At 34.8% G+C, this 121,495-nt stretch overlaps 4 protein-coding genes across 9 annotated transcripts; 2 read left to right on the top strand and 2 right to left on the bottom strand.

Moving 5' to 3' along the window:
• Positions 1-1,244: 1,244 nt before the first annotated feature.
• nln (neurolysin (metallopeptidase M3 family)) lies at positions 1,245-40,360 on the bottom strand. Of its 3 annotated transcripts, none has more exons than XM_056466978.1 (13): positions 40,306-40,360; positions 39,457-39,716; positions 36,097-36,245; positions 30,104-30,208; positions 27,997-28,099; positions 27,754-27,914; positions 23,965-24,100; positions 15,493-15,859; positions 11,912-12,113; positions 9,704-9,890; positions 7,332-7,460; positions 4,926-5,062; positions 1,245-1,509 (listed from the first exon to the last, which is right to left on the bottom strand). In XM_056466978.1, the coding sequence occupies exons 2-13, from the start codon at positions 39,686-39,688 to the stop codon at positions 1,360-1,362; spliced, it is 2,058 nt and encodes a 685-aa protein (XP_056322953.1). In that variant the 5' UTR covers positions 39,689-39,716; positions 40,306-40,360; the 3' UTR covers positions 1,245-1,359. The 3 variants fall into 3 exon arrangements, with proteins under 3 accessions (XP_056322953.1, XP_056322952.1, XP_056322951.1); XM_056466977.1 differs by having other exon boundaries at positions 40,210-40,336; XM_056466976.1 differs by lacking the exon at positions 40,306-40,360 and adding an exon at positions 39,822-39,898.
• Positions 40,361-43,082: 2,722 nt separating this feature from the next.
• sgtb (small glutamine rich tetratricopeptide repeat co-chaperone beta) lies at positions 43,083-70,840 on the top strand. 3 transcript variants are annotated; one of them, XM_056466150.1, is made up of 12 exons: positions 43,083-43,157; positions 50,294-50,409; positions 52,235-52,338; positions 52,418-52,493; positions 52,673-52,772; positions 53,063-53,167; positions 55,861-55,999; positions 56,193-56,255; positions 67,519-67,556; positions 68,192-68,275; positions 68,450-68,570; positions 69,808-70,840. In XM_056466150.1, the coding sequence occupies exons 2-11, from the start codon at positions 50,310-50,312 to the stop codon at positions 68,559-68,561; spliced, it is 921 nt and encodes a 306-aa protein (XP_056322125.1). In that variant the 5' UTR covers positions 43,083-43,157; positions 50,294-50,309; the 3' UTR covers positions 68,562-68,570; positions 69,808-70,840. The 3 variants fall into 3 exon arrangements, with proteins under 3 accessions (XP_056322125.1, XP_056322126.1, XP_056322127.1); XM_056466151.1 differs by lacking the exon at positions 56,193-56,255; XM_056466152.1 differs by lacking the exons at positions 52,235-52,338; positions 52,418-52,493.
• A 68-nt stretch (positions 70,841-70,908) lies between these two features.
• trappc13 (trafficking protein particle complex subunit 13) lies at positions 70,909-99,002 on the bottom strand. Of its 2 annotated transcripts, XM_056466147.1 has the most exons (13): positions 98,875-99,002; positions 98,173-98,241; positions 95,589-95,688; positions 93,114-93,198; positions 92,908-93,035; positions 90,701-90,773; positions 90,423-90,467; positions 90,036-90,053; positions 85,117-85,250; positions 81,499-81,700; positions 77,167-77,267; positions 76,950-77,097; positions 70,909-71,198 (listed from the first exon to the last, which is right to left on the bottom strand). In XM_056466147.1, exons 1-13 carry the CDS (start codon positions 98,954-98,956, stop codon positions 71,091-71,093), a joined length of 1,293 nt encoding a protein of 430 aa, XP_056322122.1. In that variant the 5' UTR covers positions 98,957-99,002; the 3' UTR covers positions 70,909-71,090. The 2 variants fall into 2 exon arrangements, with proteins under 2 accessions (XP_056322122.1, XP_056322124.1); XM_056466149.1 differs by lacking the exon at positions 90,036-90,053.
• Positions 99,003-99,849: 847 nt separating this feature from the next.
• Positions 99,850-117,195, top strand: pum3 (pumilio RNA-binding family member 3). The gene is made up of 18 exons (XM_056466146.1): positions 99,850-99,892; positions 100,147-100,222; positions 101,125-101,304; positions 101,401-101,539; positions 102,627-102,702; positions 102,785-102,878; positions 102,973-103,039; positions 104,285-104,459; positions 104,583-104,686; positions 107,752-107,830; positions 107,911-108,009; positions 108,098-108,151; positions 109,758-109,838; positions 109,924-110,066; positions 110,436-110,658; positions 112,586-112,673; positions 112,864-112,954; positions 116,955-117,195. Exons 2-18 carry the CDS (start codon positions 100,153-100,155, stop codon positions 117,079-117,081), a joined length of 1,890 nt encoding a protein of 629 aa, XP_056322121.1. The 5' UTR covers positions 99,850-99,892; positions 100,147-100,152; the 3' UTR covers positions 117,082-117,195.
• The last annotated feature ends 4,300 nt before the right edge of the window (positions 117,196-121,495 follow it).

Raw genomic sequence — 121,495 nt, 5'->3', positions numbered from 1 at the left:
AACCTTCAGTTCTTGAAGAGTCATAACAGCCGCATTCATGGTCCATTTATAGAGGACTTAATTAGCATAAACGCATATAGTTAAAGAGCCCCTATTATGGGTTTTTGAAAATGACCTTCCATGCAGTATGTAACACAGCTCTAAGTGAATGAAAACATCCAGTTGAGGTTTAAAACCGAAAATGCGCCATGTTTAAAACTATAGACGAACTATAGACTATATAACGAAATAGTCGACTCAGAGTCGAATAAATGAATCGAGTTGGATCTTTTGCCTGAACACGTCGACGCCTATACGGTACATCACCAAATATGTAGGTCCAGATGCGGTAAAACGTGAAAGAGGATTTCCATTCAGACACTAGCGAATCGCGGGGGATCACAGGACGAATCATGACGTGAAGATGACGATAACTGACAGATGGAATTTCGGATGTGGGGAATAAAGGGTTAAAGTTCATTGTTTCTGTCATTTTTCAGATGATTGATACAATAACCTACGCTGCAAGGTGGGATTCGTCAGCCGTTTGCTATTAAACGTAGGAGCAGCAGAGACTATTATGTATGGGACTTTGTCAGTAACTGTTACAGTTCATATGGACCAGTTTCTTCTTCCTCTGGATCATAACATGTAAGTGTAATTAAAATTGTTGCCTCATTTAACTGTGTGTTTTAAGTTGTAATTCATCCGCATGTCTTGTAATCACGTATCTATTATTGATCAGTGCTTGTACTGTATCTCTCAGGTTAAATCTTTATGGGGCTGTTCACATATTTTCCAAAACTATGTTGAAAACGCGACGTGTGCTTGTTACTTTACCATTTACTTTTACTTTTGCTTTTTACTTTTACTTTTTACTTTTACTTTGCTGGTGTTTAACTGCATTGCTTTACTGCATTTCTGCATTGGGCTCTCACATACTCTGTGATACTTTATAACCGTAGTGGGATTTTCTCTGTCTCGTGCTGAACCCAGTCGACCAATCACAACAGACTGGGTCATTGGACCAATCAGCGCAGATTAGCTTCGCACTAAGGAGGGTTTTGGGAACAAACGAATCACTAAACGAATCATATGGGGAGTCGCTGGGAAAATTAGGTAAAAATAAACGCATATTATAAGACAATGAAAGTGTTTTTGACCTTGCATACATATCAGTCTGTTGTTGGAGACCCCCAAAACCAAAATATGACCTTTTATTATGCTCTTTAAAAACTGTCACAAATAAGAAAGCTCAACCAACAAACTGTACACATTACATTTAATTTTCAGAAAGAAAACTAATGATACATGTCACTGGATCTAAGTATATTGTGTATTTTTGAGTGAAGTTTGTTTCCTGCAGTTTACAGTCCAGTGTCAGTTTTGTTCTGTAATTGTTTGTGTGAGTCCTTTACATTGAAAAAATGCATCCTGGCACGGTTCACGACCCAGGAATGTTTTCAGCATTTCCATGCCATCCACTGAACCTCCTGCTTCCAGAACCACACGTCTGTATTCCCTGCCCACCTGTGTCAAACACACACAAACACATTTATATTCCAAACAGTTTCAAAATGGCAATCCAAGAAGCTATATTCTCATCAATGTTTTATTTGTCCACCTAAAGAGACAGTACACACAATAATGAAAAGTAATTGGAAACTGGCAACCATTGACTTCCATTCATTCATTCATTCATTCATTTTCTTTTTGGCTTAGTCCCTTTATTAATCAGGGGTCGCCACAGCGGAATGAACCGCCAACTTATCCAGCACATGTTTTACGCAGCGGATGCCCTTCCAGCTGCAACCCATCACTGGGAAACATCCATACACACTCATTCACACTCATACACTATGGACAATTTAGCCAACCCAATTCACCTATACCACATGTCTTTGTCTTGGGAAACCAGATCACCCATAGGAAACCCACAAGAACACAGGGAGAACATGCAAACTCCACACAGAATGCCAACTGATCCAGCCAGGGCTCAAAACAGCAACCTTTCTTGCTGTGAGGTGATCGTGCAACCCACTGCACCACCGTGACGCCCTCCCTTGACTTCAATAGTATCCGTTTTTCCAACTGTGGATGTCAATGGTTACTGGTTTCCAGAAAAATTTATGGATGAACTCTTTAAGTTGATTTCTATGGCATTTTTTACCTTAATAAAAGCCACTTCTTTGGTTGTCAAGCTCAATAAATTTAGTAAAAATAATACCACACTACAGGCAGAGATGGGAAGTAACCAAGTACAAATACTTTGTTACTGTACTTAAGTAGATTAAGTAGTACTTAAGTAGTACTTTACTCCACAATTGATTTTTCGGCCATTTTTTTACTTCTTACATTTTTACACAAATATCTGTACTTTCTACTCCTTACATATTTAAATCAGGATTTGTTATTTTCGTTTTCATGTGTTTGGTGGTGTGATCTACATTATTTCTTATCATTGCGCAATTTGAGCGCCTTTTTGATGCTGTCAGTCTATTTTCGTCATTGCGCTGCTTTTTCAGCTATGGTTATCACGCAACTTATGTAGGCTAGTTTATGAAGATTACTATGAGAAAGGCAAGGATGACTACGCAGATGAGACAGAGGGAGATTGCAAATTTAACATGACTGATGCTGCCCTGTTTACACGGTAATAAGACACATTTTGCTTGATCAAATCGCAGGTAAACAAGAGAGACACATTACAGTTCAAAAATATGCCTACATATGCATAAGGTTAAGAGTCTTTTGTCCACTTCCGATCATACTGCACGGGGTTTTCCTGGTCTTTCAATCTAATACTGCGAAAAAAAGTGCTGTTTAGTACAGATTTGTACATTTATGCACTGAGATTTATTACCTTTATTTCAGATGAGTTAATATTTCCTATTACAGAATTTACATGTATGCTGTTTACCAGGTTTTTTTAAATGGATTTTATTACTGAGTATATGATTTTACATATAGGCATATTAATCTTCAATTTATTTTTAGCAAATGTTTTACAATAAAAGTAACTATACTGAGCAATTTATGAATACAAATAAAATGCAAAAGATCCTGAATTTATCACGTGAAAAAAGATCATGCACATGTTTTGTAAGTTGTAGTCATGCCTGTGTATGTAGCTTTTAGCATAGTATAACTGTATTAACAGAAACTGGATATTTAGCTAGTGAAACTAAAACATGTAGTAGTAATGGGTACTTTTTACCTAAGTACATTTTTGAGGTTGTACTTCTTTACTTTTACTTGAGCACAAAAGTGTAATCAGTACTTCAACTTTTACCAGAGTCTGTACATGAGTATCTGTACTTCTACTTGAGTAAAGGATTTGTGTACTTTTGCCATCTCTGACTACAGGACTATTATTATTGAATACAGTATTTGGATGTACATGGATGTGGTTCCTTTGCAATGTTGCCATTGAATAAAACAGTTGTAATGCCAATACTGTAAACAGAAGCTTGCAACTCCCACATCCAAGTTCTTCTGATTGGTCAGCTGCTTTGGAAATGACATTAAAACATTGAAATTCCTTTTACTTGACACAGCGTCTTAAAAATGTGGCCCTCATGTACAAGGTAAGACTGGGTGATATGACAAAAATCCAATATCATGACACAAATCAACTCATATCCTGATAATGATATTAGGATATTGTACCAATTCTGTAAATTCAGTCAATTAATGTTTTTTTCATATTGACGAAGCCCGTAGCCAGGGGAGGTTCGAGTGATTCGATCAGATGATCCCCACCCCCACTAAAAAAGTTTTGAATTGGTCCCTGCATGAGCTCATTTGTCCTACTTTCAGACTAATATGCCATCATAAACTGTAAAAATAACCAATAGAAGAAGGCTTAAGACAAATGGCCAGATTCTGACTGAAGAAAGTTGATTTATCAATTTTGAATACTTTTTAAGACCCCGCGGACACCCTGGTCAAATCAGTGTTTACATAGAATTTTGAAAAGCAGTGCACTGGAAAGGAAAAACATTGTTTGTCTGGATATGTGTAACTATGTATATCAGATGCTGTTGCAGAAATATAAAAACTAAGTTATGCATTTTTATTATTTCTGCAGTATTCTTCTTCTGTGAGTTAAACTGACTGATGAGAAAATCTGAATTATTAGCAAATTTAGGTGATTCTCTAGTTTTGGGTATTCGTATTTTAGATTGATTCCTCGTCTGGTAAAAAAAAAAATGAAAATATATATATTTTGAGCCCTGTTATATCATAAATGAACTCATATTTTAATACATAATGTGCCAGAAAATGAAAGTTTTGTTGAAAAATATCTTCCGTTATGTTCGTTCTTCTGTTGTAGGTTAAAGAAGATATTTTGAAGAGAGCTGAAAACCTGTAACCATTGACTTCCATAGTATTTGTTTTTCCTACATGTTTCCAATTCTCTTCAAAATATCTTCTTTTGTCTTCAATGGAATAAAAAAAATCTTGTTTCACCACTTGAGGGTGAGTAAACAGTGAGTAATATTTCATTTTGGGGTGTGCTATTTCTTTAAATACTCTGTGTACTTCCTCATTAGGCAGACTTATTCTTCAACAATACTATGACTAACTATGACACAGACTCATTTCCACAACAATAGTATGTTTAATTTTTACTAACAACTAGTTATTATAAAGTATAAATAATCATCTATTCTTGGCAGATAATCACTCCAGCTCACATGATTGACATCTGTTGATTTCAGCAGTTTCCCAAAGTGAGCAAACACATGCGTCACTGTTGACAAGTCTGCTTCAGGCAGTAAAGGGAAGTGTAGTAATGTTGGTAAATCAGGCATGTGGAAACTTAAAAACGTCTTAATGACTCAGATCTTGATGACGCTTCATATATTTTGCCATTTAAACATGCATCCGTGGTTGTTTTGTTTTATTCTCAACAAGTAAAACTAAAATAAAAAGACTCAAACCTTTGGATTCAAGATTCCTTCCTTTTTGAAGCGAGTGAAAAAGATGTCCATGGAGTAGACTTCACTCCAGAGGTAACTGTAGTATTGACCATCATAACCTCCAGCTAGATGACTGAAACTAGCAGTCATGTTTGTGCCTGCAGAGAACAGAAATATGATGCTTGAGATGCTAACACAAAAGATCTTTTACAATTTCTTTTACAATTAAATTATTATAAACACACTATAAACAAACAAGTAACATTAATTTAACATTATAACATCTTTAATTTAACTTTAAAGAAGACCTATTATGCAAAAATCACAATTTTAAGGGGTTTAAACAGTTGTGTGGCAACAGTGTGTAAATATAACCAGCCTCTAATGGTAAAATTTTGTATTATTTTATATTTTATATAATCACACAAAAAAACAGTCTGCAGAAACACTTTGACATAGCTGATCCAAATAATCCAGGTGTTCAAAAGAGTCTTTAACACCTTTATAAGTTGCAGAAGCTGTTTTTGATTAACATTTGAGCAAAACTGTGCAGAGCTACAGCCCTCCAGGACCTGAGTTTGAGACCTATGCATTAGAGGGATCTTTTCATCTTTTTTACTCTAATTTACTAATTTATTTGTAAGCGATGTAAATTTTTTTTTCAGAAGACATGCTTTAAATAATTTATTTTATTTTGACAGGATAGTGGAAAAATAAGAAAACTAAGACAGTCTGTAATTTTTATTATTCTGTATTATACACTGTGAGAAAAAAATGGTATAATGTTGTACCAAACAAGTACCCTTTTATGGAACAGAATTATACCTTAAGACAAAGAAACAAATTTGTACCACTGCAGTTACAAACCAAAATGTACCTTTGTTTTTTAAAATCTGCAGATACAATAGTTTACCTTCATCAAAGGTACAAATCTGATCCATGAAGGTACCACTACAGTGAAAGTGTCAAAAATGTTTACCAAACATTTATTAAAAATGCCTTAAATATTAAGTTAACAATACCTATAGTTTTGTTTTACCAGTTGTTTTGTATTATAGAACTTAGTAATCAATGTTTATGAGTTTCGTCAAACTTCTACTTTTAATAGATGATTCATGTTTTAATGTGGAAATTCACTTTGAATCACTTTGCCTTTCCAGTAATATTTATTTTCATAGATATTGTAATAAAGAAGTTGTCCAACACTTATGTACATTTTTTATAAGAACAATTGCGTACCTTCATTTCAGTTGTACCATAAAAGGTACAGAACAGTATCATAAGAGGTCTTTTCTGTACCATATAAGGTACAACTTTTACAAAGGTACAAAACTGTTCCTTAAGGAACATTATTTGTACCACCGTGTACCTTTTTCTGAGAGTGTATACTACTATGTATGGTCTTGTTTAAATGGCAATAAAAAAATGTTAGAATCACAAGGTTGAATCTCGGCATGATGGCTCAGTGGTTAGCACGGTCGCCTCACATGAAGAAGGTCGCTGGTTCAAGTCCCTGCTGGGCCAGTTGGCATTTCTGTGTGGAGTTTGCATGTTCTCCCCGTGTTGGCAATAGGTGAATTGGATGAACTCTATTGGCTGTAGTGTATGAGTGTGTGTGTGTGAATGCGAGTGTGTATAGGTGTTCCCCACTACTGGGTGGTGGGTGATGGGTTGCAGCTAGAAGGCCATCTGCTGCGTAAAACATATGCTGGATAAGTTAGCGGTTCATTCTGCTGTGGCGACTCGTGATAAATAAGGAACTAAGCCTAAGGAAAATAAATGAACGAAGTAGATATTTTTTGTGACCTTTTATAAGTTGAATGTCTTTGTCCTTGAGGATCACATTTTCGTTTTATGGTTGATGTAAAAATTAACACATGAAAACACAAAATATTCATAAACGTTTATCTAGACTAAAATGGATTCAGGAAGATGATTTCCTATGATTTCCCAAAAAAGCCATGCGATACAAGCAGAACAGAAAATAATTTGTCAAAGCACAGGTTTACACAGAAAAGCGTGAAAAGGTTTTATTTTCTTAAAGCTCCTAAGAATATATGACGAGTTTTTTTATACAATAATGTTTCTTCTAAAATAAGCATTTTACTCTGACTCCTGCATGTACGTTTACTAATTAGAATTTTATGGCAAATAATATGTTCGTTTCATTGCATTTCAAGGCAAATAACTGAACATAAATTCATAGGAAGCTGAAAAAAATGCTCATTTTATTAGGAAGTTTCAGACGGCAGAGCACTTAGAGGTTTTTGCATCCGAGCTCTTCATATGCAAATGTTATGATAAAGCTCTTTGCAAGTAAAATGAGTGACGATGTTCACACTAAGCTGCTATGTTAATTTTAATGTGTTAATGTGCTTATACTTGAGGTGTCATAAGCGTGTTCGTTTCTGAGACTGTGTTTATGACCTGGTGTGGCAGGGATTCCCAGGATGTCTTTGCTGAGCTTGGCAAACTCTGCTGCAGTGTCCGCTCGATCTTTAGTGTGGAGCGTTTGGTCCGCTTTACTGAGCACTATTTGCCTGAGGTTCATCAGACCTGCACACAGATGACAAATAAGCAGAGTTTAAAAGGAAATACATTTTAATGCATTTAATGTATTATAATAATTATTAATATTACTGTATATACAGTTTTATTCATTTTATTAGTTGTCAAAATTATTAGCCCCCCTGTGTAATTTGAATTCTTTTTCAAATATTTCCTAAGTGCTGTTTAACAGACCAAGGAATTTTTCCACAGTATTTCCTATAATATTTTTCCTTCTGGAGAAAGTCTTATCTGTTTTTGTTTGGATGGAATAAAAGCAGTTTTTAAATTTTTTTAAAACAATTTTAAGGTCAATATTATTAGCATCTGAAGAATCTTTTTTTTCTGATTGTCTACCATTCAAACCATTGTTATACAATAAGTTGCCAAAATTATCCTAACTAGCCTAGTTAACATACTTTAGTTAAGGCTTTAAATTGTACTTTAAGCTGAATATTCACATCTTGCAAAATAAGTAGAAAAATACAGTTTACCTTAATCATAGCAACGACAAAATAACTTCATTCATTCATTAACTTTTACGTCAGCTTAGTCTCTGATATATCAGAGATCGCCACAGCAGAATGAACTTTCAACTATTCCATCATAAGTTTTACGCAGCTGATGCCCTTCCAGCTGCAACCCAGAACTGGGAAACAGCCATACACACTCAAACACACAATCATACACTACAGCCAATTTAGTTTACCCAATTCACCTGTGCCACATGTCTTTAGACTCTGGGGGAAACCAGAGCACTCAGAGGAGACCCACGCCAACACAAAGTGCTAACTACTGAGCCACCCAAAATAACTTGGGTATTAGAGATTAGTTATTACAAATATTATGTGTACAAATGTGTAAAATCATTAGGGAAATATTTTTGAAAGAAATGGTGGTGGTGTCTGTGCAATCAGTCAGGATGAGGAACATGTGTGTGAGCGGAGTGCATGTATGGAGATGTAGTCCATAAATGGCGGATTTGTAGTCCGTAAGCTATTGTGCATGTTTATCAGCGATCTATGGAGTTTTCGATTGGCCTCGTGAAAAAGAGAATAATTTCGTATTCTCAGGGCCGCCGCGTCCAGAGGCGACCTAGGCGGCCACCTAGGGCGGAAGAATAGTGAAGGCTGCGTCCTCTCTAATATTAATATTAATAATAATTATTATTACTATTATTATAATTATCATTATTGTTAATAGTAATAAAAGCAACAAGGAGTAATAATTTCATTTGAAACTCCATTTAATAAATAAGTATTTAACACATTTTTTTATATTTAATAAACACCGTCTTGATGAACAGAATAATTTTAATTCGATTTTTAAATAAAAGTAATAATAATAAAAAATAAATAAACTGACGCCAAACTTTTGACCGGTAGTGTAGATCAGTAGGTTGTTTTAATAAAATAATTTAATGTGCGTGTTGAATATAATAGATGTTTGTTGATAGGCGGTGCTTTTGTTAAAACCTCTTTTTGGTCGGTCACAAATCTTTTTAAATGCATTAAAGGGCAGCGAATATATTAGCCTTAGCCTGGAGTTTGTTCATCCTCCGCCTATAACTAAAATAATAGAAAACAAACAATGATATAGATTGACAAGAATGAACCATTTCATAAAAAAGAATAAAATAAACATATGTATATATAAAACAAACCAATTAACAATTTATTGAAATTCTAAATTAGATAAAAATAAAAGTATTTTGTGATGGAAGTTTTTTATTATTGATGATAATATATTGATGATTGACAATTATATATTGATAATATAAATTGATTACAGTTTTGCTAAAGTAAACATCACTTGTATTATAATCTCACAGCCATGTGTAATCTACTGGTTGTTTAAGAGTGAAGGAGCTGTAGTGAAATTCTTATCTAAAACATTGTAATATTGTCTTTAAAAATGCTTGTGAGCCCATACTTGGGATCTTTTATCTCAGAGAGGCTGTCTGTGTGTAAACTGATCATTCTCCAGAAAATTAAGGCAATTGAAAGAGAAACTGTCATTCTTGTCATTACAGCTTGAATAAATGTAAAAATGAAAAAAATAAATGCAGTACTGTAATAAGCAGAAAAAAAATACAACAAGAAACACATATTTTCCAAGGAATATTTTAGACGCAATTGTAATATAAATTTGTGGAGTATAATGTTGATGATCATATTTGTCCATCTAAAAAACTGAAAACCCTTGTTTTAGAAACATGATTCTCTAGATGTGAATGTGGGGTCAAATCTGACCTGTGTTGGCCACTCTAGATGCGATGAGTTTGCCCAACAGAGCATCTGGGATCGGGCTGTCGTCTTTATAGTGACGGGACATCTTTCTGAGAGGCTCCTTTTCCCAAACCCAGTTTTCCAGCATCTGAGACGGCACCTCCACAAAATCCGTCTCCACCTGCGTCCCACTGAACTCTGCATATCGGCTCTGAAACATGGGGCACCAGCAGTTAAAGAGAGAGTTCACCCAAAAATAAAAATTGACTCACCCTCCAGTAGTTCCAAACCTTTATGTTTTTCTGTTGAACACAAATGTAGATATTTTGAAGAATGTTGGTAACTGGTGTTATATTTTGAAGAATATGGCTAACTGTTACCTCAATAGAAGAAAAAGAAACACTATGGAAGTCAATGGTTACTGGTTTCAAGATTCTTCCAAAGAAGATATCTTGAAGAATGTTCATAATAACTGATTATTTATTTGTTTGTTCACTTTTGTCTTCTTCATGGCGATCTTTACATTTTGAAATGTAAACAATTAACAAAACGTTTTAAACAGTTAGATAAAAATTCCAAAAATACATTTAGGTGATACCTCTTAAAAATAAACCAGTTACATACACTTCTCAATAAAACTGTTGTCCATTTAGATTAAATACACGTTCAAATATTTATTTAACAGTAATTTTAGTCTGACAAGTAAACCACGATTGTGGATCTTCACCTTTTAATAAATATATCATTTTATGAATAAGTCTTGTGTGATCTTGTATGACATCTGGTAAAAAAACATCCTTTTTACAATAGGATACATTTCTATATTCCTTATTCTTATGACATTAATTTGTTAACTAGTAGCTACTGACTTCCCCAATACAAAAAAAAAACAACTCTTATGGAATTCAATATGTAAAAACAAGAAGATACTTCGAGCAATGTTTCTCTTAAAACAAAGGAAACTCTGTTTGATTTTCGACAAAGTAAAAATGATGTTACGCCATTTTAGTTTTAAGTGTCTTTGAACCACAACATCTGTATGTTTGAAGTGGCAGGTAATTTAAGATATATATTTTTTTAAATCAAACATTTATGTATTTATTAATTTCTTAAGGCAGCTAACAAAATTTGGAGTATCCACAGCTGCTATGTTCAGGTTTTATAGAGCAGTCGTTGAAAGACTGATTGCAGTTTGGCAGCTCTTCAGGTCAACAAACAAGTCAAATCCATAATATAGTGCAAACTGCCTCAAAATTATAGGCCGCAATCTGCCTTCTATAGATGACATCTATGTCTAGCATATGCAGAAAAAAGGTTTGACAGTACTTAGAGATCCCACACATCCGGCTAGACAGATTTTCACACCTTTAGACGAATTATAGCTAACACATGACATCATGTTTTTTTGAACAGCATCATGTTTTAAACTGTTCTGGCACTAATGTGGGCACATGACAACTTCAAAATGACACGACAATACGACACGATAACCTCAAAACATTATACAATTCTGAGCGTGCCTCAAACAGTTGATTGGGCTTGACAAACCACCTGTAGAAAAACACACTCTTTCATTTTTCTGTAATTCTAACTTTTTTACAATCACTCAACATCTCCTAAAAAAAACAAAAGCATTGTGCATTTATGAAGTGTACTTCACACAGGTGAGTGGGCTTGACAAACCACCTGTAGAAACACTCTTTTCTAAAAAAAAAACACTTTACTCTTTACTCCAGCACTTAATTCTCTAACAGTAATTCACTAACAGTTCCTTTGTATAATTAGCGCTCATTGTGTGTATTTCCTCTTCGTGTTGAATCGATAAATAATTCTTTAATTGAAAGTCAGTTTTATAATGTACATGTATTTAATTATTTATAACGATTGTAATAATTTATGCATTTATGTTTGTATGTACAAATGTGTTTGAACTCACTAGGAAATTCCAGACAATTATGTTGTTTGGGAATAAATAAATAAATAAATAAAAACAAGATAATGTTGCTAACTGGTAGCCATTGACCTCCATTGTAGGAAAAACAAATACTCTTCCATAGTATTTGTTTTTCCTACAATGGAGGTCAATGGCTACCAGTGGTTATAGGTTTCCAACATTCTTCAATATATCTTCTCTGCTGAACAGAAGAAAGAAACTAAAGTAGGTTTAGAACAACTATCCTCTTCATCTTCTTGATCTGAAATATTTCTTAAATTGGCATATTAGTGTTGTACCCTGGAGCAGAGCTCATGCATGACGTGTCCAAACTCGTGGAAGAAGGTCTCCACCTCGTGGTGCTGCAAAAGCGAAGGCCAGGTGCTGGTGGGCTTGGTGAAGTTGGCCACCATGGCGGCCACAGGCATCCTACGATCCCCATCAGGCCCAACACACCCTGGCTGGAGCCCAAAGCATGCAGCGTGGCTGTACTTTCCCTCCCTGATGAGTAAAACAGAGCGATAAATCTGGATCAGGACTATTTCAGGTCATTACACCAATAGCCAATACACTTTGGAAGAAGGTCATGAAGTATTCATCAGATTTCAGCCGCATGCTCTTCTTTAAAGACTGCAGGAGGTCAGGTCTACATTACTGACCTTAGTCAAGTTCAACACTCACATTCTCACATTCCAACTCTCTTATTTATGACCACCTTGCAGTGCGTGGCGCAACGTGGCACGGCTGTTCAGACTGCCATAGACACAAGGAGTCATGATGTCAATTTGTTTCTTTTAATGACAGCAGCAAAAAACTGAACAATTATTTGAACTGTACAACTGTTAAGATAAAAATTAACATTTATTTTTATATCTTTTTTTATCTACAAAGTGTGCAGCTTTTGTCACTGCAGTGTATCTTGGGCTTAATTACTTACTAAATAATGTATACTTTACACTTGACCTTTACTTAAGTATACTTCTTTTTCCTAAGGGTGCATTTACTGACTTACCAAGATCAGTCTTGTACAGCCAGAGGGAGTATTGCTGCTCTGACAGCCAAGTTGGGTCAAAGCTAGGGATGCTCTGATCAGGATTTTTGCCGCTGATATTGAGTATCGATTTCCTGTCATGGTGATCGGCTGATACTGAGCACCGATTCTAATGCTTCAAGCTTTATAATGCATTGAGCACATTGAGACGATCTTGCCTTACCTAAGAGAATAAATCAAGGATGCTGCATATAATCCCTTAAACACGCCTCTTATAACTATTTAGGTGTAAACATGTCATGGCAAGAAGCAGCTTTACAGAAAATAATTCATCCATTCATTTTACTCTGGCTTAGTCCCTTATATATCAGGAGTTGCCACAGCGAAATGAACTGCCACAGAAAATAATATAACATAGATATAAAAATTGCTATGAAAAATTTCAATGCAATTTGGAAACACTGCAAATGATGAAAGAAGTATTCAACACGTCTCAATCAAGAACAAGTTTGGAGCGTATGTTTGATGCATAAGAAATAAAATGCACACCTATAAATAATACTTCTTTATTAAAAGGAAATAGGCCTATAAACTACTGTTTATAGCAATGAGTGTATTACAAGAATTAATATTATTAAATATTCATGTTAAAAAATAAACTTTTATTTATCTAATAATTCCAGCCAGCTTTTAGTGAATTTGCAATATTGTCAAAACAAAACTTTCAGTTGTTATATGTAAAAAGGCCTAAATACATGCAGGAACATTAAAATATTTTGCTGGTCTCCAACTTATGACGCGACCATGTAGAGACAGAAATCACATGTCATTGTGTAAATAAGATATTACATAAGGCTATTTAGCTTGTTTATTAAAAGAAGTTATGATCTGGCGCTATATATAAAATACAATTAACTTGACTACAAGTGGGGGCGGGTGTCCCCCTAATATAATGGCAGGGGAAACAGTGATTTTTACAACCCCATAGTCAACATTGCTGTATTAATATGTGCTTTAAATAAAATCGAAACTAGAAATCCATTAAATCCACACTCGGTGGATCCAAGATACAAACATGGATATTCCAGTAGAGGATTGGAATACAATATGTTTGAATGCACAAACAAAAACATTGCATTCTCGATTGAGATAGCTACAATATAATTGGATAATGAGAACTTGTATTACTCCTGTAAGATTAAATTAATTCAACCCTAATATCCCTGATCTTTGTTTTAAATGCAGTAAGATACAGGGCACATTTTTCCATTGTGTGTGGGAGTGCAAGGAGGCTCAAAAATTCTCATTATATTTCTCAATTTATTACTATTCCAATTCCTTTATGTCCTGGATTATGTATATTGAAAATGGTATGAAGACAGGTGTGCTTTGTCTACTAAAGGAGGACAATTGATTGCTTTATGTTTAATACAAGCAAGGCGTTGTATTGCTTTATGTTGGGAAAATGTTAAATCGCCCCTCCATTGGACATTGGTTGAGAAACCTAATAACACGTTTGGCTCTTGAAAAGCTCACATATGTAACAAGGAAAAAATGCTCAGAATTTTGTGATATCTGGAAAGTGTTTTTGAACTTTGTGAAAAATGGAAATAATGAGAAGCTATGAAATTGTGAAATGTGAATTGGTTTAATTATTTAATTTGAATTACTTAATTAAAATTCTTTTCCCCAAACCTGTCTGGGTTAAGTTTTGGGTTTTGATTTATTGTAAAACTTTGAAAAGCTTAATAAAGACATTGTATATAAGTGCTATATAAGTGCATATAATCTGCACTTGGTAATTGCACAACCCAGGCTCATTCTGAAAATGTACCTCTATATACATTTCTGGAGAGCGCCAAATACGTCCCAGGAGCTGTATTTTTTTTTGCAGTTTTTGTTTTCGCGAATCCACCAGAGAAATAAAACAAATACACTTACAGAGATGGTATAGGTATATAATTTCACTCACCTGGGAAATGGTTTGCACAGCATGCATATCATTTAATAATTGTAAGAAATAATTCCAAAAGCAACTGACTGTGTAAAGCCACATAAAACAAAACAAAAATACGATAAATATGCCGAGTTCAGCGACTAATCAGCCGGAATCAGCTGAGGTGAAGTGACGACGACCAGCGAGACCTAGCTGTCACTCAAGTGGCCACGCCCTTAATTATGCAGACTTAATATAACCTAATATAAAGGAAACAGATAAGTTCTAAAAAAAAAAATCACCCACTCACAGTTGTCATGAAGGGTAATATTAGCTGTATGAACCAAAATCATTCTTTGTACCAGTCTGTAAACACATTTTTTTCTGCTGTAAAGTTGGCCAGTAGAAAATACTGAGATGGTTATGGTGTTTTAGAATGACCAAAACAACATTTCAGATGTTTTACAGTGTGCCCAGCCTGCTGGTTTGTCCATTCACACACATTTTTATCATCTCATGATCCCTCATAACAAAATCACATGACCTTTTTTAATGCGCATAGAGGAATTTGTTCAGTAGAAGTGTTTCCATCGTAGTTTATGCGCATCTTTTCTTATTGAATAAAAAAAAGTTTATCCTACTCTGTTATGAGCATTTTTTTATGCGCATTTTCAAAATTTATGCGCATCTTGGCGCTTCCACCAAACAATTTTTTATGAGCATCTCCAAAATGTGTATAAATATAGGTGGATGGAAACGTAGCTACTGATTCTGTTCACTAGCACAACTACAATAAATTTTTTTCCTGGAAAGTTTATTGACAAAATTTTTTTTAAAATTTAGCCTTAACACCTGATGTATGCTGGTCTGTAATCATGTGTAAACAAAACAACGCACGCAGGCCACTTCAGTTAAAAAAAACTACTTATGTGAATGTGTTGCATGTTTTTTACCTAGGATGTAAGTCCAAGTAAAACTGTCCAATCTGATTTCCAGTCAGAGAGTCGAGTACTGAGTAGAGTTTGACGCTGTCGTGCCACACATGAGGGTTTTCCACTTGCTGGAACGTCAGACCCAACAGATCCTGATATATATCCAGCAGGCCCTTGGTCACCACCTCCAGAGGGAAATACTCGATCAGTTTGTCTTTGTCCACCGCAAACTTCACTTGCTCCACCTGGTTCATGTAGTAGGGCATGTCCCACGCATGGAGCTGTCCGTCAAAGTCCAAGCCCCGCCTCTCACAGTCTGCATCTTTGAGTGACAGCAGGTAATGCCTCTCCTTCTCGCCCACTGGCCTCAATCTCTCGTATAACTCATCTGTTAAACACCAGAAAATAGTTTGGTTAAATAAGTCATGTAGACAGGTGGAAGTTGCATAATATAATATTATTTTTTGCACCTGTTTGTTACACAAATATCTTTAAACAACCAGTCGGACACTCGTCCATTTATGCACGTAGGTGTGGACAAGAGAGATTTAAAGGGGACCAATTATGTCCCTTTTAAACTGAAATGTTAAGGTTTCTAATGTAATTAATACATATTAAACCTCTTATTAAATATAGATGCTGAATCACTGACGTGTTGGTTTCAAGTTTTATTTTCAGCAGATCTGCTGCTGCTTTCAGTAGTATGGCAATAAATGTCATGTAAAATGGCATTCAAACTCACATTATTAGCATTTAACACTGAATAAAGCACATGAGGTGTACCTGAGGTGATCATTGTCAGTTTTTTGTTATTTAGCTGCAAAAAATAGAAAGCTGTTTCTAATATCAATTTGAGGTGTTAGAACAAAAACTCCTTTTAATATAGAAAATATTCCTTCTATCACGCGCCGTTGCTTTTATTTAGAACACAATTTAAATCGGCCTTTAGGCTTGAGACTCGATCCTTTTGGTCCACGTGTTTTTTAATGGAAAATTATTTAAACATTGCAGCATTCATACAACGATTTATTGTTTTTCCCCTTTTCAAAATATATACTATGCATAAAAACATTATAAATATAAGTTGCACAATATAAATAAAACAGATTTGAATACAAATTTCAGCAAACAAACACCCTTAATGTGTTTATTCCTTTATTAAGATGTCCATGGTAATGTTTACTTTTACGTTTCATTTAGGGAAACTCCTGAGGTAAATAAGTGATATCTCTGAATAAATCTAAATAAAATGCTGCGCTTTCCACCTCCAGTCGCAATGACTTCTGGCACTACTAGAGCGAGTTGGATGCTCAAGTCTGCATCGGTGCGTCCTCGATATCAAGAACACATCCGGGAAATTTCACGCATCCTCCGTTCTTGCGGTCTTGAGTATTGGAACTGAACTTTGGCAGCTGATGATGACGTTACACGAGAGCATGATGCAAGACCGCTGAAGAACGCATATTGAGAAACAGCCACAGTCTCTAATAAGCAGGAATTTCACCCTCTAATGACATGTACTGTAAAAGGGTTTTTATTTTTATCAAGAGTGATTATAAAAAAATGTAATTATTTAATTTACCATTAGAGGCTGGCTATATTCACACACTGTTGCCAAACAACTGTTTAAACTCCTTATAAAAGACATTTTTGCATAATAGGTCCCCTTTAAGAAATGAAATTCTACAAAAGAGCATCTCTGAACATCTCTGTTTATTTCATTATTAAAGTTTACATTAGGCCTGGGACACACCAAGTCAACGTCAAACAACTAGCACCAATGAAAGGCAACACTGTTGTTGCTTCATGTTGGATCATGTCTGGACCTAAAAGTTGCGTGTGACTGAAAACACAAAAGTGACTAAAGCCAACTAAAACGAGAGCCCTGTTTTGTACCTGTGCAAGAGAATGTGTCTTTCTGCTCCGCGGGGGCAGTAGTCTGTTTTGTTGTTCCGCAAAGTGAAACTAAACTTCCGTCGAGGACATACAAAGTGTAAACAATGCAGCATTTAGTACCATTATCACTGTAATTGTCACTTACCACACACCAAACCAACTAGCCAGACCGACACAGCCCAATTGCAGACCGTTGGCTTGGTGTGTCCGAACTCTTAAGCGTTTGGTGAATCCTGCATCCTTCCTCCCTGAACTATGATTTTTTTTTAAAATAAAGTCTGAAGTCTGGTTTACAAGTGTTGATTGCTTCGACTTTAGATGATAGGTTCATGGGTTTAGCATAAACAACTTGGATACCGTCAGCTTTCAATGGTTGAGAAGTGGTATAATGGTGTGGGGTTTATATCTTCTATGGAAACATTGCGCCGCTTAGTACCAACTGAGCATAGTTTAAATTGCATACACAAGCAGCCTATCACTGCTAATAATGTCTATTCCTTAGGGTCTGTTTACATCTGGTCACTTCATGTGATATTCCCTGTCCTAGCAGGAATTGAAGATGGGGGAGTGAATGAAACCACACTCTATCCACCTTCAACACCCAGCTGAGGTGCCCTTGAGCAAGGCACTTAATCCCTAATTGGCTCCCCAGGTGCTGGGCGTGATAGCTGCCCACTGCTTCGGCTGTATGCTCACTGTATGTGTGTGTGTGTGCTTTTGGATGGGTCAAAAGCACTGGACCAATTTCGATTATGGTTAACCAGTACTTGCCAATACTGACTTGACTCTTACACTATGTGGAAATTTAGCAAGTTTTTTTTTTTACTAAAACATCAAATACATCGCATTTTATTTCATTATTATTATGTTTTACAAAAATGAAAGCTATACATCCTATCCGGCATACAATTGGATCTTATTTACAAGCTACAGGAGGCTTTGTACTTCACTCGTGTTCCAGTAAAACATCATCACAAGCAAACAAGGCTCTGCAATTACTTTCATTATAGGCTAAATTATATATTTTTATCATACAGATACACAGAGATACTAGAGGCCATTAGAGGTGTGTGATGCATCTCTGTTAATAATACTGCCATCTGATATTTATTTAACATTCTAATTTCATCATAATGGATAATGACTAGTCAAAAATAGAAATGAAAAAAAAAAAAATAATAAATAAATCAAATGAAATGAAACAAACATTCAACCGTCTCTGCAGCTTTCCTGTTGCATTAGTGCTGTTATATTTGACCATAAATATTTAATTAAATATTGCTTTTTCCTTTTTTTTTTTTTGATTTTGGGAGTAGAAAAAAATTACATTTATGATTTCAGAAACCAGATGCATTTAGATGGGTCCAGTTTTGGTGATTTGTTGAGTTATAGGATTCATATTCGTCCCTAATGGGTTTCGAAGGGCAATCTGGCTAATAAAGCTATCCAATCAGACAAAACTCATGAAGGACCAGCTGCAAACAGCCCCTTAGCGACCACAGTGAACCTATATTCTGAATCCAGCAGGATAATTTGCCATGTCACAATGCTTTCTAGAACGACAGTGAGTTCACTAAACTCAAATGACCTCTCAAGTCTCCAAATCTCAGCAAATAGAGCACCTTCAGGATGTGAAGCAACAGGAGATTCACATCATGTACATGCAGTTTACAAATCTGTAACAACCACATGATGCTTTCTTCCTTTATCTATTTTAAAATCAAAATAAAATAAATAATATAAAACAAAGCACATATCACAGAAGTTATCAATTCACCATACATTTTTGTACATATTATCTGCAGTGGCATCCATTTTTGCAATACTTGCTAAAATTACAGATTTACGGCGCCTTGTTGAATCTGTGTCATAAAGAATAAAGGCTGTTTCGAAGACAACAGTGAATTTTTCATTTTTTAAAGTTGCCAGTGAGTGAAAGAACACACTGTAAGAACTAAAATATTATGAACAGCTGCCTATCCTGTTGCTTCCTAAACAGTTCTGGAGCACCAAAACAAGACTCTATAACAGCCCTGATGGTGCCCTGTGGTATCTGGCACCAAAACAAAAGAAGTGACCGTGGATTGGACTTCTTGTACCAGAACATCCCACAGATGCTTGATCTTATTGAGCTCTGTGGAATCTGGAGACCAGAGCGATGTGTGCTGGATGGCAAGATTGATTATCCTGATGAATGATGTAAATGCTATTTCGGCCACATGTAAAATGCTTACTAGGGCAACTGGCTAATTTAGACCATACCTTTATATGTGCCGCTGTTGTGAAAGGCAAAAAAAGTGGTCCAACCCAAAGTGAACCCAATAAAGTGGTTGGTGAGTGTGTGGGGGGGTATTACTGTACATATATTTGAAATAAATGATTACTTTTATTGAACAAGGATGCATTATTTGATCAAAAGTGATGGTATAGATGTTTTTGATCTTAAAATTTCTAATTGAAACTTTCTAATTTGATTAAATACTGCTTTTGAGCATTTAGAAAAAATAAATAATTTGAAAATCTGCAATTTAAAGGCATTAACGTCTGGACTGTAATAAACACTAGCAAAAAAACACTTGGATTTATCTATGCAAATAGTTAAGTTGGCTCCCATTGGATAATTACAGCATGCATGATTAATTTTCAGCTGCTAACAAGTTATTTAACCCTAACTAAAGGAGAGAGTAGCTTCTCATTTCTTAAACGTCAGATCCTGTGTTAATCGGTTTCAGAAGGGTCAAATTATTAGGAGGCAATAACCAAACAAAAAAACATTGAACTTCTAAAGTGTGTTCAGAGCTGTCCAACACATTAAAACTGGAAGGATAGTAGGTAACCTTCAACTTAGAGAAAGAAATATGGTCAGAAATGCTTTAGAAATATGGTCAAGATCAGCAATCACAATCTGGTGAAACCAAATGATATAACACAAGAGCAGAACTCATTGCTGGCTCTGTTTAACAGATAAAAGTTTAAACCAATTCCACACTCACTGAAGAGAACTCTAGGGGGATTAAGTATGTAGCCATAAGAAAACCCATTTGCTTCAATTTGCTAGGGAGCATAGAGATTGAACTCTGGAGCATGAAGCGGACGCTGAAGGTCATGTGGTCTGATGAGTCCAGATTTACCCTGTTCAGAGTGATGGGTGCATTAGGGTATGAAGAGACGGATCATGCCTAGTGCCTACCATACAAGCCTGCGGGCACAGTACTGTGATCTGGGGATGCTACAGTTGATCAGGTCTAGGTTCAGCAACGTTACCTGCCCAAAGAATAAGGACCTACCTGACTATACTGAATGACCAGATTACTCCATCCAATAGATTTTTTCGTCCCATGGGCATATTCCCAGAGTAAAAGATATTCCACACTCACAATGTTAAGGGAACTCAAGGGGCATTGAGTATGTAGCCTTAAGAAAACCTCTTTACTTCAATTTGCTAGGGAGCATAAAGATTGAACTCTGGACAATGAACTGGACTCTGAAGGTCATGTGGTCTGATGAGTCCAGATTTACCCTGTTCAGAGTGATGGGTGCACCAAGGTAAGAAGAGAGATGGATGAAGCGATGCACCCATCATGCCTAGTGCCTACCATACAAGTCTGCGGGCACAGTACTGTGATCTGGGGATGCTGCAGTTGATCAGGTCTGCACTGAATGCCCAGATTACTCCATCCAATAGATTTTTTCTTCCCATGGGCATATTCCAAGAGTAAAAGCTATTCCACATTCACAATGTAAAGGGAACTCTAGGGCAGTGTTTCTCAACCACGTTCCTGAAGAACCACCAACACTACATGTTTTGGATGTCTCCTTTGTCTGTCACACCCATTACAGGTCTTTTAGTCTGTGCTAATGTCAGGTGTGTTTGGTTAAGGAGACATGGAAAATGTACAGAGTTGGTGGTCCTCCAGGAATGTGGTTGAGAAACACTGCTCTAGGGGGATTGAGTATGTAGCCATAAGAAAACCCATTTGCTTCAATTTGCTAGGATAATCTGGACCTTGAAGATCATGTGGTCTAATGAGTCCAGATTTACCCTGTTGTGATGGGTGCACCAGGGTAAGAAGAGAGATGGATGAAGCGATGCACCAATCATGCCTAGTGCCTACCACTAGCCTGCGGGCACAGTACTGTGATCTGGGGATGCTGCAGTTGATCAGGTCTAGGTTCAGCAACGTTACCTGCCCAAAGAATTAGGATCTACCTGAATATACTGAGACCAGATTATCTCATGGGCATATTCCAAGATGACTATGCCAGCATTAATCAAGCTCAAATTGTGAGTGGCTCTAGCAGCATGAGACATAATTTTTACACATAGATTGGTCACCACAGAGTCCAGACCATAACCCTATTGAGAATCTTTGCGATGCGCTGGAGAAGACTTTACTCAGTGGTCCGACTCTCCCATTATCTATACATGAGGTTGGCAAACAAATTGTTAAGAGGTTGCACTAATGCAAATTCTGATATTCTATAGCATATGGGGTATATCTGCACATATATGAAATGCATACCAGAGCAGCACAAGGAGCATTCATCACCCCTATGTAAACCTGAACGAATGCACTTCACTGGATGAATGGAGTTACATGACCACTAAATGGTGCTGATCAAGTTCGTTACAAAGCTCTTTAATGTGAACCTACAGTATACTATAACTACAGTAGTCAATATTTGAAGGGGACCAAAAAAGTTTTTCAAAACAAGAATTGGTGTTGTTCAGTATATTTACGACAACTTTCATAATGGGTTTGAACTATATCAAATTTTGACTAAAAGGCAAATAAGACAGATTTTTGTTATTAAGGGGCAAAAAACTTAACTGAGGGTTGTGGGCCGAAGGTACATTAAAGTTTCCATTAGTAATATCCTAATTTATTTCCTGCTATTTAAAAATAACTAGAAAATATTGATTTAAATTATATTAACAAATGCAGTATATTTTAAAAATTGTTCATTAAATTTATTACAGCAAAAACATCAACAATCCCATTAATACAACAGAATAAAGTGCTGTACACACTAAGCTGTGCCTGCCTTTGCCTTGATTTGCTCGCCAATGTCTACAGCCTTGCAGCAACTCAATGCATTTAGGCATGCAAACATGGTCAAGACGATCTGCTGCAGTTCAAACAGAGCATCAGAATGGAGAAGAAAGGTGATTTAAGTAACTTTGAATGTGGCATGGTTGTTGGTGCCAGACAGGCTTGTCTGAGTATTTCAGAAACTTCTGATCTACTGGGATTTTCACACAAAACCATCTCTAGAGTTTACAGAGAATGGTCCAAAAAAAAAGAGAAAAAAGAGAAAATATTGAGTGAGTGGCAGTTCTGTGGGTGCAAATGCCTTGTTGATGCCAGAGGTCAGAAGAGAATGGCCAAACTGGTTCCAGCAGATAAAAAGGCAACAATGACTCAAATAATCATTCGTTAAAACAGAGGTATGCAGAAGAGCATCTCTGAATGCACAACACGTCCAACCTTGAGGTAGATGGGCTACAGCAGCAGAAGACCACACCGGGTGCCAGTCCTGTCAGCTAAGAACAGGAACCTGAGGCTACAATTCCCACAGGCTCACCAAAATTGAACAATAGAAGACTAGAAAAACGTTGCCTGGTCTGATGAGTCTCCATTTCTGCTGCGATATTCGGATGGTAGGGTCAGAATTTGGCAACAACAACATGACAGTATCATCTCAGACTGCTTTTTTGAACATGACAATAAGTTCACTGCACTCAAATGGCCTCCACAGTCACCAGATCTCAATCCAATAGAGCACCTTTGGGATGTGGTGGAACGGGAGATTCGCATCATGGATGTGCAGCCAACAAATATGCAGCAACTGCGTGATGCTATCATGTCAATATGGAATAAAATCTCTGAGGAATATTTCCAGTACCTTGTTGAATCTATGCCACGAAAGAGTAAGGCAGAAGGCAAAAGGGGTTCCAACCTGGTACTAGCAAGGATTACCTAATAAAGTGGCCGGTGAGTGTATAATGTATAACATTTTTATTTTTACAGACATGGTTTGAAAAAGTTACATCTGAATCCCAATTCACGATCCAGCTACTCTCAATTCAACTGTCATATGCACATTTCTAAGAGACAAAACTTGCATTATTGATATTATTATAAAGCAGCACTATCAAATCGGCTGTTTTCCTACATTCTCGAGTAAATAATGTGGAAGATACTTGTGTACTGACTGACCAAAAATGTATTATCTACCATTTGTACTAACAACACTTGAATAATTACACACTACCTGCATGTATCAGTCTATTAATGCTGTACAAATCATTTATTTTTCATTAGCGTCAGTAAAACCGCCTGTAACATTAAAGCTGTCATCATGCCATAAATAAAGATTCATAAACTACACCAAAGAACAATAAAAGCTGCAAGAAGAGTCAATGCTACAGCACAGACAGATGACCACATAAAACTGTCATGTCACTTTTACAACAGATCATGATTACTGGGGTCACCAAACTGCCAGCCACTCTAGACTTAACCTGTGTGTGTGACTGAAAATAAAGTAATGTTCATTACCACAAAGAAATAAATCAAAACACAAGACACCTACCAAGAAATCTGGCCACGTTCTCTGAGTTTTTTGCCATGGTCATTTCCAGCATGTAATTGGCATGACTGCTGAAGCCCAGTAGTTTGGCTAGCCTTGCCCGCAGCTCAATTAGCTTTTCTAGAATAGCAGTGTTCACCTGTAAACATTGAAAAAGAATTAATAATGCATTTATTTCTTTCTACTTGAACTTTTAAATTGTTTCTAACATGGCTGATAATTGAATATTAATTAGATGAGGTCATTACGCTATTTTCTAGCCGCCAGCCAGTCGCTGCTGATCATGGTTTCGAAAATAGATAGATCTTTGTTACATGACGTAACCTCAGATCAATTCATCCAAATATCTCAATCTGCATAATTTGGTCCTTTAAACAAGTTTGCAAATCAGAGGTCTGTTATCATGATTAAAAGATCCAGGGTCTGTCAAATCATCACAGATCTTTTAAGTGAGGTACAAAAACGAACCCCTGATGTTTATTAGTTATTAGCTCCATTAAATAAAAAGATATGACTTTTGATTTGAACAAGTTATTAAATATTAACTAAGAAATGATGATCACCTAAGATTAATTAATGCTTTATAAGTAGTTTTCATTATCGGGGGTGCTTTTCCCAAACAACGACATAACTTGCGGCTGAACTATCATGTACGTATCATGCACTACGATGTAGTGAAGAATGTTTCCCAAAACTTGTAGTTTCTCTGTCGCAAATCCGTCGTTTGGACCACGTGAGTTACAACGTAAAATGTCCATAACGACGCTCTAAATGGGGCGGAGTAACTACTTTAGAGAAAAACCCCATAATTTTTGTGCAAATTATATTGTTTTACATGCACACGCATTAAAAAAAAATTTAACCAATATTAGTTTTGGTAAAAACATGCACTCGCTTTCCATATGAATTGAAATATATGTAATCGGCACATACTGTATAGGGTCTATGTTTCTTTTACAAATAATATTGAAAATATGCCATATTCTATTCTAAAACAAAAAGTAGCTAACACTTATTTTAATCTCATATATAAATTATATAAATCAAAAATGGCTGTAATTTACATTAAGCTATTTATTAAGAAATGAAGAAAATTTACACTTAATAATAATAATAATTATTATTATTATTAAGTAGGACCTTGTTTATTCTTTTTATTTAATTTTATTTATTGTAAAAGTATACTTTTACAATTTGACATTCATACCCCTGCAGAAATGTTTTAACCAACAGGCCCATGTTATATATAAAATTAACGTATGCTGTATCTTTTTGTTTTCACAAGCTTTGGAGACGTAATGTAAATTCTGGTTTTAAATAATAGGTCACCTACAGCTTGGCTGCATTCAAAATAGCATACATGTTTTCAAAGTGCACTATGCAGCACAATTGTCAATATGAATATTGCTAAAACTGAACTTTAAAAAAATACTAGGAAAGCAAATTACAGCTAAGAGAGGGGACTTTAATGTTTCTTTTTTTAATTATTCCAGGTTTAAATTTTGGAATGTTCTAAATGAACAGGGCATAGGGGGGATAACGGAATATAACACAACCAGGAACTATGCTTCTAACTACAACTCTAGATGTGTAGTTGCAAGCGTACAAGTTTGCGATCAAGTGTGCCACATGCCTGCTTTTGAGTGATGCCCCCGGCCGTTAGATCGGCCCATGAGGGTTGGCTGCAGTACAAGTAATAAAGCCCTCCTCCTCTATGTTAATGAACGAGCCCAAATAAAAAAAAATAATTACACTTGCAATAAAATGTCCCGAAAGAAGGTTTTGGTCAATTAAGGTACTGGTTATTAAGCAGTATAATACAGTATGTTTTTAGCAGTAATTTAATGCTATAAAAACAGGGCGTGTCATTGTGATCGACAGTTTCTCTAAACAGACCGTCTGAGCTTCAGGAGGAGATTGAAGTGTTATTATTCGATATCTGTGTTATTTTACCATGATAAAATGCGTTGTTCAGCAGTAAACTATACTTTCTGACCTACAGGATCTGGTGGAACACTGTTTATTCGGTAAGGTCAGGGCTTTATTAGTTTTTTTAGTTTGCTGATGCCTAGCCATGACAGGGAAAATACAGGTGATCGTTATCTAGCAGGAATTCTCTTTATGGGTCAGAAATAATAAATAGGAAGACAAAACTAATGTAAGCCTATCTCCACTTTGATCTCCTGTAACGTTAATTGAACTTGATTTACAGGACGCCTCTGACATTTTTAGTTTCGGCATGTTATTGAGTTAATCTACTGAATATGCTGTTATAAAATATTAGTGTTCTAGAAACCGAATCTTATATAACAAATAAAGCGGTAAAATATTATTTATATAAATCATTTATTTGAAATAAATGGCTTTTTATTTGAAAACTCCTAATAAACATTAAAATGAATGTAAATCATCTTTGCCAGATATAATTAAGGCATTGAATAAACCAAATGAAAACGGAGGCAAAAAATGATAAATATACAAGCGATGTTGCAGCAGCTGATATGCCAACACAATCTCACGGCAATTCGTAACTTTTTTTTTAGTGGCTAATTCGTACGATCTAATTCGTACAATTTAGAACGATTTGCTCATCCTCCAATGACGGTTGGGTTTAGGGGCGGGGTTAGGTGCCACGCCTCCTTTTTCAAATCGTACAATTTCATACGACTGAACTGAATTAGCCACTAAACTGACAAAACGTAAAATACTTACGTTTTCTCGTGAGATCAGGCTGGATATGCCTATATCATTTAGACATCAGTTGATGTATTAATATTGCTAAGTTTATTGTACAAATCGATAAGGATTATTTAATAAAGTGCAGGGATGAGATGTGTAAATATCCTGTTGATATTTAGAAATCTTGCTGTGTTTATCTTTTAAAAGCACAATTTTTCCCGCATGGTAAATCATTATCTATGCTGTGTATATTTTGAATCCAGTTGATTGCTAATTAAAAATAAAAACCTTTCTAAAAATATATGTGCTGTTTATATGTTATTGTTCATATTTTACAAGTGTTGTTTTTACCCCTATGAAGATAATAAATACCAACAACCCATTATGAGAGAAATATTTTTTGTGCTAATAGCCGAGTCTAACTTAGACTAGAGTGTATTATGCAGTCCAACATATATTGTTTTTATTAAACAGCTTACATTACATAGTTTTTGATAAATCGTATATTATTGCGTGTTTTTAAATGTAAGTGTTAAAATATATTTTAGCGAGCCTTTTGTTATAGTTTATGCCCATCATGAGGGGGTTTGTATTCTAATCGTTCAATGGGAAAAGGCGCTGTTGCTTCGTCCATTTTTTTTTTTACAGTCATTGTTTGTGATGCAGTTTGTGAATGTTTGTTGGAATGATGGATCTGGGAAACACCAAATCATTGAATGTTTGTAACGACGCAACTTGCGAACTTAGTTGGCTAATGATGGTTTTTGGAAATGCACCATTTAGTTTGACTAATGTTAACATTAGTTATGTTAATATGGTGCCATATTGTAAAGTGCTGAGAAACAAAACTGTAAGTCTATCAACAATCAAAACATTTTCAGTCACTTTCTCAAGCATGACATAGACCAAATTAACATGTGAAAATATTTGTTTGGAAATATAAAGCCTATTAAGTTTAAAAGCAATTGATTAATGTACACAACTGCCAATACAACAATCTGAATATTTTTAAGGTGCTGTTAAAATATTGCTATTTTTTTATACTGTATTTTAAAGTGCCCACAATAACAATATAATGCATTATCACTATATATGCTAATGAACTGAACGTACATCTTTGCATCTGCTGTGAAAGGCCTTCTCCATCTTCCTCCTGGTTTCAGGGACATGACATCTTTTCATCAGGGGAAAGTAGTGAGGATACGCAAGGGTAACTTTGTACTGTCCATCTTCTGTTTTCTCCAGCCCGTTCACGTAGCTTTCTGCAAGACCAACTGGAGAAAGGAAGGAGAAAATCTGTAATGTGTTAAATAAATTCACTAAAATGCAAAATAAACCACAGATAAACAAGCTTACCAAGCTCTTCTTTCGAGAACAACAGCGTTGTATTTTCTTCATTCAGATTTTGGTTGAAATCTATTGAGAGTTCACTTAATTGCTTAGAGATTAACTTAATTTCCTAATGACAAAACAGACAAGACATTATAAAAAAACGCTCAGTTCCAAGCATTAATTTAAATAATAACTATAACAATAATAATCATATTTTATAAAGAAATGTATAAAATAAATAATTAATAAAAACTCATACAATTAAACCTAAAATATAAATGCAAAGAAATCAATGGCTGCCGAAAATTCAGCTTTTACGTAAATTATGCTTTAAATTAGATTAAAATAGAAATTACAAATATATTTTAATCAGAATTATTTTAAAACATATTATTAATTATTGTTATCATTTTTATTAATATTATTATTAGCAGTAGTAGTAGAATAGTAGTATATAAATGTAAAAAAAAAATGTATGCCTGTCGTGATTATTATTATTATTTAAAATAGGTGTCTCATGTCATCATATACAATTGAAGTCAGAATTATTAGCCCCCGTTTATTTTTTTCCCCAATTTCTGTTTATTGGAGAGAAGATTTTTTTTTCAACACATTTCTAAACATAATAGTTTTAATAACTTATTTCTAATAACTGATTTATTTTATCTTTTAAATAATAAATAATATTTAAAATAGTAAATAGTAAATAGTAAAATAGTAAATAATATTTGACTAGATATTTTTCAAGACACTTCTATACAGCTTAGGGACATTTAAAGGCTTAACTAGGTTAATTAGGTTAACAAGGCAGGTTAGGGTAATTAGGCAAGTTATTGTATAGTGATGGTTTGTTCTGTAGACTATCAAAAAAAATAGCTTAAAGGGGCTAATAATTTTGACCTTAAAATGGTTTTTAAGAAAATGAAAAACTGCTTTTATTCTAGCTGAAATAAAACAAACAAGACTTTCTCCAGAAGAAAAAATATTGTCAGACATACTGTGAAAATTTCCTTGCTCTGTTAAGCATCATTTGTGAATTTTATTTTATTTTTTTATTCTAAATGGGTTGAAAAATTCTGATTTTGACAGTACAATAATATAGCCATCTTTTATGCAATCGTCCATCAGCTAGTAATTCAAGTCTTTTGTGAAGGATAAAGTTAAGCAAAAAATACTCTTTCAATATACATTGTCCAAAAACTCCCATAAAGGATTCCAGATATGCCAGAAATCATCAGTTGTCTGACACAATTCATAAGTCAGTTTTTCTAAGGGTAATGGCAATCAGAATCATCTACATATTGACCGAAGGAATGCTAGGAGAGGACCATAACAAAAGAATACATTTTCTTGCTAGATAAGTACAACGGTGTAACCCAGATTCTAGTCCATGACTAAGGTGCAGACCAGTTTTACAATTCAAAAGATAAATAACCAGAGATAGGGCAAAAGGTTTATCTTCAAACTAATTTGTGGATTTCTTTTCAAATTACAATTTTAAACTAACTTTATGTTCCCTAATATTTAATATTTCTTATCAGAATTATTTTTAAATATTTATTAAATTATTATTATTATATTGATTATTATAGTTTTTACAATTCAATTTACAATTCTATACTAATTTTATATTTAATATTTTTTATCTGAATGTTTTTGCAATAATTTAAAATTGTTAACTATTAGTATGTGTATATTTGTTTTTTAAGTTGTTTTAACTTCAATTACAATTCTAAACAAATTTTTGTAACTTAATAATTCTTATCAGAATTACTTTAAAACATATATTAATTATTGTTATCATTATTATCATTATTAGTATTAGTAGTAGTAGTAGTATATATGGTATATTTCCATTTTTATAGTTGTTATAACTCAAATTACAATTCTAAACAAATTTTTTGTTCCCTAATATTTAATGTTTCTTATTAAAATCATTGTAAAACATTATTATTAAAATTGTTTTTTAATAGGATTTCTATAACTGACAAGATGCACTAAGGTTAACACTGTGTTCACATGGCTAACTTAAATTACAAGTGATAGGCTCCATGGAGTCTAAAAAGACACAAGAATTTATCAGTTCATCCTCAAAGCTAAGTTTGTAGTAAACAAACAAAAACAAACCCACATCTTGTATGTCCTCGGACAAGTGTAAACCATTCCGTTTTCCTAATTTTATAAGTCGTCCCAGGAATCTCTCTGACTCAGGCAGTAAATCACCGGACTGTTTTTCCTATAAAGATAAAGTGGGAAATGCTGAAGCATGCACAGTGAATGCCTCGAGTTAAGTTTACTGCTACGCTTCTGACAACTGGCCAAACATACAAGTCTGACACCGCACTAGTGTCACATGCTTTCCTATGAACGAAGTCTTCAACAGGGTCACAATGAGGACAGTGAAGAGTCTGTCCTGAAGAAATAACGGGATCATTTCATTTACAGCTCAATTAAACAGGCAGTAAAAATGCAGGAGAGAGGACAGCCTCATCAAATGAGTAGGACAGCAGGACGCTCACTGCAACGGGAGATTTTTACTGTGATATCATCATTTTAATTAGCAAAATCGCAACATGAAACGGTTTTGTACAGTCTTAATGGGTTTGGCCAGCACTGCCAAATGCCTCGTTTTATGGGTCACCCCTATGAAACTGGACCTGGCTGCCAACTTGCAAAATGTCTTTTTAGTACCAGTAGATAAAAGTTCTCTATTTATGAGTGTTGACAGAGGTCATGTTGATAACTTAAAACAACACCACATTCATTCATTCACAAAACTAACAATAAATAAACAGGTGGTAACAATATCAATGAAAATTTAAAATATTGATAAAATTACCTATCCATTATCCATCAGAAATATTTATTTTATTTAAAAATTTTAGGTTAATTTAAAAATGTATACAAATAGTCCTGTTACTAGAGCTTATTGGTCAAAAGTCTTTTGTGAGCCATATGTTTGGACTTCAACTACAGTTGGATCCATTGTCTGTGATTTTAGGTCTCACATTTGAGCGTTTGCCTGACAAATTCACTAATCGTTTATTTGACATTTTAGCCTTTGCTGCCAGGAAAAATATATTGATAAACTGAATCAGTGACAAAACTCCATCCTTGAAACAATACTATTCATAAGTCCACTGAGGCTTTTCATCTAGTCTGGACTCCTTACTTGGATTTTATTGATGTTTCTTCAGGCTGTATTTGAGTTATGGCATGTCATAAATAAATGTACTTATTTTATTTTTATTTTAATACATTTTCATTTTGTTTATTTACTTATAATAATTTCATACTTATATATATATATATATATATATATATATATATATATATATATATATATATATATATATATATATATATATATATATTAATTTTGTCTTTCTTTAGCATTGCATTGTTAAAATGTCTGTTGGTTTGTATCTGTTTTGTGATTAATAGTTAAAATGTTAATAAAAAATATAATTAAAAAATGTAGACACAAAGCTGTGTCTGATAATATATATATGGAAGCCCATTTCTGCCAGTAAATAATTAAAAAAAATAAATAAATAAAAAATAAAATAAAAAAAATGGAGATTTTTATCTGAAAATTACATGATGCGATCTCGCAATTTTGACTTTTTGTTCAGAATTGTAAGAATGAAATTGCGAGATATAAACTCATAACTCTGAAAAATAAAAACAGAATTCTGAGAAATAAACTTACAATGGCATGATATAAAGTCAGAATTCTGAAATAAAAAGTTGCAATTGCGAGTTTCAAAAAAATCTGAATTATGACTACATATAATAATTGTGAGGAAAAAAAAAAAGTCTAAATTCTGAGATAAATCACAATTGCGAGTCAGAAAATCAGAAAAGTTATAGTGACATTATATTAAAAAAAATCTCAATAATGGTTGAGAACAGGTTTCCATATATATCTGACTTCAACTGAGGCTTAGAAAAATAAAATATTAAAATATGAACCTTAAAATAAATTTAAGAATAATATAAACTAAATTAATAAATAAACTGATAAAATAAAAATTGTGTATAGTAATTATTTCGTTTATTGTCTAATCACAAATAAAGATATTTTGATGAAACTCTATTTTTAAATGAAAGTCTATTACAACTAAATAAAAACAATATTATAAAGACATCACAAAGGTAAAGAAAACCAGTATTTGATACTATTTTTGACTTAACTAAGCTTAAATAAAGTAGTACAGAGTAATTATTTAGAATCATTTTCTTCATCTTCAACACAATGTTGTTTCAGCAATACTACAGGATTGAACTTGTTGTTCAATTAACACTTTATAGCTGTTTAATCCCAAAACAGAGAAAGTTGGGACAGTTTGGAAAACACAAATAAAAAAGTAGTGCTTTCTAAATTTACTTTGACTTGTATTTCATTGCAGAAAATACAACAAACATTATTTAATGTGTTCCTCAGGATTTTTATTGTTTTATTTTTATTTTTTATTTTTTTCCCAAAATAAACACGCATTCCAATTTTGGTTCTTGCAACCCATTTAAAGAGTAAATGTGAACAATAAAGCATTTACCACTTTGTAATGTTGCCATTACTTTTCACAATTCTTAAAATACGTTTAGGAATTGAAGACACCAAGTGATGAATTGTTTCAGGAGTAATTTCGTTCCATTTTTCCAGGTCTTCGTTGTCGCATTTTGTGCTTCAAAATGCACCACACATTTTCCATTGGAGACAGGTCAGGACTGCAGGCAGGCCAGTCAAGTACCTGTATCCTCTTCCTCCGCAGACAGGACTTTGTAATTTGTGCAGAATGTGGTTTTGCATTGTCTTGTTGAAATATGTATGAGCGTCCCTGGAAAAGAAGGCAACATATTGTGCTCCAAAATCTCGATGTGCTTTTCAGCAATAATGGTGCCATCACTGAATTGCAAGGTACATTTGCCAAGGGCACTGACATAACCCCAGACCATGACAGACCCTGGATTTTGGACTTGTTGCTGGTAACAGTCTGGAGCACACATATATTTCTCCAAAAACTACCGGAAACACTGATTCATCTGACCACATTAAAGGTTTCCACTGTGTGATGGTCCATCCTAGATGCCTCCAAGCCCAGAGAGGTCAACGGTGCTTCTGGACACTGTTAACATAGTGCTTCCTTTGGCAGAGTACAGTTTTAACTGGCATTTGTGTATGTAACTATATGTATTGTGGTATTTGACAAAGGTTTGCCAAATTAGTCCTGAGCCCATGTGGTGATATCACTTATAGATGAATGAGGATTCTTGATGCAGTGCCTTAGCTTAGGCTTGCGCCCTTGTCATTTGCGCACTGAAATTCCTCCAAGATTCCTTCAAACTTTTAATTATGTTATTAGGCATGTGCCGGTATCACATTTTCATGCTGCGATTAATTGATTGAGCTTTTATCACGGTATACGGTATTATCACGATATTGTAATTTTACTAGAGAAACAGGTAAAAAAACAAAAAAAAAACTTCAATAACAAAACTTTAATAACTTTTTAATTAACTAAAAGTACTTCAAACATTTAAATACAAATAAATATAAATAAAACAATACACAAAATAAAAGTAAACTTGAGCAATTATATCAAAGTGAATGTGCAAAAGGGAAACCGTCTTCGTAATCCCTCTGCATTTTTTTGGAACCCAAAATATTTCCAAACTTCTGACTTTAACCTTTTTAAAGGGGGATAAATTGTCGGCAGCGTTCCTCCTTATCAACTCATATTCTATAAAACACAAAAGCCATATATATGAAATAAATAAATAAATACAAACTTTAATCTCAATTTAATTTCTGTATGCTGTCCATAAAGATATTTGTTGAGTTCTAAAAAAATACACTATTCATTCATTTATTTTTCTTCGCATAAGTCCCTTGTTTATCAGGGGTCGCCACAGTGGAATGAACTGCCAACTATTCCAGCATGTTTTATGCAGCAGATGCCTTTCCAGCCACAACCCAATATTGGAAACCACCCATACACACTCATTCACACACACTCATACACTACAGCCAATTTAGCTTATTCAATACACTATTGACTCAGCCTATATTCAATAATAAACATAACAAAAACTGCCTGATAATGCATGGGTAAATCTTCAAAGGGAACAGTGTTACATTTTAACCTCTTTCACCTCATCCTGCTTGCTGTTTCACTATCTAAACAATGAAAACATAATAGAAGTCAAATTTGTTTCATTTTGATATTATGATTAACAGACACCAAACAGCCTCGTGTAGCTGCATATTTTTATGAGCATCATCTTCACACTGCATATTTATAACAAAACAGGGCTTAAATATAACTGTCTCCTTTCATTTCCATTGAAAAGAATGAACTTTACCCTGTCTCTTTTGCAGAATATCAGTTTTAATAACCAATAATGGCCATTATAACAGTATAACGTACATTAAATTTAAACGATAAAGGTTAGCAATCAGTCAATGTGCAGAATCAGTGTATGTGGTTACATAAATTAATATATTAGCTTATCTTTGCACTCAGCCAAAACAGTTAACTGAGAACAAGTGATTCAAAAGACATAAGAATTGTTAGATAGAGACAACAAGATGAATTCAATATCACGTTTAACAACTATAGTGAGATAAGATCACCCAGCAGATGAACTGTCTGACATGCACTATACTCTCACCTGGGGTTTATGCTCACCCGCTGAACTAGTGGCTGGCAGCTCTGGGCAGAGAGTGTGTGGTCACGAGATTTGCGTTTTTAGCCATGTACTAGAATGAACAGAGAACTTTTCAGAATCGCTAAATGAAACGCCGGTGTATTTCCCGCGATTTCTCTGCGCCTCCCTTGCGTTTCTTCTCTCTGACTCTCGACTATTTTGACAAATACACACAGACGACGCACGCTCACACGGAGTCCAAAATAGGAGTTTGTGATTGGGCCAGCCCAATGTCAATACCGAAAAGAGCCAATGGGCTGCAGGGTGTCACATGGGCCCGCCCGGTCTGTCTGTCCGGGAAAAAAAGCATCTACTTTCAGAGAGTCACAGATCACAGCAGCGTCAATCAATAAGGCAGAAAAAAACGATAGGCTGCTAAGCCTTTTATGGGCCGATCAGATCATAAGACGATGATCAGCCCGGCCCGAAAAGTACGTCGGCCCACCGGGAAAGTGCCCGGTCTGACAGATGGCATGCGTGTGAGGATTATAGTGCGGTGGCAGCGGCGGCGCGCACTGCGCACACAGGGCTTCTACATGCGGGGATTGTTTACATCAGAGTGCGCATCAGTTCTGCGCAGCATATACGCAGTGTTTCTTCAAGCGGTTGATGGAAAATAAGCCAAGGCGCGTTCTAAGAATATAAATTCGGATCTATTATTTTTCACGGTATTTTGAAGTGCCCGCGATAACAATATCGTGCATATTCATTACCGTGATTTATCGCATTACCGAATACCGGCACAAGTCTATATGTTATGCACTGTTGAAGGTGAAATATCCAAATGTCTGCCTATCTTCTATTAATTAATTAATTTTCTCATGTTTTTGTTGGCAAACTGGCAATCCTCTGCCCATAATTGCTCCTAAAGGACTAGACCTTTCTTGGATGCTGCTTTTGTACCAAATCATAATTACAATCACCTGTTGACATTACTGGTTTCAAATAACATAATTATTGAACCAATTTACCTAATTACTAGCCCTAAACTGCTCCTGTCCCAACTTTTTGGAATGTGTTGCAGGTCTGAATGACAGGAAAGGATCTATATTGACAAATGAAATGAAGTTGACCAGACGAAACATAAAATATTTTGTGTTCATATTGTCTGCAATGAAATACAAGTCAAAATAAATCTGGAAATCACTACATTCTTTTTATTTGCATTTTCCATACTGCCCCCAGTTTGTCTGATTTGGGGTTGTAGTATGGGTAGTATCTGTGAAAATAGGATACAATAATTCAATAAAACCATATGCAATATTTTAACAACTTCTGTCTTTAAAGGTTTATCAGTTATCAGTACCAAAACTGGTTTCCTTTTTTTTCTGGAAAGTGACAGTTTTCTTTTCCACACTAGAATTATCAGAATTAAATTTAGCTTTCATGCTGAATGTCTTATATGACATGTACCTGCAGGACTAAAAGTCTCTGAAACACATCCGCCCTCATGCTCACTTCGACATCGAAATCTGAAAGACGTTTATCAGCCTCAGTGCTCGCAAACCTGACTTCTTTACATGGAGCGACATACTGGGGGAAGTCCAACACATGACGAGAAGCTGAAACAGCATAGAAAAGAGGATAAAACTGCACAAAAACAAAGAATGTGTTCACTTTTGTGTTCACTTTGTAGATTCATAAATAAAAATTTAAACAACATGCTAGTTTCCTTAGGATTAAAGTTACACGCCACTTTTTTGGAAATAGGCTTATTTACTCAAGTCCCTTGGAGTCAAACAGTTGAGTTTAATCATTTTTTAATGCAATCAGAAAATCACTGGGTCTGGCGGGGGCACTTTTAGCTTAGCTTAGCATAGATCACTCAATCGGAATAGACTATTAGCATCTCGTTCAAAAATGCTGAAATAGTTTTGAAAATGTTCCCATTTAAAGAATGTCTCTTCTCTCTTCTGTAATTATATTGTTTACCAAGACCAACGGAAAGTTGGTATTTTCTAGGCGAACTACATTCTCATTCAGGCGTAATAATTAAAACTTCTGAATAATATCATTGGAACTGATGGTAGCATGGTACAGCAGCAAAGTTCCTTGACTATTATGCCAAAGAGACACTGCAGGATTTTTTTTTACGCAACACTTTAATCCACCTGTCAATTGAGATTTTAGGCTTTCTGCAAGCGCTTTTTTTAGTCGAAAGTGAAGAAATGATCAAAAATGATACTATTTAGCCTTTCTTTGTTGCACTTAAAAACATTTTCTCAAAATTAGTATTTGTTTTCCTGCATTTAGCCTTAAAATTTTAAGTTCAACCAACACAATCTCACGGCAATTCGTAACTTTTTGATTTAATGGATAATTTGTATGATCTAATTCATCCAATTTAGTATGATTTGCTCATCTCCCAATGATGGGTGGGGTTAGGTGCCACGCCTCCTTTTTAAAATTGTATAATTTCGTACGACTGAACTCGTACGAATTAGCCACTAAACTGACAAAACATAAAATACTTACGTTTTCTCGTGAGATCAGGCTGGTTCAACAACTTTTATATACACCAAAAATATTTATTCTTAAGGTTTTTAGTGAGCGCTATGTTCATACACAATGTCTGATTATGCCCCAAAATTTTATTGCAGTGATAAAAAGAGATTCCCAAAATTTCCTCTAAAAACCTCATACATTCATTTTTTTTTCGGCTTAATCCTTTTAATCTGGGGTCGCCACAATGGAATGAACCACCAACTTATCCAGCATCTGTTTTACACAGCAGATGCCCTTCCAGCCGCAACCCAACACTGGGAAACACCCAAAACTCTTGCCTTCACACACACATACACTACAGTCAATTTAGCTTATTCAATTCACCTGTACCACATGTCTTTGGACTGTGGGGGAAACCGGAGCACCCGGAGGAAACCCACGCAAACACGGGGAGAACATGCAAACTCCACACAGAAATGCCAACTGACCCAGCTGGGGCTCAAACCAGCAACCTGCTTGCTGTGAGACGATCGTGCTACCCACTGCGCCACTGTGATGCCCACAAAACTTTTAATAATTGAAAAAAATCAGTTTTTACCTGATTTCATTCAATGTTCAGATTCTTGTGCTTTAAATGTATGCATAAATGTGTGTACATTTAATTAAATAATGACTAATTTGCATATTTAAACAACATTTTAGAAGACATGTAACAATGTTTATGCAATTATAATCCAGATGACATGCTGACATTAATGCTGATTTATACTTCTGCGTCAAGCGCTCGTGTATGGTCTGGCACAGAGGTCGCATAGACCTCACTGTGGTCGACGCTGACACACATCTCTCAAAAAAATTTAACTACAAGTTGCAACTACGCATAGCACAAGCTTTGTGATTGGTCAGCTTGATAGCTGTTATGAGTGTGGGCTGTGCTGAGAGTCACGAGCCCGATGGAGCAAGTGTTTACAAGTGTCGAGTCCCGTGAAGGAGCTTCAGATGGAGACTTTTGTTTTGTGTTTACCTTATGATTAAAGTTGTTGCACGTCCACCAGTTCCCGCTTCCAAATGAGCGAGTTTTAGCTACTTGTACATAAAGGTAGCATTCAGGAAAAAACAAAACACCCGCAAAGAAACAACACAGAGAAACATAAAAACCTACTGCCAGTTAGCGTTTCAAAAGTGTTATTGCAGAGCAACACAAACAGCACACAGAAGTATAAATGAACGGCTACGCGCAAGGAAGGCGTCATGGGTCATGCCAATCACTCGATGCAGAAGTATAAACCAGCCTTTAGAGTCAGCAATGCGACACACACCTTAATCTGAAGCTGAAATTGTAGGCAAACAGTCATTTTTACTGTTTTTTTTCTTTGGTGCACAAAAGTGTTCTTGGAGCGTCACATTATTACATTTGAACTACTGAAGTCACATTAAATGTTTTGACAATGTTTTTGCTTCCTATTCTGGACTTTGAACAAGTCAGGACAGTTGCTGTCTATTGAGAATGATAGAGCGCTCAGATTTCATCTAAAATATCTTTATTTGTGTTTCGAAGATGAAGAAGGTCATTTTAATTTTAGGTAAACTAACCTGTAAGAAAACTAGTCTGCCTCCAACCCAACTTTTCACAATTGTGTTCTACGCTCCTTTCTTAGCAAAAATTTTTAATTATCATAGAGAGGGGAGTTCCTCAAGTTAAGTATTAAAGTAATGACTTTGGAATGATAAGTCACTTACTGTAGCATGGGAAAGTCATAAAGAACCATCTGTTGACCAAAAGGGATTCTTTTAACCTCATCTATTTTAAACAGTGAGTGTTCTCACTCGTAAGTTCCTCAAAGATCTGGGAACGGAAGAGTATCATCTTATTGTAATGCCTAATTTACATTCAAGGAGAAACCATGTTGAGTGAGTGTACCAAAAGGTCTGGGAGAGTTCTTAATCACCATTCAAAGAGAAACCTTATTAACATGATCAAACGGGAAAAAAATGGTATAAAATGTCAGAACGGAGAATCATCGCGGTTCATTCTGACTCCGACTGAACACAGGTACTACCATATACTTTGAGACTGCTATGCTGAATAAACAGAATCTTCTACATCATACTCATTTTTTCTTACAAAACCCTTAATGTAATCAATCAACTAAGAAAAATGGGGTGATAACTTTATTGTTTTTTTTTTTTGTTTTTTTTACCTTGCCCACTTGCAGTGTCTTGCCTTAATCGACCTAACCAGGCAAGTGTGAACACACCCTAAGACTCAAATGACAGCACTTCTCATTATTATAACACACATCTTTCTCATCAGTCTTCACCACTCACCAGCATAATCTGCTTTGGCATCCGCTATGACCTGCAGAGTGTTCTCAAAGCACACCTTCCCAATATCCACTGACCCGACCGTGTCATAGGCTTGTTTTATCCTCTGGATCAGTTTCTCTGTCCGATGTCTGATCTCTTCTGGGGTCAAATCCCAGCGCAGGTTGTTGTTGTTCTTGTCAGCTGTACTGGAGCAGCTGTAGGCGGATATGACTGATCCATTTTGAAGTGTCATCTTGAGCCTTGAGCTGGATAAAATGACCCTGCAAAGAAGCACAAAAGATCCAGTGATTATCACCATGCAAATGTGAGCCTGCGTGAAGTCTTGTATTGATGTTCTGATAACTTAAGAAACAAAAACGCAATACAATAGAGAGAATAAGACTGTAGAAGAGATACTGCAGGGTTGCATGTTGTGAATGTTTTCCATACTAACGATGGCCACTTTCACATGTCTGTCAAAATAGGGAATGTGAACTTGAGCTGTCTGTGCTGCACTAACACTAACGTTACTTCACATATGCCAAATGCATTGCTTCGTTTTAAGAGAAGCCAGAAAGATAACCAGATATCCTCTAATACTAAGACTTTGTAAGGCAAGACCGAGTATGTGTGAGCATTTATAGCTTGTCTACATAACATGAGCCCAGTCACACAGTCCTCCATTAGGTTAGTAGTACAGTTATGGCAATCCAGTCGAACCACATATACAGTATAAAGTGTGTGTTAGATACGGATAAAACGCTATAACGTTACCTTCTAACCGCTCCGGCCACAGAAAAGCTGAAGATAAACATGGCATGCCTTATAGTTACATACGTGCAACGTGCAAACACAGGATGCGACTCTCACCGTCAGACTCGATACTGTTTTACAAGCCGAATTCTACTCCAACGATAAAGGTTGCTGGGCTTGTGAATATTAAATACGTGAGCTGACGTTCTCGCGGTAGAGCGTTCTGATTGGCTAAGGTAGACGGTACCGGGAGGAATCAGCTGACGAATGAATAATTGACTTATAAATATGTATCAGGCGTGACATTCGTGTTCATTTTGTATATCCATTACATAACTTCATATGTTCGTTATATGTCCTTTTTAGTTAATATAATAATTTTGAGTGTACTACACATAATGAACAAATAACTCTAAACCCTTCAGACCCGAATCATGTTTAGAGTTTCAAAAAAATGTAAAAGTTTTCACAGTTCTTGAGGCTCCTATGAGACCAAATTGTAATAATAAAAATTAAACACCCTTTAAGTATATATAAATATTTGTCCATTTCATTGGACATCAGGTCAGAATTCTAATAACTGTTGTACAGTTGTACAATTATACCAACAGAAAATACAAAAAGCATACATAATTGCTAGTATAAACTTTTACTTTTTTAATTTTGAGTTTTTTTGTTGTTTAGATTGCACCTTGTTAATAAAAAACTTATCTTCATCTTCCTCATCATTCCACATAATGTCTACATCTGAGATATTTCCATCTGCTACATGCTCAAGAACTTTAAGATCTGTATATTCTGCATATGAAATAGTTTCAGCACTGAATTACATCGATATAGTATATAAATATTAAGATAACATATTTTAAATATAACAGATTTTGAACCCATTGTCCATCCTGATGAACAGACAGCTTGCAATGTTAAAAAAGATTTTAAACTTTAATCAGTAAGTGCAATCCCTCTTTTTTATACATACAATCTAAGAAATATTGGCAAAATCTAAGTGAAGTGATGTCATGCTTCTCAATGTAGTGGATTTATCTCAAATTACAACATTAGCCTTACGGCCATTTCATTGGACTGCAGTCTTTAAATTAGATGAAATGCTCAGGAACCACAAAAAAACATGAGCTGATGTCCATTGTATAGACACAGAGTCCAAAGGGGCTAAAGCTCTTATTAACCTGTGCCACCACTTATAATAAGTAATTTTTAAAGGGATAGTTCACCAAAAAAATGAACATTTACTCACTATTTATTCTCCCTCAAGTGGTTCCAAACCTGCTTAAGTTTCTTCTGTTGAACACAAAACAAGATATTTTGAAAAAAGCTGAAAAACCTTTGACTTCCATAGTAGAAAAAAACGAATGGAAGTTAATGGTCACAGGATTTAGATCTTTCAAAATATATTGTGCTTAACAGGGGAAGAAATTCATATAGGTTTGAAGTAAAGGCTACATAAATGATGAGAGAACTGACATTTTAAAAATTGTATTTATATAATAATTTAGTCAGGGGTGACACAGTGGCTCAGTAGTTAGCACTGTCACCTTACAGCAAGAAGGTCGCTGGTTTGAGTCTCGGCTGCTGGCATTTCTGTGCAGAGTTTGCATGTTCTCCTCGCTTTGACGTGGGTTTATCCGGGTGCTCCGGTTTCCCCCACAGTCCAAAAAAAAGGTGAATGGGGTGAGCTAAATTATCCGCATGTGTGTGAATGAGTGTGTATGGATGTTTCCCAGTACTGGGTTGCAGCTGGAAGAGCATCCGCTGTGCAAAACATATGCTGGATAAATTGGCAGTTCATTCTGCTCTGTTGACCCAGATTGAAGGGACTAAGCCAAATAAGGGAAATGAATGAATGTATAATTTAGTCAATATATATTTGCTTTATATTACAATCTGTGATGTATAGGCCTACTTGTAGCATTTACTGACTTGCTGCGGTATTATGACAAAGAAAGGGACATTAATTAGTATCAATTAAAATTGGTGGTCATTGCTCAGTCATTAAAATGGCTATTGTTATCAGTTAAAAACATGCTTCATATTTTCTTTTTCCTGCTTCGTATTTTGAAGGCTTTGATACTCTTTATTATTCATGATTCTCCACAAAAATATGAAGCAGCACAACTGTTTTCAACTGATAATAGGCTAATCAGAAATGTTTCTAGAACAGCTAAGCATGATTTCTAGTAGCTCGTGTTAAACTAAAGAGTATGAAGTCATTATTTGTTTTAATGTAGCCACTATGCATTTTGGTATGGGGTGGCACGACGGCTCAGTTGGTAGCACTGTCGCCTTATAGCTACATACATATACAGCAAGAAGGTCACTCACTGGTTCAAGCCGCGGCTGGGACAGTTTGCATTTCTGTTTAATTTGCATGTTCTTCCCGTGTTGGCGTGGGTTTCCTCCGGGTGCTCCGGTTTTCTGCTTAGTCCAAAGACATACAGTACAGTTGACTTGAATAAACTAAACTGGCAGTAGTGTGTGTGAATGTGAAAGTATGGGTTTTTCCAAGTACTGGGTTGCGGCTGGAAGGGCATCGCTGGAATAGTTGGCGGTTCATTTCGCTGTGGCGACCTTTGAAATTAGTCTCTCTGAAATAGAGACTAAGCCGAAGGAAAATGAATCAATGCATGAATTTTGGAATGCAAGTTTTTGACACACATCATCTCTTGTAACTGACCATTAATGAATAACTATTAATAATCCATTAAATTATTATATTTATTAAGTGCTCATTAAATATTATATTAATGTTGAACTTATTCATAGATAGCTCAATTCACGTCTTATAGGTAGTAAAATCGTAGACTGTAAAATAAATAAATAAAATGAATAAACTCTTTATGGTGGTGGTCCTCGACCAGTCATTTCCGTCAGTGGCGCGCATGCGCAGTGCTGCGCATCAGTGTCGCGAGTGTTCATGACTGTGGAGCGAGCGCTGCGGGCACTTTCTCCAGGTAGGTGGGCGGGGGCGCGCACAGCATCCACAACACTATAATGTTATTGATATTTTTTACACTTTATGAGAAATGCGAGGCTATTGAGGAAGAATATCAGGGGTTTCTCTTTCCGTGCGGTAAATAAACTGCGAACGTGTTCAGCCATTGCACAGCCTCCTGCAATCTGTGTAAAGCAGTGTAAACACGGACCATCTGTGATGCACACACTAATGCTGATCTGCGTTATGGGTCAATTTAGAAATATACAGGAGGTTATATGATATTTCATGTTGTAGGGTGACATTTTCATTCAGTTGTTGTCAGCATTACATCATAACTGCATCATATGTTTTGGCTTTTGTTATCTAGGGACGTATGTTGTGCCTAACAGACTGTGTATCGCAGCTGTGTGAAAGTATTATATATATATTCTGTACCAGCGCAGCACCAGAAGTGTTTATGTATCAGATAGCTTTGATGACCAGAAGCTTATAAAATGATTCATAGAAGAACGTTATGTAATTAACCCCTGCCACAACACACAGCAGCATTATGTATATAATGTAAACATGCTTAACCCTCTGGTATTGTTTATCTACTGAATGACACACGTTGTTGATGGACAAAACAATGATCGTAAACATACAGTATAATAGTTTTAATTTTATCAAATAAGTGTTTTTTAATTTTTGGTATTTTGGATTTCATGTCACTAAATTAGTCACATATTTATTATGGACAATTTTAAAAGATGCAGATGCTATTTAGCTATTTTTAAAATTAATTTACTATCTGAGTTTTTTTTAAGTACTTGAAATCCATTGAAGTGAGGGAGATTAGTGCTGCTCAGTGGGTAAAAACTATTTGTTCATGAGCACTTTTGCAATGTGCTATTGATTTTATACAGCACTTCAACAAAGAACTTAATATTGAGTGAATTTGTATGATCTGTTTTTTGTTTTGTTTCCCCAGAACATTGAACATTGTGTCTCAAAGAAACAATGTGGTGTTTCGTTTCTCAATGAATCTGCCATCTGCGATCATTTAGCATATTTGAAACAAGTCCACGGGTTTTCTGATTGTATGTTTGCATAGGAAGTGCTGCAAAAGTCACAAACTTTCATACCATTCTGTTGAATTTATAATAAAAAAAAATATATATATATTTTTTTGTCTGAATGAGACTGGGTGGTTAAATTAGATGTACTGTAGATTGGTCAGTGTATGGTAAATATATTTTAAAAATGGAAACATTGATGTAATACTGAACACTGATGAGGAAAAAACTAGACATTCACAGAGTTTGTGATGAAGAAGTCGTTTCTTCATGTAAAATAGACTTAAGCATTGAATTTAAATGGATCTCCTTTAGTTTAGAGGTTAAGTGAATTTAGTCATTTTTGACCCGTGTGTTCAGAATTCTAAGACACATGAGGTTTAAGTCAAAAATACTGAGTTTGTCAGGTATTTTACCAAAAATATACTGACAACAATTGTTTTTTTTTTTTTTTTTATAATTTTAGGGTTTTTCACCTTTAATTGAGATCGGACAGTCGAGGTTATAGACAGGAAAAGCATTGGGAGCAGAGAGGGGGGGTAGGGTCGGCAAAGGACCTTGAGCCGGAAATCGAACTCGGGCCGCCGTGAGCATCATGGTGCTATATGACAGCGCACTTAACCACTAGGCTATTGGCGTCGACTACTGACAACAATTGCATGCAAAATTTATCCTCAGACAAGTGTAATCGATTACATTTTACTAACTTTATAACTTTTCTAATTTTATGATGACTGAATTTATTATACTCTGTTTAAATTAGCTTCAAATCTTAAAGGTTTATTTTTTAATTACTTGCATATCATATTATAATAATATTATTAAAAATCAAAGGCCACTTAAAGTGATAGTTCACACAAAATTGTGTTTTACAATTGTAGCTGTATGTGATTGTGATTGACGAATTACATTTACGTAAAAACATTCTGATGGAAAATAGCCAGAAATGTTTTATTCTGGGCTGAGGGAAAAGAGAGAATGATGAATTATCTGAGATGTAATCTTGATATCATTCAGTAAAGTCAGAATTTTTAAATATAAACTCAAATGTATATTTCTTGGGCAGCATGGTGGCTCAGTGGGTAGCACAACCGCTTCACAGCATAAAGGTCGCTGATTCGAGCCCCAGCTGGGTCAGTTGGCATTTCTGTGTGGAGTTTGCTTGTTCTCTTCATGGGTTTCCTTTGGGTGCTCCGGTTTCTCCCACAGTCCAAAGACATGCGCCATAGGTGAATTGAATAAACTATTATTCAATTAACTATTATAGGTGAATAAACATACACTACTTGGCTGTAGTGTATGTGTGTGAATGCAAGAGTGTATGGGTTGTAGCTGGAAGGGCATCCGCTGCATAAAACATATGCTGGATAAGTTGGTGGTACATCCCGCTGTGGCGACCCCTGATTGATAAATGGACTAAGCTAAAAAGAAAATGAATGAATGAATAATTGTATATTTCTTTAAAATTTGTTGTTCTTCTTTAGTTGTCAGTGCTGTCTATTCTTGGTTTTATGCAACCATGATGCACCCACATTCTAAATGTTAACAATCTGGTAATTGGTCTAAAAAACACATGTGAAGCCAACTTAATGTATTTAAAGCTCTATATAGAGGGCTGTGCATTCCCATTCTGAAAATAGTGTTTTAAGACATAATTATTTTATTACCAGGTTTTGAATTTGGAGTATATACTCTGGGCCTGCACGATATTGGGGAGAATGAATATTGCGATATTTTGTTTTTCTGCAATTAATTTAACGATTAATACAATTTCACCAGATGACATGAATTTTTTGGAAAGAATTCATAATTTTAGGTTGATTAGGATTATTTTGCATAGGACAATCAAATTACAAGCATAGATCAATACAAAAGTAATCAGTGCTTTTCTGATTTTCAGAGAATTCATTTAGTATTTAGACACTGGATTAAAATAATTCAATGAAAAATATCACTGTAATCTTTATCGCAGAAGTAATCGAATCTAAATTATATTTGCGATCTTAAACATCAAACGTTGGAATTGCTTGTTCATTTAAGCTCTCTCGAGATGCTTAATAATTAATCACAGGCATAAAAACATGCAAATGATAAACTTTCTCTACATTATGGATGAACTTTGCAATGACAAACTATTCTAATTGTATGTGATCAATTATATTCATAACTGGACATTGGGCATGCCACGATGTGAGTTTTGCGGATACATTGTGATATCAATGCTGAAACAATATATTGTGCAGCCCTAATACATTGTATATTTTTGTCAATTTGAAGTGTCAGATTTTGCATCATGACTTTTTAGGGGCCAAGCAGGAAAGCTGCTTGTTTTCGGTAGTGTTCCTATTCTTCTTCTTCTTCTTTTGCTTCTTCTTTTTCTTTTTGGTTGATTAGACCAACAGTTTTTGTATAACTTGCGAACAAATGGGGCGACCCCGGATTAATAAAGGGACTAAGCCGAAAAGAAAATGAATGAATGCCATTTTTATCTAAACTTGCTGTCCGCCATATTGATTTTGTTCAAAAAACTCTTTTGCTCCCCCTTCTAGACCGTTTGCAAAAATATCACCAAATTTTGACTGTTTGAGTGTTTGAGTGTTGTGAAATTCATGTCAATAGGTGAAATGTTTTTTGTTTACGGCACAGACAAATGTTCTGGTTTACTGCCAAACTGCATCTGAGGCTGTCTCACTGCAACGCCTAAATGTATTGACACCAAATTTCAGGTTCTTCTTTGTCACCTAACACCAGAGATGTATAAAGTACGAGGCACCTAGACTTAAGTAAAAATACAAGTGCTCTATCAAAAAGTGACTTGAGTAGAAGTAGAAGTGCTCTTTAAGCACCATACTTAAGTGGAAATACTAAAGTATTCAAATTTTTTTTGTACTTAAGTATTGCAAGTAGTTTATTTCAAAATTTACTACTCACGTACTGAAAGTAAAAGTACAAGTATTGTGTAATGTTGTTATTAAAGAAAGCAGTCAAAAGACATAATATTGTATTGTTTTTTTTAAATATCTTTTTTTGGGCATGTGATTAAGCAGAACAAAAAGAAACATGGCTTACAATACAGTTTTTCTCTCGCACTTGAACCACAGATCTGACAGATTATAACAGCTTTAACACACACCTTTCAAGTTGTGTGTCACAAAAACACTCCGTAATCCACTCAAAGCGCAGTTGAAACCCATTTTCGGATCGCAAATTACCAGTTGTAAACGATGTAAACGGAAGTTTTAAACATTCTATCGAAAGTCGCTGGTCACTGTGGCGCCTTCCATGCAGCAGCCAAGAAAAAGGTCTATAATTGTAACGAGTAGGGGTGTGAATCTACACTGGTATCACGGTTTGGTTCAGTTACGATTATCATGCCATCAATTCAGTTCAATTCAATATCTCATTGCATTGACGATGCTTTCCATACAGAATTAGAATTTTTCTTCACAACACAAGATTTTTTAAAAAAATCTATAAATATATTTATATTTATATATTATTTGTAATACAATTTTGTTCTTTAATACAGCAGTAAGATATGAACTGTACCTTTAATTTGACCTGCTCAAAGAAAACACTCTTTCTGAATGTATCAAACAAAACTCCAATACATGCACAGAAGACAGCATGAGCATTTATAGCAAATAAACTAATGTAAATATTATCCCGCTTGCTTTCTGAGCGCTGACAGGCGAGGTCTTACACCCCTATGATTGTTTATTGTCTTCACCTGCTCAACAGAAAGGGCTGTGATCTGCTTTAGAAATGAAAGCGCTGTTCACCAATGGCAGGAAGAACAGCCGTGGTTACAGTATGTATGCGCATAATACGAGGTTATCACAAGGAAATCCATAATAGACACAGTGGAGAAAACTTGCACCTCAGGCACGCTCATGTCTGGATCCACAAGTATCGCTTTAACAGCCAAGAGGAGAGGAAAAGTTACCTCAAACACGCCAGTGGGTCAAATGTCCAAAGTGAGAGAGAGAGAGGCAGAGATGGAGTTTTACAGCATTTCTCCGTAGTAGTGAAATAGCGGCTTGTGTGCTGCGCCGCCTTCATTGTAGTAAGATTGTTATTTACTCGCCCTCACCTCCTTCGCCATAGTATTCTACTGCGACATTGCACGTAGGAGGTAAATGACATCAGTACGTAATAACCGGTTATGATCTATTACTGAACCGAAATCAATAATTTTGACACTCCTAGTAACGAGTAATGATGCAGCACATAAAAAATCTATCGGAGTAGAAGTATTAAACTCATCGAAAGTATGTACTGAAGTAAAAGTGGAGGTAGGAGAAAAAACAATACTCCAGTAGAGTACAGATACAGCCTTTTAGTACTTAAGTACAGTAGTGAAGTAGTTCTACTTCGTTACTATACATCTCTGCCTAACAATGACCACATCACATCATGTTTGTAACTCTGCCACCTATTGGTCAAAAGTTATAAACCAATAAATCATTCATATGTTAATTGTTTTCATAATTTTCTGATATTTTAAGTAAAACATACTTCAGATGTATTCAAAAAGTAATTGTTTCACTTGGTCTGATGCTACTCACTAACCTTGGTGCTTTTGGCGTTTGGACTGCTTTGCTCATTCTACCTCTGGACTGCTTTGCTCATTCTGCCTCTAGACTGCTTTGATCATTCTGCCTCTGGACTGCTTTGCTCATTCTGCCTCTGGACTGCTTTGCACATTCTGCCTCTGGACTGCTTTGCTCATTATGGCTCTGGACTGCTTTGCTCATTCTGCCTCTGGACTGCTTTGCTTATTCTGCCTCCTGAATGCTTTACACATTCTGCCTCTTGACTGCTTTGCAAATTCTGCCTCTTGACTGCTTTGCTCATTATGGCTCTGGGCCGCTTTGCACATTCTGCCTCTGGGCTGCTTTGCACATTCTGCCTCTGGACTGCTTTGCTCATTCTGCCTGGACTGCTTTGCTCATTCTGCCTCTGGACTGCTTTGCTCATTCTGCCTCTGGGCTGCTTTGCTCATTCTGCCTCTGGACTGCTTTGGTCATTATGGCTCTGGACTGCTTTGCTCATTCTGCATTTGGGCTGCTTTGCTCATTCTGCCTCTGGACTGCTTTGCACATTCTGCCTCTGGACTGCTTTGCACATTCTGTCTCTGGGCTGCTTTGCTCATTCTGTCTCTGAACTGCTTTGCTCATTCTGCCTCTGTGCTGCTTTGCTCATTCTGCCTCTGCACTGCTTTGCTCATTATGGCTCTGGACTGCTTTGCTCATTCTGCCTCTGGGCTGCACATTCTGCCTCTGGACTGCTTTGCTCATTCTGGCTCTGGGCTGCTTTGCTAATTCTGCCTCTGGGCTGCTTTGCTCATTCGGCCTCTGGGCTGCTTTGCTCATTCTGCCTCTGGGCTGCTTTGCTCATTCTGCCTCCGGACTGCTTTGCTCATTATGGCTCTGGACTGCTTTGCTCATTATGGCTCTGGGCTGCTTTGCTCATTCTGCCTCTGGACTGCTTAGCTCATTCTGCCTCTAGGATGCTTTGCTCATTCTGCCTCTGGACTACTTTGTTCATTCTGCCTCTGGACTGCTTTGCTCATTCTGCCTCTTGACTGCTTTGCTCATTCTGTCTGTGGAATGCTTTTCTCATTCTGCCTCTGCTTTGCTCATTATGGCTCTGAACTGCTTGGCCCCTTAATTGCTGCTTGCATTAAAAAATTGGCTTGTATTTATTTATTTTAGAATTTTTTACCATTTACCATTCATTTCCTATGGCAATTTTAAGTTTTTAACCATGAACAATACGTATCAATGTTTTTTTTTTTACCAGCAGTTAGAATTTTCAATTCAAAACTCAGTAAAGTCCCTCAAAGTCAGTAAATTTCATAGCATTCAAGTAAAGTTCTGTTTATTTAATCAAAAACATATTTTGGCAATTAAAAATGTAATGTTATTATGTTGTTATAATATAAAATTAAAAGCTGGAAAATGTACAACATATTCTCTTATAATACGATTATTCTCCTTTTATTTAACCCTTCAGTATCTTCCTGTAATGTCCTGTCTGATTTGGTTAAAAACATTTTTTTTCAATAATCCCTTTTCAACAAATCTTTCATCAGGTTTCTCCCAGACAAAATGGCAGTGGAAAAGCGCTTGGCATATTCTATGGTGCAGTTCCTCAGAGATCAGACACACTGTGGCTCGCTGAATTCAGATGAACAGGAGAGTCTGGAAGGTAGGTCACCTCATGTTTAAAACATTTAAAGTCACAGCCTTTTTTTACTCCTTGACTGTCTGATCAGTTTTTATTTGCTTTCAGATCGAAGGGACTTTCTAGGCACTGCAAACTGTTTGTATGCATTAGGGCTGCGTGATATTGGAAAAATCTGACATTATATATTGTGATTTAAATAGCTCTATTTGGAAAGATTTCCCTAATTTAGATGGACTGGGATGATCAAGTGTTTTTCTATGAAGTGCATCTGCACAAATTATAATACATTTCAAGCATATATAAATAAATAAACAGTGCTTTATGTTTATTGGTGGGAGTCTAACAATATTCAAGTATGGAAATTGAACAATTAAATGTAAAATAACATGGTCTGATTTATTCACTTAAAATAATATTTAATAATATCTTTATCTTTTAATATGCAATAAATAATCAAATTTAATACTGTGATGTGACTATTGCAGATACACACATTGCAATAGTGATGCTCAAAGGATATATTGTTCACCTCTAGTATGCATAAATGAATAGTTCACCCAAAAATGAAATTCTACTCACTACTTATGCTCTCTCAAATGGTTCTAAACCTTTATGACTTTGTTTCTTCTATTGAACACAAAAGAAGATATTTTGTAGAAAACCTGTAATCGGTCAATGGTTACAGGTTTTCAGCTTACTTCAGAATATCTTATTTTGTGTTCAACAGAAGAAAGAAAGTTAAACAGGCTTGGAGCAATTGAAGGATAATTAAAGGACAAACTTTTCATTTTTGATTAGTATGATATGAAGGTGCCCATTGTTGTAGAAAAAAAAAAACATCCTGAATTTATGGCTGGGCCATATTGCAAAAAAAAAAAAAACAATATAATGTTTCATATCATTCGATATTGATAATTATTTAATATTTTAACAGTCCATTTAGGAATATTAGGATTTTTGTTATTTAATCTCCTAATTTTAATTTACCAACATTACTAAGGCAAATAGTTTTAATAGTCAAAAACAAAAATATTTAAACAAAATAGCTCATCTCTTCATAATAAAATGAACATAAGCATTAAAGAGACTCTTAAACTTGATAAAAAATGTTTACAAAGTGTGTGCAATAGTAAAAGTACAACAACATCTGTAAGGTGTGAATAATAATGATACAGTAAACCTCAAACTCTGCAAACAAAACAAATTATGATAATCAAATCTGAGCTTTCAAGGATGGCACTCATTTTTACGTGTGTTGTTGTTCTGACCTGAAGTGAAAAGCACGAGCGCGTGGTTTATGTCAGCATTTTCTATGGCGTCTCTCGTAACCAGGTGACCATGAACTGTTTCCTCAGAAGATGAGAAATGGACAAACCATTGCTGCAGCTCCTAAACAAGTTTATGGAGAAAAGTAAAAAGCACTGCATGGTTTGGGTGCGCTGTGTTTGTCTGAGGTAATTTAGTGTGCCGTTATTACTGAAATGTGTATATTTCATACAAAGTGTGAAGCAGATTGGTTTGTTCTACTTGCATAAATCGCAGTGCGCTCGCGGCATTCTGAAAACGGTCGATGTTTTTCAACTAGGTGTACCTGGAAAATGCACACACGTCACGTGTGTGCCAATTGCACATCATGTGCCGAACTTTTTTTATTGTTATTGACAATGGTGTTCGGTCAATAAATATCGATAGTGATTTTATCGCCCAGCCCTATCACAATTTGATCTGAAGATAATAGTTTCTGAAAGACCCATTGTGCAGTTAGTAATTACTGTTATTTTTATCATATACTATCATTTTACTTCAACAAATACTCACTTGTGGAGAACTCTTCTCCTCTTTACAGTTGCGATACAGTGTCTGGAGACAACATTTAAGATCAGCTCCAGTGACTGTCATCTCGCCGCTCCTCAACCATTAAGAGAGATTTTCCTCAATTCTCTCCTCAAAGTAACTACATTCAATACACACCAGTTTTTCCTTCGTTTTTTAGTATATTATGTAGTAAATAGCAAACTTTTGTTTACAGAATGATATTGTCACATTACCCCAGACGTTTCCATCTCCAGAGGACATTGAAAGAGCCGAGCAACTTAAAAATGAAGGCACGTCAACATTTCCTACTGTATTTAGGATCAAAACACTGTCCTGATGCATTATGCATAAATAAATGGCATATTTTATCACATTTGTCCATTATGATGATGCACATGAAGACAGGATCAATAATCATTTGTTCTAAATGCTCTGTGTGCTCAAATGCATTTGTTTTTTTCTTTATCAGGGAATAATCACATGAAAGAGGAGAATTACAGCAGTGCTGTAGATTGCTACACAAAAGCCATAGAGTTGGACCAAAGAAATGCAGTTTATTACTGTAACAGGTGAGCACTTTGATTATACCAGTGTTTCCCAACCTTGTTCCTGAAGGCACACCAACAATACACATTTTCAACCTCTCCCTAATTAAACATCTAAATCAACTTATCAGAACATCAGAAGAGACTCTAAAACCTGAGTGGATTAGATAAGTGTGATGTCCAAAATATGTACTGTTGGTGTGCCTCCAGGAGCAGGGTAGGGAAACACTTGATTATACAAAGTGTGAAAGTGTCTCTAACGAAGACGGATGTATTAGTGCTTCACGTTTTGACTGCTGGGACTGTTTTCTCAGGGCTGCGGCACATAGTAAACTTGAAAACTACACAGAGGCTATGGGAGACTGTGAACGAGCCATTGCGATCGACCCATCATACAGTAAAGCTTATGGCAGAATGGGGTGAGATGTTACTATTTGACCTTTTCATTTCGTGGTGAATGTAACCAAATGTTATATCAAATAATAAAGCATGGAGGTGAAAAACGTATCACAAATAATGACAACAAACTATCCAATCAATCAAGCAATCAATCAATCAATCTCATGAATTATTTTGTAAGGTTCTAATCAATCTATCTCATAATTCAGTCTCAGTAATCAGTCTTATGTGCTTTTAATCTGTTTCATAAATCTGTTCTGAATCAGTGTCATAAGTTTTTAATGAATCAGTCTTAAGAATCATTCTTATGAGCTTTAGTCTCAGGAATCTGTCTTATAATTCAGTCTCAGTAGTCAGTTAAATGAGCTTTTAATTTGTCTTATGAATCTGTTATAAATCAGTGTCATAATGAATCAGTCTTTTGAATCATTCTCATGAGGTTTGAATCAATCTTTCTCACAATTCAGTCTCATGAATCTTGTCTTATAATTTGGTGTCACTTTCAGATTCATGGCATTTTAATCTATCTCATGAATTTGTTCTGAATCAGTGTTATAACTTTTTAATGACTCAATCTCATGAATCATTCTCATGAGGTTTTAATGAATCTTTTTCATAATTCAGTCTCTTGAATCTGTCTTATAATTCAGTGTCATAATCAGTTTTATGGTCTTTTGTTCTATTTCATGAATCTGTTATGAATTAGTGTCATAGGTTTTTAATGAATCAGTCTCATGAATCAATCCCATGAGGTCTCATAATTATGTCATGAATCTGACTTACAATTTAGTCTCAGCAATCAGTTTCACAAGTTTTTAATCTGTCTCATGAATCTTTTCTGAATCAGTGTTTTAATCAAGTTTTAATGAATCAGTCTTATGAGTCATTCTCATGAGGCTTAGTCTCATGAATGAGTCTTATAATCCAGTCTCAGTAATCAGTTACATGATCTTTTAATTTGTCTTATAAATCTATTCTGAATCAGTGTCATAAGTTTTTAATGAATCAGTCGTATAAATGATTCTCATGAGATTTGAATCAATCTTTCTTACAATTCAGTCTCAATAACCAGAATCATGAGCGTTTAATCTGTTTTTAATCTGTTTTTAATCAGTACCATACATTTTTATTGAATCAGTCTTATGAGTCATTCGCATGAGGTTTAGTCTCATGAACCTGTCTTATAATTCAGTCTCAGTATTCAATTACATGAGCTTTTAATCTATCTCATGAATGTGTTCTGAATCAGTGTTGTAAGTTTTTAATGAATCAGTCTTATGAATCATTCTCATGAGGTTTAAATCAATCCTTCTCACAATTCATTCTCGTGAATCTGTCTTATAATTCAGTGTCAAAATCCGTTTCATTGTCCTTTATTCTGTTTTATGTATCTGTTCTGAATCAGAGTCATGAAACAGTTTTATGAGCTTTTAATCTATCTCATGAATCTGTTTTAAATCAGTGTCATAACTTTTTAATGAATCAATCATTCTCATGAGGTTTTAATAAATCTTTCTCACAATTCAGTCTTATGAATCTGTCTTATAATTCGGCGTCATAATCAGTTTCATAGCCTTTTATTCTGTCTAATGAATCTGTTATGAATTAGTGTAATATGTTTTTAATGAATCAGTCTCATAAATACATTTTAATTTGTCTCATGAATCTGTTCTGAATCAGTGTCATAAGTTTTTAATGTATCAGTCGTATGAGGTCTCATAATTCAGTCTCATAAATCTGTCGCATAATTCAGTCTCATAAATCTGTCACATGAATCTGTTTTGAGTCAGTGTCATACATTTAAATGAATCAGTCGAATCATTGTGAGGTATTAATAAATAATACAGTGTCATGAATCTGTGTTATGAATAAGTGTCATATGGTTTTAATAAATTAGTTATTAATTAATATCCTTAGGTTTTAATGAATAAATTTCAGGAGCATTTAATGAATCTTGTCTTATGAATCAATCTGATAAACTGTAATTGAATCAGTTTCATGAATTACTCTCATAAAGCTATTTTAAATCAGTTGAATGAGTTTTTATTCCTTAGCTTTCATGGAATCATCCTTATGAATCTGTCTTGTGATTCATTTCTCGTGCATCAGTTTCATGGGATTTTTATGAATCATTCACATCAATATGTCTGTGGAGATTTCAAAAATGCAGTCTCTGTGATTTTGTTTTATGAATTAGCCTAATGTATCAGTCTCATTTAACTGAATCAGTCTGATGACTCATACTAATGAGGTTTTAATGAATCTGTTACATGAATATGTCTTATGAATCTGTTGTCTGAGCTTTTAATCCCTCATGAATAACGAAAAATGAGTCAGTCTTATGAACCATTCTCAGGAGTTTTAATTGAATTGATTCCTTGAATAAGTATTATGAATCATGAGATTTTAATAGATCAGCATAATGAATCAGATTCATGAATTTGTAATGAATTAAATTATTGGGTTTAATTTGGATATCTTATTATGGTGATACTTTTTCAGTTTTAGTAAATGGTTCTAAACAAATATCTAGATAAAATACAAATGAATCATTCAAGCAATCACTATGGAATTAGATTCATCCAGTGAATCAGAACCAGAATGCAAACATTTTGATTCCCATCATCCCTGCTGAATTATGCAAAGAATTTGAACATTTTAAACAGTAACCGTTAAAATGCATTTACTCTTTTGCATCTCTTTATGATTGTAGATTGGCGTTAACATCCATGAGCAAGTATCCAGAGGCGATAACATATTTCAATAAAGCTCTGGTGTTAGATCCTGAAAACGACACCTACAAATCCAACCTAAAGATTGTGGAGCAGAAACAAAAAGAAGCCTCCAGCCCGGTGAGTAGAAACCGCTGCCTTCAGAATAAGAAATATCCATCATGAAATAGAAATTTGATCCTTCCAATAAAGAACTTAAGTCTATCTTATGTGTTTTATGCATGCATATTGAATATCCCATATGAGTAATTAAATATGAGAACTAGCCAATAATAGCTCCTGACATTAGCTTTCATATGTTGTGTTCTCACAGACGGCCACAGGACTGGGGTTTGACATGGCCAGCCTCATCAATAACCCTGCTTTCATTAGCATGGTATGCTCGAGTGCTTGGTTTCGCATTTCTCTGTTAATAGTATTTATGAAAAGGGTCATAATTTGACCCGGCGACCCCTTTCATGTGTCTGGAATGCTGCCCCTGACAGATTTAAAGGGCCAGTCGGGTGAATCTTGACTCATCTGAAGGCTTGTGGATGAGCGTGGGGTTTCTAGCACACTGCAGTATTTTAGAAATTGGGACATATTCATAAAAAGAACAAACACAGTTTTAGGATCTAAATTTACTAAATCTATGCCAACGTCAAATATCTGAACCCAAAACATTTATGAGGGACATTCTAGTTTAACCCTTATGTGCTGTTGGGGATGTTTTCATCCACTATGAGGTGATTTTGAGTCTTAATTTGGCTATAACTTTTTTCTGTATTTCAGCTAGCCGAACTATTTTTTTATTTATTTTTATTATTATTATTTTTTTATATTTTATTTAAAGTTTTTCACATTTTAAAGAACAAACCCCAAATCCCTCCCATGCCAGCAAATATGTGAAATGTAAATACATATGCACATCCACAACTGTACAGATACTTAATCATATTCCTCCATGAGTAATCTATACCTGCACATATCCACAAGTCCAGTCATATGGAAGCGCAGAGCTGCCACCCAGGTAAAAAAAAATCTGAGCTTTATCACGTTTGTACAGTATACTTTTCACGTTCTTACAATATAATATCACGTTCTTACAATATAATATCACGTTCTTACAATATAATATCACGTTTGTACAATATACTTTTCACGTTCTTACAATATAATATCACGTTCTTACAATATAATATCACGTTTGTACAATATACTTTTCACGTTTTTACAATATAATATCACGTTTGTACAATATACTTTTCACGTTTTTACAATATAATATCACGTTCTTACAATATAATATCACGTTCTTACAATATAATATCACGTTTGTACAATATACTTTTCACGTTTTTACAATATAATATCACGTTTGTACAATATACTTTTCACGTTCTTACAATATAATATCACGTTCTTACAATATAATATCACGTTTGTACAATATACTTTTCACGTTTTTACAATATAATATCACGTTTGTACAATATACTTTTCACGTTTTTACAATATAATATCACGTTTGTACAATATACTTTTCACGTTCTTACAATATAATATCACGTTTGTACAATATACTTTTCACGTTTTTACAATATAATATCACGTTCTTACAATATAATATCACGTTTGTACAATATACTTTTCACGTTTTTACAATATAATATCACGTTCTTACAATATAATATCACGTTCTTACAATATAATATCACGTTTGTACAATATACTTTTCACGTTTTTACAATATAATATCACGTTTGTACAATATACTTTTCACGTTCTTACAATATAATATCACGTTCTTACAATATAATATCACGTTTGTACAATATACTTTTCACTTTTTTACAATATAATATCACGTTCTTACAATATAATATCACGTTTGTACAATATACTTTTCACGTTTTTACAATATAATATCACGTTTTTACAATATAATATCACGTTTGTACAATATACTTTTCACGTTTTTACAATATAATATCACGTTTGTACAATATACTTTTCACGTTCTTACAATATAATATCACGTTTGTACAATATACTTTTCACGTGCTTACAATATAATATCACGTTCTTACAATATAATATCACGTTTGTACAATATAATATCACGTTCTTACAATATAATATCACGTTTGTACAATATACTTTTCACGTTCTTACAATATGATATCACGTTCTTACAATATAATATCACGTTTGTACAATATAATATCACGTTCTTACAATATAATATCACGTTTGTACAATATACTTTTCACGTTTTTACAATATAATATCACGTTTGTACAATATACTTTTCACTTTTTTACAATATAATATCACGTTCTTACAATATAATATCACGTTTGTACAATATACTTTTCACGTTCTTACAATATAATATCACGTTTGTACAATATAATATCACGTTCTTACAATATAATATCACGTTTGTACAATATACTTTTCACGTGCTTACAATATAATATCACGTTCTTACAATATAATATCACGTTTGTACAATATACCTTTCACGTTCTTACAATATAATATCACGTTTGTACAATATAATATCACGTTCTTACAATATAATATCACGTTTGTACAATATACTTTTCACGTGCTTACAATATAATATCACGTTTGTACAATATACTTTTCACGTTTTTACAATATAATATCACGTTTGTACAATATACTTTTCACGTTCTTACAATATAATATCACGTTTGTACAATATACTTTTCACGTTTTTACAATATAATATCACGTTCTTACAATATAATATCACGTTTGTACAATATACTTTTCACGTTTTTACAATATAATATCACGTTCTTACAATATAATATCACGTTCTTACAATATAATATCACGTTTGTACAATATACTTTTCACGTTTTTACAATATAATATCACGTTTGTACAATATACTTTTCACGTGCTTACAATATAATATCACGTTCTTACAATATAATATCACGTTTGTACAATATACTTTTCACTTTTTTACAATATAATATCACGTTCTTACAATATAATATCACGTTTGTACAATATACTTTTCACGTTTTTACAATATAATATCACGTTTTTACAATATAATATCACGTTTGTACAATATACTTTTCACGTTTTTACAATATAATATCACGTTTGTACAATATACTTTTCACGTTCTTACAATATAATATCACGTTTGTACAATATACTTTTCACGTGCTTACAATATAATATCACGTTCTTACAATATAATATCACGTTTGTACAATATAATATCACGTTCTTACAATATAATATCACGTTTGTACAATATACTTTTCACGTTCTTACAATATAATATCACGTTCTTACAATATAATATCACGTTTGTACAATATAATATCACGTTCTTACAATATAATATCACGTTTGTACAATATACTTTTCACGTTTTTACAATATAATATCACGTTTGTACAATATACTTTTCACTTTTTTACAATATAATATCACGTTCTTACAATATAATATCACGTTTGTACAATATACTTTTCACGTTCTTACAATATAATATCACGTTTGTACAATATAATATCACGTTCTTACAATATAATATCACGTTTGTACAATATACTTTTCACGTGCTTACAATATAATATCACGTTCTTACAATATAATATCACGTTTGTACAATATACCTTTCACGTTCTTACAATATAATATCACGTTTGTACAATATAATATCACGTTCTTACAATATAATATCACGTTTGTACAATATACTTTTCACGTGCTTACAATATAATATCACGTTTGTACAATATAATATCACGTTCTTACAATATAATATCACGTTTGTACAATATACTTTTCACGTGCTTACAATATAATATCACGTTTGTACAATATAATATCACGTTCTTACAATATAATATCACGTTTGTACAATATAATATCACGTTTGTACAATATACCTTTCACGTTCTTACAATATAATATCACGTTTGTACAATATAATATCACGTTCTTACAATATAATATCACGTTTGTACAATATACTTTTCACGTGCTTACAATATAATATCACGTTTGTACAATATACCTTTCACGTTCTTACAATATAATATCACGTTTGTACAATATAATATCACGTTCTTACAATATAATATCACGTTTGTACAATATACTTTTCACGTGCTTACAATATAATATCACGTTTGTACAATATAATATCACGTTCTTACAATATAATATCACGTTTGTACAATATACCTTTCACGTTCTTACAATATAATATCACGTTCTTACAATTTAATATCACGTTTGTACAATATACTTTTCACGTTCTTACAATATAATATCACGTTCTTACAATATAATATCACGTTTGTACAATATAATATCACGTTTGTACAATATACTTTTCACGTGCTTACAATATAATATCACGTTTGTACAATATACTTTTCACGTTCTTACAATATAATATCACGTTTGTACAATATACTTTTCACGTTCTTACAATATAATATCACGTTTGTACAATATACTTTTCACGTTCTTACAATATAATATCACGTTTGTACAATATACTTTTCACGTTCTTACAATATAATATCACGTTTGTACAATATACTTTTCACGTTCTTACAATATAATATCACGTTCTTACAATATAATATCACGTTTGTACAATATACCTTTCACGTTCTTACAATATAATATCACGTTCTTACAATTTAATATCACGTTTGTACAATATACTTTTCACGTTCTTACAATATAATATCACGTTCTTACAATATAATATCACGTTTGTACAATATACCTTTCACGTTCTTACAATATAATATCACGTTCTTACAATATAATATCACGTTTGTACAATATAATATCACGTTTGTACAATATACTTTTCACGTGCTTACAATATAATATCACGTTTGTACAATATACTTTTCACGTTCTTACAATATAATATCACGTTTGTACAATATACTTTTCACGTTCTTACAATATAATATCACGTTTGTACAATATAATATCACGTTCTTACAATATAATATCACGTTCTTACAATATAATATCACGTTTGTACAATATAATATCACGTTCTTACAATATAATATCATGTTTGTACAATATAATATCACGTTCTTACAATATAATATCACGTTTGTACAATATAATTATCACGTTCTTACAATATAATATCACGTTTGTACAATATAATTATCACGTTCTTACAATATAATATCATGTTTGTACAATATAATATCACGTTCTTACAATATAATATCACGTTTGTACAATATAATATCACGTTTGTACAATATACTTTTCACGTGCTTACAATATAATATCACGTTTGTACAATATACTTTTCACGTTCTTACAATATAATATCACGTTTGTACAATATACTTTTCACGTTCTTACAATATAATATCACGTTTGTACAATATACTTTTCACGTTCTTACAATATAATATCACGTTCTTACAATATAATATCACGTTTGTACAATATACTTTTCACGTGCTTACAATATAATATCACGTTTGTACAATATACTTTTCACGTTCTTACAATATAATATCACGTTCTTACAATATAATATCACGTTTGTACAATATAATATCACGTTCTTACAATATAATATCATGTTTGTACAATATAATATCACGTTCTTACAATATAATATCACGTTTGTACAATATAATTATCACGTTCTTACAATATAATATCACGTTTGTACAATATAATTATCACGTTCTTACAATATAATATCATGTTTGTACAATATAATATCACGTTCTTACAATATAATATCACGTTTGTACAATATAATATCACGTTTGTACAATATACTTTTCACGTGCTTACAATATAATATCACGTTTGTACAATATACTTTTCACGTTCTTACAATATAATATCACGTTCTTACAATATAATATCACGTTTGTACAATATACTTTTCACGTTCTTACAATATAATATCACGTTCTTACAATATAATATCACGTTTGTACAATATACTTTTCACGTTCTTACAATATAATATCACGTTTGTACAATATAATATCACGTTTGTACAATATAATATCACGTTTGTACAATATAATATCACGTTTGTACAATATAATATCACGTTCTTACAATATAATATCACGTTTGTACAATATACTTTTCACGTGCTTACAATATAATATCACGTTTGTACAATATACTTTTCACGTGCTTACAATATAATATCACGTTTGTACAATATACTTTTCACGTGCTTACAATATAATATCACGTTTGTACAATATACTTTTCACGTTCTTACAATATAATATCACGTTTGTACAATATACTTTTCACGTTCTTACAATATAATATCACGTTTGTACAATATAATATCACGTTTGTACAATATACTTTTCACGTTCTTACAATATAATATCACGTTTGTACAATATAATATCACGTTTGTACAATATAATATCACGTTCTTACAATATAATATCACGTTTGTACAATATAATATCACGTTCTTACAATATAATATCACGTTTGTACAATATAATATCACGTTCTTACAATATAATATCACGTTCTTACAATATAATATCACGTTTGTACAATATAATATCACGTTCTTACAATATAATATCACGTTTGTACAATATAATTATCACGTTCTTACAATATAATATCATGTTTGTACACATTGCTATGATTCATGAAATCTTCCACACCACTCAGTTTTCATTGGTCAGTCTGTAGACATTTAAAGAAGGGCTTCCAAATTTTTGAAAATTTCTTTGGTTTGCCTGCAATCTCATATCTAATCTTTTCCATGTGTATTACATTACAAAACTCTGTAAGCCATGTCTCAAATTTAGGTGTACACTCTTTGTTCCACATCAAAAATATTACCTTGTTTTGCCATAGTCATTCCATATTGAACTGTCTGGATTTGATCCAAGCTACAGTTTTCAAAGGAAGGAGCCCAGCCTAATATTGCAAGAAGGCTGAATGATTTTTGATGACAAATCTTATTTTGACACATATTTTGAGAAAAAAAACAAAAAACACACCGATACACCCTGGGCAAATTTACTACCCTTTTGTTCGGGATGAAAACATCTACTAAATTAAACTGCTGTAAAAATGCATCAGATTAATATTTTTTTGCACAAATCAACCTCAGTCATGATCAAAACTACTAAATTGTTTAGAAAATTACAAGATTTTAACTCTTTGACTGCCAAATTCATCATTGATGTCACTGATTTGGTAGAAAAAAAAACACACAAAATGATTATTTAGTTTTTATTGCAGAGAGATACATTTCACAGCATCAGTAGACATATGTCACTTTTACAGCCTTTACAATTTAAATTCCCCAATCAGGATCAAAGAGCAAACACAAATTTCTTCATAACAACAACAGAACATATCCCTTTGCCTTATTTTACATTAAAATAAATAAATAAATAAATAAATATAATAAAAAATAATGGTCGGCGCCAGTGGTGTAGTGGTTAGTGCGTTGACACATGCACACTGGTGCTCATGACGACCTGAGTTCAATTCCCGCCTCGTGGTCCTATCTCTGCCCCCACACTTTCCTGTCATTACTCTCCACTGTCCTGTACATTAAAGGTAAAAACCCTGAAAAAATATTTATATAAAAAAAAGAATAAAAAGGGGGGTGAAAACAATATTACCAGTAAAAATAAGTCTTAAAATTCTATAGAAGAAAAACATTAGGTTGAATGGGAGTAATGTACTCACTCCATTTAAACCATAAGTCAACAAATATATCTATTTGGTTGTGCACACTGTATGTAATTTTCTCCATAATGATCTTGCATTTGGTTTATACCAGCATCTAGTAATGGCTTTTTTACTTGAAGCAAGAATAACTCTATACATATATTTGTTTTTTCTTTCCAAGGAATCCATTAAAATGACATATTTTCAATATAAAAAGTAATTGGTACTGGATTTTTTTTACCTTTTATTAAAGTCTTGAACATATAAAACAATATTGCTTTTGATGCTTGTTTTAGATTAATTTTCTTTTTTTTTACCTCCCTAATTTACTGTTGTTTTCTGTTTTTGCCCCATTGAATCACATTATAACCACATTTTTTTATTACAAAACTGTGACACACATATAATCATGCATTTTTGATTGTTAGGGGTTTTCCCTGTTGGGAAGAGGTAAAATTTGTCATTTTTACCGTTGATCATCAGTTGGCACCATTAACCCTTTAGGCCTGTGCAAAAAAAAAAGCTTAGTTTCTGGATTTTTTATGGAGTATTACAGCAAATTAAAGTGTGTATGTGCGTCTGTGAGTGTGTGAGAGTGACCTTTGTGCACTTACCTTGATGTGTCTGAGAAAATCAAAATATGCATCTCAGCTCTCAGAACTTCATGGAGTAAATAAAAACAAAAACTGTGTATTTATGCACCATTAAATGTGGTGATAATGGAAGTCAATGAGGCAAAAACAGCCACCAACAGTAAATTAGGGAGAAAAAAGAAAAATCTAACAATGTATCAAAGCCAATGTTGTTACTAATCGTTCACATGTCCAAGACTGTGATGAAAGTAAAAAAAAAATCCAGTCCACAATTACTTTTTATATTAAAAATATGTCATTTTGTGTGTTTTTTTTTTTTCACCAAATCAGTGACATCATTTGTGAACTTGCCAATTAAAGAGTTAAAATTCTGTAATTTTCTTAAAAATTTAGTAGTTTTGATCAGGACTGAGGTTGATTTACAGATTTATGTTCTATAAAGTCCAACTAGATTTATTTTCATTCAGTCTGGCTGCAGTTTTTGTTCAGACCATAGACAAGATAAAACAAAAGCGAAAGTTAGATTGAGCTTTTATGCAAAAAATAAATAAAATAAAATGAAACAAATATACTGTGCATTCTAAAAAAACTGTCAAATGTTTATATTTGTGCATAGCAAATCTTAATTGATAATGTCTGCAAGTCAACCAAGTAACATTTTTTGTTCATTTAAAATCTTGCCATAGTTGTCAATGTTTTTTTTGTTTTTTTTAACAATTATTGCCTATTATTAAAAACCCAACAACTGATTTTTAAATTGTTGTCTGCTAGGTTTTTTAAGGGGTGAACAGTTGTTAATGATTTTGAAGGAAAAACTTGGTTGGGAACCACTGGTTTAAGGTTTGGATGAAAGAAAGAAGTGAAAATGGGGAAAATGACTTGATCTTGGCAGTGATTATGCAGTTTATTTGCATTAAGCATGCAATTCAACATGAATTGTGGAATCATATTTTCTAGGTGAACAGATCAACAGTCACCAGGTGACTTGTTAATGGGGAAAAAACTGTTAATTGCAGTTTTAAGAAGGGTTATTAAGCTGGGAGTTGACATGTTTCCCCTTAGACTTATTATCAGTTCATAGTTTTAGTTTGAAGAATTTTAGAAATGCCGCAACTATGCATTTAAGCTGATGTTCAGATGTGGGAATGGCTGTTTGGTTTCAAATACAACCAGTCACACCAGACTGGGACAATCAACTGACTAATCAGAACAGAGTAGGTTCTCAGAAGAGAGGAGTTTAGAAAAAGTGGAACCCTACATCATTAAAAAGTGTGAGAAAATAGTTTTTTTTGTTGTCATGGGATGGATGTAGATCCATTGTAGGAGACCTCAAAAACAAAATTAGGAACCTTTAAAGTAGCATAAAAGGGGTAATAAAATGCACCTATATCAACATTTGAATGGTGCTATACACTGCCTAACAAAAGTCTTGTCATCGATACCAGTTGTAAGAGCAAGATTCTCACAGAAATCATTCAAAAAGGAAAAACATGGTTTTTAATTCCACAAACAATAAAATTACTTTATATTCTATACTGTACATTATTTCTGTTAAGTGACAAGACTTTTGTCTAAGCAAAGTCAGACACTACTGTCCTAATTAAATCATTCAAGTATTCATAGCGCTTCACTTTTTCCACATTTTTATTATATTTTACAGCCTTATTCCAAAATGGATTAAATTAATTTATTTCCTCAAAGTTCTACACACAATACCCCATAATGACAATGTGAAAAAGTTTTATTTGAAATTGTTGCAAATTTGTTAAAAATAAAAAACCTGAAAAATCACGTACAGAAGTATTCACAGCCTTTGCTCAATATTTTGTTGATGCACCTTTGGCAGCAATTATAGCCTCAAGTCTTTTTGAATATGATGTCACAAGCTTGGCACACCTGTCTTTGGAAATTTTTGCCCATTTCTCTTTGCAGTACCTCTCAAGCTCAGGTTGGATGGGAAGTGACGGTGTACAGCCATTTTCAGATCTCTCCAGAGATGTTCAATAGGATTTAGGTCTGGGCTCTGGCTGGGCCACTCGAGGACATTCACTGAGTTGTTGTGAAGCCACTCCATTGATATTTTTTTTACGGTGTGGTGTGGGTCATTGTCCTGCTGGAAGATGAACCGTCGCCCCAATCTGAGGTCAAGAGCACTCTGAAGCAGGTTTTTATTCAGGATGTCTCTGTTCATTGCTGCATTCATCTTTCCCTCTATCCTGACTAGTCTTCCAGTTCCTGCTGCTGAAAAACATCCCCAAAGCATGATGCTGCCACCACCATGCTTTACTGTTGGGATGGTATTAGCCTGGTGATGAGCGATGCCTGGTTTTCTCCAAACGTAACGCCTGGCATTCACTCCAAAGAGTTCAATTCTATTCTCATCAGACCAGAGAATTTTGTTTCCGATGGTCTGAGAATCCTTCAGATGCCTTTTGGCAAATTCCAGGCGGGGAGTGGCTTCCATCTGGCCACTCTACCATATAGGCCTGATTGGTGGATTGCTGCACAGATGGTTGTCCTTCTGTAAGGTTCTCCTCTCTCCACAGGTGAATGCTGGAGCTTAGACAGAGTTATCATCGGGTTATTGATCACCTCTCTGACTAAGGCCCTTCTCCCCCGATCACTCAGCTTAGATGGCCGGCCAGCTCTAGGAAAAGTCCTGGTGGTTCCAAACATCTTCCACTTAAGGATGATGGAGGCCACTGTGCTCATTGGAACTTTCAGAGCAGCAGAAACTTTTCTGTAACCTTCCCCAGCCTTGTGCCTGGAAACAATCCTGTCTTGGAGGTCTACAGACAATTCCTTTGTCTTCATGCTTGGTTTGTGCTTTGACATGCACCGTCAACCCTGGGACCTTATATAGACAGGTGTATGCCTTTTCAAATCATGTCCAATCCACTGAATTGACCACAGGTGAATTCCAATTAAGCTGCTGAAACATCTCAAGAATGATCAGTTGAAACAGAATATACCTGAGCTCAGTTTGGAGCTTAACAGCCAAGGCTGAGAATACTGATTTACATTTGATTCTTCAGATATTTTATTTTTAATAAATTTGCAACAATTTCAAAAAAATCTTTTATTCACATTGTCATTATGGAGTATTGCGTGTAGAATTTTGAGGAAATACATGAATTGAATCCATTTTGGAATAAGGCTGTAACATAACATTTGAAAAAGATACACATTATATATATAAATGCAGTTTGTCATCATCGTAGCATATAAATACTCATAAAAATCTCCTCCCAATGTCAGTTTCATGGGGTCTTTAAATTGGATGTTTCCATCTTCTCAGACACTTTCTCTTTTACTCTACAGGCTGCCAGTGTGATGCAGAACCAGCAGGTTCAACAACTGTAAGTTCGATCATTTCAGCTCATGTTTTTCAATACTTATCAAATAAATCAAATGACAGTTCACCTGTAAATGAAAGACTTTTGTTCATCTTTTAAATCACAAGATGTGTTTTGCAATCTGTTCATCCTCTAAAAGTATTACATACTGTTTTTAAGTTTCAAGAAGTACATGAAGACAGTAATCCATATGAACTGAACACTTTAATCCAAGAAGTGTGATTGCTTCTAATGATACGTTTTACATTGGATATAATAATAAAATTTATATCTGATTTAGTAATTATACCTCGCACTGCGCCAAATGTGCTTGATTGTAATTTTTGCATTATATTCAAATTCTAAAACATTTGACATCAAATAAGTCAACAAAACCCAACTGTACTTGCTTGACATACACTTAAGGGAATAGTGCCCATAAAAATGTAAAATTCTTTTATGAATTTCTTCTTCTGTTGAACACAAAACAAGATATTCAGAAGAATGCTGGGAAAAAGAGCAGCCATTGACCTCCATAGTAGAAATAAAACACTATAGAAGTCAGATCACAGTTTTTGCAGATCACCCCGAACTCATGCGCTCTTTATTTTTACAAGTGTCATGACACAGTGAATTTTTAATTAACTGTCCCAAACCAGCATGTCAGGCATGATGTCGAACGCAGTTGGTGGACCTGCAGCAGGAGTGGGTGGATTATCTGACATATCCAGTCTCATCGAAGCGTGAGCATCTTCTCTTTGACTTTTGATTGACTTCACATGTGTTCCTTTAAGAATGATGGCTGCACAGATTTTCAGAGGTGTTGTGTATGGTATACTCGCAGCAATAAGCAGAATCACAAACTCAGCGTGATAAACTAGGACTCTCCGACCGTGATTTGTTGGTGTTTCTCACAGTGGACAGCAGTTTGCCCAGCAGATCCAGCAGCAGAATCCAGAGCTGATCGAGCAGCTGAGGAACCACATCCGAAGCCGTTCCTTCAGCGGCAGCGCAGAGGAGCATTCCTGATCCCAGCAGGTCTCAGATCACCACGCTTGATTAACTGTGTACTTAAATGAACGCTTCGTGACAGTAAACACATTCCTTTAAGAGATAGTTAAACCTAAAATGAACATTGCCATACTAATTGACCAACGGGGCCATCAAATTTCTAGTTACCAACATTCTTTAAAAAATCCTTGCAAAAAGATTGTGATAAGGTTGCCATATACAGCATTGGTTTATGAAGTTAAAATGTTCTCTGATATCAACAGTAGGTTTATGGCTTCATTAAGTTAAAAAAAATCTCCAGAAACGGTTTTATACGCTTATTCCATAAAATACCCATAGAACCAGAAATCAGCCCCAAAGAAGAGTAACACCAGACTGTTGCATGTGCAGATTGAAGAATGGCGGTGGATCAGGGATGGTTTGGGCTGCAATATCATGGCATTCCCCAAGCCCAATACTTAAGCTAGATGGGCGTATCACTGCCAAGGACTACTAAACCATTCTGGAGGGCCATGTGCATCCAGTGGTTCAAACTTTGTATCCTGAATGTGGTGCTGTGTATCAGAATGATAATGCAGCGATACCAAAGTCCCTTTAAAGCAAGTTATTTCACTCAGTGGCCATCTTTTGAAACCGCTCTCGGGCAGTATGCTCGGGTATTCTGTCTGAATCGGGAAACATCAAATTCTCCAAAATAGCTTGCCAAGCTATTAAATTTCATATTAAGAAGCATCAATAAAAAAAACTTGTCTTTTTAGTTTCATTTCTAAACGTTGCAATCACACAAAATCTTCCGAAACTCATGTGTGGTCCGAGCCCCTCCCCGGAGATTCTTCCGTCTACTGTACTAGTAGGTGGGGCTTCATTTGCAATATGACCTTTACACTTGTCTCTATTGAAAACTATACGAGTGACATGTCTTGTGGACTCTATAGTCTTTGCCAAAACACCAAGACTGGTCACAGCGGTTTGATAAACATAAAAGTGAAGTTGAACATCTCCTATGGCCTGCACAGTCACCAGAGCTAAATATTATTGAGCCATTTTGGGGTGTTTTGCAGGAGCAAGTCAGGAAACTTTTTTTGTGCCACACAATGGGCATTTCACTTTAAAAATATCACAAAAAATGTCAAATAATGTTCAAATTTGACAAAAAAAATAAGTCAAATAATATCATTTTTAACCTGGGTTTAAACTTCCCAATTTCCTTTCTGTTACTTGTAGATATTTTCGTCTGCATTAAATCCTCCATTTTCTGTTACAGAATCAAGAAGTGAAGGAGTGCAGTTGGAGAAGAGTCGTGAGTGCAATCGTTAAATCCATATTTCTATTGAGTCGAAGGCGAGACGGAGGCCGTGGCACTTTATATGGAGGATCAGGAAGAAAGAGGAAAAAAACAACAACACGCATTTAAAATCACCTTATACACAGAGAACATTATCTTAATACCTGAGTGAGGTTTCTTTGTGTTCGTCTCTGTAGGTAATATTTCAGTCCTCTCTTTATGAATGTAGCTGGTAACAACATCAGAGTTGCGTTTATTTTACTAAACAAATGACTGGTCATCCGTTTGTGCCTATTAATCAGATGTGGGACCATGATTAAAGGGGCAGTTCACCCAAAAATGTAAATTTACACAGCATTAGCATTCGATTTACTCGCCCTCAAGTTTTCCAAACCTTAATGAGTTTCTTTTTTTTTTATGTAAGATGTTTTGAAAAATGCTGGAATCTAGAAAGCATTAGCTTTCATAGTATGAAAAAAAGTTCTTCAACATTCTTCAAAATATCTTCTTTGTGTTTTACATAAAAAACCCTCAAATTTCAGTCTGGAACAACTGGAGGATGAGAAAATGACTGAATTTAAATTTTTGGCTGAACTATTAATGAAATATTCACCTTCAAAATGATATATACAAACATGAAGGCGAGTAAACGTCGACGGAATTGTTGAGATTTTAGATGAATATCTATTTAACACATTCTCTGATTATTTTTTACCACATATTCTGTTCGTTTTAGGAACAAGAGACATTTGTGTGATAATCACTTTTTCGGCTGCTTCACGCATCCTGTTTGTTTAGTCATTTAATTCACTGCTCAAAGCAACAATCCATTGGTATAATAAGTATCTTCATAATCTTACTGTTTGCATTTTTATTTGCATGCTCCATAATCTGATATTTGCAGTCAGGTGAGTGACTGAAGCTTATGTAATATGCTAATAAAACAGAGCAGTATAATGTTTTTGTCAACAAAAAAAAAAAGAATAATGTTAATAAATGTGTCTTGAAATCATTGGTTGTCCTGAAATATTATGATATCTCCGAAGCCACTTCTTGCTTTAAATAAAATGCTTAAACGTCTTTCATTTAAATGTACTTTTATTTACATTGATAGACAGATAAAAGCATTAAGGGCTTAAAAAACGATCATTTAAAACATCAAGCTTAAGGTAAAGAGCAGAAGGTGTTCTATTAATAGACGCAGGACTGATGGGGGTTTGGTCCATTGAAACAGACAGTGTAAAATATGACAGGGATTGTGTTCAACACTCTGGACTGGTGTAAGGACACACCACACAGACCTGGGCAATGTCGTCATATTCATACGTTCTTTTCAGGAAGGTATCTGTGAGCCTCAGGCCGGATATGCTCTAAATCAAACACAGAAATGAAGAGAATTACATACTCAATATGCTACATTTTAGCTTTCACATCAAAACATTTAAGACTTAAAGGAACTCATTTTACAAGTTAAAGAAGTTAATAGTTGAGCTTTCTCATTTTTTATTCATTCAGCCGATCTCTGGGTCTGATGGGGGCACTTTTAGCTTAGCTTAGCATAAATCATTGAATCGGATTAGACTATTTGCATTATTTTTTAAATGTAGCTACAGAATAAGCTTTAAATAGAATTTAAGTGAGATGCTAATAGTGTAATCCAATTCAATGATTTATGCTAAGCTAAGATAAAAGTACTCCAGCCAGATACGGAGATCGGCTGAATGGATTAAAAAAGAAAACATACACAATACGCTACATTTTAGCTTAAGAATTAAAATATTTAAGACTTGAACATCCCATTTTTTGGATGTAGGCTCATTTTACAAGTCAAATGAGTTAACAGTTGAGTTTTATCATTTTTGAATCCATTCAGCCAATCTACGGGTCTGGTGGGAGCACTTTTAGCTTAGCTTAGCATAAATAATTGAATCAGATTAGACCATTAGCATCTCTCTCTGTAGTTTTATCATGTACCAAAAATGACAGGCGATGAGAAGTTGCTATTTTAAATTATTTTATATATTTAACTACAGAAGAGTCAAGCTTTAAAGAGAGTTCGAGTGAGATGCTAAAGGTATAATCCAATTCAATGATTTATGCTAAGCTAAAAGTGTTTTATATATTTAACTAAAGAAGTGTCAAGCTTTAAATGGGAAATGTTTGAATTTGAGTGAGATGTGTGACAATATACATTTATATAATCTAGTTTCAAATTAGGAGTGATATATATGAGCAATATCACATGGGTAGCAGTGCGATATGACTGTATCGGCACTGTTGGGAGGTGTGCCTTGACACGAGGCCACAGGCCGAGTGCTTGAAGGGGGTCGCACACTGTGTGTGACACCCTTTAGTGTCCCTCCAGTGAGGGTATACAGCCATATCACACTGCTACTTGTGTGATATATTCGTTTATACAACAGTTCAACAGCAGAATAGTGTATATAGAAAATCAAACACGGAGAGTCTAAAAACCCTTATATATTAGGAACTACTTTCTTTCGCCATTTCCTCACATCTGCAACTGCCATCAGAAAAGCAGAAATTTACCAATTCATCAACATCTAGTATTTGAATGATTCTCTAGTGTAATGTCTAAAGTGATGACAAAATAGGTGATTTTGCTCACATTTTAAGATGATAAGGCTGAACGGCGTGAAATGCCATCAGTCTACAGAGATTTCCCAGTATTTCTCTGTTGCGATTGAGATTTCACAATAATTAACCCCGAACAAGCGCAGACACTACCAGATTACTGTTGTGTTTGTAATAAGGAAAGACGCTAAACACATGCGGCGTTTCTTCTTTCTTTATTTTAACTGAACTAGTCTGCAGTAATGAAAACAGGAGACTAATTATAAAAAGAGGGCCAACCAAAAACTCATGGTTATACAAACACAAAAACCACACATTCCTGATATATGATGCTCACCTCACACTCAGCACACTACAATTATATGATATAAATACAGCACTACAACATACAAAACAGACAGATCGACTTAGAAAGTCACTGACGAGTTTTATAATGATTTGATCAGTTGTAGTTTGAGTTTTTCCTCCTCTAATGGCTTATTATGCAGTCTTTGTCACCATCTTGTGGATGTTAAACGTCAACCGTCTTTGCTCTGCTCAATAACAGGCTGATGGATGCCTATGCGCTGCCTCTCAGAAATTATAAATATTTAAAATAGGCACGGTCCTTATAAATAAACTGCATAGTTGCAATCTAAACAACTACATTCTTTACTAAAAAAGCCTCAAAAGTACATTATGTTGTCCAACAGCAGCAATATTTGTCAAACTGTAGTGAGTTTATTGATCTGCTGTCACTCTATGTGGGTGGAGTAATACAGAAAGGTGAGGAGGCTGTACGAGTGCTGTTATAGCAGAATGTCGCATGGCTATCAGCCAATCAGATTCAAGAACCAGACAGAACAGTTATATTCTTTGTTTTTTGGAATTGTCATTTCATTCAAAACTCTAGCAGCCCAGGTGTGAGAAACATTAAACCGTTTGCCTTCCTGAGCATTGGCAGATCTCAAAGTAATGCAAATGCTATGGGCGTCTTTGTGGATCCATTCAGGCTAAAGAAACTCTTGTTTGATTAGATTTAGGCAGGTTTAGGCAGGCAACTTGTCTGTTCAGTGGACATGTTCTTTCATCTATCTACCTCATTTACATGCTTTTTGTCTGTCCCCTCTAAAACATTTAACAGACAGGACGACTCTGTCCAAATTAGACTCTTGCAGATTCAGTGGACTTCTTGAATGACTTGACTACAGAACAAATAACGCGTTCTCAATAAAAAAATCATTATGAAATTCTCCTGGCCTGGATTCTGAAGTTTACCACAGATGCTAATGGTCTAATCCAATTCAATGATTTATGCTAAACTAAAAGTGCTTCTGTCAGAGCCAGAGATTGGCTGAATCTATTCAATAAAGATCAAACTCAACAGTTTAACTCGAAGTGACTTGTAAAATGAGTCAAAAAAGTGGAGTGTGCCTTTAAAATATACTTTAGCTAAATGTTTATAGTATTTTATTTGATCCAGCAACAAATATACAAAAATAACTAATTAATTTGTTCATGATTTTGATGTACACACATTCATACTACACACACACACACACCGCACAAAGGGTGCACAAGTGGAATTTGTATACATGTGTGTGGAATTCAATTGATACGAAATGAATATTGAGGGAAAAAAAGCTACTTGAATGACTTAGAAATATGTTATTAACAAATAAGCCAATTTGTTTAAATTGTCCTCAACAGAAATGTGGGCTTCATTTCGTCACCTTGGAATTATAAGGTTCTGTCTGCGTTCTAAATGATTTTGAGATATGGAGCTTTAAACTTTTTGCATTCCATATAGCCAACAATATGTGTGTAACATTTCTCTTTTATACATTAACACAACAGAGACCCTAAATTTCCACTTTCCACTTGAAGTTATAAAGTTCTATCTGGCAGATCATTCACTGAAGCATTACGTTTCAAGAAATACAATAAAAAATATATAATTTGGTGTTGTAACGAGATGTTGATGCTTGAGAAAAGTGAGAAACGTTTTTGCTTTTAATGATTAAAGATGAACATTTTTTTCTTGCTCAAATGAAGCATACAAAGCTGTGCTAAATATTTTGTCCAGTGCAGATGTTAATTTTATCTAATTAATATGTTATTATTTATAAAATTTTATGCTTTATATGAATTATTGTACTATATGTCCCATGAATTAAATTAAGTATTTGCCCTTCAAGACTTAATATTAAATGTAAAGACTTGAAACAGACAATGAGCAAAAGAGTTTAATAAACACTGAAAAATGATTTACTTACCATATATACACAAATAAAAATATTTCACATTTAATATTTAAATTTTTTAATATTCGGTTCTTTTTCAACAATGTGAAATTGAACATTTCATCTCAATGTTGAAAAAACGCTTCTAAATCATCACATTTACACACATCTTTTCAGTTTCAGGTTTCTTTTCAGTTTTTTTGTGGTGCAGCATTATTTAGTCGACTCAGATTTTGTCTTTCTAGTCTTTCCCGCTGTCAATGGAGCAGTCCGGCAAAATGACAAAGAAAGCTGATCCTGATTGGTCCTCGTGCGTGCATCAAAAATGCTGATTGGCGCACAGAAAGAACCTTATAAATAAAAAGTCTTAAAATGTAAACAAGTTATAAAAAACATCACATAATGTAAATAAGTTGTGATTTTATAAGAATATGTAAATCACTCCATTTTGACAAAAATGTCTGATAGAACCTTATAATTCTAAGGTGACGATATGTCATTATGCATTTTTGGAAAAGCTAATAACTCTCTCCCCTAAATTGCATCAATGTTTATTTTTATTAACTATTCTCAAAATAGGCGACGCGACGGCACAGTAGGTAGCATGTTCACCTCACAGCAGGAAGGTCGCTGGTTCGAGCCTCGGCTGAGTCAGTAAGCATTTCACGTGGGTTTCCCTCCGGTTTCCCCCACAAGTCCAATGACAAACAGTACTGGTGAACTGGGTAGGCTAAAATCGTATTGTATGAGTGTGTGTAGATGTTTCCCAGACATGGGTTGCGGCTGGAAGGGCATCCGCTGTGCAAAACATGCTGGATGAGTTGGCGGCTCATTTCGCTGGGGCGACCCCATATTAATAAAAGGACTAAGCTGAAGGAAAATGAATTCTCAAAATAATGTGTGTCTAATTCAGAGGTACTTTAGAAAAGTATATTTTGATGACAAACATTTCAACAAATATTTGTAGATTTAGGCCAAGTGGTTACTGCGTCGAAATATAGCAACCAGGTGCTAGCGGCAACCCGAGTTAGATTCAGGGCTCGAGGTCCTTTGCCGATCCTTCCCCTATTTCTGCTCCCTACACTTTCCTGTCTGTAAATCTCCACTGTCCTATCAATAACAGTAAAACCCCTAAAAAATTATTCATTCATTCATTTTTTTTTCCGGCTTTGTCCCTTTATTAATCCGGGGTCGCCACAACGGAATGAACCACCAACTTATCCAGCATATTGTTTTATGCAGCGGATGCCCTTCCAGCCGCAACCCATCACTGGGAAACATCCACACATTCTCATTCACACCCATACACTACGGCCAATTTAGCTTAACCAATTCACCTGTACCGCATGTCACTGGACTGTGGGGGAAACCAGAGCACCTGGAGGCAGCCCACATGAACACGGAGAGAACATGCAAACTCCACACAGAATTGCCAACTGACCCAGCCGAGGCTCGAACCAGCGACTTTCTTGCTGTGAGGCAAACGTGCTACCCACTGCGCTACCATGTTGCCCCTAAAAAATTATCATTAAAATAAAAACAAAAAAACAAAGTAAATTCACTAAATACGTTTTTTATAATAACATTTTTGTAGAAAATAATAGTGTAACATTTTATTTTTTTCATATGTGAAGATATTTGTGCATTGCTGTACATCCATAACTAACACACTCTGCGCTGGACTTTAGACCAGCTTTTAGTTGGTCAATGGCACAGTCTATTTCTGTTCCTCAAAATAGCAACACGCCAACAATGCGCCTTAACACACCTCCTTTCTAGACCGGTACCCATGACCGACCCATGAGTCCACAAAGTGGTGCAAATGGATTTACTATTTAAACAACATGGCGGAAAAAGGGAAAATTAGAGTTGCGCTGGTCTGAAAATAGCAAAAAAATCACGCCAAACATGTCTTGCGCCTTATTGCGTTGGGTGTGTGATAGGGCCCCAAAATTGTTACATTTTAACATTGTGTGGATAGAAAAGTCATTCTTAAAGGGATAGTTCACCCAAAAAAATGTTTGCATTTCTTCTGTTGAGCACAAAGAAAGATCATGTGAAGAATGCTGTAAAAACAACCATTGACTTCCACAGTATTTTGATCCGACTATGGACGTCAATGTTTTTTATCCTTTTGTTTTGCGTTTAACAACAAAACAAAAATCATTAAAAGGTTACAACCACTTGAGTGCGAGTAAACGTAAATGTTCATTTTAGGGTGAATGGTCCCTTTAAATTGTGCTCCCCTGACAGTGCAGTGAAAGGCCAGTCACACTGCTGACAGTGTGTTTGTGCTCCTCTTACCTGTAAACCTTGAACGGATGCCAGTAGTTTGAGAGGAATGGAGAGCGATGCGCTGGGGCTCAGTTTGCCCAGCTGTCTGCCGGACACCCCACACCAGTGGACGGAGCGAGTGTTACACATTTCCAGCAGCAGATCCATGGTCCGCTCACTGACAACAAACACACAGCTGTTATTCTACTTCCTCTAGAAGTGGCCAAACTGACGGCGATGCTCTTACCTGCAGTTGGTGATTTTACAGGTGATGTCGAAGGGCTCCTCTAGATCCACAGTGTCTGGGATGAACTCCAGAGAAAGCCTGACGTCACCATAACCAGGAGCCTAGAAGGAGATGATCAGTCAAATGTGCTGGATGCAAACTAGAAACAGGAATGCACCAACACCATTTTTTAATCCCTTGTGTTTTGTTCAAATTGACTATCCTTTCCTTATGTTGGTGGGTGTTTTTTCCCCATTGACTCCCATTATATTGACATTTTTTCATTGGAAAGCCATGATGGCATATAATCATGTATTCTTGGTTGTTGGTGGTTTTCCCTGTTGGGAAGAGGTAAAGTAAAAAAAAAAAGTCATTATAATGAAAGTCAATGGGGCCAAAACAGAACCAAAATAAGACTCAAAATCACCTCAGAGTGGATGAAAACATCCCCAACAGCACACAAGACAGAGCACGAGTACTGATATTTGTGTCTCGATACTCACAGATACCTGCTTATTTTGGATTGTAGATTTAGTTATACTAAATATTTTCTCTGAAATTATGAAAAACAGTAGCGCAAACAGTTTATTATTATCTTTTTGTCACAATGTAGCACATATATACATTTATGTGTGTGTATTTATACATGTATACATAAATATACACAGTACACATGTACACTCCACAGCCACTTCATTAGGTACACCTGTCCAACTGCTCGTTAATGCAAATTCCTAATCAGCCAATCACATGGCAGCAACTTAATGCATTTAGGCATGTAGACATGGTCAAGACGATCTGCAGCAGTTCAAACCGAGCATTGGAATGGGTAAGAAAGGAGATATAAGTGACTGAACAAGGCAGGGTTGTTGGTGCCAGACGGGCTGGTCTAAGTATTTCAGAAACTGCTGATCTACTAGGATTTTCATGCACAACCACCTCTAGGGTCTTCAGAGAATAGCCTGAAAAAAGAAAATATCCAGTGAGCGGCAGAACCGACTCTACAGAGGTCAGAGGAGAATGGCCAGACTGGTTCGAGCTGATAGAAAGGCAACAGTAACTTAAATAACCACTTGTTACAACTGAGGTTTGCAGAAGAGCATCTCTGAACACACAACACGTCCAACCAGCAGCAGAAGACCGCACCAGGTTCCACTCCTGTTAGCTAATAACAGGAAACTGAAGCTACAATTCACACAGGCTCACCAAAATTGAACAATAGAAGATTGGAAAAATGTTGCTTGGTCTGATGAGTCTCGATTTCTGCTGCAACATTCCGATGGTAGGGTCAAAATATCGCATCAACAACATGAAAGCATGGATCCATCCTGCCTTGTATCAACGGTTTAGGCTGGTGGTGTAATGGTGTGGGGGATATTTTCTTGGCACACTTTGGTCTCATTAGTACCAATTGAGCATCGTGTCAATGCCACAGCCTACCTAAGTATTGTTGCTGAGCATGTCCATCCCTTTATGACCACAGTGTACCCATCTTCTGATGGTTACTTCCAGCAGGATAACGTGCCATATCATAAAGCGTGAATCATCTCAGACTGCACTCAAATGGCCTCCACAGTCACCAGTTCTCAATCCAATAGAGCACCAATGGGTTGCGGTGCAACGGGAGACTCGCATCATGGATGTGCAGCCGACAAATCTGCAGCAACTGCGTGATGCTATCATGCCAATATGGACCAAAATCTCTGAGGAATATTTCCAGTACCTTGTTGAATCTATGCCATGAAAGATTAAGGCAGCTCTGATGGCAAAAGGGGTTCCAACCCGGTACTAGTAAGGTGTAAATAATAAAGTGGCCGGTGAGTGTATACTGATATATCAGGTGATCATAAGACTGTCATGATACCTTTATAATCCTGACATGAAACATGGATTGAATCATAGATTTGAGAGATTTCACGCATGCTTACGGCAACATATTTCATTCGCGCAATTACGTCATTTAACAGTGTTTTGGATGTCTTTGTCATGAAATCTTGATGATACATCATAATAACCCATTTTTGTCTTGGTCACGACAACTTAAAATATAACCAAGACAACAAAATCTGCTAGTGTCTTTGTCTTACTGACTAAATAACTTATAAATATGTCATAATCATGGGTGTCATGAGGCCATTATAACGGTGTCAAAAACTTATGACCAATAAGTGAAGACTAGACAGACATGTGCGTCACACATGCAAAGCTACAATCCCAAAAGTTTGGATGGAAAAATTTAATAAGGTATTTTTTTTTTGTCTGGGCTTAAGTCTGGGCTCTTGGAGACGATGTAGAACTTCAACAGCTGATCACTTTCACATTTTTTGGGGCCTGCACAAAAATACAGCCGTTTTGGTATGAAATTGTAATGAATTGGATTATTCATTCGTTGCATCATACCTCAACTATGTCAGAAGTTGTTCCAGCCAAAGATACTTAATACAAATACTTTTAGCAAGGAGCAGAAAAGCCATTACTCATCGGAGGATCAACCTGAAACCATTTACAAGGGTCCAATAGAAAGTAATTGTAAAAGTAAATGCACTGTATGGAGAAACTCATGTTTAGGTAGGCTTGATTAAAAAAAGTGTAACAAGTATTGGAAATAATTGATTGAGTATGCCATGGCAATAATGTGTAATAATATGCACCAAAATGTATTGTGATTTGATGTTGTAACTCCTTTGATTTTAGTTTTGTTCCCTTTTATTCCCTTTCTTTCTTCAATAAAAAAAGCAAAAAAACAAATAAATAAAAGAGTATTATATACACAATTATAAAAAATTAAGCAAGATATTCTTAAAAGCTAAATTATCTACAAACACAGCAAAATAACATGTTTCAGTTTTCAAATCAAGATCGTTTCGCTGACCCCACTAACAGATTATTTTAACTTGTTTGAGGGGAAAACATATACACTCACTGGCCTCTTTATTAGGTACACCTGTCCAACTGCTCATTAAGGCACATTTCTAATCAGCCAATCACATTGCAGCTAATCAATGCATTTAGGCATGTAGACATGGTCAAGATGATCTGCTGCAGTTTAAACCGAGCATCAGAATGTGGAAGAAAGGTGATTTAAGTGACTTTGAATGTGGCATGGTTGTTGGTGCCAGAGTTCAAAGGGGAATGGCCAGTCTGGTTCATGCTGAAAGAAAGGCAACAGTAACTCAGATAACCACTTGTTACAACGGAGGTATGCAGAAGAGCATCTCTGAACACAACATGTCCAACCAGCAGCAGAAGACCACACCGGGTGCCACTCCTGTCAGCTAAGAACAGAAAACTGAGGCTACAATTCACACAGGCTCACCAAAATTGGTCAACAGACAATTGCAAAAACGTTGCCTGGTCTGGAAAGTCTTGACTTCTGCTGCAACATTCAGATGGTAGGGTCAGAATTTGGCATCCACACTATGAAAGCATGGATCCATCCTGCTTTGTATCAACGGTTCAAGCTGGTGATGTAATGGTGTGGGGAATATTTTCTTGGCACACTTTGGGTACCAGTTGTACCAGTTGAGCATTGTGTGAACGCCACAGCCTACCTGAGTATTGTTGCTGAGCATGTCAATCCCTTTATGACCACAGTGTACCCATCTTCTGATGGCTACTTCTTGCAAGATAACACGTATCAAAGCACGAATAATCTCAGACTACTTTCTTGAACATGACAATGAGTTTACTGCACTCAAATGGCCTCCACAGTCACCAGAGCTCAATCCAATAGAGCACCTTTGGGATGTGGTAGAACAGGAAATTTGCATCATGGATGTGCAGCCGACAAATCTCCAGCAACTGCGTGATGCTATAATGCCAATATGAACCAAAATCTCTGAGGAATATTTCTAGTACCTTGTTGAATTGGATTAGGGCAATTCTGAAGGGACAAGGGGGTCAAACCCGGTACTAATAAGGTGTACCTAATAAAGTGGCCGGTGAGTGTATAAATTCTTTATAATTGTTATACGCTACAATATATACATTTATAGATTGACAAATACTAAAGGGGACGTTTCACACTACCTCTTTTAGAATTATATATACTGCTTTATTCACATCGCGCACACACACCATCATCTGTTTGTCTTGCTTAGCAACATATTGAAAACAATGTAAAGGTGGGATGCGACCAGTTTAATGTTTGAGTGTAACTTAAAAAAAAATCATTAAGGAGGAAGCTAGTGAATGACATCTGGGAACAGTTAGGGTTTAAAGGTTGAGTATATTAAGCTTTTTCTGATTCATGTGATGAAATAATTAGTTTGATTGCAAATAATAAATGCAAGCAAATCTTTATTCTTTTTTGATTATGGACAGTTTGATTAATCTATGCTAAATCCACTGTACCATTCTCTGCAGTTGACTGGTCTGCAGACGTCCTCTCTCCCCAAGGTTGGTTTTCCATACAATGTCTAGTTTGCCGATGACCGTGACTCCTTTGATGACCCCGGCCTTCTCTGCAAACTCTGGCTTGGGCTTCAAACAGTACAAATATTGCCTCGTGTCCAAGGGCTGCAGATACGACATCTTCCCAAACGTTGACTCGCCGCTGAAATATATTTAAAAAGCACATACTAAGCGTAATGGCAGAGAGAGAGAGAGAGTTTATTGCCTTATCAGCTTTTCTGGCTACGTCATGGCAAAAAAAAAAACAGATCAAGTTTACAACATTTTATAAATATCACTTTTCTATAATTATAAAAATATTCAAATGATGCATCAACATCAATAAATCATATATAAGATAAAATACATTAATAATAATAATAATAATAATAATAATAATAATAATAATCATCATCATCATCATCATCACCTACAGGATAAATCTAAAACTAAATCTAAAGGTTTACTTTTGATAAATATTGTACAACTTTGGAAGGATTCACATTTTAAAATATTTCATTTAAACTAGGGCATTCCACAAGAATGTGTTTAACAGTTTGGTTTCTGTTGCAATATTGACTTTTTGGGGGGTTCTTCTCCTTTGAGTAAACGCTTATGTTTGCGTCTCATGTGTCCAATACAACATCGTCTGTAAACAATCTCATCATGTCTTCAGTTATTAAAATAGTTGGAATTTCTTTCCTATTTCAGGCTGGATTTCAAAAGTTTATTTTCTGAGCACTGTTTTTTGCATTACCAAATTTGCAGCATTACCTTTACATTAGATTGCTGAGCATCCTAACCAATCATATACATTTCTGTTATCCTACTTTAGTTAATACTAATAACAATAATGATGTTCATCACTATGTGTTAAATGTAATGTTATGCGTGTATTTATACAGCACATTTACAGTGTATGGCCATACACCCAAAGCGCTTCACAATCATGAGAGGGGTCTCTCCACAGCACCACCAGTGTGTAGCATCCACTTGGATGATGCGACGAAAGTCACAGGACAATTGCACTCAGTGCACTCACCACACACCAGCTATAGGTGGAGTGGAGAAACAGTGATAGAGCCAACTCGGTGGATGGTGATAATTGGGAGGCCATGATGGGTCAGGGCCAATGGAGGGATTTGGCCAGGACACCGGGGTTACACCCCTACTCTTGACGAGAAGTGCCATGGGATTTTTAATGACCACAGAGAGTCAGGACCTCGGTTTAACATCTCATCCAAAAGACAGCGCCTACTGACAGTATAGTGTCCCCTTCACTTTTACTTGGGCATTAGGACTTCTGCGCCCCCTGCTGGCCTTACTAACACCACTTCAAACAGCAACCTAGTTTTTCCTTGTGGTCTCTAATTCAGGGGTGCGTTTCCCCAACAATGACGTAACTCGCAGCCAAACTATCAAAGTGCGATGCATCAGTTGGAAAAAGAACGATGTAGTGACGAGTGTTTCCCAAAACCCGTAGTTTCTCTCTCGCAGATCCATTGTTTGAACCGTGTTAGTTAGAACTTAAAATGCCCACAATGATGCTCTAAACGGGGTGGAGTAACAAATTCTTTAGAGAAGAACCCCATCATTTCTTTGTACAGATTATATTGTTTTCCATGCACACGCATTTAAAAAAATCCAATATTAGTATTGGTAAAAACATGCACTCATTTTCCATATCAATTGAAATATATGTAAATGGCACAAATAGGGCCTGTGTTTCCTTTACAAATATTATGGAGAACAATACACATTCTATTCTGAAACATAAAATCACTTACAAAAGCTAATACGTATTCTAATATCATTTATAAATCATAAATCAATAAATAAATAAATAATGAGGCTATTTATTAAGAAATGAAATTTAATATTTATTAGGAAATGAAAAAAAATCATACTTTAATAATAATATTAATAATATTGATGATGATGATGATGATTATTATTATTATTAAGTATGATATTGTTTATTTATTATTATTATTTTTTTAAAGTCTACTTTTAGTCTTAAAGTTTAACTTTTAGTTAAAGTCTACTTAAGTCTTACAATTTGACACATGCAAACCACGGCAGAAATGTTCTAACCAACAGGCCCATGTCATATACAGTACAGATACTTAATAAATAACCAACAATAAATTAAAAACATTAATGTATGCTATGTTTTTTGTTTTCACAAGCTTTGGAGATGTAACGTAAATTCTGCTTTAAATAATAGGTCACCTATAGCTTTCGTCACGAGACTGATCAAAGTGCACTGCAAAGGGAGCGTAATTGTAAACATTAAGATAGCTAAAAATGAACTGTAAAATAATTTGAAAGCAAATTACACCTAAGAGTGATGACTTAGCCTTTTTATTTTTAACCATTTCAAGTTTAAATGTCAGAATGTTCTAAATGAATAGGGCATAGGGGGGATAAGTGGGAATACAGCAAAGCCAGGAACTATGTTTCTAACTACAGCTCCAGAGGTGTAGTTGCAAGTGCGCAAGTTTGCGATGCAGTTTTTGCAAATGTTCGTTGGAATGAAAGATTTGGGAAACACCAAATCAACAAACTATGTTTGTAACAACGCAACTTTAGTTGGCTAAAGATGATTTTGGGAAACGCACCCCTGCTTAGATGCAGTGAGTAAACGGTCTTGGGCTGCAGGGTGATATGGCTGTGGCAAAGGACAGAGCTGTAATGGGTTTAAATGCACATTTTATATGAAATTATAAATGGTTAGTTTCTAATTTGCTGGAAACTGTTTATAATATTCTGAATGATTAAAATAATTTGTCAATATTTGACATAAGACAACACATACAATTAATATTGTTATTAATTATAAAGATTGTCCTTGTAATTATAAAAAAAACTCTGGATGTCAGTTCAAAGGGTGAGATACTAACTTGATGGAAAAGTTGGTTTCAGACAAAAACATTTGTAGAAATGTCTCAGATGTGATGCACTTATTACTTTACAAAGTTTCAGAAAACAACTAAAGTTTCTACACTTAATAGAAGGTTTATGGATTCACTTTTTACACATTGTCTTATAGTACAAGTACAAATTTTTTGTGAAATGTTACTTCTTTCACAAATAATTTGCATTTCCATTTGTTTAACAGAGCAGAGCCATTTCTACAGTATTTCCTTTGTTTTTCTTCTGTAAAATTTTGTTTCTCCTAGTTTGGCTGGAATAAAAATGTGAATAAGATAAATATTATTGACCCACTTAAAATTTTTTATTTTTATCACTTAAAATTTTTTATTTTTTATTTGTACAAACCACTTTAATACATTGACTTGCCTAATTAACCCAACTCGCTATTTAAGCTTTTAAATTGCACTTTAAGCTGAATACTAGTCTCTTGCAAAACAACTAGTAACATATTATTTACTGTCATCATGGCAAATACAAAAGAAACTAGTTATTAAAACTATTATGTTTAAAAAGGTTTTAAAATGTGCTGAAATAGCACTTGAAAAAGAATTCAAACTTTAAATGAGGGCTAATGGTTGAAACCACTGAGTCACTGTGACACCCAATTTATTAAATATGAACCAGGAAAAATATAAATGTCACCTCTCATCTCCAGATGCCACATTGTTGAGCTCAGTGACGTTGTATATCATAGAAGGCTCCAGAGACACTTTCTCCATGAACATTGGAGATGTGGTGATGTTCTGGATCTGTGCCTCTAAAAACACCTCATCTGTCTGTATAGGGCCAAACACATCAATGAGATTCATGCAGTAATATACATGAATACACATTATCCTGGAGTGATACTTTATTTGAAGGGCTCGACATGAAGACTTGGATCCACACTAATATACTGTTTAAAAATGTAGTAATATCACAATAGCTTTAATTGTAATGGCTTCAATTTAGTGTCCTACTAAATTTTAATTATTCATCTATCGTGTAAAGGTCTTTGAATGTGGCCCGTCAAATCAAGCTCTTCAGAAAAGTTTAAGTGGAATTTATTGATTTTTTTTTGCAGAGGCAAATAAAGCAGCTGTTTGCCCAGTTGATCTCCGGCTGGTAGATTAGTATTATTTTCAGTTGGTTTTGCAAGTAGAGGTTAGTTCATGCCTGTGGATCAACAGCACCTTTTGACAGAAGTTTCGTTAAAGCATGAAGCAAAGATCCCATGCCAAGCCTGATTAAAAATCACCAAAAAAACTAAATTCCACTCATTAGATCATTATTATTAACCCTTTTAGCATGCAAGTTTAAATACTCCCCCTGACCCTCTTGACTGTTTTTTTTTTTAAGTTTCCATGGCGACGTGTCAAGTTTATCTTGTGACAGTCCAATGATTTGTGCAATATTTATTTTTCCTTTTCTGCAAATATTGACAAACATCCAAATTACATTGTAAAATATATGATATTTCGATTATCGAATAGGTGTAAGAACATGTATTTTGTCATTTAAACAATTTAAAAGGAACACTTTTTTTTGGAAACAGCCTCATTTTAAAACACCTTAAGAGATATTTTTTAAATCGCTGATCTCTGGGTTTGGTGGAAGCACTTTTAGCTTAGCATAAATCATTGAATCGGATTAGACCATTAGCATCTCACTCAAAAAAAAATGTAAAAAAAATAAAAATAAAAAAACTGTTTCAGTTTAACTCAAGGAAATGAGCATATTTCCAAAAAAAGTGGAGTGTTCAATAAAATGTTCAATTCAAGTTTACTTGTATAGCGCTTTTCACTATAATTACTGCTCCAAAGCAGCTTTACAAATGGTTCACGTTATTAGATTAGTCAAAATTAAAAAAATGAAGGTGTTGTGTATAGGGCGGACAGGATATAAGCATAGTTAAACTGCAGTTATATAGTACATATTGTCCTTTACAAAAAGGTGATGTCTTAATAATTATCCTATTATTAGATCTGTATCGGGTGATGGGCATCGCCATGTTAGTCTACGGTTCAATGGAGAGATTGATTATATCAATTCATCAACTTCTCCGGAAACACAAAACTAAGTGACTTTTTAACTGTGAGAAGAATAGAGTAAAAGTTCCAGTAACCTAAACATTGTGTATCTGATGTGAATAAAGCACATCACATGATTATGTTAAATAAATATATTATTTCCGCTCTCTATAGATGCATTTTTAAAAAATGTAAACGTTATGTTTTTGACGTACCTTTGTGTATTTAAATATCTGAAACCTAAAAAAATTTACTCTCTTTGCTTTAATATGCTCATACATTATACTTTATTTTTCTGGCTCAGCACTAGCCATCGCAGAAAATGTTTGAATTTAGCACCGGTGTGATCGTATGCATCAGCCAAAACTAATCACACCAGTGTGATTGTAAGTGTCAAAGGGTTAATTCTAATGCAATACAACAGTTGACTGTGTGCGTTTTTGGCATTCAAAAGCAAAAGTTATTTAAATCTGTCAAAGAAAACAGCAGTAGACATAAAATATCAATAAAACAAGCAGCAATTTCTCCCAGCCTAAGAAAAAAAAGAGTGGAAATGAATCAGACTGATGTTTAACAGAGTTTAGCTCTGGTAAGATGAGTGAGCAGTAAAGTGAAGACAGGAAAGAAGCAAAGGAAAACAGGAAAAGTATTTCTCTCTCATCAGTTTGTTTGATTTGCATTTATTTAGCCAATTCAAAAAATAAGCATTGTATAAAATTGAGTTAACATCAATTCATCTATCTATCTATCTAGTATCCATACATGCATTCAGCAGTTATTTTATCCATCTGTTTGTCTATTTATCTCTACTTCATTCATTCACTTAACGATTCATCCATACATCCAGCCACCAAACCATCATTCAAAAATCTATCCATCCATCCATCTCATCAACCCAGCCAGCCAACCACACATCCATACATCAAAAATCAATCCATCTTTTCCATTAACGTCCATCAATTCTGTCAAGTCTCCACTCATTCATCAATATTCTTTCCATGACCTCAAAAATGCATCCATCCATCCATCCATCCATCAATCATTCACCCACCCATCAATAATCCATACCTCCCAGGCTTTTATGCACCCTCACACTCATCCATCCATCCATCCATCCCATCCCATAAACCCACCCAGCCAGCCAACCATCAATTTATACATCAAAAATCCATCCAGCCATCCAATCAATCAATAATCCATCCATCTATCTAGAGCTGCACGATTCTGGCTAAAATGAGAATCGCAATTTTTTTGCTTAAAATCAAGATCACGATTTTCTCACGATTCTGTAGATGTAAAATAAAGGTTAATATGAGCCTGCAATTATTATTGTTTTTTCTCCAACATATGGTAAAACAACAATAATAATATTATGTGTAGGTCTACTGGTTTCTATAAATAATTGTATTCTACTTATTATAATTCTGATGTTTAATTATTGTTTGAGATATAGGCCTATGCTTGCAATCTGTCATTGACAACATTATTAGACCATTTAAGTAACTGGTAAAATCAACATTATATAGGCTAGAGTAATTATACTGACACTGTAAACATTTATTTTCATGCACAACTGTGTGTTCGCTATGAAAGTAAAAACATATCAAATGCTTGCCGCAATCATAACTCTATAATGCGATATGATCATTTAAATGATGTACACGCTTTCAGTTTCATTTTCACTGCTAAGTGCTGTTCATACTTCGCGCGCAGCTCTCAAACGATCACTCTGTGCCACAAACTGAATATTATTTACAACTTTATTACCTGTTGCTCACAGCCTAAGCATGTTCTGTTTACTAAAGTAGACACGCACATGTCTATCATTAAATAGGTTGCGCTCTCTGTAATAACGGCTCACGGTCAGCAGCTCACGTCACATGTGATTTCCCGGCCACGAATACAGCATTATATGAAGACAAAAATGACATTTTTAGGTGAATTATACCTTATAAATACAGTATGTGATTCTTTCAACATCATTTGGAGGGGTCCATGTCGCTGAGCAATGTATGTGAAACAATAAAAAGACTCGTGCAGCCACCTTTGCTTTTCTCCTGAACTTAAAAATATGATTGGCAGAATCATAGAAATGCTGGATTAAGATAGTCTAGGGGGTCGAATCGAGATCGCAATCTCTTTTCGATTAATTGTGTTCTACATCTATTCATCCATCCATCCATCCAATCAACCCAGCCAGCCAACCATCCATCAAAAATCCATCCATCTTTCCCCATCAACCCATCCATATCAATCAATTCTCCCCTCATTCATCAATATTCTATCCATTACCTTAAAAATCCACCCATCCATCATTCAATCACCCATCCATCAATAATCCAACCCTCTCAGGTTTTTATGCACCCACCCACTCATCCATCCCATCAATAATCCATTCATCCATCCGTCCATCCATCCCATAAACCCAGCCAGGCAACCATCAACTCATACAAAAAAATCCATCCATTCATCCCATCAATCAATAATCTATACATCCATTTTATCTCATCAACCCAGCCAGCCAACAATCAATCCATACATCAAGAATCCATCCATCTTTCCCATCAACCCATCCACGTAAATTTATTCTCCACTCATTCATCAATATTCTATCCATTACCTCAAAAACCCATCAATCCATCATTCACCAATCACCCATCCATCAATAATCCATCCCTCCCAAGCTTTTATGCACCCACACACTCATCCATTACATAAATAATCTATGCATCCATCCCATAAACTCAACCAGCCAATCATCAATCCATACATCAAAAATCCATACATCTTTCCCATCAACATCCATCAATTCTCCACTCATTCATCAATATTCTATCCATCCATTACCTCAAAAACCAATCCATGCATCATTCATCAATCACCCATCCATCAATAATCTATCCCTCTCAAGCTTTTATGCAGCCACACACTCATCCATCCATCCATCTATCACATCAATAATCTATCCATCCATCCTATAAACCCACCCAGCCAATCATCCATCAAAACATCAAAAATCCATCCATCTTTCCTATCAACCCATTCATATCCATAAATTACAGAATCATAGAAATGCTGAATTAAGATTGTCTAGGGGGTCAAATCGAGATCGCGATCTCTTTTGATTAATTGTGCTCTACATCTATCCATCCATCTCATCAACCCAGCCAGCCAATCATCCATCCATACATCAAAAATCCATCCATCTTTCCCATTAACCCATCCACATCCATTAATTTTCCACTCATTCATCAATATTCTATCCATTACCTACATTACCATGTAGTTTTAGGAAAGTAGCCTGTCTAAAATCAGTAAGTTCATCATTGCAATAAAGGTCACAAAATTTTTAATCTGAAAAAGAAGTGTAACTAATAGGATCTGTCTGAATTTCTGAACATAACCTCATATTTTACATCAAAACGTATGGATATACTGAACAGAAGAATGCTTTTCTCATGTTTTCTTTTGCTTGCTTCAAAGGCTCAGAAGAAGAACAAAGAAATATGAGTTATGCTGAAAAAAAGTTGCAATGAGAAGGAAAACAATTACCACAGAACTGAGGTCACTCTAATGGAGGAATAAAAAACAAAAATAAACATTAGAGAAGTGAAGGTTACATGCACCAGAAAATGACAATGTCAGTTTTCTTCTTGAAGTAGTGTAAATGTGAACAAAACAGCTAATTATGAATGAAACACAGACATACACACACACACACTACTAACAAAACAGATATTAAATCAAAATGAATGGGTTCTTAAAAAGCGTAGCCTCACTATAAATTATGTCAAAAGCTGCGAGGCAGTGCTGAAGGGGAAGGTTAAACAGTATAACCTTTGAAAATACTATACACAATACATGAGTAACTTGCTTTTGGATCCCTTTCTCTAAAATATTAGTAAATAAAACATCCATTAAGTCAAAAAGTAAACTTACCTCAGCATTGTAGAATTTGGTTTTTACATCTAGAGGCTTGAGAACCTGGTTTAAGATAGAATTAAAACTGAAGTTTGATTCAAGCCCAATAGAGTCCATGTTTTTAAAATCACAACACAGCACTGCTTTCAGTGAAGCGACAGGAGACGTATGAATCAGCAATAGATCTCATGCTTGAGTTCAAATGTCAAGCTTTAGTGTAAATGAAAAGTCTCAGCTCTGTGCAAAATGGTTCAGGAGTGATGCAAAAAGCAATTCATCCAATGACGTGAGCTCACCTGAAATTTGAAGAACTTTCTAAAGTAAAGCTTCTCGCCGGTCTGAGTGGTGTAACTGACTGCGCAGACTAAGCTGGAACCAGATAATAAGAAAATGGTGAGAACAACTGCATTTTAAGACCTTTTTTAAGACCTTTGTGATGATTATTGGCAGTAGCAAAACTGTAAACGTATGTAGGAATATTTGCAATGTATTTGACCGCACTAATTTGATTTAGACTTTTAGAGAATATTAAAGCAAAAATCGTGGGGGCGGGACTTGAACTTACACACATGTAGCTGATTGGATTGTGGTAAAAGTGGGTGTTGCCAGATCTAATTGTTGTGTGTATTTTATTTATTATTATATATTATTTCTTTTTAATTTTTGTTTAAATTTTTTAATTTTTGAACGTCATCTTTAATATTAATATTTTGCATTTTATTTTTATTTTTACTAGGTTACATTACAACTTTTTCCAAAAAGTTGGCAACATTTAAAAATATATATTATCCATTTACTTTTTTTGTAATTTTGTGCATTTTTGACATTTTTATTAGCGTTTGTTTCTAAAATGTGTCTATACAGTTTTACAAATTCTTATTTTAGTGCAAGATTATTTTTTGCTAATGATATTGGATTTAGAAGGCAGTGGTTTTTAATATTAAAGGGCACCTATGATGAAAATCAACTTTTGGAAGCTGTTTGGACAGAACTGTGTGAATGTATAGTGTGTCCACAGTCATATTGGAGTGATAGAAACAAAATAAGTCTCTTTTTTATTTACTGGCGTAAAAATACGACCCAAATCTCTGCAATTCTGAGACCCACCACCGCGTAACGTAGGAGTGCGGTTTTCCCCGCACACCGAATTGATTAACATGTATCCATAGAAGCACGTATAATCATATCCACAAGACAGGACTTGTGCAAAGCAACTGGCAGTAAAAGATCTGTTCAGCTCTCTGTGATCATCTGCACCTCAAGAATGAGTTTTACAAGTTTAACACGTTTTTAAGACTGCATGTTTGCAATAAAGTCAGTAAAATCGCTACGTAATTCATCACCACAGCTATATGTCAGTACAATTCTAAAAATTAAATTAGGTTTATTTTGTACATTAACGGATATCTATACAGCAGTGTATATTAACGTGTATCCTGTCACATTTCCGGTGCAAAAACAGTGCAAAGCTAAATGTGCGTGTGCGCATGCACAAATTTATAACGACATTGTGTGTGACTCATCGTTGCAAAAAGACTTGAATAAATTCCACAACAATCAAATAACCCCTGGGAAAGTTCCTACTGAAGTAAGAGAGATCAGCTTCATTCTTGTCTGTCACTGTGCTGTTTATCTATGTGAAAGAGAGCAGATCTCTATGGCTCTGACATGCACGTGGAAACGGTGAGCGGGGAGAACCAGCTCATTTGCATTAAAGGCACAGGCAACAGCTACAGTGTTCTAACAGCTCAAATTTCCAAGATTCAAAAAGCTATAATTAATAATCTGATGTATATTTTAAACTGAAACTTTACAGACACATTCTGGAGACACAAAAGACTTATCTTAAATCTTAAAAAAGGGGTAAAAGAGGTGCCCTTTAAATTCAAAATGTTAAATGTTAGAATTTATTGTTGTTTTTTTTTGTTTATTTATAATTTTCATTTCATTGAAGTTTTAATAATTGTGTTTCTGGTATTTGTACAAGCTTTTTTCTAGTTTCATGTATTTTTAATTTAGTTTAAGTGATTTTAATTAAAGATTTTAATTAATAGATTTTAATTAAAAATCATTTTAAGTTTAAGTTAACTATATTAAAATTTAAAGGTAAAGTTAATTTAGTATCACAGACACTAAATGAAAGGATATGTTTTATTATTGAAATTTTCTGCAATTTTAGTCATTTGTTGTGCATTTTAGACTTTTTATTAGTTTTTATATTTTAGTTTTAAATATAAAAAGTTTAAAAATTTTGAATTAAAAACCGAATTTATGCAAACGATTTCATTTACACGTTTTATTAATCTACTTTCCCTTTGTTACATTTATTCAAGTTCAAGTAATAAAACATTTGTTTTTAAAATTTCTTTTTTTTGGTTTTTGACAACCAAGGCATTTAAAAATTGTTATTGCATCATTTATGAATATTGCTGACACAACTATTCTTATATTGAAATGTAAGCAACTATAACCTAAAGGTTATTAGCACTGTGTGGTCACGTACATGTGTGTGCCAATCTCCTTGACTTCATGATGGATGACATCATCAATGCAGCACTCAGGCTTAAGCTCTGAAACGGCGGAGTTTGACGCAGACAGATTTAACCTCTGAGAGCTCGTCTGCAGGTCTGCCTGTAAAGACAGAGAATCACAGGCCAGTGGTGAGACTGTAAGACATGAGATATTCAGTCAGTGGAGACGAGCTGTTACCTTCACCAGGATGTCTTTGACCACCTGACTACTGTCGTTGTGCACACTGATGTAACTGGAGAAGGTCTCACCAAGGAAAATATTTCTGCACAGGAAATAGTGAGAATGCATTTTTCAAATCACTGGAGGCTTTGGGATTCAGATGGACATGTGGCACTTTCCACTAATAGCACACAGAGCGGGCCTGACCTGACAAAACACTTATTGTTAACCTCAATCAAATACTGAATTCACTTTTACGATTTACTTTTCTTTGCTTATAAACTTTTTTTTGCAACCCTATTTTCAAACATTGGAGCATGTCTATACACTGTTTTACACTTTGATTTGTCTTCTTTTTCAATTTTCGATAGCACTTTAAAAGATTGCACTTGCATTAGTGACCAAAAACTAATGCTGTGGTTCACACCAAATGCAAATGTACATTTCCTGTTTCAAAACAGAAGATTGCATACAAAGTCAATGCAAACATGTGAATAGAGGCCAATAATTGTCAGGAGCAAATGACGCAAAATCCTTGCAAAAAAAAAAAAAAAAAGACCCTTTCAAGGAAGGTATGTTTATTCGACGGCCATATTTACATAACCCCTGGGTAGCACATCTGAAGTGATCTGTCCCATTACTATTGTTGCCTAAGCTCAAATTACATTTAAAACACATAATTTCTAGTTTGCTCAAGCGCAAAAATTGGCACAACGCCAATCTCCTGTATGGCTGTTTCAATAGTAACCAGACGATGCTGTTATAAACATTAGAATAATAGAAAAAAACTGAGTAAACACTAGAGGACAACACTGGAAGGACACGATATGTGATGGGATGTGCTATCATGTTTTTCTCCCATCCTAATCAACAAGGCACGCAGTAGTTCCCAAATGGCAGGGCTTGCCGTAACAATCAAGCATATCTATACAGACTCCACCCCCACAGAAGTGCCTGGCTATAAAGCCTGAAAATTGGCTATTTCGACCGGAAGGCGGGACTTACTTCGCTGTGGCAGCCATACTGAGTGTTGCACCTTTTTCCCCATTCAAAGTAATGCCTTTGAATCGTATTTGTACTGTATGTCGATACTATTTGTAAAAATATCCCAGTAATCTAGAGTGAGTGATGCAATATTGTTTTCTCTTTGCATTTGGTGTGAAGCCAGCAAAACAATTTAAAATACTTCTAAAGCATTATTCACCTTAGTTGAATCTATCTATCTATCGCTTCATCCATCCATCATTTCATGGGTTCATCCATCTGTCTCAATCCAATGCTTCATATTACCATCGGTCCAATCATTTATCTATTCATCCTTCTATTTATTCAGCTATCCAGCCATCCATCTGTTTAAGTCCACTGTTTTATCCATCCATCCATCCATCATTTTATCTGGCCATCCATCTACCTACATAACTATCTATCAATCTATTTCTACATAGATTTATTCAACCATCTATTCATCCTTCTATCAGTCCACTGTTCCATCCAGCCATCCATCTCAGTCCACTGCTTCATCCATCCATCTGTCAATCAACTCATTTTTCCATCCATCTGTACATCACTACATGGTTTCATCCATCCACCTATCAATTCACTACTCTATCCATCTACCGTCCATGACTCCACTGTTTCACCCATCCATCCCTTTCAGTTCACTGCTTTATCTATTCATCTTCACTGTTTAAACTATCCACCGTCCATCACTCCACTGTTTCCTCCATCCATCCATCCATCCATCCATTAATCTGTCTATCAGCTTGCTGTTCCATCCATCCATCAAACCAACCAGCCATCCATCCATCACTCCACTGTTTCATCTATCCATCTTTCAGTCCACTGCTACAATCATCCACCCATCAATATATTCAGCCATCCATCAAGCCATCTGTCTATCAATCCACTTTTTTATATATCCATTGATCAAGCCATCTATCGATCCATCCATCCATCCATTTATCTATCTACACGTCCATGGTTTAATCCATCCATCCATCCATAGGTCCACAGCCTAATCCATCCATATTCAAGTGTTACTTCACATGCTCAGATCAGGATTTCTCATAACAACATGAAAGTTAGCAAAGTTTGATTTACTCAGCATTAAATAAAGAAAACCTTTTATGTGTTTCTACCGTTGAACACAAAAACACAGCCATTTGTCCCACAGCCGAAAAGCCATTGCCCTCCATAGCAAGAACAAAACATGCTATGGAGTCAACATTTTAGAAAACTGCTAAATCACCTTTGCACTGGGGTGGGGAATACAAACAATTATTTTCATTTCAGTATTATTCAAATGAGTTGCATGTTTGATTATAGTTTTTAATAGATCATGTGTAAATGGTTCTAGCTACAAAAAGAATCCTTTTAAAAACAATTACCATTTTAAATAAAAACCATGAAAGAACACAACTTAATAGATCTAAAATTTAATTCTACAAAGCACCCATTTGAATATAATTGTGTTTGATTAAAAGCATACATTACCCAAAATTCTGTGGCAGTGTGAGCATCTCCCCAAGGATTAGTGTTTCTGCCCCCTTTACAGTGGACGGATCATCTTTCATGAGTCGTAAAAACAAATCACCTGTAGACATGTGATATGCTGAGCTGTAAACCTCTGGACTGACAGACGGTTCTTACATGCAGACCCCCATTAGACATCTAAATCAAACCATCTTTTTATTTGCATCTCGTTTATTTTTAGGCAAGACTTTTTGGAAGACGACACATGTAGGTCACAATATTAAATCTCAAAATGAATGAGTCCTATATGGCATATAAAAATAATTTAAATAAGAATAATAAACAAACATTATATTTAAGCCAGGTTTCTGAATGCTACTCATAAAAAATTAAAAGGCATGACTCAAAGTGGTGTGGTTTCTAACGTATTCAATTCGTTTCATGTTTCCGACAATATTAATCCGGGAACATGTTTCAGACCCTTTTATATATAGAAGTGCTGCTACCCAGAACTGTCATAGTGTCATGCGGTTAAGATATAGCATTTCAAAGGCATTGGCTACCTGCAGAAGGAAAACAAACAATGCAGACGGCTGATTCATCATAGCGCTGTATTAAGGGTCAGCATTACAGCAGCGGTCCAAAAGATCAACTGCTAAAAGCTTTCAGAAAAACTCAATACTAGACTCAGGAATGTACTGCATTACTACTACAAACATTGCAGCATAATACTAGACAAGATGCCATCAAAAATAGGATTTTCATTTCTAATTTTGTTTTGTAACATGTTCTGGCTTTGAAAACTAGACAATAAAAAAAAATTGTGATTGTGCATTTACAAAGTGTGCCTCACACCGGTGAGTGGGGTAGACAAACCACCTGTAGAAACACTTCTCTCTATACAAAAAAAGATAGTTCTTTTATTATAATTAACTATAATTCTAATAGTTCCTTTGTATAATTAGCACTTGTTGTGTGTATTGCCTCTTCTTGTTGAATCACTGAATGCCTCCTCAATTGTAAGTTGCTTTGGACAAAAGCCTCTGCAAATTTACTAAATTTAATCTTATTCCTCAAGCTAAAAATCCCTAATTTGTTGCAGTGACATTTGCTGTAATTATAAGTTATCATTTGTGAAAGTCCACCAATAGTCATGACGTACTCAGGAAGACATATGCCGATATTCAGTAATTCAATATGTTGTGATAATGAACATGAACAATATATTGTGGACACTTCAAAAAGCAATGAACAATTATTTATTATTTAAAGGTTAAAAGTTTAGTGTACCTTTTAAGAATATCCAGATTGTTGAATAGGTGGTTATACTTTACGCGATTATTTTCAAACATATTGACGTGTTAATCCATCCTACGTCATTGAAAATTCCCATATGTATGTGGCTAACACTGAGTTTTTGCCCTTTGTTCATTAACTCTGTAAACTTAGAGACTCCATTCGTTAACATCAGTTAATTTTACTAAAGTCAATGTTCAAGTTCAAGTTGCTTTATTGGCATGACATTCAATACAGTATTGCCAAAGCACAAACAAACAAACAAACAAACAATCAGATAATGTGATAAATATAACAATTATAATAATAAACAGTCTAGATTATTTAAATAAGATACATGAATTTACATTAACCATTTCTTATGGTGTGTGGGGTGTATACATATTTTGCAGCTAGTCTATGCGTCAATTCACTCCGAGTATATGGTAAAGTTTTTCTGAGTCATTTAAATTAAAAAATTAATTAGTCAATGTTTCAAATTGGGGGAAAAATATTTCTCTAGTTGTGGTGTATTTGGGGCAAAACAGAAGGAAATGTATCTCATCCTCTATTTGGTTTTTGTCACACTGTTTACATATTCTCTGTTCTTTAGGAGTCCAGGATTTTTTATGTCTGCCTATTTCTTTTTCTAGGTCATTGTAATGACAACTACAAAAAACTTTAATAATATTAGGTGGTGTTAATTTCTCAGGCAATCCCTAACAACACATTCAAATCCATAATCATAATTGTTCAGTTAATGTCTAATTAAATTCAGTTGTATTTTTTAAATAACTTAAAACTTATATAGTTATTACTATAATATAGTGATTTCTAACTGTTGAGTTTATTGCATTTACTAATGTTGACTAATAAGTGACTTCAATAGGTAAAATGTTACCTATTGTACTTTATCATCCTTTTGCAAATTAATTTGGTTAAACTATTTGTTTACTCTGAACATGTATATACAAAAAAAATACAGTAAGTATTTTTGGTTATTATACAAATAATGCAGCTTAGCTCAATATCGTGATAATACCATAAATCATGATAATTAGATTTTTTGATAATTTAGATTTTTTGACATTTGATACCATCATAAGCCTATATTTTGTCACCAAACACTTTAAGAATAATAACGTAAGCCACCAAAATGTACATTGAAAACTGTAGGAAAAATCTAATGACTGAAAAATGTAAGGACTTTAAAATTCACTTCTTTACCAATTAATCAGTTTTAAATTTCACAAAATGTGCACATTCTTTAAATGTTTCCTGGTAAATACTCAAAAATCAGAGTTGATCTAAGTGTCATTGGAGACTGTACCTGGAAGATCTCTGTCCTCACATGTTACTGGCATGTTTGTAAAAAGCGTAGGTTTGGTCAGCCTCATCACTAGAGAGAGAAACATATGACAATGTCGATTTTAAATAGTAAAAGTATTTTAGCATAAAACACACATGATGTGAATTGACTATAGAGCATTATCTAGATTTAATGCAAAAAAGACATATCACATAACAAGTATTCTATTATTCTTCATTTATTTGAACAGACAATTCTGCAAAGACGTATTATTCTGCAAGTGATATTTCACAAAATAAAAATACATAACTGTTACATAAACACCAGTACACAATGATTTTACTATTACTTTATTCAAATCTAGTCCCACTAAAAGATAAATCTGTCAGTTTGATGGCAAAAACTGTATCTGTCAGTAGTTTACTAAACCTGAACAACGTAGTTGGAAAATATTAGACGCAAATAAACAAAATGTCTGTTTATTTATAAACTCTAAAAAGACAAAACACACTGTTAAACATGTACCCAGTTATTAGTGAGCTGCAGGTAATATCCAATCTGTATTTATCAGAAACAGTTAGCGTGCAGCTAGCAGGAATCCTCAGCTCACAGCTACAGCGGGCATGTCAGCGATATTTATGAATGAACGTAAACACACACCGCATCGTTCAAACATTCAGCTGCTCTTTCGGTACTAGTCAGAAAGGTAAACACCCGCTCTACCTTTTAATGCCAAAAGATGCTCTTGTTTTGCCTGGTTGACATCCATCTTGTCTGCTGCAGTGGCTGGACCTTTCACCTGCATATCAGCTGCTCACGGCGAACACAGAGGGACAAACCGCGTTGCAGCAGCTGTCAGTAAATACTGCACATCCTGTCCACTGTGATGAAATGGACTCTACGCTGGCGGACTGCTTTTTCCTGTTTTTGAAATGACGGTAGAGACCAATGACTGTAGAGACAATACAAAGTTGAGAAATCGTTAACGTTACATAAAAACACATTAGGTCAGTTATAAAGTATCTGCGAGATTTGTGCATTTACTTGACGTCACATGTCACGCTTTTATAAAGGGTTGAATTTTGCCTTTACAAAATTTTATTTTTATTATGAATTTATTTATTTTATTGTTTTGTCCAGCAGGTGCCGCCTGTTGTGAATTCAAAGGCTTTGAAAGAATTTCATAAACCTCATTTAAAATAACATAAAAAAAATCAATGCTTAAATGAAAATATTTTTACTGTTTCTCATTTGACCTTATTGTTAATATTAACTAATAACAACAAAACTATGCAAATTCTTTATTATGAATATAAAAATACATCATTAAACGGCTTTTTAGGGGATTTAATTTTTTTAAACCTTTAAATAACAAACAGGAATTTTAACTTCGATTGTTAAACATATATAACATTATATCCAAGCAGCATATAATAAACAAAATAATAATAATAATAATAATAATAATAATAATAATAATAATACCATAAATAAACCTTAAATAATACAAAATAAATTACATTCAGGGGGGGGGTTAAAGAGCTTTGAGTCACCTTTTGTTTTTACATATGTTTAGATGATTTGAAACAAGGAGAAACTTTAACAAATCTACATTTGTGAATTTAAAACTTTGCTACAATTTGGGGGCTTTTAATTTAGAATTTCTCCGCTGCGACACACTGTCGCAAACGGCCATACGACATTTTCCAGATGCCGTAAAGTTGTTTGTCTGTACACATGGGTAAGTATTGAAACGTGTTTCATCGTAATTTGGAAGAACAACGAAAATTGCTCTATTTTAAGACGAGAAATGTTCCAACTTGCAAATGTATATGTGACACGTATTAGGCTACTTGCCTGTCAATATTTTTGGACTTTAGTATAATCCATTATAGTAAATTGTACAGTTTTCTCTCTACGGTTGTGTAAAGGCATAACGCAACATCTTTAATATCTAATATATCAGTAATCTAACAATTAATCAACGATTTGCAGTCCATTATGGAGGGTAAACCAAGAAAGAAGTCATTCACGCCAAAAGACGGAAAGAAACCTTCATTCAAATCCAAAGGTAAGTTAAACACATTTTCTTACTTTTATTGGCTCATATTTTGTAGATATCCAAAGTTTTGTAAACATATGATTGTAAACAGAAAATAATATAGCAATGTTTTCAAGCATCAACGATAAAAAATGTAAAACGGTTTTCTTTCTGATTAATACATTTTCCCCTGAAAGTTAAAAATTAAAAATACTGACTTAACCATGATTTGCAGCTGAGATCCACTAGGTTGTCATTTAGTGTAGGAATAGATTTATAAATCAAGTATCTTTAGGTATATTTAATCAGAAAAAGGATTATTTTATGTCATATTATAGGGTTATTTAAAGGGATAGTTCACCAAAAAAGCTGCCACTATTTACTCATCCTCCATTTGTTTCAAGCCTATGAGTTTCTTTCTTCTGTTAAATACAAATGAAGATATTCTGAAGAATGTTGAAAAAACGGTCTTTTTTTCTAACGTTATTTAGAATATATTGTCTTGTGTTCAACGGAAAAAAAGAAATTCATAACTTTAGAACCACTTGAGTTTTAGTAAATGGGTGAACTGTCACAGATCACAGTGCACTAATGAAATACTCCTTAATTGCCATTCAAATTTTTTTTTACATTGCTGCTATGTTTCAAATTACAGGGTTTTACCAATTTATCAGCATAATGTTTATAATCATTTTAAATAATACACCATAATAGTTTGTTTACATAATTATTGATACGCCTTAATGTGGTATTTGTGGGTGTTATTTTACATTTTAAGCAGACACTCTATCTGCATTTTAAATGGTTTCTATGTTGATCAATTCTTTTATAAATTATGCAGACACCAAAACAGAATGCCTTGTCTTTGACTAATTGACCAAAACGTTGCCATTTGGTTACAGTGCATTAATATCTGTGCTTTCCTTGATAAGGTAAGCCTGGTGGAAAACCACAAGGCAAACGGCCATTCAAACCTCACAACACCGACAAAGGCAAGGGTTTTAGAAAGCCAGCTGGAGAAGGAGGACCACAGAAGTTCAACAGAAAACCAACAGATGGAAAATTTGCCAAGAAGAGGAAATTTCCTGGAGACAGAATCAAGCAGGAGGAAGGTATTGATATCTCTTTATTGTCTACTTTGGAAATACTTCAACAACAGTTTTGTGGTTTTTCAGGTTGTTAGGTCTTTGTTGTTGATTCTTTGACAGGCGCTGAACAAAAAAAACCTAAATGGGATGAGTTTAAGCAAAAAAAGAAAGAGCTGAAGCAGAATCGTCAGCAGAATGATAGAAAAGAGAGTTATCAGATCGTAAGCAGAGCAAAGCAAGTGTGGGAGATTGTAAGGCGGTGAGTGTTTATGATACATTTTTTGTGTCGGTGTTTCTTTACTTAAGGCCGTTTTGCTTTTGTAAATGTTTGTGTGTCTCTGGTGTTGGTTTGTAGTCATTTTTGACCAAAAGTTTTTAAATCAGAACGCAGAGAAACATAAATTGATTTGAAAAGGCTACCTGGTTTAAAAAAAATATGAACACTGTTGTTGTAGAAATTCATTTAAAACCAATTAAAAATTACATTTGAAAATAAAGTTTTAAAATTTAAATAAAGTTTTTGTGTTAAATTTAAATGAAAAGTGTCTTTTTAAAAAAGAGAACAAATGTTTCAAAATGTCTGAGTTATAAATGTTATTTTCTGCTATACGTGTCTAACAGGAGGTAATAAATGTATTATAACTGCGGTATAAATATAACTGAGCCAGCTTTTTTGCTGGCATAATTTATATTAATTATTTCGCCATGATGATTTCTGTACAGTATTTCTTTTGTGACTAGAAATGCCTTTCATGTAGTTGTTTAACAATAGTGTCAGTATGAAAATGCAATAATAAACTGGCTTTAATAGTAATTTAAGTAAGGAATAATGTACATTCAACTAGTGTCCATCCAACCCTGGTGTACTAATGTACATCCAATCCGTTTCACAAAATAAATTCCAACAGCCTTATCAGCAATTGTATAATACTGATGGTCTTTATCACGCAGTATAACCTTGTTTATGATTTATGATTATAACAAATCATTTACATGCAAAACATTGATCTGAGCTGTATGTGCTAATTAACTCTTTAAAGTTAACTCTTGCAGAAAGAAAAAAAATGTTCTTAACAAAAGCTCGTAAAACAGCTTACACAACAGTCAATATGATTTGTAGTACATGGATTATCCTGTGTTGTTCGTTTAGTTAGGTCATTATTAGAGAATAACTTACTTTGGCATGTTGTAATTGAGATTAAATATTCCAGGGAGCCACCTAATAATGTGATATAAAAAGTGTAAAAACTAAGCTGCTTATTTTAAATATGAATATAAAAGAACAAAGAAGTGAAATGCTGAAGAAAGACTCATAACATTCATGTCTCATCTCTTTGGAAATGCAGGAAAGACTGTGATAAACAAAAAAGGACCAAACTGATGAAAGAGCTGCAGGGACTTGTAAAAGGCAAAATTAAAACAGTAAGTAATAAACTCTTGCGGTGTGTATATTAACTGTCTGAAAGATTATAGTGTAATATTATATTTGTCTTTTCTTTGCTAGATTGCATTTGCACATGATTCCACGCGGGTGCTTCAGTGTTTTATTCAGTTTGGCAGTGATAAGCAGAGAAAGGAGGTGTTTGATGAACTGAAAGGTTGGTTTTCTCATCATTACTCCATAACTGCATGTGTTTGTATGAGCTGTTCATTTTTCACTGCCCTCCTCTACACCAATGTTTTGCTTTCCAGAGCACATTGTGGAGTTGAGTAAATCTAAATATGCCAGAAACATTGTGAAGAAGTTCCTAATGTATGGGTAAGTCACTACCATTTTTCTTTACTCTCATTAAAAAGTCATATTTAATTAGGGCTGCACAATACTGGGAAAATATGTGATATTGTTGTTCAGTGTTGCGATAGCATTATATTTCTTGCGATATAACTAACTTGCAAAACACCATTTAATTTAATAGGTAATAGATATTTTTCTGAGCTAATTAAATCTAAAAAAAAACATGTGAAGGTGCAAATTTTTAGACTTTAAATCACCACGAATGACTGAAACCTCGGCAGAAATTCTGTTTCTTTTTTGTTGTTATTTTTTTCTCTTGTATCCCCGGCATTAGTTTTATTTTCAGCTTTTCACATAACAGAACCTACTGAAGAGGTGGGGGTGAAGATGGTAAAGGCCCCATCTGATTGGTCAGATTTGGATAAACAATCAATCCATGCATAACAAGTGCTTGGCACATAAAATGAACTTCATTTATTGCACTTTTCTGCGTTATGGATATTTATGTTCTATTATTGTGATGATGTTTTGATGTATCGTGCAGCCCTATGTTTAATATAGTTTTATACAAAACCCTTAAATAAATCATATTCTTAGTTTTGATATGAAAGGAAACGTGTTTGCTTTTTCCGCATGTGACGTGATTAATTTATGGGCTAAACTTCCTGTTTGGGGAAAAAAGAAATGAAACAAATCATTATAAATAAGATTGTGCTACAATTAAATCTTATTCACAGTGAAAAGTGAGCGAGAGGTATGTTTGGATTTGTGCCTTTATTATTATTATTGTCTGTCAATAATATAATATTGTGCTTCATTTTAGCATGACATTAGTATCATAAGCATATCTGTGGTCAAAGATCTTTGAGTTCAATGTGTTTTGTTCCTCACACATTATTATTTATTTTCTCATTTTATTTACTAAAGTACAGAAATGCAAAATGTTTCCATAATATCGCAGTGGCTCGGCATGTTTTCATTTTTTGGGGTCATTAATGGTCTGCCATAAGGAATTCTTTAATAAGTTTCTGTATGGAGAATAATGACTTTTCAGTGCACCCAGTATTTCTCAAACACTTCACTGATTACAGTAAATTACCTATGATTACTTCACCTTTTGCAGTTTGTTTGTAGTTACTTTAATAATTCACACAAATCATCATGGGCCAGAGAAAAAGGTGGATCAGTTTCATTCTAAATGATGAGCATACAGTTTTTATGATCAATCTTAACAGGAATTGTTTACTAATTCACTGTTTTGTCATATAGGAGTAAAGAGCAGGTGGGTGAAGTGATGTTGGCTTTTAAGGGGAAGGTGAGGCAGATGCTCAGACACTCTGAGGCGTCTTCAGTTGTGGAGTATGCTTACAATGATAAAGCCATCCTCTCTCAGAGACTCATGCTCACCGAGGAGCTCTACGGAAACACGTTCACCGTTTTAAAGGTATTTGTGTTCTTGGCTCCTGGATTTATATGAATGCCATGTTTCTGAAGTAAATGGACAGATTCAAGTGTTTGTTGTACAGAATAAAAATTGGTGAATTTTTTTTTTCTTTTTTATTGTCAGTCATCAGTTTGTCCTACGTTAGAGAAAGTTTTGGAAGCAAATCCAAAGAAATTGGAAAGCATCTTGGATGAAATGAAGCAGATCCTTACACCCATGGCACAGAAGTGAGTAACTCTTAAAAACAGATTTTATACCACTCTATTTTGCTTTTTTCAATAGCTTTTTAAAATTTCTGTGGCACAGTTTTTAAAAGCTTTTTTAAAGCACTCTATTTTTTTTTCTTTTTTTCTTCACATGGGAAATTTGGGATGTTCCACTACGATATCATATTTTATACTTTAGTTGATGTGCAATGTAGCTGTGTGAACATAAGCAACATCTCTGAATGTAAAAATCTCAAAGTTCAACGCAAAGGGAGACCTTGGTTTTTACAGAGTTAGCTTGGCAAAGCCTACAATGAACGAATTTTGGGGACTACAAAAAAATACTTCCGGGCAGGGGCGTAGCAACCGGGGGGGGATTCGTCTCCCCCCACTTTTAGAGACAGACCATTTAGAAACAGGTGATTAATAATTATATGAAGCTATGATCTCATATAGCCGTCCCCCCCACTTTCAAAATGTTCGCTACGCCCCTGCTTCCGGGCCTTGTGAGATCACAAACGTTCTTTTACTGCACACACACTGCGCAGCTAAGGGCTGTGGCCAGATGTTATAGCAGATAAAGCTAAAATGCATCCAAAATTTCCACAGAGCTTCGTCTGTTTCTGTATTTGGGCTTCCAAAGGAAACGACATAAAGACAGATGTGCTTTCAGTTCAATATTAATTAAGTTCCAGAGAATTATAAAATACATAGCAAGCATGATTTGACAAAACACAGCTCCAGAATCTCTCCCAGTTCCAGATGACCAATCAGAGTCACTTGAGGGTGGGCCTTTCAGAGGAACTAGAAAATATGTCAGTCGTTTTCATGTTGGCTGAGTAATCGAAGTGAGATATATGAAAAAAAAAAACATGATTTCCTTCAAGTGAAACATGAGCACACATTGCTTTGCATCTTATAAACTCAATCAAGCCTTAAAATTACATTCTGGACCACCCCTTTAAAGTACTTTTTCATGGTTCTCCATGGTATGCTGCTTTTTGGTTCAGTACGGTTCACTTTTGGGGCCTTTTCCATTTTGTCCAAATGTGACGTATGCACACTGCTGATCACTGATTGGCCCAAGAGATATTTCACTACCAGCATCAAGACTCCAAACCCACTGTATTTAAACAGTCAGGAGCAGCCACTGCTGTATCATTGGTTTTTGCAACTAAACCGTTTTTAGCATTGTGGACAGTAGATTTTTAACGAGAGCTGGATAAGGCAGTCAGGAATGAAAAAGTTTTTTTCTAAGTTACGACAGTAACTACAGCGATAATCCCACCAATTTTAAATGGTACTAAACTGCAGTGCAAGTGCAATGTGAACTGAAAGAAATAGAACCAAAATGAGCTGTGCTGGCCAGAACCATACTGTTATGCGCAGTGAAAAAAAGAGTTTAAACTTCAATGAATGAATGAATTTATACACAACTTTCTGCCAGATACCAAATGTGCTTTCTCACAACTACCAGTGATCAATGCCCTAAAAGGAAATCCTAAAAAATAAAAATGATGGCTAATTCAAAATACTGCATGTACATTTATGCTTTTGCCTGATTTTATTATCTAAAGTGTTTCTTAAGTTACCGCTTTGAACAAAGCAGTGCTAGATCCATGAATGCTTCTATAATATGTATTGTTCAGAGGCAAGATGAACAGAAAATACCATGTAAACTCGTCAAAAGACAATCAGTTCCCCTTATTAATTTATATAAACTCCTACTCCAATTGTATCGTGATTTGTTTGGCATCTAAACCGATTTGAATCATTTGACTTCACAAAACGATTCCTAACTTATATTTTTCCTATTTTCTATTGCAACACATCCGAAGAGGTGCACCTGTAATTATCCATCTGTGCAAATGTAGCGAATTCTGCAGCATACTTATGTGCAGAATTCAGTACCTTTTTTGAGAGCTTGTGCCCACGCAGTCCTGCATTGTGGTCATCCAATTTAAATGCACGATTGATTCTGAATTAGGGGTGGGCGGTACACCGGTGTCATAGTCATCACCGGTGTGACATTGCGCCACGACATGGATTTTCTAATTCCGTCAATACTGTAATAAATCATGTGCCTTGAACGGCTGCATTTACATCAATAATAGCTAATTCTAAATAATAAGGCATTACATTTTCTTCGAACGTTCAGTTGTGGTCTGAATACCTGTGCTTTTACTACAGGGCTCGAAATTGCGACCATTATGGCTGCATGAGCGCCCGAAATTTAATCTCTACCCTGCCTTTGTATTGGTTCATATTATCTGTCAGTCACTCAACGCTTCCCGCTGTCAGATGACAGGGAGCTTTTGTTACTGCAGGAAATGCAAACGGCTGAAGAGTGAAAAGTACACAGGTTTGCAAACCTCACCTAAAGTTATAATAATAATAATAATGGCGCAGATGACAGCGATCATGACATGAGGTAAATGTTAATCCGCCAGCTGAGATCAGTCGAATGTTTTCGGAGAAGGTGCCCGAATCTTGTTGCGTTGCATTTACTGCATGTTCATCGCAAATGTCCGCTAAATGTAAAATCTAATACTGTACACTTCATCGTCAAAGAAACCCGCCTTTACTAAGTTTACACTGAAACTACTCATAACGAAGATCGGTATTGTGCCGGTGGTCATCGCGAGAATCCTGGTCTGTCTGCTCAAAAAATTGGTGCGGCTGACTCACCTGCTTTTCCACAAACACAGAAAAATGAAGATCAGCTCATAACGAGACTGAGCATTTAAATTGACACAAACCGAAACCAAAACTTTTTAAAGAGTGATAGAAGTGAGACTTTCTTTTGTCCGTTCTTCCTTGAGATGTATATTATTTTGCTATTTAAAGTAATACCATGATATTATAACGTCACCGTTCAAAAGATGAAAAATACCGTGATAATAATTTTAGGTCATATCGCCCACCCCTATTCTGAATCGTTATGAAACCCCTATTATTAGACCTTCCACCCCTATTATTATTATTATTGCACAAAATATACCATAATACAACCCCTCTGTATTGGTATTCAATGAAATAAACTTCTTGTACTTTTTGTGAATGAATGCATTATGCTTTTTCTACAGAGAGGCTGTCATTAAACATTCATTGGTTCACAAAGTTTTCCTGGACTTCTTCGAGCATGCTCCAGACAAACAGAGAACGGTGAGCTCTTTGTCTAGATCGACTACCGGTCTTATTGTCGTCTGCGTGTTCCACTGATGTCTGCTGTGTAATCTTTTCAGGAGATGATTGAGTCGATCAGAGAGGCTGTCGTGTACATGGCACACACACATGATGGAGCCAGAGTCACCATGCACTGTTTATGGCACGGCACAACTAAGGTCAGAACTCTTAAAAATCATCATCATGTTGGGCCGTTCATGATTGCTGGAGTGTGACATGCTGCTCTTCCCTTGTTTTTTAATGCAGGACCGAAAAGTTATAGTAAAAACGATGAAATCGTATATTGCGAAGTTTGCCATGGTAAGTTGACTTTCAGTTTCTCAGAGATCTGGATTTTAATCATGAAGTAATAATAGAGGCTTCAGACACATGTTTTGATCATTCATGCTGTTGTTGTGATTTCTTTTTGTTAGAGGTTGCACTGGTGCCATTAACCACTTTACAAAACTGAGAAATGTTGCAATTTCTGTTGTGAATGAGAAACATGACACCAAAAATGGAATGAAACGACACTACTTGTTTGAACCAGACCATTTATCTGGTCGAATCCAAAAAAATCAATGCGTTTGTGAGTGAGTGTGTTTATGATCTCAGGTCTGCTGCTCCGTGTCAGTGTTCATCAATATTAAGCGCACAAAGTTCAGTCTTGCATACTCTCCTTGGAAGTTCAGACTTCGCAAGTTTGATATGGAAAACAAACTCATGTGGACATCTTCAAAGTGAACAGTGTACTTTATAAGGTCATTCACATCACCTTGACTATGTTGTTTTACTATCTTAACAATAAAATGAAAATATGAAATGAGGAACTGCTTATTTTCATTTTGATATTAGCTTAACAGACACCAAAAATGTTGAGGCGTCGTGTAGCTACAAATTTGTCTTTATATATTTATTTATCTTCACTGAATGCATATTTACAACAAAACGGAGCCATATAATAACTGCCTCCTTTCATTTTCATTGAGAATTTGAAACATACCGTCTCTTATAAAAGTTTTAACATACAATAAGTTTATACAATATAGTAAATAAAGGAAAGCAATCAGTCAAATGTGCAGAATCGCTGTACGTGATTACATAAATTAATCTATTAACTTATCTGTGCGCTCAGCCAAAGCACATTACCTGAGAACAGTAATAGATTCAAAAGACCAAAGAGTCTTTAAATGGAGACAAGAAAAATTAAACGTCAAGTTTAACAACTGTAGTGAGATGAGATCCAGCGGTAGATCCTTGATGAACTGTTTGACGCGTGCTGCTCTCACCTGGGGAGGTGTGCTCAAAGCACCCGCTGACTACCTGGAGCTCAGACGTCTGCATACGCTGCAACGCATGCCAAAGTGTGTGTTTGTGTGTGGTCACATGATGTGCATTTTCAGTAGTATAGTGTGGATGGAGAGCTGTTCAGAAACGCTAGGCGAAACGCCAGTGGGGATGTATTAGTGTAAAACTAAAACATGTTAGTGTAAACACATACACTGTCACATAAAAATTAAAATGTAAGTTTTGTGTGGAGTTCTCTGAAACCAAAATTGAAAGAATTGATTAAAACTGATTTAAAGTGAATGAAACTGTGCTGACAGACGTTTTAACAGAAAAAGCACCATCATTTACTATGGAGTTACTATTAACACTATTGTGGCAGAAATGTTGGATATTTATATCACATTTAATTTTATTCTAAATATAAAAAGTTATTAGGCCATTTTTGTGTTAATTTGGTTTGTGTATTATTTTGCTAAATATTAGTTTGATTCTTGTATATGTAATATTTCAAAATTTGTTCCACCAAAGAAAAACTGTAAAATATCTATACATCTATATACATTTATTTTGTAATTTAATACAATTCTTCATTTTCAGGGTGACAAAATGTAATACAATTTTTTTATTTTATTTTCAGGGTGAATATGCTCATCTTGTACTTCTGGCTGCATTTGATTGCATTGATGACACCAAACTGGTTAAACAAATTATTATCTCAGTAAGTGCTCTTAATGTATTTTTTATTAGCTATCAGATGAATTGACGTTTCTTGTATAATAATATGTCTCTTATTTTGCTCTCAGGAAATGGTTAGTTCCTTATCTGAAATAATAAGCAATAAACACGGTAAAAAAGTGCTGCTTTACCTGCTGAGCCCCAGAGACCCTGCTCACCTCTTACCTGAGATCATTCAAGTGCTGGAGAAAGGGGATGGCAATGCACACAGGTAAGTCAAGCAAGAAAATCGACACTTTTTAAAGAATGTATTAGTGTCGTTGACAAAATTATTTATTAATTGATACGTTAAGCAGAATATATTACAGATTTTTTGCAAAAAATAAAAAATACTTATTTTATGGTGTCTTTTCTCAAAATTTGCAGATCTTAAGACAAAGAGCAAATTATATGTATTCTCATCTGTACTAGTCTTATATACTGTTATAAAAAAGGTAATTTCTTTGCAATTCTGGATGATATACATAGAAAACTAATGGGGTGGTGCGCTCCACCTAAATAATGGTAGAAGAAGGACTGATAGATGTTGATGCAGAAATGCTCCACTCCAGTTCTGAACCTCGTTGTGTTTCTCCTCCAGTAAGAAGGATGTGCTGATTAGGAGGAAGGAGCTGCTGGAGGCCGCATCTCCTTCTCTGCTGAATCATTTGTGTGAAAATGCTCAGTCTATGGTCATGGATAAATCCTGCTGTGTGGCGGTGAGCGACATCCTGGGCTCTGCCGTTGGAGATCTCAGACCTGCTATGGAGGCAGTGGCAGCTCTGGCAGACGGACCCCTCGTACCAGGTGGAAAGGATGGACAGGTAATGAATATGTACAAGATATAAGCAATACCATGAGTACAGTATTAACACGCAGCGTTAAATGATTAATCACAAGCAAAAACACGCTGTATAGTCTTCAATATATATGAATAATGCAATCAAACGTGTCTGTGTTAAACTTTGATATGGTACAATATCTTGTGCCAGAATGCTTTCAACTCAAACTTTCACTCCATTATGATTAAACTCTGCAGTTACTCCACAAATCTGATGTGTCCTGAACTAGGGCTGAACAATATATCGTTTGAGCATCGATATCAAGCTATGTGTGTTTATTTTTACTTTTATTCTTGCTATTATATTTAAATATGCTTGTAATACATTGTATTTTATGGAGTTGCACTTCATAGTAAAAGACTTGATCATAATTTAGTTGACCTAAATTAAAGAAATCTTTTCAAATAGACCTTTTTAAATCACCTGGTGAAGTTATATTCATATCGCAATATACAGTTAAACTCAGAAGTATAAGCCCCCCTGAATTATTAGCCACCCTTTTTATTTTTCTCCCCAATATCAGTTTAACGGAGAGAAGATTTTTCCAACACATTTCTAAACATAATAGTTTTAATAATCCATTTCATTCATTCATTTTCAGCTTAGTCCCTTTATTAATCTGGGGTCGCCACAGCGGAATGAACCGCCAACTTATCCAGCATTTGTTTTTACGCAGCAGATGCCCTTCCAGCTGCAACCCATCTCTAGGAAACATCCATACACACCTATTCACACTGGGAAACTCACACCAACACGGGGATAACTTGTAAACTCCACACAGAAACGCCAACTGACTCAGCCAAGGGTCAAACCAGCGACCTTTTTTCTGTGAGGCGACAGCACTACCTACTGCGCCACTGTGTCACCACTCATTTCTAATAACTGATTTATTTTATCTTTGCCATGATGACGGTACATAATATTTTACTAGATATTTTTCAAGACACTTCTATACAGCTTAAAGTGACATTTAAAGCCTTAACTAGGTTAATTAGGTTAACTAGGCAGGTTAAGGTAATTAAAGGGGCTAAAAATTTTGACAATAAAATGGTTTTTGAAAAATAAAAGTCAGATTTTATTCTAGCCGAAATAAAAACAAATAAACGTTTTCTAGAAGAATAAATATGATAGGAAATACTGTGAAAAATTCCTTGCTCTGTTAAATATAATTTGGTAATTATTTAAAAAAGAAAAACAAAAAATTCAAAGGGGGGCTAATAATTATGACTTCAACTGTATATCACAATAATACAAAATATCACAATGTCAGATTTTTTAATATCGTGCAGCCCTATCCTGAACTTTGGCTCCTGGTTTATTATAATCTACTATGTATAATGCCAAATCAACATTGAACATCCTGCATTGCGACTATTGCAGATACACACATTGCGATACCGATGCTGAAACGATATATTGTGCAGCTTGAATTTGTTGCCTTGATTTAAAAGGGGCATGAACAGTTGTATTTTATTGAAATTAACAATGATGAATGAATATTTTAGCAAAGGTATTGTTTTTTAATTAATGTGAGCAAACTGCAGCATTAATTTTTATATTTTAATTTATTTTTAGTTGTTGTTGTACAGAATTAGAGAACATGAATTAATAATGAATACGACTTCTGCTGTTACCTTTCAATGTTGCTTAATTTAAGAAAACTAATTTAATTTGAAAACTTAAAACTCCTAACTTCATATTTATGATGCTGAAACGACATGATTTAGCAGTTATTTAACTAACATTAACAAAGATTAACAGAGCTTTTTAACCAATAGTTGACATAATGGATCGTATTATAAAGTGTTACCTTTTTATTCAGAAGATATTAATAGAAACATTTAAAATCAGAAACATTACAGGATGTTTTTTTAAAATGGTAGTGGTTTGACATTTGTGTTTCCTGCAGCTGCATATGGCTGAACACCCCGCTGGTCATCTGGTGCTGAAATGGTTGATCGAGCAGGACACCAAGATGAAGGACACAGAGAGAGAGGGTAAGTACAAAATGTCACATCATGACTTCAAAACATTGAGCTGAAGGCTTTATGGGAATACTGAGGATACTTTTAGACTTCCTTTTCTATTCTTAGAAGTTTTTCTTTATGTAAACTCGCTAATAAAAATACAAACTGAGTGGTTTTCCATGCAAACACATGTTTTATTCCGCCTCATCTTGATCCACAGAGCGTTTTTCCAGGATTCTTCTGGAAAAGGTGGGGTTGGAGAACCTCAAGACGTGGGCTTCGGTCAACCGTGGTGCCATTATTCTTTGCTGGTAGGTTTATGACCTCTACAAATGTAAAAATAACTAAATGAACTGTCTTTTTTACAGTGTATTCCACTAATGCTGGAACCCTTGGTAAATATGAGCAAGAAACACTGTAAAATGACTTTATTGTTTAACCTTTTCATGCTTTTTGCAATTGTTGCTATAAAAAAAACTTTTTCAAACATAAAACAATTACAAACACATCACAGTTTTATCAAAAAACACATTGGGCCTCATTTAGGAAACGTTCGCCCATTTAATAAATTGAGTAAAGTGCACGTAAAACAAACCTTCCTGAAATCTCCAAGTTCATAAATGCATCGTAAACATCAGCTAAACACACAAATGTTTATGAACTTTAACCATTGGTGAATATGGGTGCTTGGGATCGCTAATTCATAACTTTAATAGATAAATTACTCTCAAAAACATACTTTTGCTGCTTGTTCAAACTACTTAATTAAATGACAAATGACTTAAACAAGTTTTGCCTCCAGTATATGCCATAAATGCAAAAAGACTAATAGGCCATATGCCTAACAGTAAATATAAAATTTTAGTCTTAAATGCCGGGCACTTAAAAAAAAAAAAAGGTCCAGCTATTTTAAGGTACTTGAGAACACTTTAGTGGAAGAGCGTTTTTATAGCTGAGCCACTTTTGGTTGCTATGTTTTGGTACCCATGGCAGTATTGAAATGTATTACTGAATATAATAAGTAACCAGTAATACCAACTTTTTTTGTTTTACAAGTACTGTAGGATAGCGGGTCAGTGTATTTATCCCACTGCTTCTACACTGATTGAACGACTGGGTGGCAGTATCAGTGATGTGCGCTATGTTTTATGTTTTAGTTAAACAACTATCAACTTTTAACTTAAAAAGACAGACCAAATAAACTTGTACAACATTATTAGTTATACGAATTTATCATTTTGTCAAAAAGAATACAGAAGTTTTACACCACATTAACACATGGTAAGGAGAAGGTGTACATTACTTTCATACTATAACAACTAACATTTGGAAAATACCAAAAACTTCCATGAGTCTGAAAGTTTGTCAGAACAGCTTTTTACAAGCTATTTACATTGCTTGTGTTTCATGAATAAGGCCTGTTGTCTTTGTTAAAGGAACGCTCCATGGTTTTTATTTTAAATAGGCTCATTTTAAAAACCCCTTAGAGTTAACCAGTTGTGTTTTACCATTTTTTAAATTCATTCAGTTGATCTTCCCGTCTGGCAGGAGCACTTTTAGCTTAGCTTAGCATAAATCATTGAATTGGATTAGACCATTAGCATCTCACTCAAAAATGTTGATAATTTTCCGATTTAAAAGACCTATTTACTTATCCTGTATTAGTTTATGTGTGATATTATTAGTAATATCATTGTGCCCCCAGAAGCATAGTTTTTCGATAATTACGCCTGCATTTATTGTGTGAACTATCCCTTTGAAATGGCCATTTACACCAACATGGCATTAATATATTTCAACATTTTACAATGTGGATCGTGTCAACCAGCTTAACACAGAATATAAAGCTACAACAATATTTTAGATTCACATTCCAGCAAATCAGGCAGACAGGAGAGAGTAGTGGTTCAATTTAATTCTAATTAGATAAAAAATTATTCAGTTTGTTTAAATACAAATATCACTTAATGTAATTAATGTATTGTAATTAACAAATGCAATTAGGAATTCAATTAACAAGAAATTAAATTAACAAAGGTTTTTCTCCCGATCTCACGCTGCTCAACCTCAAGGACAGTCTAAGAGGGGATTTTTTTTTTCGCCTCCCTCTTTCCAAAGGTATCTTAGGCTGCATTTACACTGCAGATCTAGATGGTCAGTTCCGATTTTGCGACTGTCTCCGATTTTATTTTATTTTATTTATTTATTTATTTTTTATTTTATTTTTTGCTGACCTGCTTACATCATTTTTTAAAAGTGACTTGTATCCTATTGTCTGCATTTACACTGGACACGGCAAAGGCGCAATGACCAGGGAAAAAAAAAAAGTAGGCGCTGACTGACAGCTGATAATTAAAGAGCGCTCTTGTCTCCATTCCTGTATTTCATCTTTTTGCAGGGTTAAATTTTTTTAAAATCCTTCTTGACAAGTTGTTTTACTGTAGTTTATGACAGAAAAGTTCTCATTTTGCCATCTTCTTTTAAACTAGGCCTTTTTAAACCAGTAGGCATCTTAATGTATTGTCCATGGCATCATTTATGCACGTGATGTAAGCTACAGTTTTATAATAGTTTATATTGGTTATGTGGTGGGTTTTCCACTCTCTCTCTTTCTCTCTCTCTCTCTCTCTCTCTCTCTCTCTCTCTCTCTCTCTTTCTCTCTCTTTCTTTAACATGCTTAAATACGTGTTCTACATGACAATATAAAAGCTTTTTTTAGCCCTCGTGTATGAGATTTAGGTTTTGCGACTCTGCTGAAGTGTTCTGAATGAATGCGTCAGAGTTCACGTCATTCGCTATGGTTTTTAATGACAGGTGAAAATCCGATCTGCCTGCTTGTACTGCAAACAAGAGAATAAAACAATTAATCACTATCAGGATGCAGTATGATCTGATTTCGAGCTCCGTTACAAGAGGCGCTTGCTAATGTTGGTGTTGTCAATCTGGCAATCAACAGTGCTCAGCATATATAAGTACACTCCTCACAAATCTATTTTTTAAATTCATATTTTAATAGGAAGCTCTAAAATATTATATTTGTGCATATACATTTGATCAGTCAGTACTGAAACCAAGTCTGGAGCTTAACAAGACGGCACAGATCTGATTAATATGGGATAAATTTCCACATATGAACAAGGCCTGAATCTGATTTGGGTAAATCGGAATCCATGTGATTATTTTTATTTTTCCTGCTTACACATACATGGGTCCATATCTGATTTATGCCACATGGGAGAAAAAAAATTGGAATTGAGTCACTTGAACCATGCAGTGTAAATGCCGCCTTATTTTCTCTTTCTAAAAGCTACTTCTCGTCTGACCTGTCTACCCCTAAAATGTGTCATGTTTTTGTATGGTCAGAGGGGTCCAATTTCGCTACATGTAAAAGTGTATGTGACATAAAGGCTTCATCATCATTATTAAGAAATTTCAGATGTTCGTTGGATCTTGGGGGCGGAAAGTCTCCAAAGTCACTACAGACTGTCTAAAATGACTTTAACAACAACAACAACAACAAAAAACAAAAACAATTCTAAGAACTAACTCAAGCATCATCAGATTCTTTATGCTAATATTTTAATAAAAAAATCTAAATGTTAAACAAAGACATTCTTTTCCTAGGTGCCTTTGATCGTTGTTACCAAGGGGCCAATTTAGTGTATGTACTCTAGTTCAACTTTAAAGTAATAGGTTGTAAATGTGCCACCGCAGCAACTATTGTTCAGTGAGCACTGGTTAAATATCCTGAATATACACACAGAAAAAAACACCTTTACGCTCATTCATGTTAAAAGCCCCTGCTTCACAAAGCCTTTAAAATACTGCTTGGCCTACGACATCCCAAACGGTCTTTCTCTGCACATTTACTGCTCTTCCATCACACTGTCGATTATTAGCTGGAGGAATCTCTTACAGTGAGCTTTGGGTTAAGCACATCTTCCACAGTCTTGCTTCATTATTCCACGCTGTTGTCTGTATGCTAATAAAGGCTCGCAGCTGCCATTGAAACCAGCAAGCCCTTGAGTTACAACCCGCAAAGGATTATGGGTTCTTTCCACTCCCCGTCTCTGCTTCAGTCTTTGTGCATGACCTCTTATAATCTCCCTAAGACTTTAAGCAGAGAGAGATTTGTTTCTTTATTTTCTCAGCCTGGGCTGTTTGTTTTATTGTGATGTCACTTTTTTTTTGCCCACCAATCAGAGATCAGAATCAGATTTGAACTCTTGTGTTGTACGCACATTTAATCTGTGAATGGATCTCCACATCCGTTGCGGGTGCTTTATTCGGTTTTGTTTGTTGTTTTCACAGCCTTCTCCAGAGTGCAGATGAAAGTGTTGCTGAAGAAGTGAAAGTCATGCTGAAATCCAGCATTCCCGAACTACAGCAGCTCCAGAACTCGAAAGGAGTTGAGGTTCTGCTTGAAAAACTTGCATAAAAAAGGTTGATCTCCCAATGATTTTTCTTAGTTTGTTTTCTTCATTTTTTTTTAAATTGTGCATTTCTATGATGTTGTATGTAAATACAAAATACACACAATGAGACCTGGAAATGTGTTCTGAGTTTTGTTTTGAATTTATTTGATATTTAACTTTAGTCTGATTAATCTATGAAAGCAGTTAAGGATATGAGCATGTGTATCTTGATGCATAGCCAACGATTAAATACACATTAAGCAGCCAGCAAAATGAAACAATTAGCCACTATCAGGATGCAGTATGATCTGATTTCGAGCTCCGTTACAAGAGGAGCTTGCTAATGTTGGTGTTGTCAATCTGGCAATCAACAGTGCTCAGCATATAAAAGTACACTCCTCACAAATCTATTTTTTAAATTCATATTTTTAATAGGAAGCCATACAATATTATATTTGTGCATATACATTTGATCAGTCAGTGCTGAAGCTAAGTCTGGAGCTTATCTAACAAAATAACTTGCGATAATGGTCCAAAAACTAGCACACCAAAATTTATATGTTATAGAAAATCAGGGTTTATACTGTCATGGAAAACCTAGAAAAGTAATGGAATTTTGACATGGCATTTAAACATGACATGACATGGAAAGTTTTGGAAAAACCCACAAGGTTTTGAAAAAGTTATGGAAATTACATTTATATTTAGTCATTTAACGGACGTTTTTGTCCAAAGCGACTTAAGCTGCGGTCACGCGAGAGTTTGTGCTTGCAAAATTCTGTCGTATGGCGCTGTGAAAAAGGGCGGAGTTAAGCAATATGATTAGATGTTAAATTATCTTCTATTGGTCTAACATAATCACCTCATGTGATTTCACTGGTAAGAATTCACCAAGCTTGAACTTTCGAATGCACTGAAATGCGAAACTTGTCGCACGTCTTTGCGTTTCTGGTCTGCCTATGACTGGAAGTCTATGGAGCAAAAAGTGCAGTGTGATTGCGGCTTTACAATAGAAGTAGTTTAGTTTTACCTACTGTTACTAGTTTAACAAACTATTAACATCTAAAATTAGTTTGACAAATATCTGTATACTGGGATGGAGGTTAGATGTTTTTACTTCTTGGTCAAAACATGCTATTAGTGCTGTGTAAGCATCATCTATTTTACATGGATATAAAATTTCGTTTAAACTAAAGAGATTGTTGCGTGTTTTATGATATGCTGTAATATATTTGAACGTGCATAGTTTTCTTATTACCTTGTATACAGAGGCATTATAGGAAATATTAGGTCATAAAATTGACTTGAAAGTCCTGAAAAAGTCATGAAGTTTTTGTAGTAAAAATGTGTTTGAACCCTGAAAAATATTAAATACAAATTTAAAAAAAGAGAAAAAAAAATCAAGAGAAGCAAAATATCTGAAATATTTAGTTGAAATGTTTGTAGGTTGTAATTTATTTATTTTTTTTTTGCAATAGTTTGCTTTAATTGTATTTTCTTTCAGTTTCTAAATATGTTTGGTGACTAAAATATTATTTTAATAAATTTGTCTTGTTTAAATCCACCAAAATACATTGCCTATATTCACTGAGAAATGGATAAAAATATTAATCTTCAAAATGGGGTGGCTCAATTACGCTGAGCACTGTACAAGTTTGTGAAGTCGTAGTCTGAGGAGGCAGGTGATTTAAAAACCCTCTTCAATAATTTGAATTTGGACTGTAATACCTAGTTCATCCACTAGATGTCAATCCTACATATATCTCCACCTATAAACACCAAAAATATTTTTGGTATTTCCAATTGATCAGTTGAGTGATAATCAACATTTTCCCCAGGTCTCCGCAGTCTCTCTGCAACATGTTAACAAAGCAGAGGTGATGACATCTTTCTTGAGAAACAGTCTAGAGCCTATTCAACACACACAAAGAGCTCCGCTTCCTTTAAGTTCAACCATAGACTGTTAAAAAGAGATTTTAATACACTTCTGAGCTTGTGCTCCTATAGTGTCTGTCATTGCTGAGCAACATTTAGCCACGCTCTCTGAGGAACCACCAGTAGCTATGTTTCCATGCTGAGCACATTGTAAAACATCTTGTGTACAACAAAAGCGTCTGTGCTCTGCGTCTGGCTCTTCAAACGCCACCACGTGTTCATTGCGTGTCGGCATACTGTCTTCTGAGACATGAGTCATTTATTAAATCAAGAAAAGATTCACACAGCTTCTACTGCAGAAAATTCTCTTCTTACTGTTGATATTTGGCGCCAGATAATCAGGAAGTGATGATTTTGTTCTCTTTGATTCGTTGGATGGAAATGCTGCTTTATTTGCATGTCTTTTATGTGATATTCCAGTTTTGGGCATGCATTTAATTCACAGTTTTGGATGGAAACATAGCTAGTGACAAATCCTGTTCGATTACTCCTAAACTGAGGTGCATGAATCAGTTTTTGCCAATGCAAATATGTTAGGCGGGATGCAATGCTATTTAAATGTCAACTGGTATTTGATGGACATTTTTAAAGCCAATGCATCACATTAACTTTTTTTACTGATGCACATTCATCTATTCATTTTCCTTAGGCGTAGTCCCTTTATTAATCTGGGGTCACCACAGCGGAATGAACCGCCAACTTATCCAGCATATGTTTTACTTAGTGGATACACTTACAGCTGCAACCCAATACTAGGAAACACCCATACACACACACTACTGCCAATTTAGTTAATTGGCCTAATTCACCTATACCACGTGTATTTGGACTGTTGGGGAAACCCACGCAAACACGGGGAGAACATGCAAACTCCACTGAAATGCCAACTGACCCAGCTGGGACTGGAACCAGCAAATTTCTTGCTGTGAGGTGACAGTGCTAACTACTGAACCACCATGTCACCCTACAGGAATCTTCCCATCTGTTAAGTAGAGTTAAGATACAAAAATCTCAAAAAGTGCTATCTGAATTTATCTAAAATTTAATCTAAAATGACCATTTTTCTCAGGCTCCTGTGTATTGGTTCAGTAATTTCACTTTTATGGCAGTGAAAGGGTTTTTCCTTGCTTTTAAAGTGAAATAATTGAACAAACAGAGGCTGAGAAAAAAAAAATTTAGAACAAAAAAATTCAGCTAGAACTTCTTTAGCTATATAGTGTAAAATATCACCCATCACCATTTTTTTCTGAAAACATTTATAAATATGCTGTTGACTTTAAATTTCCACCAGATGGTGGCCACCTAAGTTATCTACACATACAAAGAAAACAAAACTAATTAGATTGGAAAGTGATGTGTAATAAAATAATACATGCCGAAAATATTGAGTACATGAAGAAAGGGAGGTGTAAAAAGGCATGGAAAGCTGAGACCGCAGCTGAAATCTCTCAGTAGATATGCAGCAGCCCTGCCCTTCATCAATGTAAATGAATATTAGCTACTTCATTTCCAACACCTGCATTATCAAATGGTGAAAAAGAAACCAGGGTGGACATTTCAGCAAGACTGCTTTCAGAAAAATAAAATAAAGCTGTTAGAATTGTCCAGTCATTCACCTGATATAAATCCAATTGAAAATAAGAGCTACAAAAGTTGAATTGATAGATGAGAACTACAGAATCATCAAGATTTATAGTCTCTGTTGACGTTTGGGGGAAAATTACACCCGAGCAAAAGGTGTCTTGAAGCTGTCATTACAAAACTAGTATAAATACATTTCAGCAGTTAAGTATTTTCACCTTGTGTCATTTCATTATTACACAATGTAATTTCTGAAAAAATCTGGTATAATTTTATATCCGCAGTAACTTTACAAATATATTTATCAGGAACAATTGTGATGTATTCGATACTTACTTTACCTGCTATAATGTATTATTTAATATATTAATATTACTATGTACATATTTTTTGCGCATTGAGATATTTAAATTTTTACAGTTAAGCAAAGGATTAAAAAAAATCTACCATGTAAAGGTTTATACAACATAAGTATTCTACATTTAGAAGTAATATATAATATATAAGTAATATAAGTAGTATAAGTATACAACATTTTATACAATATTATTTAATATTTTATAATACAAAACTGTTGTGACGGGTGATTTTTATGAATTACTTAAGTCTCAGGTAAATAATTAAATGTAATGAACAAGCCACAAAAAAAAAACTTGATCATATGAACGTCTTTATTAAATAAAATAATATATTTTATTAAATATAAAATAATATCCCCTTTTTTACGAAATAAAACAAAACTTCAATTTAAAGAGCTTTTGCAGAGCGTGCTTTTAAAATACAAAAAGAAAATGATTATGTATCATTTCTTTCAAAAATCTTTTATGGTAGTTAACCCAACATTTTAAATAAAAAGGTATAATAACATTGCAATATATAATTAAATGCTTACAAAGCGGTAGCTTGAAGTAGGGAGGCATG

Source organism: Danio aesculapii, chromosome 10, assembly GCF_903798145.1.
Source record: "Danio aesculapii chromosome 10, fDanAes4.1, whole genome shotgun sequence".
NCBI lineage: Eukaryota > Metazoa > Chordata > Actinopteri > Cypriniformes > Danionidae > Danio > Danio aesculapii.
This window is presented reverse-complemented; position numbering and strand designations above follow the sequence as displayed.

Excerpts from the sequence above, each read along its gene's own strand:
- nln (XM_056466976.1), bottom strand. The coding sequence starts at position 39,883 with ATGGAAAACATTCACAACATGCAACCCTGCAGTATCTCTTCTACAGTC. Across the intron at positions 24,101-27,753 it reads TTCACAGCAGATGCAAAGAT|GTGAACACTGCTATTCTAGA; the intron begins GTACGTTCAGTT and ends CAATGTTTACAG. Across the intron at positions 7,461-9,703 it reads ATCTAGAGTGGCCAACACAG|GTCTGATGAACCTCAGGCAA; the intron begins GTCAGATTTGAC and ends ATCTGTGTGCAG.
- sgtb (XM_056466150.1), top strand. The coding sequence starts at position 50,310 with ATGGCAGTGGAAAAGCGCTTGGCATATTCTATGGTGCAGTTCCTCAGA. Across the intron at positions 52,494-52,672 it reads CGAGCAACTTAAAAATGAAG|GGAATAATCACATGAAAGAG; the intron begins GCACGTCAACAT and ends TTTCTTTATCAG. Across the intron at positions 53,168-55,860 it reads AAAGCTTATGGCAGAATGGG|ATTGGCGTTAACATCCATGA; the intron begins GTGAGATGTTAC and ends TTATGATTGTAG.
- trappc13 (XM_056466147.1), bottom strand. The coding sequence starts at position 98,956 with ATGCAGGTGAAAGGTCCAGCCACTGCAGCAGACAAGATGGATGTCAAC. Across the intron at positions 98,242-98,874 it reads GCATCTTTTGGCATTAAAAG|TGATGAGGCTGACCAAACCT; the intron begins GTAGAGCGGGTG and ends TTCTCTCTCTAG. Across the intron at positions 93,199-95,588 it reads ACACTGCCACAGAATTTTGG|AAATATTTTCCTTGGTGAGA; the intron begins GTAATGTATGCT and ends TTTCCTGTGCAG.
- pum3 (XM_056466146.1), top strand. The coding sequence starts at position 100,153 with ATGGAGGGTAAACCAAGAAAGAAGTCATTCACGCCAAAAGACGGAAAG. Across the intron at positions 104,687-107,751 it reads CTTACACCCATGGCACAGAA|AGAGGCTGTCATTAAACATT; the intron begins GTGAGTAACTCT and ends CTTTTTCTACAG. Across the intron at positions 110,659-112,585 it reads CAGGTGGAAAGGATGGACAG|CTGCATATGGCTGAACACCC; the intron begins GTAATGAATATG and ends TGTTTCCTGCAG.